The following is a 144,179-nucleotide window of genomic DNA, read 5'->3' as shown; positions in this document are numbered from 1 at the left end:
GATGATGATGATGATGATGATGATGATGATGATGGTGATGGTGATGATGATGATGATACATCCAGCAACAGCGCAGAGGTGCTAACCCTCTCTTCCCCTCTAATGCCTCCTTGCTCGTCTCTAATTGCTCCCCCATTGTTCCTTCCTGAGCAAAATTGTTAATGAGAATTTCCTGCTACGTCGACGTCAGGCGCACAGTCACTTGTTGTCTGCCAGCACCGAGTCTGTGAGTAATGGGTGTGACTAATGCCACTTGGCAGCTTCCACTCTCATCCCTCCCTGCCATCTGTCCCTTGCCACCCCTCTGGGTGCACTGGGGTGCTCTCAGCAGGTCTCAGTAATCATACACACACTAACGCACATACACACACACACACACACACACACACACACACACACACACACACATAGGCAATTCCAGCCATTTGAAAACATCCAAAGATTTCAGAAATGGTGTTTTCCAAATCTGTGAGTTTCACACAGACTGTGCCTTTGCAACATATGAGTCACCTTCACGAGTCTGTCAACAGCTACTTATTTTTTCTTTAAATGGGCAGCACTGTCTGAAACATATTTTGTCTATAAAGTTAGAGGGCGAATGTTTTAGAGATACATCAGTTCAAAAATAACCCAAGTCTCTGTTCAGACCTGGTGTTAACATCCGTCCTTAGAGATCCAATCAGAACTGGACAGCACTGAGATTATCTGTTCACACCTGGTATTAACATCCAGGTGTGTCATGAATGTGCGTCCTGTGACCACATGTGATCCACGCTGACTTCCTGCTGTATATGAAAATAAACATGTACATCATTTCTGCCTGCGAAGACCAAATAATGTTGTTTTTACGCAATCTGAGTTATAGATGTATCCAAATTACTTTGATTGTGTGTATGCTTTTGTTAGAGGGCGCATGTGTGTGTGGGTGTGTGTGCGTTTGTGTTAGTGTATGTGTGAGTGTGTGTGAGTGTGTTTGTGTGTGTGTGTGTGTTGGGAAAAGCTAGCGAGCAACCAAGAGAGAGAGAGAGAGAGAGAGAGAGAGGGAGAGAGAAAGGGAGAGAGAGAGGAGTTATAAGGGGTTGAATGAATGAATGCGCACAGCTGTGAAGAAAGATTTTACCAATTTAAGAAAAGTATAGTTATTATGTGTTGGGTCAGTGTTGCCTTTGTGGCCACAAACTTGTCAACAGATGGGGAGTGAGAAGTCTAAAAATAAGTCTGCTCATTGTGAAACGGTGTCGGGTCAGAGGACGTCAGCTGAGTGGGCGGACCTTCACACATGACCCAGGAACGAATTTGTGTTCACACAGCTGAAAGAATGTGGCCAGGTGCGTCCCAGACCTCTTCCCCATGTGGACCCGGGACACATTGAGGACACATTTGGTTGCTTTCAGACCTGAACTTGGCACTGGCCACTTGTGATCTGATCCCTCAGGATGGATGTTAATCCCCGTTAAGACCAGGTCACTCACTCTCCTGTAGAGTAACACCCCCCATCCATGTTCTCACCAGAGTATTGACACGGTTTAATGATATATCAGTCGGCATTCCTGTTGGCAACATGTGCCCTCGCGCAGCGATGCAACGGCAAATGAGATGTGTGAGTGAGTGCGGAGGATAAATGTATCCAGGATGTCGGTGCTGGCTTAAGATTGGGAGAAGTAGCATGAATCTCATTACAAAGGCCCCCGGACCTGCCCCTGCAGCCAAGTGAATCACTCTGAGTGACTTTAAATTGGTGTCCAATGAAGTAGGAATTGATCCTTGGCCCTGTTCTGGTTCTCTGAGGCAGTCTGGACTTTAATCCTCAGAAGCTGCAGCTCTGATGGATTTCTGGTATCTGCTCAGTTTTCATACATCTGGGTTCATTTTACAACGGGAAAGCAATTCATCAGCGGAGGGAAATATTTGCCTCTTCGGTGGTAGTCGGGTGTAAACTCTCACTGATTATTCCTCTTTTACTATTTTTAAAGTTTATGCACAAAATTAAGGTGGGGAAACCTACAAGCACTTTTTCCGTGAGTTGGATTCTGTTTGTCAGGGTATATTTTGATTGAAAATAAAAATCATATGATCACCATATTCAAAGAGCTGAAGCAGACCTTTGAGGTTTTGGCACCACACAACCGGCACTGAAAAAGCAGAGGTATCAGTGGGACCTCAGTTTGTACTGCGACTGGTTTGATGGGAGTGTTTTCACTCCCTGGATCCCCTGAGGTAATCACTCCCATCCTGCCCACCAGTCAGCAAATGAAAGCAGGTCTGGCTTTAGACTGTTCTACTAAAAGATCAGTCTTATTTTTTAGGTCTCTGCACTTTTAGATGGAACGGCTCCACCTTCATTCTGGTGTCCAAGCTCAATAACATACTAGACTCATACAGAATGTAATTGTCCATTGTCCATTGATCAGATTAGTGGGGGTGCAGGGATCACAGTAACCAACACAGTAACAGACATCACCGCAACCTGGTCACTAACTGCCCTTGAAATGGTTGTATGCACCCTCGACTTGTGCTTGTATTGTATTGAATCAATTATTCATACTTCCTTTGTTTATATTTTATAACATCTTTGCCTACTTTTCATATCGTATATTTCCTTTCCTAATAAAGGCAGAATTTGATTTGATGAATACACTTTCATAATTTTGTTGTGCAGTGAAGTTCTTGCGTCTTGATAAGGGTGCTACCAACACACAAACACACACACACACACATATAAATTCAGTGTTATTTAGCAGAGGAAAAAGCGGTTAATAATTCAGGACCTGCATCTGACCACAGGAATGGATAGGAGACCCTAAAGCCAGTCAATTAGAGAAACAAGGTTGACTCTATTGGGTTTCAATGGCGGTATTGATATTGTGCAGGGACTTTGTCGAACGTCCCAGAAAGCAGTCACTAAACCGTGACATCCCATAATGCCATGCTGCAAAGATGATGAAACTTGCAACAGCCCATGTAATACAGAAGGGGGAAAAAAAACACCACGCAAAGCCACAGCTTATGTTCATTACTTGACGTGATATAAATCTTAAAAACATTCTTATTCATTGTCATTAGCACAATGGATACACAGTCTGCTCTTATGCTGCTCCTCCTGAGGATTACACACAGGCCGACCATGCATCGAGAAATTGATTCGCTGTGGATATTTTAAGGGTCAATCTGCGGGTCCATAATCTCATTTAGAGTGAATGAAATAAACATATCCATGGGAATTGGACACAGCTAATTCTGAAGGGTGCAAATTGATTTTCTGTAGAGCTGGGTATGGAGAGAACTTGTGCTCCATGAAGACACTCCAGAGATGAAAACCTCTATTAGGTTTTTTCTTTTCTTTATAAAGCAGCTTACTGTAGAGGCTTTTAGGAATTTTAGTTCTTGGACGAAATGGATGAATGCTCTCTTCCTGCGTGGGGTTTTTAAAGAGTCGAGTGCTGAGAGAGTTTGAAATGTGTTAAAGTCATGACGCAGCAGTTTTTTTCCCCTGCTGCTGATCCTGTCCTGCATTAATGCTATAATAATTTCAGCAAAGGATATCCTGTTCACTTCTTAGGACATTTGTTTTTTATGGGTACTTTTAAGAGAATCCTGTCCTGCAGCAGCTGAAACACACCAATCAATGAGAACAAATCCAATACATCGCAGCTGGAGAGACTCCAAACTGAAAAGAGCACATCCAGCTAAATGTAGTTCTGTGGTTAGAAGCATTCAAATCTGCATTGTGAGATGTTTTCAAAGGGACGCCGCTCGTGTTCAGTTAAAACAACCCGGCACCAGATAAAATCCACCGTCTGCAGAACAGCGACCACTCTACATAATTTCACTTCCCTCGGAGATTGTGGAAACGCTCTGCCTCGCCATCAGTGCTGTATTTCAAACTTATCAGCCATTATTAGAATGGGGAGGGAAGGCTGCTATGGCAACCGGTCCAGTGGAAATGCTCTTCACTCATCATCGCGGCTCGGCTTCCATGTTCATTCTCCATCTGTAACAGTTCCTTTAAAGGGATGTAAATGTGCACAGTAACACGTGATGTACATTTTATTTTCAAATGCAAGATTCAATGTTGCTTGTTTCCATGGTAATTGATGATGTGGCATTACAACACAGCCGCATATATATTTTGACTGGTGTGTTCCAGCAGTGTTAGGATCTATTAATCCGTCTATCCACTCTCACTCTATCTGTCTTTGTGTTAGCGGACACTCTATTAAACTTCTCCCATTCGTCTTTCTTTCAGCGCAGTCTCCTCATAAAATCGCCTGTGAATAGTTTTATGTCCACATTAGGCTGCCAATGTGAAGATAAAAAAACCCCACAAATGACAAGTTTATAACTTTGTAATCTCTCTGCATGCACCGTCCTGCGGAGAAGAGCTCAGGCTGCGTCCTAAGTTGCCGGAATCAATAGTAATTCAGCAGGAGCCGGAGGGAAGAGAGTTAATTATCTCGAGGTTCTCAAGTATAATTGAACAGATGTGTTTTGAAATTGGTCAGCTCGCCATTGCAATGCCAGTGGTAATATCCTCCCACTCAGGTGTGGTCGTCAATGCAGAAACCGAGAGAGAGGATGAAAAAAACTGGATAACAGTAGACGCTCTTCATGAAATACGTAGGTGCAGCACATGTTGGTACACCCCAGGGACCCCTGGAGAAGCAATTAACCTTTGACCTCTCTAGAACACCAGCCATACGCAGCTTTAGACGATAGCTGGCTGCCAACTTTTAACCTTACAGGACCTGGATTTACAGCAGTCTGAGTCTGTTTTGAATGGAGTTAGCTCGGCTCCGTCATGCATCATTCATACCCCCAGCGTGCTTTGGTGGATACCCTGTGGTCTAGGCAGCACCAGCGTTCTCATCTGTGTGGGGCCCTCCAGTCACGGCCTGCTGCTGGTGATAAGAAGATGGCGGGGCCGGTGCCTGCATGGCGAGTGGCATCTTCCCTCCATCACTGCTTCCAACGTTTCCTTTCCCTGCTTTAAAGAGTCGACATCAGGACGTGATAGCCTCAGGCAGCTATACCTCCACTCTGCCTCCATGATTCACTCTCTTCTCAGGCCGCCCTCTCTCTCTCTCTCTCCGTCTCTCTCCTCTCTTTGTTAGTCAACATTATATGCGCCGCCTCTCCCCGGTACACAAAGATGACGGCTGCACAAAAAACTCCAGGTTTATATGAACAAATAAACCTGTTCCCCTCTCCTCACTCGAATACCCACAACACCAGTGAGTCATGGGCCGTTAATGAAAACTCAATCAATAAGGCTGCCCGCAGGTCACACAACACCAAGACAATCTGAGCAACGTTCCTACCCACACTCAATCTGAACTGGTCGGAGTTGGCATGGGATTTATCTTCAGTGGAGACTGTGACATAAATTTTTGTTTGACTTTTCAGTGTGCTGCATTACGTATCTTAACTCCACTACATGAGAGACACGAGTGATACCTCCTTTACACCAAAGTCATCTGATACACACGTTTTTTTAAAACACTGGTACAAGAAGATGGTTGACCGCCTCTCAGTTTTTTTTTGTCTTCGGCTTCACAAACATGCCAAAAGCTAAGGTGCTCCTTCACCTCACTGTCTGGCCAAATTAGCGCGTCCTGGTGTTTATCTGGATGAGGCATCCGTTTCCATCGCTGACAAACGGAGCCAGAGTGACTGGGAATGAATGCAGAATGAATCCACATCCTTTTCAGACAAAAGCCAGATTTTTTGTCCAGTGGAAAAGTGGATTTTTTTATGCCCGGGAAGACGTTGAAAGAAGCACAGAAAAACTAGTTAATAAGAAACTTCATGCAATGTACGCATTCTGTACGTGGAAGAAATCACATCTAATGCAATTATAGTGTGCAAAAAGGAAGATATCTTTTAATTAACCTTATAGACAAGCCCCTAAAAGGACTTTTTTAAAGGCTTCCTTTTGATTTTATATTTCCTTCAAGACCTGAACACAGCTACGGAGTGAGAATATTGGACTAAGTCCCACCAGGTCACCAAAAACACAGCTCCAAGCAAATCATAATGTTGCTCTGTGTTTACTGAAAATGCATATCACCTGCAACGTCTGTTTGAAATGGGCCGTTTGTTTGGCCTGTCCAGATGCTGACTGCAGTTTTCTAACTGAAACTGTAAAAGTGACCTGTAGTACCTGAGCTGCAGAACCCTGAAGCTGCACCACTGCTGCTGCACAAAGAGCTGCTCACATGTTGGTTTGCAAAGTTCGATGAAGCGTGACTCAGAACGAAGAACACTGAACTGGAGAATCGGTTGTTGTTGCCGACGTCGTAATCGTCACTCACGTTAATGAGCCGCCGCTGCTACAGAGCACTGGTCTTTTATTCAAAGTTTAGTAGTATTTAATAGTGTTCAAATTCAATTTATTTCAATTTAATTCAAATTGCACCAAATTCGACACTGCACTTTCTTTTGGCTCTTAAAAATAAAAACATGCCATGTGTGAAGATGATAAGATGAACGGGTGGATCGATATGATAATCAACCCACATGCTCCCAGACAGAGAGAGGAATTTTCAGACAGTTATTAATATGCAAAGATTGACTTAGAAGTGATTTCAAAAAATGCACTTTTAAAAAGGAAGATGGTGTTATTTCAGTGATTCATCAGACATTTAACTTTTAATGTGTTGTAATCAGAGTGTAGTCAAAGATCCAGAACAGTCTTCCCTGAGCTCACCCTGTCACCCGGCGCCCCACGCCACCTCCACACGCTACTAAAGGCAGCAGCTGCCCAACCATATGCCCTCGCCTTTTTCCTCCCAAATGGAAATGAAGCAGAATTACTCTCCAGTCGACTGTGATGCAGTGTGTACTTAGAAGGCTTTTGTGATTCGAAAGTGAAGCTCCCCCGGCCTCCTCTCCACTTTGTCCTCTTCTAAATCACCTGACTAAAGTGCACATTCTTCCACATGCTCCTTGGATGCCATTCATTTCAATCTGTGCTTCAGATTGTCTTCATTTAGGGGGAGGTTTTTCAATGGTGCTGGGTGTGTTTCTTTATATCTCTTTATAAAAGTCAACATCACTATACTACTGAGCTCCGGTTTTCAAAGTGGGGGGCAACAGTAACCCTTTCTCATCCGCTTCTTTCCGAAACCACAAAGTCCCTCTCCGCTGCCTCTACTTTCACCTTCCTCCAGGATCAAGTGACATTTATAAAAGCTTTCAGAGAGGCACTGGTGCTGTGTGGGTAGAGAGAGCTGGGCGCAGATGGAGAGCGGGTTGTTGAAGATTCTGAAGTCGGCCTTCACGGTCACCATATCTTGAATGTAAGCATCTTTTTCATTAAAATGTATTATTACAGGTGGAAGAAGATTTATGCATTGGAATATGACTTGTTAAGTCGTCAGTGGACTTTTTATGTGTAGTCCAGAGCCAATCTTGGAAATTAGAATGAGCGTGTTAATCATTGTCATCATCATTATTATTTTTTACTGATAATACATGTGTAAATTGTTTTAGGGGAACTGATTCATATCACGAGTGCATTCCTCATTTTTCATCAGATGCTTTGCACTTTCAAACCCTGCTTCTCTTATCTCTGATAATCTTCCGTCTACAGACACTTTAACACTTCGCATTACTAACTTAGTCCAATTAATTCACAATGACCTCAGCAACCTGTGCAGCGGAGCAGGGTGACGTGTGCTGTCAAGCACAGTCATTTAATTTCAATGCATGTGTTTTTCCTGTTTCAGGCACAACGGACCTTGTAAAAGCAGAGCTCGCTTTATTGGTGATTTACTCGGTTTCTTTTAGTCCAATCGAAGGCCGTTACGGTTAGAAAGCCTGCAGTGTGTGTGTGTGTGTGTGTTAGTGTGTGTGTGTGTGTCTTTATGTGTTATTATCAAAGGCTTCTCCTGTGTCACTTGTTTTCCTCTGTACAGAATAAACCCAAATATTGTTCTTTCCCATATCCAGACCAAAAAATACAACCATGAGCTGTAGGATTAAAAAAAAGGAAACATCTTCTCTTCCTGCACAAACTCTCCAGTTTTTCTTCTCCCTCCGTTTCTCCCACTCTTGCTTGCTAATAATGGTGATCACAGCTGAGTGGCCTAACAGCCTGACCCTCATTATAACCAAAAGTAATAAGGATAAGATACCAGTGAACCGGCCTCATTATGCCTATGGCTGGAATACTCATCGGGGGTCATCACCCTGGACGTCTGGCACTGCTCACGACTCTTTGGCTTTTTACATCGTCTCAGCTGCCTCGACACCTTTGTTCTCCAGCCAACAGCATCTAAATGAAATGACCTGAGTAACTAAGACCTCTGCCATTTCTGTTGTTCTCCGTTCTTCATTCCTGTTAATATATGTTGCATACACTCTACCTGGGAAGTAAAGAGGTTGCCAAACATGTGTTATGTAAAGGTACTACTGCAGTGCACAGGGTTATGTTCATCGTTAAATTAAGCTGAATTTTACTTTATTAATGTTCACACGTGTGGTTTATATATATATATATCTGAATGATTTAATAAACTGCTGTTATGTTTTCATACATTGAATATCTCCTATTTCAGAGGTCTGTTAAGCAATCGACACAAGCTTTGGCCTCTTCTTCTTTTTTAACCCCTTTGTTCACATCTTATCTAATAAAAACTGTAATTCAGCCTGATTTAAGAAACTGCAGTTAAAAAAAAAACATTATGCTTTTACTTTCTGGACAAACTGCGAAACAGGAAGTGGTTCTATGAATGTCGTCTGTTTATTATAGTTGTATTAATATTGAACGTATTGCGTGTCAAAATCAACCAATCAAACCAAATTTGAAGCTGATAGACAAATTGTCTGTAAGCTATGTGTTCCACAGACAGACGGACAGACACACGTTTATGGAACTAGTCGGAGAAGTGTTGCTTTGCTGATTTTTGCATCATGCATTTTTTACCAGAGATTTAAATCTATTGATTTGAACCACACTTTTAGACAATTGTTCTCTGCTTCACTGTAATACACCACAAGACATATCATCTTCTGTACACTCCAATCACTGTCAATCACTTTCAAGTCTGACCATATACTTGTATTGTCCTATTGACTACATTTAAATAGAGAGTGAAGAGCACTACAAGAATACCTTTCTTTATTTATGTCCCCTCAGCAGGCCACAATTTCTGAACACTCAGCTCTAGAGCTGATATAAGAAGTTCACCTATAATTTTGTATCATTTTCCTCAAGCACTCACCACTAAAGCCAATAACTGTCAGTCATAGATTGTATGGAGGCACAAGTCCATTCATTTAATTGGTGTAAAACAATGAAATGACCTTTACAAAATATATCCTTTCAATTTAAATACAGGACAAGGGTCTTTGCAGACACATCTGTCTGACTGAGAGCAGGGTAGTATTCTAATGAACATCCTGTACGAGGGGTCGGAGCCAGTGTTGTCCTGAGCAAAGTACCTCTTAACTTGAGTGATGTTGAATGTTACCACGAGATTGTATCCTGGAAATATTAACACATATTAAGGCTCTGGCGGTGTGATCGCAGGTCCGAGAAGACCCGAGGGGATGTAGTTTTAAACCCATTACACCACATTACGCTAGGATGATCATGCTTCAGCATTTGTATGGCCTTTTAGTGAGCTGGACAACTGATGATTATCTATATCCTCCATTTATTTATGAATCCACTGATCAAAACCTCTGCCAAGGAGGTTATGTTTTAACCTCTGTCCATTTGTTTGTTGGTTTGTTTGATTGTAGAAATATTAGATAAACACATAAAAGGGATCTACGTGAAACTTGGTGTTAGGACGTGGTTTGGGTCAGGAAAGAACCCATTACATTAAGGGGTGGACCTGGATCAGGGGGTGGATCCAGACCTTTTTTATCACTTTCTTTGATATTGCCAGAATTTTTTTTACAATTTGACTTATTTCCCAGGGAATAATTCACAGATCTTTATTAATATATATATATTTATATATATATATTAATCAGGTATATTTAGGGGACTAGCATCTGTACGTTTGTGCAATTATGTGCAGTTTGATTGAATTTAACAGTATTATTTGGCCTTGGCAGAGCAAAGCACTCTACTTCTAGTTTGATCTTGAAAATACTATTAAACGTGATGGTAATTGAACAATCTTCTTCAGTCCAAACTTAATTGATTAACTGATTATTAAAATTGTTGCTTTTAATTTTCTGCCTCAGCAAATTGATTAATTAACTTATAATGGCAGCTATAATAAAATGTTATATGCATAGCTACCTTTGCTAATAGTAGTTAAATATATAGCAAAATTAAGAATTAAAAATGTTGTATTGAAATCATTCAAATGTACAGGGAAACTTCCTTTCAGTAATTTGTTTCAACAAATATTAAAAAGTGTTTAATTTCTCTCGTAGCACTATGTGGGTCTGAGATTTCCAAATGTAAGAATATGTTATTTCTGTATAGGTCTTCAGGGTTCAGGATCTGTCCGTGGTGCTGAAAGAGATGCAGGGTGCTCCTCTGCCTGTTCATTACAACGTGAGCCTGTAAACTGTTGAAGCTGTTGACTGGCTGAACCGGACGCTGGCAGCCTGCAGCTGAACTGGGCTCCACTGGAAAAGCGAAATAATCGACCGAGTGGATCTCGACACACTCCCGGAGGAGCAAACCCTGATGTGACAGGAGTCAATGCAGGTGCTCAGTGTTGACAGTGTCCAATCTACAGCCTTCTTCCAATAGTCACACAATGCTTGTGGGGACTCAGGGAATTGATTTTCTTACAGTAGCTCACATGCCTTACATTTACCTTTACCCCGACCTTGTAGCACAAAGCAGTTTCTATCTTTAACCCTGAAATAAGAATTAGCCTCAGATTTAAAGTAATCGTTCACTTTTTCATGTATAATGCTTGTCGGTCGTAAGTATCAATAATTTAACACTGGATATAAGTGTGAAAGACATCAATATACAATCAAAGCTTAAATTGTGTCTTCTATAAATCTATCTTGCAAAATTATTAGGTGTAATTTGTTGCTCCCCACATGATGTATTTTATTAACCTTATCTAACACTTTAATTGTTAAAGCCAGATCATTTGACCAGTAAATTATTAATGTAATTGGAAAATGTAAAATCAACTCCTGCCTCATGTTACATGTCACAATTACATGATGCATATTACCACTCCTTTGACTTTATAAGATCCGGTTCTCAATAAAATGTCCATCTATAAGGCACGGTCATGTGTAATGTATGAGTGGTGAGTGCGCGCATCACGTCAATGTGTTCTTGACACATGGCTACTCTACATCCATGTGTGTGAATTTTTTAACCACATAAGACAACGAAGAATTGTGATTTCATGTGATTTTTTTATCTTTTAAATGTTTGAGTTGATGATTTATAATTAAAACACTCACAAAGGGATGACAGCCCACCGCTGGTATTCTTGTTTCTGGTACTGTTACTTCTAATGCTACGGTTAGAGAAACTCATTTGCAAGGCTCGCAGTCTATAAGCTATTGTGAATTAAAACAAAAGTTTACCTCTACAAACTATTTGCTTGGAAATGTATACATTTAACATCTATGCACTGTTTACTGTTTGCTGTTGCCTGCTTGGTTGCAGATGGCCCCTCTCTCTCTAATAGTCCCCCCCCCCCGAACTGCAAAGCTGCTGTCCCACAAAATTGCTCTTGTACCTGCCATTGTTTCCTTGATTGCTTCTTGTACCTGTGAGTTTGGCCTTAAGGATAACATCGATTAGGAAAGGACCACACTTGATTTATTATCATTCTGTTTTTTTCCTTGGCCGAGTTCTGAATTATTCCTGAACCACTGGAGCCAATTACTGTCCAAACAGATGTGCAGCGCCAGGAGCTGAGCTGAGCCGCAGGGTCAAACTACCTGAATCTAATCTCCTCAGCAGAATTACATTTCCTCCATCATGGCCTTGTACCTGCTGACTGGCTCTAAGACCACCATGAGGGTGGGCAGTGTTTTGCAAAATCACATGTTGCCATTGCTGTGGAATATCTCTGCATGACCGGAGAGGAACGCCACGGGGATTACTGGTAGTGTTACCACTCAGTTTGACTGATGGCTGTGCACACAAAGCTGCCAAAAATGGAAAACCTGCAATGTTAAGTAAACATGGAGAAGCATTGCAGCTCCATTGGATTCTTAATGTGTCATATGATCATGCTTCTGATGTGCAGTTACACATCTTCCCTCTCCTCATGTTCTTCTAGTCTGTGTGTACAGAGAAAGGCGGAGGGGGGAAATGCAAATACAGAGAAATGAAATACCTAAAGCAAACGTGGGACTTAACATTTAAAAGTGGAACGCATTATTTATGCATTAGGTGAGTCTTTGAAGAACCCAAAACATCCACATTTCTCCCAAATAATACAGATAAAATAAAATTTTCATTTGTACATTTTACTTAAAAAACAAGCCTGACATGAGCCTTGATGTTGGGAACGTGTTGGTGCAGTCACCCTCTCTCACAATGCCCTCAGAGAGAGTTTGTGTTTGGGTTTCGAAGATAAATAGAACTGTCCGACTGCATGAATTTAAAAAACAAAGACTACTGACATGTTCCCACAATCAGTTCATGTTTATACCAATGTTTATGTTAGCAAGTCGCATTGTATTGTAGGCAAAATGACCCTTAAAGAAGGGAAGTCGAGTGACCTGTTTGCATAAAGAGTTCAGGAGTTCTCATGAGGAAGAAGTTAGATGAGACAAACTAGATACTGGAAGTTCAATACTTAATTAGTTCTACTATTAAATACTTTAATTAAATCCAAGATGTTGTGATTATACAACAGCCAAACACAATAATCTCCCTATTTCCAAATAAGCAATGGAACCATGTTGTAATTTTTATGTAATTTAACGATTGTATCACACAATACAAGGAACTTTTGACCAGCTGCACATGGAAATAAACATATCTTGGCTTGAAAATGGGGCTGAGAGCCCTGATGGTGTCAGCTAGTTTCATTCATTTGGATGCTCTTGGCACAGTACAGCCTCCTGATTAGTGCGCTTTTAATTTGTAATTTTCTGCACTGAGGGAAGGGGAGAGGGGGGAATATGCAGCTGAAGCCCATAATTAAGCGTGTGTCCCTGCCCGTACCACACGGGATGATTCACCACCAAGCATGAGATCTGAGCTTCTTATGTACAGATAAATACATTTAATACCAACTATAGAAATACATGTGTACCATTTACAGGTATAATTGAGTCAGCAGTTTTTCCATAACACACAGTTAAGGGTTTCTCAATGTTGTTTTAGAACTGTTGTTAATCAGTTTTTTGTTAAATGTTGATAATCTTATATTGGATATTATTAGAAAATTTTAAATTTTAGATGTTGATGTGTGATTAGGGACTGAATGTTTTCTTTGTGTATTATTCAGTCCCTACATCAACCCAACAGGAATAAAAGCCCACTGTTGTTAGACATAACAAAAATCTAAAATATAGTATATAGCTCATTGATAGGAGAAAAATCTCAGCTCCCTATGATTGGTTGACAGAATACACAACCCTGGACCTCAGTAAAAGGCTCCATCTGTGAGCCACGGTTGTACTCTAGAACCATTCTCAATGTGCAGCTTGATATACTACAAGTGCAGTTACATAGTGGCATCAGTATCAAGGGACCTAGTCTGGTATTCCACACACAGCTCACTTCTGTCAGTAAATGTCTTATCTATTATTTATGATTATTTAAAGCACAGGCAGGGTGGAAGGGCAAATATCATCTAAATACCAGAGCTGGAAGTTAGCAGATAAAGTGACACAGATGGCCAAAACGAGGCTATTTCAGTTGGCAAGACAGTTCATTTTCTCTGTAAATGTTTCATTCCACAATTCATCTCTGACACATAAATTGTATTTGAGCCGGATCTTCCAAGGGCTAAAGTGAAGTCCCTCCTCTGCAATGTTAAATGACCTCTGGAACAATTTGATTATGATGTCTTGCTGACGGACAGATTTATCATGGCTGTGGAGCCGTGTAATGGATATGAGCGCAGCCTTGCTGACAGGAGAGCGATGGTGGGAGTGAGGGATGACGAAAAGAGAAGCAGAAGAAGGAGAGAATGGACTTTAAAGCTCGGCTAAGTAATCCTTTTACATGTTTGTCATACGATAAACAAATGACAAATGACTCCTCTTTCCGCAGCCATAGTAAATGTGAGGTATGGTTTTGAAGTAGCAGCAGCATGTTAACTTCACTCGGAGCAAATGGATCCTGGAGGAGCAGTTTAACCACAAAACTACAAACACTGATTACATTTACGAGCCCATTTGAAGCCAGAGTGCTGCACATCAGTCCTGGCAAGTTCCTGGATGTGTTTCCTTTAGCATTGGGCCCGTAAGCTTGACACATTGTTAACAATGTTGACATCACTGCCGACACCGCACGGGGGTCTTAAAGGCTGGGACGAGTCGTGACTCAACACTGCTGGCTGGCCAAACAAGCATTTTCAAAATGTCAGCACTGAGGCTTAACTCCTCTAAATTCAACATGTCTTCCAGTCTTCACCAATTGTCTGTCAGCACTTGGCTGAGCCGCACAACACTACACACAACGGAAATACAAGGTAGATTGACTCGGGTGACATTTGTTTGGAGACCTGCGTGATGTCAGGTGTCTTCCTGCAATAGATGGAGGATTGTGTAAATTGTGCCACTGATGGAGACCTCTGCTATAGGCAACAAGTGGTGACATTATTCTTCTGCCTGCACTTTTCTATCAATCATGGTTTCCACAGAGAGCGGGGAGGACAGAGGTGAGTCGAGGAGGGGGGGTGTGTAAGGACAGCTTATCTGTCAGAAAGTGCATCAGGACAGGAGAAATAATTTGACTGGGCCTGGCAGACCTTTCACTTTTCCTTACGGTGACATAGGCTGCTGTCAAAGTGACAGTGCAGTAGATTTGTCTCCTGGTGGCGGCTCAGGGAAACTCACTGACAGACCACTGGCACACAAAACGGAAACAGGAACTGATATAACGGTTTTAATAAGTATTATTTAAATAATATGACTAATCATGATTATCATGAGGAAAAAGAAAAATACCCCATTTCAGAGAGAAAACATAATAATGCTGTTCCAATCCCAACATGTAAAGTTAAAATCTAAATCTTAATAAGATTTGCAAACTTTGACTTTTGTCTATCCAAATGTGAGGATTGACACAAAGAATGCTCTATTGAATCTAGTGTCGTCACAACCTCTGCCTCATTTCAAAAAATGAAATGCTACTTTCGCTCACTGTTGTTAAAAATGTCATTTACATGTGTCCCTGAATTGTTAGCGGGATGCTCTGTGTTTCTGAAGGAATTATTTTTGCATAATCCTGTGTCTTGGTTGCACTGTTAAGAGCAGCATCACTAAATGGGAGTATATGCATATGTGCAAGGTGTTAACTTGTATTTGGCTATTCATGCCAACACGTCCCTGTGCACCCTGGAAAAGTGGTAAAAAAAATTAGAAATACCTATTGTTAAATTGTGAATATTGGCTAAATATAAATGTATTACGTTAAATGTTATCAATTACATTTATTAATGTATTTATAACAGGAATAAAGCAGGTGTTTGCACTGTGTCTGCTACAGCTGAACATGGGCAGCTGTTTGATAACAAGTTCATCATACAAAGTTTTTTACTTTATAAGATGAAAAATGTCAATATTGTGTTCAGTGGAGTAATTAACTGATATTGATGACATTTCTAAGAACTGATGGAGAAACATAATGATTTTACGTCAAAAAAACAAATAAGTTCCCTGCAGCTCAAAGTATGTGGGATATATATATATAAAAGGTTGAATGACTCACAACAGCATGTGATAGTCATGAATGATGTAACCGCTCAGCTCTTTCATGTGACCTGGTTCAATACAAACATGATTATCTGTCCTGATTCTGAAACAAGAGGGGGGCGAGTGGATTCAAAAGTCAGAAATATAACATTAAATATTTAATGGACAGAACCTATTCACTCCTGAATCAGAGTGATTTCATGGCTTTGATTTTCAGAGTAATCAGCCACATATTCAAGTGTTTCTACAGTGTGAAGAGCGAGGTTTAACCACTCTGCTTTCCAGGGAAATGCCTCTCGCTTCTGCACTGCATCATTACATATTAATGTTAGTGAATTATTAAAATTTTAAGTTGGAAATCATTTTACACGGGTTCCTGTTGTTATCTTAATAAATCATCATCATTAATCTTCAATTGAGGAAAACTGCGAGTTAACATCTCCAGAGATGATGGTAATGACTAACGGAGAAAAATGTTGCTGTCATCAATACATGAGGTGTACACACACAAACACACAAACACACACACACTAATCTGACAGATTGAGATTTTTCTTCAAACAGCTTTTTATATTGTCAGTCTTTTTCTGTATTGAAAGCTTTTTATTTACTCGTTCAACTTTTGCCGCTGATCCATCATCATCACTCACCTATAAAACACAGCTCCTCACTTCCCCGCTAAATTAATGGCTGGTATGATATAAGTGTTTTGCCGCTTTGCAAAGAACTTCAACACATTTGACAGTTTTTTGGGGCTTTCAGATTAATTTAAATTAAATGATTAAATCACTCGAGTGAAACTTACTGCTGATGTGCCGCAGTCATTGTTAATAACCGAACGTACGTTGGATGGCTCTGGTAACATCTCAGCATGACACAGAGTGCTGTGACATGAGCCTTTAACAGCATCATTCATCAGAAAACAGGATATCAGAGACCACACACAAGCTTTATGGTAACTACTTTCTTTTACAAAGACTTCTACAATCGCTCGATGAAAACAGACCAGTTAATCGTCTTCCGAACTTAATTAATGTACACTCTGAAGTCTACCACCAAGTGATGTGCCTTGAAGATCGTACATTTGCATTTCAAGCCTTCCGAGATAAGTAAAAAAACGACAATTTAAAGTCAAACTCCAGTTGATGTTTCTCTTATTGTTACTTGGTCGTATATTCCCTCCGTGTTTTTCCCTCTAAGAGCCAGCACAAAGACTGCTGACAAGGCAGCCGGCCCAGATTTGCCTTCCCCATGCAGCAGTGTGATCAATAGATTGAGATTCATGAGGACCAGTGAAAAGCAGTGTGAAACTGCACCCACTCCACCCTCCCTGAATTGGCCATCCAGGGGAAAATCAGTCAATTAAGTTCAAAAGAAAATGTACAAGAGATTGATTAAGTCGGCAGAAATAGGCCTTTCAGCACTATCGCAGGTCACACCCCCAGAATCCAAACACCAGAGTCGATGCGGCGGGGGTGGAGGCAACCACACAGCAAATATAACCAATGGCTTGGTCTGTGCAAAATATGTGGCATGTTCGCGAAAGGCGGCTGAGCGTGGAATAAACAGCTGAAAGTATATTCCGGCTTGTTGACAACAATTTCAGTTTATTTCAGGGCAATACATCAGTCCTGAGAGATCTGATCACAAGTGACCAGTGTTAAATTCGTCTGTTCACACCTGCCATTAAAATACATCCTAAATGTGCCTCCTGTGACCCCCTGATCAGATCTCACATCCTACTCTAAATATTTAGTACTGTTATTTGATGGGTCCGATGTCAATGTTTGTGTGGACATGTTTCAAGGTTTGGTTAAGGTTAGGTTTAGGATAAGGTTAATGTAAGGGTTGGGGTTAGGTCATGTTAAGAGTATTAGCAAAGGTTAGATGTAGTCTCTAACCCTTAGATAACATCTCCAGGAAATCAATGTAAGTCTATGTAATGTCCTCTGAAGTCATGGAGACACAACTGTGTGTGTTATTGTGTGTTGGCGCAAAAGAGAAAGAAGAGAGAGAGAAAAAAAGAAAAAAAAAAGAGAGAGAGAGAGAGAGAGAGAGAGAGAGAAAGCAAAAGCAGAGTCAGGACAGACTGAATGAATGAACGCACACAGCTATAAAGAAAGATTTGACCAATTATGAAAAGTATCAGTCATTATGTGATGATCAATGTTCAAATCCATTTACTGCACCTGTGTAAATAAAAATGACGCGGTCTAGGGACATCTTTGTTCTCACACAGTGAAAAAAATGTGGCCCCCTCGGAAAGTAATCTGAGTGATCAGATGGACGGATGTGTGTACCAGGTCCAGACAGGGTGTTCTTCTGACAAATTGGACCTACTATCATCAGGTTCATGTTATATATGTTTTCATATTGCCAAACATAGTCCACTGTGGTTCCTGCTGGCTTGAGAAATTACCCACACCAGTCTATTTGTCTGTCACACTTTTAATCATGTGAAGATCCTAGGATCTCTCACCAACACATCATCCCCTTAAGCCAAACATGTTTTCATCCACAGTAAACATAAACTGAGCTGGGGCAATTATTTGTGGTTCTCAGGGCATTTACTATGATGTAAGAGCGTATCCTTGAAGCGCCTTTTTGAGTTTTATACGCTTCTGAAACACAGTTTATCTCCAGCTACAACACAAACTAAAAACTAAAAATAGCCTCAGTGTTAGGTGCAACTGCTGCTCATTATTGCATGTTTAGCCTTAACTATTACACTACCGCTTCCTCAGTCAAAACACAATGCCACATCCGAGCTGATGCAGAAACAAGAACATTTGACTAGAGCCGGCAATTTCAAGTGTGTGGTCTGTTTCTGCTCAGGTGCTGAAACAACAGGTAAGTGCAGTGTGTTCGCTATAGTGGAGCAGAAGAGATTTAATTGTGGCACCAGAAATTAGACATAACTGGACTCTGTGTTTGTGTGTGTGTGTGTGTGTGTGTGTGTGGGTGTGGGTTTGTGGGTGTGTGTGTGTGCGCGCGCATGTGTGCGTGTGTGGGTGCCTCATCCACTGCTTAGGCGGACGACAAATTGGGAGTAGTGTCTTTATCTAATTAAAAGACTATATCATTACCAGGAAGCCCCTTTGGCAGGAACCTCCTGATTTATGTGTCTCAGACGAACAGAGACTTGAGCCAAGGATTTCTAACTATAACGCAGCAGCTGCAAAGATGATACAAGAGAAAGACTATTGTAAATATGAGCAGTTAATTAGGTTTGTGTTGTGTTCTGTTTTAAGCTTCTCTACAGTCGGATCCAGGAATGGTAATGGCAGTGAGTCAGAGAGTCCAGCATGTTGCTGCAGACTGAAATATCCCAACAGCCACTGCATGGACTGTCATCACCAGTGGTGGAGGAAGTATTCAAACATTGTATCTAACTAAAAATATAGATAGACAAAAATGTACTACATCGAGTACCACATCACTTTTCTACTTAAGTGACAATTAGTAGGGGAGAGCGAGGTAATGTGAGAATTTTTTTACATTTGCTCTAGGGGAGCTAAAATGATATATCAGTAAAATTTACACATTTCCCATTAATTCAGGATGTTTCCTAGCAATGGAAATGATCAGAACGTCTTCAGGCCAAAGGGCAGGGAAAATATGATTGTTTTTAAAAAAGTGGTCTTGTGTCCCACTTTACCCCAGCTACGGTCCAATTGGCAGGGACAGGGATATTGTTTTTCTCTGCGTATTCCAATGCCAGTTCACGGCACTTAACTGGAGCAAGGCCATGGAACTGGTCAGCTAGTTGTTGAAGTGTTTGGCAAGCTCCTCCTCCATATCATCTGTGAATATTCTCTTTACCTCAGCTACTTCACCCCAGGCTACTGATTTTACTTTCCCTTTCTCTTTTTTCTTTATGAATCTTTTTAGGGTTGTCTTATCAATATTTCTATCCCTTCCAGCGTTTCTTAAGGACTTCTTTTCTTGCATGACCTCAGCGGCTGCACTCTCCATCTCTGCGAGGGGTGTTAGGCCCCAGGTTGTCTTCCTGGTGTAGTTTCTTGGCATGATGGCTTTTCTACAATGTTTAATACATTAAAAATAAAACATATTTAATGTAATATTACAATAAAATATGTTTAAGACTAAACCTAACTTGAGCTACATGTCTCACTTTACCCCACATCATCTGTCCCATTTAGTAGAGTAACAGTGAAAAGTACCTGAAAATAAATCCACTTCAGTAGATAAGATACATTGCAAAATGTACTTAAGTACTTAGATGGTGACAGTGGTCAGAGGATGGAGCCATACATAGCTTGACCAATTGTGAGTCAGTCACAGCTGTCAATCATGATGTTTTTATAGCATTAACCAAACATACTGGTAAAACGATCTACACTTCAACAAACATCAGTGTGATAGGATCATCTCAAAATGACAGGAACCATCTCTGTACTGTGGTATTTTAGTTTGGTCCGCGTCCCACCCACCAACAAGGAGGAGGTAGAATGTATGGCCCATACTGCAGCCAGCTAAAAGGTTTAAATCAAGATACTTTTGCTTTACCTTTGAGAAGCTGCTGTGTCGTCCAGCTGTATTTACAGTTCCGAGAGATACTTAATAAATGTCCTTCCTTTTGGAACTGACTGATATGAGACGTCTCTGTAAGATGAGACTTTTCTTTCCTTGTTACATTTCACCACAGGCTGTGTTTGATGTCTATTTGTCCAAGCTCAACCACGACCACTTATCATAGGGAAGGAACAGGATGCAACCTATGACAAAAATATGAAGTTTCCACATAAAAAGTTTGAATTTTTTAAACCCCTAAATGCTTTAGGCATCTCTGACTAACCTCAGACACAATGGCCCATGCAGGCAGCTCAGAGGGATTTACTCTGTTATCTCTGCTCAGAGGAAATGATGCAGGGAAGCTGATGCCTCTCGGGTTGTTTTGGCTGACAAGGTCATGCAGGGAGAATTCATAGAACTATTCTGTCGCTTCTAATTCAGGAGATCTATCATAATCTAAATAAGTCCCATATGTCCTATTAAATCCTGATGTACATTACAAAAACGTTGTATTGCATTCCAAAACACTGCTCCATACAATTCACAATGGAGACATATCTATCAAATCCATCCAACCATTATCTACACCGCTTATCCTTTAAGGGTCGCAGGGGGATCTGGAGCCAATCCCAGCTGACATTGGGAGCGAGGCGGGGTACATCCTGAACAGGTCGTCTGTAAGGGCCAAAATACAGAGAGAAACAACCATTCACACTCACATTAAACCTACTGTCAATTTTGAGGGATTCAAACTGGGAACAGCAATAACCACATCAATCACATGCAGGAATTAAAGTTCTTTATCACTGTGATGGAGTTTTGTGCATCGAGAATACATTCGAGGGAAGAGGGGCATGAAAACGAAGGGGACGCGAGAACAAGACCTGAAAAACAGGGCCACTCATAAGTAGGTTCGTACTGTGGTATACTGGATGTGAGACAAATCCAGTGTCAGGCCAACCTAAAAACCCTTTGCACGAGTTTCAAACCCACTCAGGTAGTTGAGGTTTGGATAGTCCCTTCTGAGCATTAACCTGAGATGAAGGGTCAGCAGATTGCAAGAGGTTGCAGCATGAAAGGAAGAGCTCAAGACAGTTTGGTCTACCTTCCACCATCTCCTGCAGACTAGCGCAACGGGACAGACAGTCTAGACAATCCCATGAATTGTCCCTGTTAATCCTGTGGAAAAATGGCGTCACCAGCTGCCAGTCTGCAGGCTGAATTCCACTTAGCTGCTCCAGTTTCAGATCCTTGGAGCACATTGGCTCACTGTCCCTTTGTCGTGACCTGTAATGTCTTTACCATGACATGTGTCTGCTGGGAGAGGGGCCTGTGACATCCAGACGTCTTGTCTACAACCATTACGGCTGTGCACCTTTACCACAGGCATATTGTGGCTGTTGACCTCACATCATTTTCAGCATAAAGACAATCTGAGCAGAGGTCGGTGTACAGCCGGCGTGGATAACTCCAAACCCCTGAGCAGTTGTGCAGAATTGAATTAAAGTAGATCCGTGAGACGATCACACGGGAGTTTTCACTTGTAGTATTTGTGGTGAATACACCTCTCTCAGTCTCAGGTCTGGGTGGCTGTGTACAGACCGTCCTCAACAGACAGCTCCCTCTGTTCCCTGCTAGTTCTGCTCAAACTATTGGGTCAAGAGCAATTACATCTTTATCATTATTTGGAGTATGTGGAGTATGTGAAGATGTTATCATTTGTCGGCAGCTCCTCACATATTTACCGAAACTTTTAAATTATGTGGCTTGTTTGAAAGGGTCTGTGTACTATTCACAGTCAAAATCTGTACACAAACATTAAATTACTGCAATGGACAGCTCCTTCAGCATCAGACTGATTCACCCTGAGTATCTGAAGGAGAGGTAAAGCAGGTCGTTCCTTCCTGCAGCAGTACGACTATACAACAAGCGCGGCTCCTAGTAAAAACTGCATTCACCACATAATGGACTGCACTTTAACACTGTTCAATATGCACTGTGCCACATTCATCTGTCTGTGCAACATAAACGGTTCATGCAATCCATTCACCGTAAACATCCTGACACTGCATATATTTCTTCCTGTCTTTACACTGTTTGTACTAGTTTAGTTTAATTACAGTCATATGTTTTTATTGTTCTATTTAACTTTTTTTATATTCCTTATATTTAATTATTGCATGTTACTTGTTAGTTGCTGATGTCTTTTAGACTCTTGCTGCTGGAATGCTGCAAATTTCCCCATTGTGGGACAAATAAATGACTTTTCATCTTATCATTTCTTAATTGTCTCAGAGATTCTACGTCTACTTGATGAATTTGTGAGTATGTGAGTTCATACACATTTAAACAATTATGTAATAATGAGAATGTTCAAAGAGTAATATGGATTTTTTTTTAAATCTTTCATATAACGCGACACTACATATAATGTAATCATCGCTATTTGTTAAGTTATCTAGTAGCATAATGGGTCACATGATCAGACTGTGAGATGTTCACTTTAAACAATTTCTATCTCTGGGTAAAGATAATATGGTGCAAATAAAAGGCGCCCAAAATGAAACGTCCTATTACCTTGAATAAAATTGGGGATTTCTCTGGGTTTGAACATTGTCGGAAACATTCTGGATAGGTAGGTACTAGTGGTGCACCGATGTATCGGCTGTACATCGGTAGCGGCCGATATTCGCCTTGTTTACTGACATCGGCGCATCGGTAATAAACTGGTGGTGGGGTCCATCGCCGTAGCGTCGACTCTGGACGCGTGTCGGGGCCCTTCTCGTGGATCACCTCAGCTACGGCCCCCACTGGGGGAACCCTCCATTTGCGTCAAAGTGAAGAAATTCAATGAAGCACGGGTAAACGGCGGGTGTAACTATTGGCACTCAAAACAGGTCAATCTGAGGAGGGCTGTTTTAGAAATGGTAAAAAGGTGCTGTTTTAAATGATCCTTGTAGTATTTTGACCAAAATATGTTACAGACATTTCACTAAGACCCCTTTGAACCATATCAACTGTAGTAAAATGGGCATAATATGTCGCCATTAAATAAAGTTTGGTTAAACCTAAGATTGTTTCATAAATCTGATTGAAGTTGTGCTCATTAGAACATGAGTGATAAAGGGCTGAAATAATTTAAAATAGTGCTTTTTATATAATGAAATTGAATTATTTTCTGGCACAAAATAATGAAGGAAAAACAACCAAAACAAAATAAACAAACACTGGTATCGGCTATCAGATAGATTGTTGTTTTAAAAATCGGTATCGGACAAGAATTTCCATATCGGTGCATCCCTAGTAGGTACACAAGTCAACAAAATATATAACATATGTGTAGTACATATAATATATGTAAAGTCTTGATTGTGCACACAGAAGCTCATTGACAAATAAAAGTGCCCTTTTGTGCATTCAAATTTTTTTTTTTATTTTTTTTTTTTTACAGTAAATTATATTTGGTTTACAGTGAAATCCTTTGTCTAAGGAGTGGAGAAAAGGGCAGATTTGTACAGTTTATACAGTACATATGCTGGTGAGACCTCTTTTCGCCGAATCACAGGCCCTCGGAGAGCTCAACTGCTTTCAATTCCTACAAAGCCTCCAGACAGACTTTTTCTCTCCATTTTCTGTCAGTTCTCCCCCACGCTCTCGGTTGCCCCGTCTTTCTGTGTGAGTAAATGAATTCCCCCCTGATGGTAGGGGATGTGATGTGAGAGCAGCGATCGGGGCACTTTAATCTCAGAGATCCATCCTGGAGGTTTGTGCCCTGCCTCGTCACTCTCTGTTCAAACACTGAACTTCCCTACTAAGACGACAAGGATTACAGCGCAGCCATTCACCCGCCTCCTCTCATCTCACTACATCTCCCACCCTTTCATCCCGTCACTCTATCTCTCTCCCTCCATCTCATTCATCCGCAACACAAATTCACAAAAGCAGGAAGCGTGATGTGATGGCCTCAGTCAGATGCAACGACCAATAATATTACAAATCCTCACGCAGAGGAAGTCCTGATCTGATGAACAATATGCTGCTCACACACACACACACACACATAACCAACGCAAACAATCACAATGAGCACATTTCACAGGCTGGAAAAAAGACCCAATACAAACAACTGCAGATTTGATTATTAGTACAGAGCACAAAACACTGTTTTGTTGTCAGTTTGAAAAATGAAATCTGTGAGAACCATGACAAACAAGGCAACACAATAGCAGCACTCAAATAAAACCCCATGAGCTGTGAAATTATGTTTTCAGACATCTGCACATCTAAATGACACAGATAGAGAAACCTGCATATGAAACACTTCCCACAATTCATGTGAAAACTCGTGTGGATTGGCGTCCGTGCATTATGTGTTGAACTTATGATATGTTAAGAATATGAATATCCAAAGACGATTTGTGATGGGCAGTATTCAGATAAGAATATTTAAATGAATAATTGTGTTAATACCATATACTCACATTATAGACACAAACACTTCCATATGAATGTTGGTGAGTCTGTTCTTTCAAGTGTTAGACTTCTCCTTTTCTCACCCAGAGAGGGGGGGGGGGTATCCTGCTGATCTCCATCTGCCTGAGAGGTGCCATAAAACATCAACCCAAATTATCACATTACTCCGACATCTGACATTTATCATCAATAATGAGATGCTACAGTATCTGTTGATTTTATCCTATTTCATACCAAATGTCTACAAACATCTGGCTGCCTGCATGTGGAACGCAAAACTCCCACGCCATTGATTTTATCTTCTTAAGCAATAACACAGGACAAGTGAACTGTCCATTCCAAACAGGAGGGGTTAGAACGACCACAGCACTGGTCAGGCAAATACTTTATAGCCTTCTTCTGTGCCAGGATTTAATTCCTGGGAGGTTATAAAACAGCAATTTAATTAGAGTCGAGTAGAAAAACACACAACTCATTTAAACTGCGTACATTTATGAAAAACAATCAAATTATATGTAACCTAACGAATGAAAAAAAAACAGCAATATTAAGGGGTGACACCAGACATAAAAATTGACAAATAAACAACGTGTTCACGTGCTGAGAGCACTGGGAGTGGGTGGGGATTGAGTGATCGATGCTGCGGTGTTAGGAGACAGGAAGGGTACATTTCAATTCTCAAAATAATTTCAATGACTCATTTGAAAAAAACGTTAGAACTAGTCCTACATCGTGCATCACTCTGCCCAGACTCCGATCTCTCCGTCTTTCCTCATCCTCCTCTCAGTCACGTCTGTGTCCTCATGCAACAGTGAAACCTGATGAATGGGTCGCTGAAATGAACAGCTCTCTTAGTCACAAAAATGCAAATCATCACACCTACATGGAAAGTTAGAAATGTTTTCTCTTTTTTTGGCTTAAGGGCAAGAGTGTTTATTAATGCAGAAAACCCATCAACATATTAAATGTGTATTGAACTGGGAGATTACCTAATGTAATTTATAATTCTGAGCACATGTTATTGTTTCTTTCATTTGTTACCGTGCAGCGTATTTAAACATTGTTCAAATTTACATAGAGTTTCGATAAATCAGCCGTTACTGAAGCAGGGGGAAAACATTCCAGCACCTTTCAGAGGGAGCGAGAGCAGCAATAATTAATTTACACTTAATTATGCTGGCCACATCCACACTTTAACTGCTGCCATGAGTAGAGCAGACAAATAATGACTCTCTCTCTCCCCAGAGTGGCCGTTATCAAGGAACGAGGCCCAGATCATCTGTGTCTGGCCCACCTGTTGACATGGTTCTGTCACAGCAGGGGAGATTTTGGTTTCACCTTGTAATGCCCCATTAGAGGGTGAAACCTGTGTGAAATCAAACTGTGTGAAATAGAGGAAATAGCAGGAGTCCGACCTCCTTCCCTTCAAAAGCTCCGGAGTTAAACTGCCCCTTTAGCAAACTGATCTCAGGTGGTCATGGTGCTGAAGCTGCCTCTGACAAATATCACAGCTTAGCCCTTCACACATTAGGGCTTCACATATTAAACCACTGTGGTAGTTAATAACTTTCAGCACCTTGATGTTGTTCAGTTAAACAGCTGTAGCTTTAATTCTCTTATTGAGTCAGCACACACACACACACACACACACACTATATAAGTTCTTTCAACCTTACATGTCCCCACAGCTAATAAAGCAATATTGTGCTCTGAACCAGAATGAGCATGAATAAACATTTAAATAACTTTACACACATAATGAAACTCACTCACTCTAAAAAACTTTGCCTGGTATTGTTTTACACAAACCTTTGCTGAGGAGTTCCAGCACAGATGTTGTGGAGCGAGCCACAGTGACAGTGAATAAAAATAGTAACAGGAAGGCTGCCAGTGCGTCTCATTGTTCAGAGACGGAGAGCTGGCAAAGCTTCAAGTTTCTGACACTGCTGACAAATATGGATTTTGGGGGACAGATGCCACTGCCGATATTAGAGAGTAAAAAAATTCCAACACTGGGAAATCGGTCGATATATATATAGAATTGGCAATGATTTCTGAAATGAAGTTAAATCCTTATGACACAGAAAGGTAAGTTTACACTTTCAGCATACACTTTAATATTTATAACGATAAATACAAATAAAACACATCTTGAGTTGTAAACATACATGCACTGATTGTTCCGCATTGTTAAGTCTGTAAAATAAAAGTTTTCATTTCGGCAAGCGTAAAAGCCAAAACCATTATTTCTGTGAAAGACTTTTTCACAGAAAAAATGAAGAGAGTAGAGAGTAGAGAGTTTGTGCAGCATCATTGTAGTGTCCTGATGCAGAGTGTAGCAATTCTGCTTAAACACCAAGCTAAACCACCGTCAGAAAACACAGTAGACTAAGAGAGTAGAGTTGACTCTTTTTATCTCTTTGTTTTGTCCTTGACAAGCGGTGAAAACTGTATTATAAAAAAATACAAAACAGAACAATTATCTATTTTTGCAGACATATTGCATTATGTCACAACCAGAAATAAATACAAGTGTTAACCACTATTTGTGCTTTTCAACATGTTATCATGATAAATATACACACTCACGGCGTTGCCCAACAATGTTTCGAAGTGCCGGCTGTGGAAAAGCATCACAGTGCGTCGGTCTTCAACGTGCCGTTTTCCCTCACGGAGGAACCAGAAGGAAATGCGCATGGGGAAGTGATGTCACAGAAATCGAACTTCAAAATAAAATTGCTACCCACAATCCATCACATCCAAATTAACCTTTTCAAAGTAAACAACATAAATTATGAAAATGCCTTAGGGGCAACACACTCCCCGTCTGGCCTATGTGAGGTCATTATGAACTTGAGGAGGTCCAAAACAACAGTCCTTGACTTAGTCCTTAGTCAGAAGAAGAACTACTTCTGCGACTGGCCTGAGGAAGGTTCTTGCGTCGCCTTGGTTGGTCGTTTTAATCTCAACCTTTCTCACATGTCCATCCTTCCCAGGAAAGGTTGCCGTGACTATGGCCATGGGCCAGCAGTTGCGAACAGCCTGTTTGTCCCTGAGGAGAACCAAATCCCTCACCTGAAGGTTTCTGCATGTCACTGTCCATTTTTGTCTTTGTTGTAAGGATGGTAAGTATTCTTGGCTCCAACGGTTCCAAAACTGGTTCGCGAGAGCTTGAACTTGCCTCCATTGTTTTGTGTAAAGGTTTTTGTCCTTAAAATCTCCCGGAGGAGGTGGAACTCCTGATTTCTGTGTGAGGAGCATGGCTGGTGAAAGAATGAAAGGTTGTTGTGGGTCTGTGGACACAGGCAGGAGTTGACGTGCGTTGATGATCGCTGTGATTTCTGCCATTAGTGTTGACAGCACCTCGTGAATTAGATGACTTTTTTGCTGCAAGAGCATTGAATCAAGGATTCTCCTGGCAACACCGATCATCCGTTCCCATGAGCCTCCCATGTGGGAAGCATGTGGATGTCGGAAGTTCCAACTACATCCTTGTTTGTTGAGATACCTCTGCACAGTATCGTCCATCTCAAACTCCTTGCTAGCTCCAATGAAGTTAGTGCCACAATCAGACTGGAGTTGTACTACAGGGCCTCTGAGAGCGAAGAAACGCCTGAGAGCGTTTATGCAGCTGGATGCGTCCATGGACTCAATTAGATCAATGTGGACAGCTCTTGAACTCAAACAACTGAACATTATGGCCCACCGTTTGCTCTCTGCCTGTCCTCCTCTGGTGCGTCTGGTAACAATGGACCAAGGCCCAAAGACGTCAAGCCCAACATACGTGAAAGGAGGGCAGATCTTGAGACGTTCTGGCGGTAAGTCAGCCATGCGTTGTTCTTCCATTCTCCCTCGCAGCTTCCAGCATATTATAGATTTGTGGAGGACAGAATTGACCAGTCATTTACCACCCAAAATCCACAGTCCAGCTGCTCTTACTGCACCTTCTGTGAGGTGTCTGCCCTGATGTCCACCTGCTCGTGATAATGTCGTACGAGCAATAGGGAAATGTGACTGACCTTGGCTAGGATTACTGGGTTCTTTTCTTCACATGAAAGTTGAGAATGTTTTAGTCTGCCTCCGACACAGATGAGACTGCCCTCTAAGATTGGACTGAGCTTATGCAAAGAGCTGTTTGTGGACACCACTTTGTTTGCTTGGATGGCTGACAGTTCTTTTGCAAAGGCTGGCCTTTGTGCTGCTTTCAGAATGACATCTTTCGCTTGAGCCATTTCGTCCACAGTACGAGGTAAGTGACATATGTGCCATCCTGAGCACCTGCTGTTTTGCTTGGGATGTTTGTGGGATCTTGCCATATGGATAAGAAACGCCACTGCTCGCAGTAGAGAGATGAAGGTGGAGAAGCACTGAAAGCGATCAGTGTTAAGCACAGGCTCCTCAAGGTGAGTAGTGTAGGTGCATACCTGTTGGCGAATCTCTAAGTCATTCTCTGGTTCGATGAGCTCAAATGTCTCACTTGTCCGTGTTGTTTCTACAGACGGTTGATGTAGGAATGAAGGTCCGGTGAACCAGGAACTCTGTCCAAGATGGGATGCAGGTAAGGATCTGGATGCATGATCTGCAGGGTTTTCCTCTGTGCGCACATAATGCCATTGTTCTGGTTCGGAGGATTGTCGGATACGCTGGACTCTGTTGTGGACATAGGTGTGAAAGCGTTTTGTCTCATTATTGATGTACCCCAGCACCACCTTGCTGTCTGTGTAGAACCTGATAGCATCCAATTTCAGATCTAGCTCTTCTCGAATGAGGTCTGCCCTTTCTACTCCGAGAACAGCGGCGCAGAGTTCGAGCCTTGGGATTGTGGGTTCAGACAGAGGTGCTAATTTGGCTTTGCCCATGACAAGTCCGACTTCCATTTTTCCATCCTCCTGAATGGCTCTCAGGTACGCGACGGCTCCAATGGCCATGGTTGAGGCATCCGAGAATACACACAACTCTGTGTGGACAGCTTTCATGAGCGAGGTTGGTGTGTATGTGCGTGGAACATGGAGCTCCTTTAGGGAGGGGTGTGTCCCAGTCAGTGGGTTCCGAAGTAAGCTCCCTAAGAAGAGCTCTTCCCTGGATCGTGACGGGCGCCAACAACCCCATGGGATCAAAGATGCTGTTGACGGTAGAGAGAACTCCGCGTCGGGTGAAAGGTTTGAGAACAGTAGATGCAGAGGATGTGAATGTATCTGTCTTGATCTCCCATAGCAAACCCAAGCTGCGCTGCATGGGTGTAGTTCCCTCACTCAAGTCCAGATCCTTGATGACTGGAACACAATCTTCAGGCGGGAAAGCTCTAGTGACCGTTGGACTGTTCGCCACAAACTTGTGCAAGCGAAGGTTTGATTCAGCAAGTGAAGCCTGAGTGCGTTGGAGAAGGCTGATTGCCTCTGCTTCAGATGGCAGAGACACCAAACCATCGTCCACGTAAAAGTGTCTTTCCACAAACTTCACTGTGTCTGCCCCATACCTCTGAGCACCTTCAGCAATGGCTCTTCGCAGACCATAGGTCGCTACAGCAGGAGATGGCGAGTTGCCAAAAACATGAACCCTCATGCGGTAGTCAACAACTGCTTTACTGAGATCATTATCTTTGTGCCACAAGAAACGAAGGAAGTTGCGGTGATTTTCATGGACCAGAAAACAGTGGAACATTTGTTGGATGTCAGCAAGGATAGTTACTCTTTCCTTCCGGAAGCGTAGAAGGACGCCCAGGAGGGAATTGTTGAGGTCGGGACCTTTCAGAAGCACATCATTGAGGGAGACACCAGAGTACTGAGCGCTGGAATCAAAAACGACCCTAATTTGGTTGGGCTTTTGCGGGTGGTATACCCCGAATGATGGAAGAAACCAGCACTCCTCATCCTCCTTTAAAGGTGGGGCTACTTCTGCATGACCATTGGCAATGATCTTCTCCATGAATGCCAGATATTGATTCTGCATTTCGGGTTTCCTCTTGAACTGACGTTGCAGGGATTGAAACCGCTTGACCACGTGCTCTCTGTTGTCTGGCAGACGTTGCCGTGGCTTTTTGAATGGCAATGGGGCAACCCAACTGCTGGCATCATCTCTGTGGACGCTTGTGTCCATGATCTTTAAAAAGAGGACGTCTTCAATTGATGGAGCAGGTTTGTTGTCTTGTTCAGTTTGGTCAAACACTCTGTGTCCTAGCATCCTCTCTGGCACTTGGTCAGGCTTGCTGAAGCTCGGCTGTGTTTCTTTGACCTGCATGAAACTTGTGCAAGGCAGAAACATGGAATGGCGACCATTATCTTGCACATGGGTCTTGAATGTGTCAACCTTTGGTTTGTGTGCATTACCTAGGCACACCTCTCCTATCACCACCCAGCCTAGATCGAGACGTTGTGCAAAGGGAGCGTTATGTGGCCCATTAACTTGCTGCCTGACCTTGTGTGCTCTTAGCACATCTCTTCCGAGCAGCAGGAGTATCTCTGCCTCTGGGTCCAGATCGGGGATGTTCCTGGCTATGTGATGGAGGTGAGGTTGATGCTGAGCTGCACTCGGCGTTGGGATTTCAGATCGATTGTTTGGGATTTCAGGACACTCGAGGAGTGGAGGAAGAGAGATGAGGGTTGTGCCATCCAATGATTCTATCTGGAATCCTTCTGCCTTCCTGCCATATGTTTCCATGATGCCGGAGCATGTTCTCAGCTGGTACAAGAGCGGTTTATTCTCCACACCGAACAGCTCAAAGAACTCTGGCTTGGCTAAAGAGCGGTTGCTCTGATCATCCAAGATAACATAAGCTTTAATGACTCTGTGCTTTGAATCTCTGGGGTTGACTGTTGCTAAGCAAATCTTAGAGCACGAACGGCCCCATTGATCGGAGCTACAAACCTCTGTACAGCAAGTTCTAACATCAGTTACATTAGAACCATCTTCTCCCTCCCCGCCGTTCTCTTGTGGCAGTGGAGGAGCCTTGGTAGGTTGAGGTTGTGGGTTAGGGTGCAAGGCTGCATCATGGTAGGTGCTTTGACACTCAAGGCACTTCACTGAAGATTTGCAGTCTCTGGCAACATGTGAGGTTGAAGAACAACACTTGAAGCATATTCCTTTCTGTTTTAGAAAGGCCTTCCTGTCCTCTATTGACTTGTTTCTGAATTACCTGCATCTTTTAAGTGGATGGGGTTTGTCGTGCAGTGGGCAGTTCTTGTTAGGGTCGTTATTGATTGTAGAGACATCTGTTTTGTGAACTGTGACAGATCTGTTGGTGTTAAAGCTCTTCACAGGTAATCTTTCTGGTTTTGTGGGGTGTGTTCCGCTGCTTTGTCGAATAAAGCTGGTTTCATTTCTTTTCTTTGCCTCATAACACACAAAGTCACAGAAGTAAATAAAGGGGGGGAAGCAACTGTTGTTCTCTTCTTTGTACCTTGACCCAGATGACACCCACTTCTCCTGGAGCCCATATGGAAGCTTGTCTATAATTGGTCCGATGCCTCTGGAAGTGTCCAGATACGACAGCCCAGTGAGATATCCATCCTCCTTGGCGCCTTGTATCTCCAAAAGCAAATCCCCAAGTTCGCGTAATTTGGTGTGATCTTTGGCTGTAATCCTCGGAAAACTGTTGAGTCTCTGGAACAGTGACTGCTCAATTATCTCAGGGGCAGCATAGCATTCACGCAGCCTCTCCCACGCCTTGCGTATGGCCATATCGGCATTGTTCACATGCACTGCACGTATGCGTCTCATTTGTTCGCCAGACTCTTTTCCTAGCCATTTGGTCATGAGGTCTAGTTCTTGTGTTGCTGTAAGTTGGACTTCAGCTACTGCATTGGTGAATGAGGACTGCCATGCACGGAAATTCTCCGGCTTATCATCAAATTGATACAGTCCTGACATAACAAGATCTTGTCGCGCCAAATGCTGTGCCAAAGGGTCTGCAGGGTGTGACACGCTAGCCGTAAGCGTGTGTCGGGGTATTTGTGACTGAGCGCGTATGTACGTGTGAGGGTTTGTTCTTTTGATGTCAGTCTTTGACTCAACTCTTCTCAGTTCACACAGGCTTGGTGCAGGTGGATGTGTTTTAACATTGCTTTCAGACTTGGGCTTGCTGTTAGTGAGTTGGAATTCTGATGTGTTTGCAGGTGGATGCCATGTTCTGAAGCTGTCTTGTGATTCAGCATGGTCTGGAGATATAACAGGTGGGACTGGTACTGGTGCAGGGGTAGAGTGATTCTGATCCTGTTGAGAGTGAACATATTCAATAGTACGTTGCAGTCTAAGCCTTTCGTCTGGCTGGGATCTCACGTTTCCCAACATGTCCTGCATTTCTGCTACGTCTTCCAGCACCTGTGCTTCAGCGATGGCTGCATCCGCTTCGCGATTTAATGTTAGCACTTCCAGCTCTGTCTCAATTCTAGCAGTTTCCAGCAGATTTTGAGCTTCTTTTGTTTTCCTTTCTGCTTCTTTAGCAGCCTTTTCCAGCTTTAATTTAGCCTCGTGGCTAGCATACGATGCTCTCACCTTAGCAGCTTCTGCTTTAGCTCTAGCATGAGCTGCACTCACAGATGATGATGATGTTGCTTTGCTCTTGGCGTTCGACTTGTTGCTTGCCATCTTGAGCACTTTGGAACATCAAGTGCCGCCTTTTCACTGTAGTGTCCTGATGCAGAGTGTAGCAATTCTGCTTAAACACCAAGCTAAACCACCGTCAGAAAACACAGTAGACTGAGTAGAGTTGACTCTTTTTATCTCTTTGTTTTGTCCTTGACAAGCGGTGAAAACTGTAACCGTAAAAAAAATACAAAACAGAACAAATTGCATTATGTCACAACCAGAAATAAATACAAGTGTTAACCACTATTTGTGCTTTTCAACATGTTATCATGATAAATATACACACTCACGGCGTTGCCCAACAATGTTTCGAAGTGCCGGCTGTGGAAAAGCATCACAGTGCGTCGGTCTTCAACGTGCCGTTTTCCCTCACGGAGGAACCAGGAAGAAATGCGCATGAGGAAGTGATGTCATAGAAATCGAACTTCAAAATAAAATTGCTACCCACAATCCATCACATCCAAATGAACCTTTTCAAAGTAAACAACATAAATTATGAAAATGCCTTAGAGGCAACACAATCATCCAAAGACACATCGACTGCTCACTTTCGTTCAAATACACAACTTAAACCCACTGGAATAATACATTCAAATCTGGTTTAAATTGGCAGAGAGCCATATGAAGTAACAATTCCAACTTAACGATTGTGACCATACGTTTCTAGGTGTCACATGTTTGAATAATTCATCAGAGTGAGTGGGGAAAGTCTTTCCACCATGCTGCTTCCTGAAAACAACATTCAGGGTGGGCTTGATTGCTCCCATCTCTCTTTGGAGGACAGCTGTAACTCTCACACGTCGGGACCCCTAAGACTCCACCAGTGAGGTGACGTGGAGTTTTTCTATTTGACTCTGGAGGTATCCCCTGGTTGTCCATCACAATGTGATTACTGAAGAAACAGTGAGAACTTAGACCGGATACTGAGCGAAATAGACTGCAGCTGATTAAAGTGAGCATGTAGATACAGTGGAGATGAGATGACTGAAGTCTAAAGAGCCCCATTAGAGGGGGATCTCAGTGGGAAATAGAAAAGTAAAGTACCTATTAAGTATTGAAGATATTCAATATCATCCATTCTGAGCTAAATCGACTCTACACGGTGTCTTACATTATGACTAGAATGACAGATACCGTATATATGTAATGATCACAACTAACTTAAAACTGAACCATCTGAACAATGTTTCATTGGCAGTTTTGTTAGATGATGAAGGAAAAGTTTAACATTTGTAGAAAAACACTCATTCAAGTCTGACTGGCAAATCTAAAGGTCACTAATTAACATAAATTTAATCCGAAGAGTAAAGACAACACGCTTTGGTTTTAAGGTTTGTTTGGTGCCAAAATATTTCTTGGCAGATTTTGTTGCAGCAGCAGTTTAGACTAAATTGCTGTTTTCCTCCGTTGCCAGTGTTTTTGTCACTCTAGGTTAATTGGCTGCTGGCTAACCAAGAAAATTAAGTGTATTTTCCAAAAAGTTGATCCGTTCCTTTAAGACTGCCATTTATCACGACTGAATTTGCTGCCATGTCATTAATCAGCGAGGCAGTTTGCTATTTGTCTGGCCAACAGTTCCAATAAAGTTTATTCAAACTACAGCATGACCTATCACACAACAAGTCATGTGTTTTTCTTCATTTCTCTGTTGGATAAACTTTTAAGCTCAGCCGATTCAGATACACAAGACTTTGAAACAGCTGATCTGTAACAGACATCACAGGAGTAAAAAAAGACGCACAAATCTTTCTGAGGGTGGAAATCTGTTCACAAGCCTCGACACAGTGGACACAACTAACAATGAAGATTAATTAATGATTCTTATAGAGCTTAACAATGTGGTTCTGGAAGGAAATATCCAATTAATTTTCTGAAAAGTAACCATCTAATTCGACTTACTACAAACTACGAGATCTTGAAAAAATATGATATGCTCTTGCAGAAGTCACAAGTCTGCATGATTACGTCTAAGAAAAATGTTGTGACGTTAATGAAAAGTACTAGATTACCCACAATCCTTAGGTGTAATAATGATGTCTCTGATTGGTGGAGCTGTTAGCGTGGAAATGTTTACATAACTGTGAAAATCATGTCGGCTACGATCATTCAGCGTTAATACACTAGGTTAGCACATTGAATCGTATACAAACACATAGAAGGCAATATGTTCAATATATTTTAACACTATATTAATGACAAGTTTACATTCAAGAAGAAGCATTGGAAGTCGTTGGAAATGGATTCACAAAAGTTTATGGGACGCGTAGTACTTTCAAAAACATTCATGTCACTGGGCCAGCGATAGATTATTATTTTTTTTTAATCTTCTTTTTTTTAATCAAATGTTTTATGATCATAATTCATCCGAGAGCTGGTCGGCCTTAAGGCTCTAAACTCTTTTTATGATAATTTTCTGAAACATCAGTGGAGAAGATGACTGGAAATCTTGGGGTCGTGGGGGCTGGAGCCAATCACAGCAGATATTGGGCGAGAGGCGGGATCCTCTCTGGACAGTTCGCCAGTGTCTCACAGGGATAAACACACAGAGACGAACAACCAGTCACGCTCACATTCACACATACAATCAATTTAAAGTCTCCCTAACCTAGCCCCAATCTGCATTGGACTGTGGGAGAAAAAACATGTGGAGAATATGCCAACTCCACACAGAAAGGATCTGGCCAAGCAGACAAGATTTATTTTGTACTTAGTGTTACATTTTGGTTTTATTTAATGATATTATAATCTTATTTTCATTATTTTTTTTCATTTGTGTCACAGATAAGACACTTCCAAGCAGGCTGCAGTGTTGTGTCAACAACTTTCATCTAAAATGTGAGGCAGGAGAAATTCTTTACGAGGTTTACACAAATATGATATTTTTCTCTTTTAACAGAACATCTTTTCATCCAAACTCAATTCCTCCCAATAATGACCGAGTTCATGTTATCATGACAGCAGAATCATATTCATCAAATGAGCATCACTCAGCCAGTTCATCGCTGCAGCGAGATGAACAGAGGAGGGGGAGAGAAAAACAATAATGTTCCTCAGCTCTAAATTGTGTTTGCTGATAGCGCTGCTGCTTGGCTGGCTGTTGATGGATATTACTTCCCATGCCGTTCCCCAGGCCGTTGTGTGGAGCAGTGCCTTTTGAAATGAGCGATTGTGCGGCGCTCCCCTTAAACTAGTTCAGCGCGACATCATTCATCATCTCCAGCGGCGCCAGCGGGGAGCAGCAGCATCCCCACGTCTGCCAGTCACAATGGGGTTACAGGGAGGATCGCTGTCTGCAGCCCCACGACGCTGCACTTCACACTGGGCCACAGAGATGACACAAACCTTCACCTTTCACACACCCCTGAAACAACGGCACCACGGCGGTAGGAGATATTATAGAAGCCATTCTACAAGTGATGCCACCCTTTATTAACACCAGAACACTCGCCAGATAGAGTTGTCCTGAGGGGGGAGAACAGTGCACCCGCAATGCATCATCCGCACACACAAAAACGGTACAAGAAGAACTTTTAACATCAGCTCCCTGTTTTTAAACTAATATTTCTCACTTACATGAATAAACTCCATATTGACGGATGTCCAGGTCGGTACAATCAATTTTCATCTTAGCAAACTGGCACAATGACGGTTCGCCTCATTAAAACCTGCTGTTTACTGCCTCACTCCCTTTGTCACTGCTCCAGTTCCAGGCTGTGCTTACGTTGCATCTGAAAATCCATCTAAAAACCCACACTTCACATTTCTTCAGCCTGTGTATATCTGTGTACAAAATTGCTTGCATGGGTACAAATATATTGTAAGCAGTTAATTTAAGGCTGACTTTGGATCAGCTCCTATTGGAATACATTAGCAACAGTGTAAAAGGGCAAAGCTGAGCTCAGCATCTCTCCGGCACATTTGAATTCTGATTTCCCAAAACATTTTGAAGTGACTTTTTTTTCTTTACCCCAACATTATTGTCTGGGAATTTAATGGACTTAACTTGAAGTGCTTCCAAAGTGCAGCAGCTGCAGCAGCAGAGTCTCTACCTGCTGCAGAGCTGCAGCTGGGCTGGTACGCAGGGAGCTGCTGTTGGCCACGAGAGACTGGCAAAAGACTAAATAAAACTGTGCTGTGTCCTCTCTGTGTGTGCTGCAGTCTCTAAGTGGTGAAGAGGAACATCCACCAAGTGTGTAATCGTACAAAAGAGATAAATCGAGGCCAAACTGGCATTACATTTTCATTTCAGCAGTTACTATGACCAGTAAACTGTCTTCATGCTGACCTTTGTGGGAACAGCCTGAGAGTCCAAGACAGAGGAAGCTATTGGAGCTCATTAGCTTCACAAACCGTGGATGGATTACACACTATTATGAGACAGGAGTCAATGCTAAACTACTGCTCTTGAATTATGAAAAGCTTTAATGTGTTATATACCTGTTAGCGACTGATGAACAGCTTGCTATAGTTGAGAGTTAGCAGTTATCTTGATTTCGGGTTTGCAGTGGTGGGTTGTAGTCATGTGGATTTATGTCCAGGTAGTTTCCTTTTAACTCCAATACAATTTAACTATGCTACACTATGTTCAGATTGTAGAATCGATCAGAGCATTAAAGTGTGAAAAATACTGTAAGAGAATTGTGTCTCGTTTCCTCGTTGCTAAGGTGGGATTGGAGAAATTGCCACGACAGGCGTTTCAGAAAATCCTTGACCATATAATATTTGATTCAATGGAAAATAATATTGGAAAATGGGGGAAAAAGGTAAAATACTGTGTACATAATTGTTTGAAATTGAAGGAACTACACATTCCATAAACCACTGCAAATGATTCCTTTCCAACGACATCCAGCGCTTCTTCTTGAACTGAACCTTGTTGTTATGAAGTTCACTCCTTTGAACTTTTTTCCTCATCTCTGAGAAACCGCAGCATGTTAGAAAGAGAAATCCTGGCTGCTCTGTGGGAAACATAATGTAAAGCTGAACGTTACTGGGGGTTGTGGGTAGTGTAGTACTTCTCCTTGACATTGTGGGGAAGAACCACAAGTTTTTCTTCAAATTAAGTCGATATCTTATGGACTTGTGGTTTCTACAAAAGCATTTAGGATTGTTTTTACAATCAACTAGCTTTTGTCTACTTGGTTGGTTGCAATATTGTTGCCAGTTATAAAAATCTATATTTAGAAAGCAAATGGGATTTTTACTTACAGGAGCACACTGATTGGTTCATTGGTTTGATCAGAGTTTGACGGCAACATAATACTATTACACATTAGCCCTCACTGATGAAGAAACATCCAAAATGAATTTGGTAGAGGCAACTGTCAAGACTCAGCCATAATGATGTAGACAGTTGCATTAGAGGACTGGGATACACTCTGCAAGTACTTCTATTATTAATACAAATTTAAACTTTTAAACTTATTTTTACTCAAGTGGAAAGGTTACTGTGATACTTTTACTTGACTTCTTTTCTATTTGTACTTTTACTTAAATGTTTGAGTGCTTCCTCCACCACTGCTGGTTTGCCCTGTGGTCGTTAATTCACTATCAGCCCCCCTGTAAGCATTCACCTCATCACTTGACTTCTAGCACTGAATATATCCCAATCCAACCCTCAATTAATAACTGAGATGAAAGAATTTATTTGATTTATTCCTGTACACACACACACACACACACACACACACACACACACAGATTGGAACATTATCATTTATATTGTCCTCTCCAAACAATACTGAGATGCTGTTATTCCCAAAGGTGACAAACAGACCCAGACCAGGGTATTTAAAATTTCATTAATGATGACGTTTTGATTGCAGTTATAGTTTTATTGCAGCGTAATACTTTTGCGTGACACAAGTTATTGGCACAGTCTTATTGATTATGGTGCTTCAGCTCAGTCATTTCTTACTCAACCCTGTGACTTGAACCTGAGTCACAGGCTCGTAAGACGGATCGATAGGCAGATAAGATTATATATATGTATATATTCAAGGATTAGCATCATGTTACTGTAACACCACACGCTTTACAGAAATACATTGAGTCGAGATATGTCGGCAGTGAATTGTATAAATTTGTCAAGCAACACTCTGCCAGTTGTTTTTCTCGCTGTACACAGTTGCAAAAACAAAAAGTGTTTTTAATCATATATGAATAATGCAGCAGGTTTATAGCTATAAAATGAAAGAGGATTTTTAAAGTGTTGCCTGTAGCGCACAGCTCTGCCATACGAATAACATTAGAAGGCACCTCTACTCTGCCTCGGCTTGCACTGGTGAGCGGGAGGCCGAGGCATTTGATCAGAGGGCATAAGTGAAATTCACCATCACTTTCCATTAAACTCTATAGGGAAATGTCACCTTTTATCATAAGTGCAGTAAAAACTCTATGTGTCCAGAAAACAGCCACAATGGAGCCATGCCATCACAACCATTCCTTTAACAAATATTTTACAGCTCTGCCTAATTTTGTCAAATTTTTCATAATGTGATTGATTCTGGCATGAATATACAATAGTGTAATACTTTCACCAAGATGCATGTGCTCTGAATTTTTACCCGCACATATAGTGTGAATCCTGACAGAGACACTGCATACCAGTGTTGCTGGACAATGATGACAGACAGGCACTGTTGTGAAGCTCCAGCCTTCAAAGGTCATTTACAGCTGTTCAGCAACATTTGCCAGATATATTCTCAAAATGCAATATGAATCCATTTAAATTACTTTACTGTGGAATGGATGCCCATAAAAATGCAAGCACCAATCAGAGTGATCCAGGGTTGTATTTTCTAACATCCTATGATTGAAAAACGATATTGCAGGGCCGCAAATACTATACTAAAAACATATTTAAATGGTTTTGTTTCATAGTACTTTCACTTACTGCAGCTGCAAAACTGACTACATCAAGATTCAAGTTCAATTACTTATAAGTGCCACCATCAGACAGCTGTGTGTTTCCACCGTGTCCGGTGTAGTGGTGCGATTATAAGAAAACAAGAGAGGTGACTAAAAACCCATTACTTCAATCACTGTCAACACGTCAGGGCAGCATCAAAGGAAATGAGCAGATGAGTTATATAGTATATAAAGTGACTATTTAAAATCTACATACTGTGTGTGTGCGTGTGTGTCTATCTATAGTTATGAGGGCCAAACATGGTTCATTACCATCAAATTGAGGGTTAACAATTTTAGGGTTAGAATTACGTTTAGGTTAGGGTTAGGTATTTAGTTGTGATAGTTAAGGTAAGGGTAAGGGGTTTAGGGTTACACTATGACCATGAGTGTCCTCACAACTATAAAGAGACGTGTGTGTGTGTGTGTGTGTGTGTGTGTGTGTGTGTGTGTGTGTGTGTGTGTGTGTGTGTGTGTGTTTGTGTTTTTGGGTGTGTGTGTATGGGTGTGTGTATTTCACTGGAGTAGCCTTAACATTAGGGCTATGTCTGACCATCTATCAATAAAAATCATTAGACATTTTTAATTGATTATTGATTTTTATAAGACAAAGACTATTACTGTCTCAGGGGCTCAGGCTCAAATCATATGAACAATTGAAAAAAAAAGTTAATTGAGTAGGTCAAATTTGATAATTGGATGAATATCACTTTTTGTCACATTCCCCACCTGAAGACATCTATTCCTTCATTGTCTGTCCCTGTTACAAACACCAGCTGGCAAGGGAGCCTGCCAACGTCTCATTTGTTTAAACAATACAACATTAAGCTCAGCATAAACTCTTTTACTATGTTTATATCAACAACTTACTTTTCTGTATGAAACAACAAATGTCAACGTTGTTGCTGTCTTTTTACCTCAATGGGAAATTAAGCATTATATTACTGGGAATAAACAGGCCTGCAATTATCTGTAGTTAATTTAGAAAATTAATTGAATTGTGGCAGACTTTAGAAACAAAAAAACTTGCTAAATTGTATGTATTTAGTTATAAAGGTAAATAGGTGTTAGATTTTGCTGCAGATCAAGAGCAGAAGAGAGTTCTAATTTTTTATTTATCATTCTCTTTGCAGATTGCATAACAGAGAACTCATCCAAATAAATATTTTCTATTATTTATTTTGTTTAAGCCACTGTAGGTTAACAAGTAACCACCAATGTGAAAGCTGAGAAACACAAGTTGACCATGGGGCCCTAAGAGGACTGTTGAACTTGTATGAAGAATGTGCTCCACTGAGGGAAATTCAAGTCAAAAGTCATGAAATTTGAGTGTCATCTGTGTCATGTGACCCGAGTCAATACCTCAAGTGTCCAGTGGGAGTGTGTTCCAATGTCCATTAGTTACAAAATCAAAAGAGGGATTGTCTTTGCTTGTTTGGAGTCTGGACTGTGATTTGCAACAAGAGCCCTGATCAGATGACCTCAGTGACCTACCGGCAAGATACAGCACTGCTGAACTCACGTCTGAACGTCATGTGGAGCCAGCGGAAGAACATCCATATGTGGGATTGCAAATTAATCCGCAACATTGTGTGAAACCTGAAGCTGTCAACGTTTGTGATGTGCATGTAAGTTGTGTTGGTACAAAGCCCTGCAGTGGCCCTACCACAAACAAAGAAGAGGTGACCTGCTGAGTCAAGTAAACAGAGCCGCAGTCGGCTGAGCAGGATGAAATATAAGCATGAATGATCCTCTTTGTCTGCGTTGGAGGAATAATGAGCTCAGTGATATATCTCAGGTGGTCAAAACAGAGAACAGTCTCCTGCAGCCTCGCTCCTTCTGTTGCTGCTGCTGGTAATAAACATGATGTTTAAGAGTAGACCGGGAGCCAATATGTGGAACAGGTGGCTGACATTACGCACAACAGTGACATACGTATCCTGCTGGACTCCAACAGAGAGAGACCTCTGGCTCTCAACACTTTGTTTAATGACCTCTCCAAGGGATACACAGCTTCATGAGCCAGGTTTGCTACAAGCACATCAGCGCACAAACAAACTCACACAGATAGAGGCATACACACAAGCTTCAGTACCAGAGCCTTAAAAAAGCTATCACCTGTTTTCAGGCTATAGCAAATATGCACATTTTGGGTTTGGCTCTAAACAATTGGATCCGTTTCATTAGACGCTTGTATCTCTGTCTCTTGTTGAAACTACATGAAATACAATACACTCTATATTCTTCTCTTGTTATGATTTAAACCACGGGGTGATGCTTATTTGAGCACTTAACAGGGGCTGATCCAGGGGGGGCACTGGCCCTAGCTGGAATCTAATTGGCCACTGAAATAAACTAGTCACTAACTAACAATACTAACAATAAATGTGACAATTTGTTAAGAATTTTTATTTTCTGAGGTTTTTTGAAACAATGTGCTTGAACAAGTTACGATTTTCAAAATATATTCATTGATTTGTGCATCTGCTCCGAGCTGTAGAGATAACGTTAAATAAGAATTGCCTTCAAATTGCACCTTAATGATTTGTTCATGGATATAATTGGACCCTCTGTGCAGATTGTGGCCTCTTTATGGTCCATGAGTTTGAATAAGCCTAGTTGTCGTCGCCCCCCCCCCCCCCCCGATTGTAAAGCAAAAGAACTGTGGGTCATTAGTGGCTGCTGATGCTCTAATGTTCAGTAACCCCTAATGTTCTAACTGCTGCACTGACGACTACTAAAACATGTGAAACCATGGTGAAGTAAATGAAGCGTGGATTTTAAAGTCACTCAAGCAGCCTATCCTCATATAATATTATCAATATAATGTATATCCAGCGTTCCATTTTCATTAGGACTGTGTACTCAAGCCGTCAGCTCTACTCGTCTGTCGTCATGCCTCCTGATGCACTAGTCACCTGACAGCTGCATTAAATTGTCCTTTGCACCTGTCGCTGCTGCCGCTGCTACTTCTGCGTTTCAGAAGTTCAGCCTCTGGGAAGTTTCTTATCTTTATTCAAGAGCGCCGTCTTTCATTTTTTAATTGGTACGACTTTATCAATTCAATTTGAAGAAAGTAACACCCCATTCAAATTAAATACTTATTTGAGGTCTGTGACTTTGGTGAGGCGTTCTGTCAGTGGACGGTTTTTTAAAAGGGTTGTTTCTCAAAAAGGACAGAAATGTAAGCGCAGGACATTTGTGCAAAACAGTAAATCTAAATGCAAACACACCATCTGGGTAATGTTTCACAATGTCAGGGATTGTTTTAGAGAGTGAGCGGGGTTCTGAACGTGAAATGAAAGAATAATCCTTTCAAAATAAAGGACATGCTCTTGAATAAGCCAGGAAATAAAAGTCTTTACACTTGCATCCAACAAGGTTGTAATTGTTGGTCCCCTACTCCCTGCTGGGCACAGAGGGAAACACACACATAATGTCCTATGATTGTCTGCAAACAAACTTGAGATGTATAAATATTAATTATACAAACAGCCCAAATCTTTCATCAACTCAATATGTGAATATAGTCAAATTAATCTGATCATCTATGTGAAATGGTAACAGATTAACACAGAGGATTGGATGTACTGTGTAAGTATTTATTGGGATAATTATACAATTAATTATACATCCAGCTTTTTAAGCTGTAAAACCCATATGCAACGCTTGAACTCCATCCTGTGATCATTAAACATAGAAGGTAGAAAATAAAATTCTGTTAATTACTGAGTATTTATTGTTGCGGTTTATCAAGTCAAATATGTCCCATAATAAATTGTTCAGTCCAAAATCTCTACACATAGGTGTCACATCAGTATTCAATAATCTCCATTAATCTTTCCATATTTACTTTTATAATTCAACAAATAAAATGGTTTCAGATTAGATTTTGATGATGTTAATCGTTCCTTTATTCAGCGCAGTGAATTGAATGAAAAGAGAGAGCTCTTAAACAAAGACACCAAACCTAAAGCAGGGTCGGCTTGAATATTTATTAGTGTAGATTGTTTTTTTTCCAATTGCGTGTGGTGGAGAACGGTGCTTGGGTTTTGAATTAGAGCAATGCAAAGTGTCAAAGGAGCTATTTTACAAGAGGGATTTTCCCATTCTGATCAAGATCCACTCTGTTGTTTTCCTTCCGACACATTCATTAACACTTGTTATAATAACCCTGCACTGACCTCAGTGTCTAAGCATTAAATTCAAGTCCAGATATGCAAATCACACAATAATTCCATTACTTCCTAGCACATTACAAACACGGAGGACAGCTCCGCAGTCTAAACTGCTCCGCTGCTTTGTGTCTCTTGTGTTCCCGTCACAGTTCTTGTTAGAGAAAGGGAGAGAGGGCGTTGGAGAACCTCTGCAGGTGGCGAAGCTGTTTGGGGATGATGAGCGATGGTGTGTCTCATGCCCATCTTTAATTCAGACGTCTCATGCTTCTGTGGTGCCGGGAAAACAAGAGACTTAAGATAGAAGATTGATGCTTGAGTGGGAGGCGTACGCTGCCTGTGTGAGTCACACAGCTGGGGCATCCTGCAACAAACTAAGCAGTGGATTCACAGTTCATATGTCACGCCACGTCTATTGACTGGTCTGTCTGGTTATGTTGGTTTATTCATAAATCACATCAGGTCTCGTCTTTTCATGTGTTTTGTTGCATTGAATTATCGTTGATATGTTAACAGCAAATACAGCTCGAGGGAAGATTTGGAAATTTGAGAGAATGATTCTTTCACTATGGAGTAAAACAAAGCCAGATAAACCCAGAGCCCCGGGGACAATAATGAGGTGTGGGCTCTCACACACACAAACACACACACACACACACATGCAAACACATGCACTCACATTTGATTTCTCACCTTACTCACTTTCTCTCTCTCTCACACGGACATATGCAATCACAGCCACACACTCTCACGCACATGCAGATACTGACACAGACACTCTCTCTCTCTCTCACGCACACATGCACACACACATACACACAAACACACACACAAATACACTCAGTCACACGCACTTTAAATTGCCAGTGCTCCCATGCTGCAGTAATATGGTTCTGCTGTGTCTTGTCGTTTGCGGCATTTTGACTGAAGAGAAAATTATTTAAGAATATGAACCAAAACAAAATAACAAATGTTTTTTTTTGTTATTACACAGTGCCTATTTACAAATCAGAGCCCGGAGTTGGATTAATAATACAACGTCCCTGTGAAGGCTTTTATCATTTAATTTAATTTAATTTTAAGTGTCTGAGTGTTGCACATTCAAATAAACAGTCGAGAGTGGATGTGGTTTTTTCTTCAGGCTCAAAGTCTGAGTGAATTCAATAAATAATGGACATTTTGGACACTACATTAAAGTGCAGATTCTCTGCTTTAATTTAAGGAGGTTTAAACTTTGAAGCTGTGAATGTAATTATAAAAGACTAAAGACCTAAAGCTCCACTTTCGCCCACTAGAAACCAATTCAATTAATTACTCAACAGAAACATGACAGTGTTGGACCAATTGAACAATACATTGACAGGTAAACAAACATTAATAGTCATGGGAGAGAAAACTAATGACTGATGTCCTAATGTTCATGTTTGCTCTGTTATTACTAGATTCATGCTTGTTTAATTAATAATAGTTTTTTCTTCTTCTTCAGACATATTGAAGTAAAGGTAACGTGTTTCAGATATCCACTCAGGTGAACAGCATGTGTTTGACTTTTCAACCATGTTCAGGAAATGTTTATTTAATAAATCAATGCATGAAATTTTATAGTATGTGAAAGCGAGAAGATATATTATGTATTTTTATGTGTTCACATATTTGTTGTTAACATAAATGTTGGGGTTTTTTAAACTAAAAACTACATTCTAATAACATTATTAAAACTGATTTATTTACTGAAAAAACAGTTAGTAAAGTATTTTCAACATTAATAAAGTCAATGTCTTGTAATATAGCCCGGATGCATGATCGTGGATAGATGATTAATTGCATTTCCTCCAATAATAATATCAATACTTTTACTACCCCTTAGTTGTTACTTGATCTCAGCCAATAAAATTGGCTGAGATCCAATAAAATTGCCTTGGAAAGTTTCTAGAGAAACTTTCCAAGGCGAAGTTAAGCTCGGGAATTTTATATATATATATATATTATATATATTAGCATGCTGATGGGGATTGTGCATCTGTTCATCTAGCCTATTTCTATTCATTTATTCATCAATTGTAAAATAGTTTTACAGACCATTCTGTCTCATCTTAGTCTACAGAACAGTGCCATGTGTATATCTCATGTTTTGAGACATTTCACCCCAGCCAATGTAGAAGGAAAGGCTGTGTACATTTGCAAATACTGTGCAAAGACCTATGTTAATAATGACACCAAGATGGAGAAGCATATAGTCAAGTGCCCAAAGTTTCCTCAGGGCTCAAATCAGCCTATGACAAAACTAAATGTTTATATTTATGTCTGTATATGACAAGGTAAAAGCAGTTAGTATAAATTACCCACTACATTTCAAGTTGAAAAATTCCCATGGAAAGTTTCCAACTTTGAATATTCCCGGAATTTTGCAACACTACTCCTGACAAGCTCCGCATTTCTGATTGCGTGTCTGCCATCTTTGTTTATTAATTTGTGTTGCCCCAGCAGCGGGTGGACAGTGGGTGGCAGTGTATGGGATGAGTAGACTGTAGTGGTTGATGTGCAATTATACCATCGCCAATCATCCACAAGCTTTTGAAAACCTGCCCATTGTAGTGAAAGGGCTAAAAGTCATTTTGAAAATATGTTTAAGGGATGTCAAAGAAAAAACATATTTAAAGGTCATAGTTGAAAGTATATCTACTGTATGTATATGTGTCCAACACAAAGCTTTGTTTAATCCAAACAGCTGATCGGTAATAGATTCAGGACTGTCCCTGTCCTGAAAACTTTCACTACTTATTTTGCATTTCCTTGAAATATGGGTCCATATACATGACTGACTGACAGCAGCTTAAGCTGTCTAAAGCTTTAGCTTTAAACCATAATTAGAGCTAGAACCTGAATATTATGGTTTTAATTCAACATTTGCAGCAAACCGATACCAACAGTTATAGCCTACCATTAACAATCTCTGTGCTCCCAGTATAGCTCAAAGAAGCCACAGAAATCTGTAACACACGTCCTAGCTTTTGCAATCATTTTAAAAGCACAAATCCTAGTTCAAGCATACAAATTAAAAAGCTGCTCCTGATACCTGCCTGGTTCTGTGTGATTACCACAAAACTCAAATCCATCCTCAGGACTGTGCTGAAGAAGGTTTAACAAATCATTTAATTAAAAAAATGTAATAGCCTTGAAAGAGAAATATGCCAAGTAGAGTGAAAGGCAATCTGTTGATGTCACTGTGAGATGATCTGCACTGAAAGTCGACATTTTGACCATGTGTTGGTGAAGGAAAGAATCGGGTGTCACCAAAAACAAGTAGGAATCCTCCGGTGGGGACTTTGACAATTCATATAAATTCAACATTCTTAGATAAATAAACAAATAAAAGGATCAATAAAACTCTTACATCTGAATCATCTAATGTTCAGTGTCTTGTTTAGGTTCAGTAAGAGGAAACTCACAGAGAAGGTGTTACAGATTCTTGTGTTCATGTCTTGCAGGGGCACTTCAGGGGAGACGGGTGGTAATCATCCAGCAGTCCAACAACCTCCGACATCATCTTGCAGAGGACAGAGGGAATTGTGAGACAGATAAATGGACTGAGACTACAGGTGCTTTGAATGAATTTCCCCATGTTCCTCCACAGAGAGTCCACATCAAAGTATTAAAGGCAAAGGAGCCACACAAGAAACACACATGAGAACAGAAGGACGCATCTAATCTTTTGTCTAAACTCATTATTGTCACTGTCACATCTGAAAATCACATATATTTAAATTTATCTCATGAATATATTCAGCTTTTTAACAATTGCACCTTTAAGAATATTGTGAAAATGAAATATAGCTCAACTAAAAAGAACAATCAGCCTATTTTTCAACCTGAAAAACTGTGTGTAGATGTGTCAATGATGTCTCTTACTCTGGTTATTCAGTTAAAGATAAAAGCCTTCATAAAATGGATAGCTTAAATATCCAGCTGTGAATTCTTCATGGAAAAACTTGTTGTATTCATTATTAACTTATACTGAAGCTATCAGATAAAAATTAAAAAACGAATTAAGTTCTAAACATAACCTGCGATAAAGTGTATTGTTTGAGGTTATTGTTGAATCATGTCAGAACTGTTTTGCGTTTCTGTAATTTTCTCTCTTAACAGAGATATTATTATAATTCCATTTCTAATCAGACTTATAATTATAGCTATAGTGGATACAGTTATATCATTATATACAAGACATTTCGATGTGTAAAAAAACACAGCAGGTAGGGTTCAGTTATAGGGAATAACCAGTTAGTGTGTGTGTGTGTGTATGTGTTTGTATGTGTGTGTGTGTGTGTGCGCTCGCGCTCGGGTGCATGTCTATTATTTGTTATAAGGGCCTATTTTGGTTCAATACCATCATTGTGAGGGCATTTGGTTGGTCCACACAACTTCAATTTTTTTTAGAGTTAGGAATGGTTTTAGGGTTAGGGTTAGAATTAGGTTTAGGTTAGGGTTAGGCATCTAGTTGTGATGGTTGAAGTTAGGGTTAAGAGCTAGGGAATGCATTATGGCAATGAGTGTCCTCACAACTATAGAGAGACGTGCATGTGTGGGAGTGTGTGTTTGTGTGTGAGCGCAACACTCCCTCATCACATTCCATATGTTCAGATCGGACAACAATTGTTTGCTCTTACTTGGCTCTTACCATGGCAATCCAACATTCACTGCCAAACTAATTTACTCCTGTCGCCAGCACTCTTCATAGTTGCCTTGGAAACAAAACTTGTGGTAGCTTTTTTGTTTAGTGAAAGTGAAGTAATTGATGCATTATATGCTAATCAAAAATAACAGTGTGGGTAGGACGGTGTGGATGCTCACCCAGTTGGCATACCAAGCAGATGCAGATGAGTGTAAAGCTGTCTGTTTCCTGGGCAGACATTTAATGATGAATGCCAGGCGCAGCTCTGCTGATGGAACCGTCTGCTACCTGCTCAGCAGACCAGCAAAGACACAGTCAATGGAATATTAAAATCATTATATCTGCGAATGGAAAAAAAAACATATGAGAGCGCTCTGGAGGCGGGAAATGGTGCCGCGATGGTGCTGCGGTGATTGTTCAAAAGAAACCATTTCTCCTGGCTGGAGCTTCTCCGACGCCGCTGTGGCCATCACTGATATTCCCAGAGCAGATAAAACATCTCTCTTTATGGTGGACTATGAAACATCCCACAGAGAAAGATGATTGCTTTAATTGACTGAGAGATTCAATAAGGTTATAGTGGAGGGACAAATGCACATACTGGAAGATGATAGTAAAATGTATCACTTTTATGTCACCATGTGGATCATGGCTTAAATGGCTCAATAAATGTTCCTATTTGTTTGGTTGCCCCTCATTGTTCCTTCGACTTATTCTCCAAAGGTTCCCCCTAATGAGCATGGCTCTATATGAAAAACCATACAGCAGTGGCTATTGGTACAGTGGCATTGATTTGGTCTCCTGAGAGTTGACAGGCGGGAGACAAAAGATAATAATGGGAGGAAACCGAAGTGCAGTGTCCTGAATTATTTAGTGCAGGGGAACTTCTCTCTCATTGAGGAAGATTAAGAGATGTGGCAAATCACTCCATTGTCAATCTTGTACAGTTCCAAGCTGAATGCCTGCGGAGAAATCAGGTTTCATATCTGGGGACTATTCTTTACAAGGGTCCTCTTTTCCTCTCTTCCCTGCACAGTACATCTAAAAATAAAATAGGATGCATTCGTTATCCACTGGCCATTGTGTTGCATTTTTTCTCCGTGGCCTTATCTCTCTCATTCAGATTCTGCCGCGACAGCAACTTCTGTATCGAGTCTTACTTACACATTTGGAAGCACATTTGTCCAAGTTGTATGCAGAGTTGCACATAATGAGAAAAATGTGGCGCTGCTGCGAAGGGAGATAAGAGGGACCTGCGTGACACTGAGAGGCATCCGGCCATAGATTTTGTAGAATAGACAAATATCCACATCTCACAGTGGTGCTTCTTTTAAAACTTTAAAACAGCTTCTGTTTCATTTTACAGCCCGGAGACTTTGTGTGCCGTCACTTTCATGATGAGCTTTTGACTTCACTTCTTACATTTCACTTTTTACAACCTGTCCTGCGACCGAGGAGCACTCAGACCCAATAAAGACACTTTTACACAGACATTCATCTGCCACTGGCCACAGCCCTGTTCAGCTCATATTGTCCAAGGAAAAAACGAGAGAACTCTCAGTCTCTCACTTTCTCCCATCTCTGCCATCTCCCAGTTTCTGTTGAGACAGGAAGCTGTGTGCACGGAGAAGCTGTTGTCTGGTTAACTTGTACCACTGAGGAGGAAAAATGGATAACAGCCAGCCTTGATTGTACATCCTCGCCTCAGACAACAGACTGAATCACTGTAAATTATGAGACACAAAGGATTCTCTTTTTTTAATGCTTCTTTAATAGCTGCGCTGCCATGGTGAGTTATATATTTCAACACTGACCTCTAGTCAACTCTATGTGTGAGAAACCAGGTTAAGAGCTTCCAGCCATACTAGCATCAGCTAGAGGCCGTATAATAGACTGTATATAAAGATGGACGATGCATCTCCACTTCCTCCCACTAGCCAGAAACTAAGCCATATTATCCAAGATTCGAATACTGCCACTTGAGCCAGAGTGAGCACAGTAGTGATTTCCCCATTAGCGGAACCCATCGATACATGCTCCCAACCAATCAAAAGTGAGTCTTAGCTGTCAATCGTGAAATTTCATCCTCTTGTTCAAACATCAAATAACCAATACAACTTACAGGAAAGATGAACAGATGAACAAACATCAGTCTGATAAAAACGACCTAAATAACAGAAACCATCTAAGAATAAAAGGATTAGATTTGTTCTTTGATTTGTTTAGTTAGCTCCACCAGTCATGCAGGGGCTGCATCCTGCAGAGGCTACGTTAGAAGACTGGTTGTGTCACAGGGGTGTTGCTTGGCTGTCTCATTTCAATGGCTCCTTCAAATGCGACCAACACATGTGTCCTTTTAATCACGAGAAACAAAGTGTCCAACAGGTGCATCCTTCCCGGCCAGACCTATCCCAGGATTCATTGCAAGTGGGTGATGTTTTTCAAAGAGGTAATGGTGCTGGCAAGCAGCCAGATACTTGAGTATCATGCTTCAAATCAACTGAACAGCTGACAGTAGACATGTTAAAATCCAAGGGCCATTAAAACTTTCTTGTTCTGTCCAATTTCAGCTATGTTGCTAGGCAACAGCAATGTGGGCCGGTAGCTAGTGGCGTTAGAATTACAATTATTGTTAAAATATATTACTCTATGAACCATGAATATCTGTAGTAAAGTTCACAGCAATCCATCCAATAGTGGTCAAGATAAGGTATTTCACTCTGAGGGAGCAGCCAACCAACTGATAGAAATTGCCATTATAGCTCCAGGAAGCTAACGTGGCTTAAACAACACATTTAACTCTATACACTATAATAGTTACACATATATATAATATATATATATAGAAAATACCTTAGCTGCTCTTTCAGCAGGAGATAAATTCAATGGGACATTTTATATCAATTTAAAATGAGGAGGTAATAGTCAAATAATCTTGTTTGACCAATAAATGTCAAACACCCAGAGCACACTGAACACACTATGGACACTTGAGGGCTGAGACATCTTATCTCTGAAGTGACACAGGCTTTAAGAGCAAACACAGACAATGGTATTATTCACTTTAGCTGAATGGCACTTTGCAGTCATCAGATTGGAGTGTCGTTAGTGTAACTTTTCCTTTAAGAGTTAATTACCTCTGCAAAGGACATTATGCTTTGGTTTTGTTTGTCTGCCCCTTAGCAGGATTACATGAAAACTACTTTGCGGATTACCATGAAACTGGGTGTAAGGATGCGATATGTGTCATGAAAGAATCCATTAAATCACTTTCTCTGCAGCATTTCCCACAGAATTCCTTCAGTGGCGGTACCTTGCTTTGCCGCACAACAGATGCACAGGGTATGGCCCCACAGACTAATGCAAAGCACATATCACAGGTCAAAGTTCATCAAAGCTTAACCTTAAACCGAGCTGCATGTCTTCCTCCACTGTAGGAAGAAAGTGAATGTTTTATACGCCCCCTCGTTTTCACAGATTCCTCAGAGTGCCTATGTAGTTTCATCTGCAGTTGTAAAATGTTTGTGTGGATCTGGATCAGGGGGCGAATCATGGGAATTATTTTTTAACTTTCTTTAACGTTGCAGGATGGGGTTCTCAGAGAATAATTCATGGATCTTGGTGAAAACAAATGTGACATTTCAGTTGAATGATATTTATGAGTTAGCACAATTTGGCGAAGATCCAAATAAACATCTCGATCTGGTGAACAAATTGCGACCAATCATGCAGGGTGGCCTCTGTGAAACAAAATGTCACAGAGACACAGTGTCTGATTGGAGGAGATAACCACTGAGTAAAAACACTGCTTTCACACTGTTCGGCACAAGCAGCAAATTGGTTAGAAATTAAAACTAATGAGCAATTACCCCACCATTGAACTTCTATTAATGTCTGTTGTCTCAGTGCTCTCCAACTGAATCCTAATTTCTACTCATTTCATCAATCTGAATAAATATGACACTTGTTTTTACTTCCTTAATCTTTCATTGTGTTCACTGTGAGACACGGAGGAGGCACTTTTGCATTCTGATGTGCATCCAAGACTCATAACTCATAATCTCCCAGCTCTTCCTCGCAGACTGTAAATAGTGTTCGCAGACAAACACTTGCCTATTTCTCCATAATCAAAACATTGCAACCACTGTTGGTTCAGTTTATTTGTACATTCATAAATACTTTATTTGCATGCGGCTTCTATTATGAAGCTCGCAAACATATTCCTGCCATATTAAAACTATTTACCCCTTAGAAAAAGTCGCTTTGCACTCTGCTTGAACCGGCTGCTTCCGATTTAATCTTGTGTCCCGAACCAGGCGACTGCACATGAAAGACCCTTCAACGTGGCACAGTAATGACTTAAGAGGGTGTGTTCACAAACAGAAATATACAACAATATAATCAATTATTCACCCACTCCCTTAGCCCTACAACAGCACGGCAGAGGATAAGCCTGTTTGCATTTGCACTGATAATGAAATTCAAAGTTCGACAGTGAAAGGTTACTGATGTTATGTGATGAATTGTGTTGTGTGGTTATTAACATTGTGAATTATACGTTTGTCAAACTGCAGTCAGTTTGGCTCTCCGAGCCGAACACGGTGTTACCTCAGCAGAGGTTACAGAGGAACCTTGGTGGAGATTCATCAGGAAATAAAACAACCGTTAATCCCAAAATGAGTGGACTTCCCACAGGATTGCATTTAGATAAATGTGAATATGAGTGAGCATGAGCCTGACGTTGTGCACTCACCTGAAGTGCTCTGCATTCAGCAAAAAGATCACCACCGCCACCTGCAGCTCTTTACCTGTAATAACATACGTCATATGCACATACAGGAAATACTACATTACCTTTCTTAGGAACTTCATAGAAAACAGCTCAATGGATTCACTCACTGAGCCACAACCCTTGAATGCTGGCACAGCTCAGAGCCACAGTCATGCATGAGGTGTGCTTCACTCTGCGTGTCTAATTCATGTTAGGCCATCACCTGCCTGTTCTGCATTGTGGTACTTTATCTGCGTAGATGGTTTACAATCCTTTTAGGCTCGGAGTGCTGGAGCAGTGACAGTCACAGATACGAGGAGCCATCTGAAGGCATCACAAGAGAATAAAGTGAGGCACCATCTGCAATATTAATGGGGTAATTATGCAAATGATACAGCAGCTTTCATCACTCAAAACAGTGATCTTATTGCCACACAGCCATGGAGCTCATTGTTGAGATGCTTCCTTTCTGCTGCTGCACCGATATCAGAGCGGACAAAGCTGGAGGCTGATCCATGTCTGCACGCTCGGCTGAAAATCTGCTGCTCACTTATCAAATCCCCACAAACATTTATTCCCACAGAGGTAATCTGTGTCATAGTTCATGCTGACGGAGGAAAACTAATTTCTACTGTCGTGTTTTAAAGCCAAAAACAACACTGATACGCAGGAGTGAGCCTCTCTGAGGACACAGTGGGGTTTCATGTGCTGGGAGTGGTTTAACACACACAAACACATGTAAGCCATCCTTACGTTAGTGTTATCCTTGAAGTCTCAGAAATCAAAAGACAAATCTGAACCCTACGAATATTTAAGCAGATATACCTGCAGGTGTTGCAGCATTGGTCTTCTTACATAGACCAATGCTGCCCCCCAGTGCGAGAAATGGGAACAAGGAGAAATTAGAAGGATGTCTGTGAGTTCCAAGAGGAATTCTGTTTATTTTGTAATTTCATGCAAAACTTGAATGATACTCAAACTGTCCGTCCACACGGAGGTCAGAGTACAGGTTAACTATTATTATATTACTCAAAGATTCACCAGGGGGGCAAAGAAAATGTATTTTGAAATGAAGGGATCTCTGGAAGCCAGAAGTGGTCAGCTTAGATCTGTTTCAAAGAGCAACCATGAAGCGGCACTCCAGGAGAGTCTATGTCTTCAGGGGGGCTCAGCAGGGTGGACATTAACACTAACCTCCTGGTCTCTCAGTATTTTATGTACACCATCTTTGTCCCTGATTTAAACACTAGAATAAAATGAGCTAGTTTTTTTTTTCTTATTTAGTTGAAGAATTTAAAAACCCTCAACAATAGGAGACACGTAAGAAGAAATGATGAATGTGAGGATATATATACAAATGACTGGAAAACCCATTAAAACATGTCTTTTACTGATCCTAGAATCCAAACTATGAATTATATACTATTATTAAAATAATTTTTTGTAATTCTATAAGATTAGTGTACTCACAAGATGCATCAAAAGAACAAAGATCACAACCGCGTTCACATTTTTCCTCAGCTTTAATCTCTGGCATATCAAGCTCCTACATTTACCATGATTCAATCGACAGCATCATTTTGTTCGGCCCTGCCTGTCTGATAACTTTTGGCACTCCCTCAGTTGTAGAGCAGGTTGCTGGTTATACAAATGTTGATCTCAAGCCTAGACTGAGATAACCCAGATGACATCATGAACAGGACCTGATGATGTCATCTTTGTTATTATTTTTCTATGATTAAGGTTGGTTTGTTTGTCACATTTAATCAATCCTGTATGTATAAATTTGGTGGACTTCCCCTTTAATTTGGTGAATAAATGGCGTACTTCCAATACTAAACACACTGGAACTTAATTCAAAATATTTAAAAAGGGAGAGCACTTTTCCTTTTCTCAGTGGTTTTCAATAAAAATCTAATTTGAATAACAGCAGCGTGTGCGTCGACCACTCATCTAAGAAGGTAATTAAACACTCATTTGGAGACATTTTCTAATTTGCCACCGTTTCAGACTCACTTCTCATCTTCCATTCTGTGTGTTGACACACTCATTCATCACAGAGGAACACGCTCTGGAAATCACATTTTTAACTAGACGCTGCCTTTACTGTGCCGTACGTGTGCGTCTCCAGCTTTCCACTGCGCTAAGCAATGGGGATGGATACGTTACCAAGGAAACCAGCCAGAGCGCCCAAGTGTAGGTTCTTATTAGAAGACGGCTGTGATTACTGACTGGAATTAACAGAAGGTCACAGGTGACAACTCTGAGGGAAGACAGACACCTGACACCTAAAATATTCATTATTTTCCAGTAGCTGATCACAGTTTCTAGAGAAAAAACAAACTTTCACATGACTTTTTATGAGGACAGTTATAATGAAAATACCACATTCAATTATATATCACATACTTAAAACGATTTTACACATTTTATTTTAGGAGCAATCTTTAATGTAAAAAAATATTCATTAGACTGTATATGTTGTTTCTGATATGTTACATATTATCTGATAGTAAATAATGCTACATTCATGATGACTGTGACAGGACAAATGGTTCCACCCAGCAGAAAACCAGCGTGTTCAATCTGAGCAGAAAACATTCAAAGGGGACATTCATGTAAGAGCTCACAGAGTCAGAATGACTTCCTCCTGGTGACAAGATTGTTCCTGCCCAGGCAGAGCCTTACGCTACACGGGGATGCCTGTGCAGACAGGGTGCAGGAGCTGCACAAGGCCCGGTCCACCCTGTAGGAGATGGAGTCGTAGAAGACAGGGTTGCTGTGGCCCCGCTCCTGGTCGCAGTGAGACGGAGGGGGGCGGTCGTGAATGTCACAGCAGACGCAGGAGAACAGGTATCTGAGTCTGCTGGGTTCAGGGGGCTCTGAGTCCTGTCTCTGTTCAGGAGTAACAAGTCCATGATCCTCTACAGGAGAAGGGAGGAGGTTTGTACAGCTGGTGCCCCCCTCCATGGGCAGGCTCAGGTTGCAGCGGCTGCTGTGTCCGTCTCTCCTGTCCTTGTATCTCCCTTCAGCAGTTTCTCCTTCAGAGTCCGACACCTCCCTGTCCTCCTGTACGTCTTTGGGCTGTGGTCCCTGCTCCTCTCCCCCTGTGTCAGGCCTCACATCAGGCTCATCTGGGCTCACAGTGAGGAACCTCAGGACAACCAGGTTGAGAAAAGCTCCAATCACCGTAAGCCCAACCAGAATGTACATGAAGCTAAAAGCCACATACGGGGGTCGCTTCTGCAGCGCATCTCTCCTCTGCAGGGCCACAAAATCCCCAAAGCCGATGGTGGTGAGCGTGATGAAGCAGTAGTAATAAGCATTGAAGAAGGTCCAGTCCTCGAAATGGGAGAAGGCCACGCCTCCGACACACAGAGTGCTCATGCAAGACAGCAGACCCACAAGCACCATGTTCCCCATGGACACCTCCACCTTTCGCAGGCCCAGACCCTGCTTGGCTCTTCGCAGGAGGTAGCGGACGAACGTGTTGATCCTCTCGCCCAGGCTCTGGAACATGACCAGCGTCAGGGGAATGCCCAAGACTGCATAAAACATACAGAAGGCCTTGCCAGCATCAGTTTGAGGAGCAACGTGGCCGTAACCTACAAAGTCACAGTATATTGCAGGTCACAGTCAAGTACACTGGATATATTAATGGTTTATTCAAGGCTAAGATGCTCTCTATCCAATGCAGGCCCACGCCGAAGCTCAAGCCTTTAGAGTGTCAATTAAATGATGAGTTTTATAGTTAGCTGACTATATGATGGGTATTTTAGCTTTTTTTTATAGTTACATGTGGAAAAATTGATCATGTGATTTGTGCGAATTAAATGTGAAACAGCTCATTGAGACACAATCTCTAGGTATAATCACAAAACTCTGTTGCTCTACAGAACTTTATAATTCATCTTTATAGAAAAAGGTTGCAGAAAAACCACAATATTCTCTCTGGCTAAAGAAAACAACCAGCTAGTGAGGAAACGTCATATATGTACATTTCTGTTTCATTTTCCTCTGCTGTTAAATCATTTAGGTGCATTTTAAAAGGAAACCAATCAAACCTGCAGAAATGAAAAGGTATCTGAATTATCATGGACATTACACTCCTCAGCTGTAACATAATCTCAGTACAGCCTCTTCATGTTACGGACTGTTTGAGCAAACCTCTGACGTGAGACAGTAGTGATTGAGGTCACCAAATTGTAGGAACACAGTGTGACCTCGATCAGCCTGAAGTTACGGTCTCATTTCACGTCCACCCTACGAAAACCTCCTCGTACACTTGTTTCATCCACAATCCACTTCTAATGCCTGGTTACGAAATTCATCCTTGTTTTTTTCATCTACTCAGATAACGACTTAAACAGTCTCCACGGGTGTGGAGACTGTTTAATAACTGACCATGAACTTCTGGAGGAAAAAGGGTGAAACATAAAAATTTCCTTCAGCCTTCAATTTTACTTTTACTGGTGAGGTGGCCTCTCCTGATTCTATCATATCACTAATGCTCTTTGTATATATTGTCAACAATAACTGACAGAAAGAGACTTGACACGAAAAAGGTGACTGCACACGCGTTTCGTTGAATGTGTTTTAAACTGTTGTTGACAGTTCCAATTTAGTTGATTTCGCGGGGGGGGGGGGGGGGGGGGGGTAGTTGCTGATGTTTTGCATAGCCACAAACAGCAATCACAGGTAGATTCTGCATTCTGCAAAATCTAATCAGAACTCATTATTGTCAGACATTGCCACTATGAAGTTTAAATAAAAGACTAGTTTCCTCTTCTGTGGAGGACATGTGGTCAATTTGAATCTAGTGTTTTCACTCAAATTCAACATCTGAAAAGTCACAGAAATGTTGAAGACTTCCTGCAGCTCTGCAAAGTAACACAACTCTCAAGTTATACACAACAGTTGATTACAAAATAGTGCTTCATCTATATTTAACATCATTCTGTCAAACTCAGAGAAAGCTTCAATGTGATGTGAGGCAGTTCACACGTTTAATCAAACTTGTTAATGAGGAAGTATATTTTGCCATATTTCAGCTATCTTAACCGAGTGTGTTCTTCCTGTTTATTCTGTGCAACATCTCACTGGAGTCAATGTTTGTGTGAATCCAGACAAACTTTTTACAGCCACTCTTCAAACCTTGAAAACAAATCAGTTTGGTGGACTGTCCCTTTACTGCAGCTGAGTTGCTTAACGTGCATAAGCTGCTGTTCAGTGGTAAATCATGTCCAACACAAACTTCAACACACACACACACACCTCTTCGTCCAATAACCGGGCTTCGCGTTAAAAGTGAAAGAGCGCCTCGGCACACGCGCACAGCCACGCGGGAAGAAAATGCCGCCTGTTGTGTGTTTGACACACAACACGCACGGTATAGATACATATTGCTGTCTGTTGCTGTACTTGCCTATCGTGGTGATCACAGTGACGGCAAAGTAGAAGGAGCCGGTGAACCTCCACTGCCTGCCGGCTCGGTGCGGCTCTGCCAGCAGCACCACCCTCTCCATCTGCCTGTAGTCGCGCTCGCTGAAGCCGTACTTTCTCTGCAGCTCGCCCAGCCTCTGCTCCAGGACCTTCCGCCTGTCCCCCTCGCGCTCGGACTCCAGCGCGTTGAAGACCGCGGCTCCCACCAGCAGGTAGCAAACGATGGAGAGGATGAGGGAGAGGGCCCTGATGTTGTGCGTCTTCATCCTCGGCTCCACGGTGCGCACGGAACGGTGGGGCAGGGGGGCGAGGGGGGGGGGGGGGCTCAGACGCGCGCACATGAAACATGCAGGAGCATCCTTCACTCATCTCAAGAGGCCTGAGGTGTTGGCCTGCGATAGGAGTGACTGTTTTCATACTCTGAGGGCCCCTGCCGACTCCTTCAAGGAATTACGGAGAGTAAAAGCCCAGAAAATGTATTTTACACAATATGGGCTTTTCAAGATATTAAAGTAAAGTAAAAGTGGTGTGGTGACGCTGAACCATACATTATTGTATATGACATTTTTTAGATGATTAATACAGAGGCACCCATGTGTATATTATACACTGTATATAAAAATGGATGTAGACTTCAGTACAGAAAGTGAAGCCAATGTGGATGTTCCTGCAACCTGTATTCTCTCGAATGACCAGCAGATGGTTCTCAACTGGTTACAAAAAGAAGTCAGAGGTCAACAGTCCCTTTTCCACCAGTCTAAGAAACCCACTACCAGCTAGCCTTTGTCTGTACTGGGAATGGATAAATCAGCATTCACTCAGATCATCATTGAAAGAAACAAGGCACCCGGGTGAACGTGCTAAATTGACGAACCGAGAAAAGAACACTGAGGCTAAGTCCGCTAACAGGAAATTAGATAATCACCTTTTATAGCAGCTTTACCCACACTTAAAAAAACAGCATTAACCTGCTAATTGAGTTCCATGAAAAATTATTTCTACTTCTCATTTGATTTATGACGGCAGTAAACATTTTGTCACTGTTATGGTCCCAAGGCTTCTTCAATTTACACAACATCATGTTCATTTTGTTAAGGTTGGTCGAATACAGAGTCAAATATCATGCGACTGACAGCTGCTATTGTCCACTAGGTGCAGGTCGCAGGTGCAGCTCCCCAGCTCCTCTAAATATGGTAACTTCTGGTTTCAATAAACCAAGATGGTGCTGGGGAAAAGGCCAAACCGGAGGGCTTCAACCCAGCAGCTCTTCATGGTGGGTTGCCACTTAGAGTATATATCTAAATACAAGTATAATAATTTAGGGTCTTCATGCTCAATATTCTGTAAGATATTGGGTTTTTTGATTAATCCGATCACAGTATATCTTTACAAAAATGAGTGATGTGACCAATAAATAAAAGTTAGTTCTCAGTAACAATAAACATCCCCCCAGTTGTATTTATTTATACTTAAGTATTTATACTGAAGTATTACCTTTCAGTGATCCTGTGTGTGCAGAGGCTTGTGTGTGTGAGTGTGTGTATGTGTGTGTGTTCAGAGGCTTGTGTGTGGGTGTGTGTGTGTGTGTGTGTGTGTGTGTGTGTTGTGTCTGTGCAGAAACAGCTGGCCTTTCCAGACGCTACTCTCTTGATTATTTTGCCCTGTGAAGCGTTCATGTGTGGAGTATGCTCGGCTAAAGTATTACTCTGAGCGATGAAGCGTTAGCTGGTGGCAGCACTGACCTTTATCAAGCACACTTAGTCGCTGAGTGATCCGCCGAGTTGTCGTCATTAACTAAGTCAGACACAGGGACTGAGAGAGTGAGGGTACAGATGATTTGTGGGGGTGTGTCGGGTCAGCTGCTCAGGAACCGGACTCCACCGAGGCTTTTGCTCAGTGTCATGCTAATTGGGTTCACAGCGGAGCAACCAGAAAATGGCCCGACGACTGCAGCTCTACCCTGCAGGTTATTTCAGTTTCATACCCTGCATGGAGCTCCCATCTCTTTCCAATTTGCGGGACCTATTCATGCACTAAACCAGGCCATAAAAGCAAGAGATCTGTCATTAAAATCCAAGTTTATTGCCCCCCGTCCCTGTAGAACATATGGCTATATCTCCATGCTGTGTTTTTATCTCCAAGAGACATTGCGGGACCTTATCCCGCTGTAGTAAGCACAAATGGATCTATTGCTGAGCATGTGTTAACAGTGTGGCATGCAGACAAGTCTTGATTTTCTCCACTGGCAGTCAGAGCAATTATCTCCTTTTGAAAAGAGCCCCTGAGAGATAATAGCCTGACCAGGGCCGGCTGAATAACAGCACACAGCGCTTACCTCTGTATTACTTACAATCAATTCGTTATGCAAATTTCAAATGTGTGTGTCGGAAAGATATAACGAACAAAATAATATTATAGTCGTTCGTAGACGCATCAATTCCGCAGTAACATGAGCAATCGCTGCAAAGGACAAGTTACTTTTTTAATAAGGGCCCTTTGGCTTAACAGCTCTCTACCCATGAAGTTATGATGCTGGGTTATCAGATGTACTCATCTGATCTCTCCCTGCTCGGTGGGAACATTCATACATTCCCTTTATCTTCCACAGGAAGACATTAAGGTCAGGATGTCCACCGGCAGGAATCCAGACTCTCATCTGTCCAAGGGCGGCCCGCTTTAAAAAATGAGGAGAGGAAATACACCATAAACATGATGGTATCTTTAAACTGCTAACAGCACGCAACGACAGTGGAGGTAAAGAGTCTTTATGATGATTGTATGATAAAGAGACATAATGTGTTTTAGTCATAAAAATAAAAAATCTCTCTTTTTGAAAACAACACATTTTCACACAATTATCTTTTTGGTGTCACTGAGGGAAACAAGCTTGAGGGTGTTTTATTTCCCTTCAGGGACTGGTTCTGGTGTGAGGACGACTGTGACAAAAGTTGTGTGGATCATTGGTTTCTCAAGCTGCAGCAAAGTGTAACTGACTCTCTGTTAAAATGATGGTCATTGTGTCAATTTCTGTGGATCCAGGAACTTTTTATGTACTTCACAACATGTTCACTGATTTCCAGGGTAAATAATTAAGGGAAACTGATGAAAGAAATCCGGCACATTTAGAGAACTGATATCTTTGAGTGTGTGAAATTCGGTGCAGCTTGATTGAACTTATCTAAATCAAGTCACCAAGAGATCGAGTCATTTATACATCGATTGAAAAAAATCACTATAGATTTTAAGTGACACATAACTTCCCCACTTCTCCATCCTAAATTACATATCCTAAATGAATAGTGTGTAATAATATAATGTATAGGAATTATCTTGGTGTTTATATAAAGGCTACACTTAACATGATAAAGTTGATACTGGGTCTTCTTTAGGACTTAGTCCCGTGACCTGAGACTAAAACCTAATAAAACGAATAAAAGAATAAATCCAATATATCCTTTCACATGTTAAGGCATGAGGCAGGTGGTTCTGTTTCTGTTTGTGTCACCTAAACCTCACTAGCTGCGAACAGCTTCATGGGTTCTACTCAAATCATGAACCTGAACCTGCTTCTCTCAGAAGGGCGTCAACATCAGCTGGTATCACACGTTCTGTAGCCTGAGCTCAAAATGAAAGTGAAACGATCCTCAACTTCAGCCACGAGGCGCGGTTCTGGTTGCTCCAGGAGGAGAAGTCGTGTCACCATGTCCTGGTTGCCTCGGGACCGACTGTGTTCGGCAGTGGCCTGGCTGTTGCGCCGGACCCTGTTCATCCGCAGGCTGTTCGCTCCTATGACCAGGTACCTGCGGTCACTGACAGGCTGGACGGGGGAGCGCAGCGGTGAAGACGGGCCGCAGCTGCCCGACCAACAGGCCGACCTGTTGGAGGCAGGTCGGCAAGGGAGGCCCGAGGAGTGTGGGGGCTCAGGGGGTCAACGTGAGGCCAAGCCGAGGGTCCCTGAAGAAGACCCGGAACAGGAGGAGGAGGAGCAGGAGGATGAAGAGTGTGACAGTGAGCAGTACAGAGTTGACAACACGGATGAGTTGTACTGTGGTTATGATTCCACCTGGGAAACAGAGCAGACTGAGGAGAGTCCAGCAGCGTCTGTGAGTCCACCTCAGGTCACGTGTTTGTTTGGTGGTTTGTTTGTTTTTAAGAACTCATAAACATCAGCGCGTCTGGTCTCGTCAACCTGGTGCGCGTCTAGTCTTGGAGTTACGGTACCGGCGCTTGGAGCGGAAACAAGGCCGAAAACAAAGTTTCATCCAACTTGTTCCTGTTGGATGTGATTTAAACTTCCTGAAGAGGGGACACAGAAGTGACTGTAGAAAGTTTGAGATATTAAAGGGATGGGCCACATTCATTACCCAAAGAGTGAGGGGATTTGTTTTTATATTTAAAAAGAGCGATTTGAGCGTCGTATAAAAATGTAGCTTATTTGAGAGAGATGAAAATGATTTGTCATCTCCTAAGGATCCTTTTATAGTTGTATTTAATATTTGATAACTGAGCTTATTATCCCTTTAATTTCCAAAATAATTCTACAGTAAAATCTTCTGAAACGTGACACACAGACAGTGGAGGTCACTATGAAGCAGAGTGAGTTGAAACTTCTGTGTCCCCTCTTCAGGAAGTTTTAATAATATTGAATGAGAGCAAAATGAACCAATTTTACCTAGTGACTGACCTCATCTTATTGTGAATACAGCCCGATTCATGCGTAGGTTGTCTGGTAAATGATATGAACTTATACATTTTAATTTATTTATATGATGCATTTTTCTATTTTACTTAAGAGAGTGAACAAGGCAGTTATTTTCTATGTTATTTAAAGTTATATATATTTGTCGGTATTTGTGTTTTCTTTTTATTTATTTATAATAAAGTTTATGGTTAAAATGTAAAATTATCAAACCTCAATCACATTTCTTTCTCAGTAGGGTTTCGGATCAGTCAGGCTCTGATTTCACTCTCCTTTATCTCTTGCAGGTAAATGAGGGGACATCATTTAAGACAGTTGTTAGATTGTCTTTATGTTTTAAAACGGTGACTTGGTCAAATGTACTGCTGTGTTTATTGTTCGGCCTCCTACAGTCCATGAATGTCTTGAATATAAAATTATATTCAGTTATTGTCCATGCACCAGTATAGAATGACAGACACACACAAACACACACTCACACACACACACACACACACACACACACACACACACACACACACATGTTTATACTTGGAGTGAGGATACTCATTGGCAAAATGCATTCCTTAGCCCTGTCCATCCAAACTAAATGTCCTCACTTTCCAAAAATGTCCTCACTCTGTAGGGTCTATTCTTAAAATGGTTCTCACTAAGATATCAGTACAGGTCCACACACACAAACATGTCTCATACACATTTAATTATATGTTATTCCCACAATTTTCATTTATGTTTCCTTAGTCTCAGATCAGGCCGCAACGTTGGAACCAGGACATGTCCTCTGTGAGTACACCTCACCCATGTTTTTTGTGATCAAATGTTTGAATTTTTTAAAGAAATATGAAGTACAAGAAAACACGCAAAAGTTTCAGTTTTCACCATCCGTTGTGTCAAGTGTATCGTCAATGTTACTCTTTGTTGTTAGTATTTCTATAAATCATTAATGTCGTAAATTGAAACTGACTTTCACTTATTCTCCATGTACCAGTACAAATTTAACAGATTTGAAAATGCTGCAAGAGACATGCACAACTACAGGCACGACTACCCTGTAGGTTTCACACACACACACAAACACACACACTCTCACACAAACACACACACACACACACAAACACACACAGGTCTCATACACATTTAATTATACGTTATGCCCACAATTTTTCGTTTATATTTCCTCACAGTCCCAGATCAGGCAACGTTGGAACCAGAACATTGCCTTTGTGAGTACACATCACACACACCTGTCCGTTGGTTTGTTGGTTGGTGTGTTTGTTTCTTTGTAAGTAAGATAACACAAAAACAATTGAACAAATGACCACAAAACTTGGTGGAAGATGCAATATGGTTCAGGAAAGAACCCTCTCAATTTTGGTGTGGATACAGATCAGGGGGCGCATCCAGGATTTTTTTTAACTTTCTTTAACATTGTGAGAAAGGGTTTAAAACACTTTTTAGCTTAGTTTAAATTTTCTCAGGTAATAATTGATAGATCTTGTTGAAAATGTTTGGGCATATCAAGGGAACTGATATGTAGGAGTGTGTGATATCACATTTGTATCAACTTGATTGAATGTAAGGAGACTGTTGGGCCTTGGTGTACTTGAAACAAAATAAAGATATCTCTGTTCAGCTGCAGTATTCATTTCCAATCTCTTATGTTGAGCAGGATTACAATCCCAATTTGGAGTTCTACCTTGGAAACAAACCCTCTTTACCTGATGGTACGCCTTTTTACTTACATTAGATATTGTGATTAATGTTTAAGTCTGCATCAACAAGTAGTTTTTTTTGTCAGTTATTCATTTGAATCGTTATCTGTGAAACTATCTTGAAATACAGTGTATATAAATCCAAATCATTTTACTTCTGCATTTCTATTCATGAGGTATCTACATTCACGATTTCCATAACGAATGGTTTGGAAACTACACAAATCTGGAGTATGTACACACTTTCATTCAATGGTAAGTTACTCTATACACCAAAGAGGTAATGTAACGTTTTAAGCTCTTGTTTATGAAATTCATAATACAGTTTTTCTGTCTAAGGTTGTTCCCACTGAGGGAACCAGGCATGAACCAGGAGGCCAGTATACTGACAAGAGAAGAAATTGAGGTCAGCTGCTAAAAGTTACCACGTGGACATTTGTAAAGAATGTGCCTCCAATGTTCTCACAGCAGTTCTACCTTCCCTGTAGGCTTTTCTCAGAAATGACACTGCGAGGGCAAATCTGCTGAAGTCATATGAGCTCATGTTGGACTTCTATGGCATCGAGTTGTGTGACAAGAAAACAGGCAAAGTCAGTAGAGCCTCAAACTGGAAAGACAGATTCTGCAACCTGAACAAGTAAAATATATCTCAGTCAATAATAATAAGAAACATATAGTTCTATCAATGTAAATCCAAGTGACCCTACATTTGCCTGTTTGTCATCGGCAGTCACACTCACAACAACCTGCGCATCACCCGCATCCTGAAGTGCCTGGGAACCCTGGGGTTCCCCCATTACCAAGCCCCCCTGGTCCACTTCTTCCTGAAGGAGACACTCGTCAACGGAGAACTTCCAGACGTCAAAGACAGTGTCCTCAACTACTTTGTGTTTGCTGTGCTCGACAAGAAGCAGCGCAGGAGGCTCATCAAGTTCGCCTACTTGAAATATGACCGTAAAGATGAGTTTGTGTGGTGCCCGAGGAAAATCCAGATGATGTGGTCAGCGCAGTCAGCGTCCAAGTCACAGGAAGGAGTGGAAGGTGAAAATGATGTTAAAATGTTGTGAGTCTGAGAATCCGAATGAAGACAATGTACATAAAGCCCAAGACAAAGTAAATTAACTTCAGTACATCTGATTACAATGTTGAAAACCTCTCACTGGACATGCTGATGGGTTATGACTGTTTCAATAGATTTACCTTCACAGCAACAGACGATGTAAATACATATATATTTTCTTAATTTTTCAATCTTCCCCTCTCACTTTTACAAAATAATGTGTATAGTTCTGAAGGGGATGTAAGTTTTACAGAAAAAGTCTGCTTTTGTGTTTTCTGATAATAAATACCTTATATGATCAAATATTCCTCATTCACCTTTATTCCTCTCAAAGGAAAGTATTCATCTGATTGTAATTGCACAACATTCGAGCAAAGAATATTGCCTGAAGCGCCAAACAGCAGTCCTGTTCTGGTGGTATTGAATTTAAGGCGTGATCCTCCTGGAACCAAAAAGGAAGACGCTACTGGAATTCTTTGCTTGAGTTGTGGGGCCTTCCTACCATATCACAGTACTGCATCATGCATTATTAAAGGTTATGGCTCTTCGAGAGAACTTTTATCACACAGAGATATTTTTGAATATTAGAAATTCAACACATGGATTGGGTTCACCAATTTGACCTTTTGTTCAAACTGCAAGTTGTAAGGCTCCGCCCATCTTTCTAGGGTTACATTTAAGATTTTGAAAATGACATGACACACATAAATTTGGTTTGTGTCAAGATACCACCTGGACATGGACCATGTGGATATAAAAATTGAAATTCAATTATGACTTTTAATTCCAGAGAGTGAAACACTTATACTAATATTATATATTATATTAACAATTTGATCGAACAAAACTATTTGCAACTATTTTGCAACAAGCCTTGGTACCTGGTCAGTCATTATAAAGCCCATTGCCAGAAACCTAGGAGATCTCTTTGACCTATCACTCATTTTCGAGCCACAAATGAAAAGGAGGCTTCCTACAAATCAGAACCACCTCCAAAATCACACCCTGACTTGCAAAAATTAATTCATGCACCAGTCAACTCTAGACTGGACTACTGCAACTCCCTTCTCTCTGGCCTCAGCCGAAAGTCACTTTCCCGGCTCCAACTAGTTCAGAACGCAGCAACTCGGCTTCTCACTGGTCCTAAAAGGCAACATCACATCACCCCGATCCTTGCTTCTCTTCATTGGCTCCCTGTCTGCTTTAGAATCGATTGTGAGACTTTACTCATCAGTTTTAAAGCACACCAGGGTCTGGCCGCAAGCTACATCACAGAATTACTGACCCCTTATGTGCCAAGGTTGAAAACAAAAAGGTGACCGTGCCTTTGTCATAACCCCCCCCCCCCCCCCTTTGGCTTTGGAACAGCAGTTAGTGACTTCTGTTTAATAACTTCTTAAACCCCACTTTCGTTTTCTTTTCACCTGTTATTTTACTAGTTCACTTATTTTTATTTCTACTGCGTTTACGTGTTAAAGTTTTAATTTACTTTGTTAACTGTCTTTAAAAAGTGCTGTATAAATAAGGTTTATTATTATTATACTTTGTAAACACAGCGAGTAAACACTGTTTGTCATGTTAGTCATTTTCTACTTATAAAATAGGGTTTAAAACCACAACGTTCACTCAGGAGGAAACATCAGGTTCAAGGTTATCACCAGGCCGAAGGTATGAGTTGAGAGCAATTAATGACCAAACATTAATCCATAATCTTACACACAAAATACATATCACAAGATTAATGTCAAACTGTTTTTATTAGTTGAGCTGAAACAAACTCATGACATTTTCATTAACGACCATTGAAGGGGTATATACTGTAGATAGAAGCCTTTGAGTTCAATGCTGCTCGACATTTAAACACCGTTTATCAACATTGTTGCCTTTCTTTTCACACGGTCCATCTCAGATATATGGCTTTTATTTTCTCTACTTAGAAAAGTATGATTAAAAACATCAGTATTTACACAAATATATTCATATTTACATGTTACAAATGGTGTGTTAATCGGTTGCATTGTAAAAAAAAAGAAAAAGATTGACAGGAGGAAGGTGCATGGTATAGGACTCAATGACCTACTTGATACATGTTCTACACAAGCAGCTAAGATGGCCTTCAGTTTTTTTTTTCTAAAATGTGATTTGTTTTTTATTTTCTCAAACTCAAACTTTAGGTGACAAAGATAATACAAACATTTTTAGTGCAGAAACACAAGTGTGGAAATTTAATGACTGCATTTGCAATGATGATTTCAACTGTTGAAAGATTTAACAGTCTCACTGTAATGTAGTGTCCATGAAACTGACTAGGATGCTTTTTTGTCATTTTCTGCAGTTTTTTCACGATCCTTAGTTACATTGTGTTTGCTATCCTTTTTCTCCTCTCTCTTTTCCCGACTTTTGCTCTTATCCCGGCGATCCCTGTCTTTGTCTTTGTCTCTGTCCCTCTCTCTTTCCCTGTTGCGGTCTCGGTCTTTCCCGCGGTCTTTCCCGTGGTCTTTCCCGTGGTCTTTCCCACGGTCGCGGTCACGGTCTCGCTCCCGGTCTCGATTACGCCCTCGATCTCGCTCCCGTTCTTGCTCCTTTTCTCGCTCTTTTTCTCGCTCCTTTTCTCGCTCCTTTTCTAGCTCCTTTTCTCGCTCCTTTTCTCGTTCCCTGCTTCTAGATCTCTCCCGTCTTTTCTCACGGTCTCGCTCACGGTCTCTGTCGCGGATCCTGACTCTGTCTCGGTCAGAGTCCCTTCTGTCAGAGTCTCTCTCCCTGGGCCTGTCCCTCTCCCGGTCCTTATCCCGGTCTTTCCTCTTGTCGGTGTCTTGATCCCTTTGTCGTTCTCCCTCAATCTCCTTGTGCCTGTCGCCCTCACGCCCTCTGCTGCGTTCGCTCTCTCGGTTTCGCTCCTGATCTCGTTCTCTCTCACGGCTTTGCTCCTGATTTCGTTCTCTCTCTCGGCTTAGCTCCTGATTTCGTTCTGTCTCTCGGCTTCGCTCCTGATCTCGTTCTCTGTCTCGGCTTCGCTCCAGATCTTGTTCTCTCTCTCGGCTTCGCTCCTGATTTCGTTCTCTCTCTCGGCCTCGCTCCTGATCTCGTTCTCTCTCTTGGCCTCGCTCCGGATCTCGTTCTCTCTCTCTGCTTCTGTCCCACTCTCGCTCTCTGCTCCACCGCTTCCCCTGCCCCCTGTCCCAGGATGGTCTGCCAGCATGCGGGACTTCCCGCTCTCTTTCCCTCCTGTGATCTTCGGACAGCTCTCTCAGTCTCTCTTCGGGGGGTTGCAAGGGACCAGGAACAGGTTCCCTGTGCCCTCCTTCAAAGCGACTAAAGCGATCTCCACTGCGAGGTTCCGGGTCCTCTTGGGTGGTGCTGCTCCTCCTCCTAATTTCAGGAGAGTGGCGACGCCAGTGGTTGTCCCGGTGCAGGTCTGGACTGTGGGCTCCAATGCGACTTGGAGGAACTATGGGAGCCTCTGGAGGAGTTGGCAGCAGCGCCCCCCCATGCCGAATAGGTCTAGCCTCATCTGAGTGCCTATCGAGGCGGTAGCGCTCTGATCCTCCAAATGGCTGAGATGGATGGGGTCTGTTCTCCTGAGGCAGAGGGCCTCTGTGGTCGTCAAAAGAACCTCGGTTAGGTGAGTGTGGCCCGGAACTCACATACTGGTTATGCTGGCTGAAGTGTTGTCTGCTCACTTCCCCACCGAGAGGTGGACCTCTTCTATCCTCATACTGGTTAGGAGGCGGTCCCCGGTACGCTGGGCCAGGCAGGGGGCCCTGATGGTCTTTGTAAATATGTTGAGTATTTAGATTTTGCTCCACATTTAAATTGAAAGAGTTAGGAGGGTCTGTGTTATACTGTTCAGCAGGGCCTCGAGGTTGGTCTATTGTTTGGGATTGGGCCCTCAGGTCACTGTACTGAGATGGAGGGGCCCCCCTAGGCCCTGGGAAGTGGGACGGAGGGGGAAGCCTGTTATCAAAGTGACCAGGGGGTGGACTTGTGAAATGTGGAGGGGGACCTCTGTTTCCAGGGAAATTGAAAGGTGGTGGCGGACTTGTGAATCTTGGCGGAGCTAAGTTGTTTTGTCCATCAAAAGTAGGAGGTGGGCGGAGTCCTGGAGGGGGACCTTGTTGTCCAATGTGTTGAGGGGGGATGGAGGGATCAAACATTTGAGGAGGAGGAGGGCCTCTTTGGGCCACTGGAGGGAATGGTGGTGGCGGTCCTCGAGGTGGCAGGATATTCTGAGGAGGTGGTCCAGGAAGAGGCTGCTGCTGCGGCTGGGTGCGGGGCCACTGGTTCTGATAGGGGGTGTATGCAGCCAGAGGGGGGCCGAATTGCTGACTGTCACCCTGCATGGGGGGAGGAGCACGTACAGGAGGAGGAACATGGATGGGTGGCAGGGGTCCCTGCATAGGAGGAGGCCCCGACATTGGAGGAAGACCTTGCATGGGTGGCGGCAAAGACATCGGTGGAGGCCTCATTATCAAGTTTTGTCCTTGCATCTGATGGGGAGGGTGGAAGGTGGATATGGGAGGGATGTCAGCTGGAGGTCTGTACTTGCTGTCAAAGCCAGGTGCCGACATGTGATGCGATATGTGATGGGTCTGAGTCTCAACCATTGGTATGCTCTGAGTGAGCACTGGGATTGTTGATGGTATAGAGGAGGTATTTTCTGCGTCATCATAATAGCTTGTAGCTGGTGTATCCTGGCTATTCTCCTCATACTCTGAGTCATTGCCAGTTTTTAAAATACTGGCAGCATTTGGCCAAATACTGTACTTGTCCATCTCTGTTTCTGACTTAACTGGCTCAGGTTCCTCAACTTTCACTTTTTCATCCATATAGTTGACATCCATATCAGGTTCCACCTCCTCTCCTAATAAAGGAATTGACACCTCTGACATGTCTGAGTCCATGAAGGGAAGGGTCTCAGCTTTCACTTTCTCTTGAAGCAATATTGTCTCTTCAACTTGTGATGTGTCTGGGACATCAGGAACATCGGGCAGCTGTGGCTCTGAAGGAGGTGTAGAATCTGCCAACACAGCAGATGTCTCCTCTGACTCCTCAGATTCATCTGTTGGTTTCCTGCCGGCCAGAGCCTGACGAGGATCCCTGATCTGGCGAGGATCTCTCCTTTGGTTGATCAAGGGAGGAACCGATGAAGACTTTACTAGTGCCTCCACCTTTTTGCCAAGCTGCAGAAGTTGACTATTGGCCAAAAGGGATGTGTTAATTGGAGTTAAGAGTGTGTCCGAGGCACCAGGTGTACCTGTGGATGATATTTGCTGATCTCCCTCTTTCTGTAATATCTTGTTCCCAATTATTTTCAGGCTCTCCAAGATCTTCTGTGGATCAGTGATACTTTCAGCCGCAGTCTTAGTTTGACTTGGTGCTAACGTTTTCAGCTCATCAAATATTGAGTCATCCTCTGGGTCATATGCCACATCATCAACTTCACTCGCAATCACTACAGGCTGCTTTGGGACTTCAGGTTTTCTTACCATCTCAACAGGCCTCTGGGGAACACTGTAACCCCTACTGGGGTCATACTCTTCCTCTGGGTCATATGGTCGGTCATCTTCATCCTCCTCCACTGGTTTTTCTTTAGAAATCTGGGCAAACTGCTTCACAAAGGGGTCTAGCAGTGTAGATGGTGGTAGGGAGTGTTCCTCGCCTTTATCAATCGGAGAGTTAGAAGCATCTGAGTCATGCTTTTGCTTCTTAAAAAGACTGAGGATAGTCTCAAGAGGCGTAGCAGCGGCTGCAGAGGAAGCAGTAGTGCTGGATGAGGATGGAGACTCCTTGCCAGAGGTAGAGGATGTGGGGGGAGCTTTGACAGAGGACAAGAGTGAAAGGACTGTGGCGGCTGTCACAGCACTGCTGGAAGCTTCAGAGGCGCTGGATGGAGGTGTTCCTGGAGGAGTTGTGCTGAAGGAGATCTCCTGACTTTGTCGTGTGCTTCTCTCTACTCTGACTGAGGGAGAAGACTTCAGAAGGCCGGTGTCGTCATCTTTGGTTTGAGTCTTTGACCGTTTCTCCTCAGCCTCCAGTGGAGCACCAGCACGCTTCCTGTCCTTCTGGCAGATCAGCAGCCCCAAGAGGAGGTTGGGTCGAGCAGGTTCCAGCCCTGCAAGGTGGACGAAAAAAAATATCTTAAAAATGCTTTTTTTTACAACAACTACTTTGAATACATGATGAGGTCTGGGAATCTTTCACGTGAGCAACAGACAACCTGGTGAAATGAGAGCTTGTAGATTTTTCACAGTAAAAAGAGCAAGAACATGTAGCACACAAGGTTTTATAATGTGTAAAACCAAAGTTATGTCGAGTTTAACATTGGGACGTACACAACAAATGACATTGATGGGAAGCTTGGCTACAGTTAACTAATTATCCAATGGCCACAGGACCCGTTGTCAAATTCCGGTAATTTATTTTAAACTGAAAAAATAGCTGTGGACATTAATGAAAGCACCAGCTGCAAAGAAACAAGTATCAGGCCTGCCTTTGTTATTGACGTGATATGTAAATGTTTATAATAAAACCAAGAAATTAACAAATAAAATCACTAAATCCTCCTGCGACTGCACGTGGAGATGGCTAAACAAGGCTGCAATTAAATTATTATATTACTGTTTCGGCATATCCAGAGTCACGAGAATAAATTATTTCCATTTGAAATCGAATTTGATCATTAGCAGTGTGTTCCTAGGAAAAGAAAAAGGTCACAATCCAATATTCCTTTCTCTATGCAGGAGTACATCTACTGATGTTTGGGCCCCTCTGAGTTAGACAACCTTGTACTTACCACAGCTGCAAATGTCATGGGACAGTTGTGCTATCTGGCTTTAAAAACAGATAAAGTGCTGATTCTTGGCTTAGGATGGCATGTCTAAAAACATGTTTCATTCCAGCAGTGCAGCATGCTACCACATCAACAGCGGCATAGTGTACAGTGACTGACAAGTTACCTCAAATCGATTTATTGATTACACAGGTATTCAGTTTGGTTTAGACTGAGCCAAATCGTAAGAAACAACAGGCTGAGACCGGACTCAAATAGCACCAACCTGCGATGCAAACTTCTTTTATTAGAGATGTGTGATACAAACTCAGATACACAGCACAGAAGTGTTTACCAGGGGAGGCTCAACAAGAAGTGTGAGTGCCCCCTACAGTACAAACCCAGGAATCAAACAAGCTCTCATTTCAACCAGAGTCAAATGCAAAAGTGTACAGACAAATATACTCACCGCATGTACAAAGAGTAATAAACGAACATGACAGTATTGAAACAAATACATTTACATACAGAGAAATGTTTGCGTATTCCTGGAACTGCTTACCTGGCCCATCAAACGGCAATAGTTTAGAGGGCAAAGGGTCCTTTGAGCCCAGTGGGATGAGATAGAGGTCTTTAATGCGGCGGTTGTTGTTGGCCACCACACCGAATCGTTTCCTGCTGCTAAAGTAAGAGAAAAGAGACACATATGCTGCCTCCTCTTCCTCTGTAGCCGGGTGGAAGCGGATCAGACACAGCTCCTGTGGGCACAGGTGTTAAAAAGAGCAAAGATCAGTACATTGTGATAAAAGGCCTTAAAAATGAAAATGGTGAACATCTCTGCACAAGCTAGCACAAACCTTGGAGAGAGAAGTTTTAAGCTTCCCGACGTAGTCCCACACCGTGTGAGGAGATATTCGGCCGCCAATATGAATGGTGTCTGGCAAGTCCTGCAGAACATCAACAAAACTAATGATGATGCTTTTTCTTGTGTGTGTGCGCACCAAAGAAGTCTGCATTCATTGACAATGAACCAATATTCTATATGATGAGCACAGTCTTACATTTAAACTTATACCAAAGAAAAACTAACCTCCTTCAGGTGTTCAAAGGATCCTGAGACCAGGTAGGCCTTGGTTACAAACTTGGCCACTGTCTGCATGTTGATGAATCCTTTCCAAATCTTTTCTTGACCATGGAGGAAAAGTGCTGTCTCACCTTCAGGAGGAGGCTCATGTGAACTGTAAAACCAAACCCATTTTTCTTTCAGGAAAAAGTCAGAGGGCACATATCAAGGCTTCTCAACGTTGAACAAATAAAGAGCTTCAGATGAGAACAGTGACCCTTGTCTCATTATACTATATTGTACACGTAACAGAACTGTACAATTAGAATCAAACATATATATTCTTAATGTAATCACACAGTACACATAATATATTGCTGTAAAACAAATAAACACCTCGTTTTCGATGGTTTTGAGACAGCCACTGAGGATGGCGAAGCTGGAGGCATCGGCAGTGGTGCCTTGGGCACAACCTCCACTGGAGCAATAACAAGAGCAGGAAGTGGTTCTGGTAAGTTGGTGATGGGCTTTTCTGGAGCAGTGTAGGTGACAGTCACACCAGAGATGTGCCTGGCCATGCGTGGGTCCCTGCGGGTGATGCTGACAGAGGATATAGTGGGTACAACAGGTGTTGGGGCCTGGGCTGGAGGTAACAGCATGCTGAGGTCCTCCTGGTAAAGCTGCGGCTGTGATTCAGGGACCTCCATGTTGGACTGGTACGATGGCGCGCCTGGGTGGTACACTAAGGGGTCTTGGTGCTGGAAGGCTGTGGAGTCCTGTGGTTGGCCTAAAGAAGAGGCATCGCCTGACCTGGATGACTGCAGCTCTTGTCTTGAAGGTCTAGACAGTTTGGCTTTTTTAGATGCTGGCTCATCTTCCATCTTCTGACCTAGAGGGCAAAATTTAAAGAAACACCAATAAAGCATAATCTGCTGCGTAACAAATGATTCGCTGAATTTTACCCTCATGTCAAACTTGAATTTACCTGTGCATATTTTACAGTTGAGGTCAAACAGATGCGTCCTGTGCTCTGAAGTTGTGTCTTTGAGCATGTTACTGAAAATGTCGAGCACGTTGTTACCACTGGCGCCCTCACTAGCAGAGGACGGAGCTGGAAGCGACTCATCTAGGTCCTGAGGTCACAGAAAAGATGATCATCATCAAATATTAAATTTTCTACCAGTTCAAATTCATAATATTCCATTACTAAGATGTGCACGAGAGTATTTTGCGCAAGGTCGATGAAAGTAGGTTTTGCGGCAACAAGAAAAGAAAGACAGTCGGAAAAACATGACCAAACTCGCATCTTGGTAACTGTCGTAGCTTGGCCAGATTTTAAAGTTTGTGCAGTTTGACACCCATGCAAAAGTGATAGGTAATAAAGGTAGAAAAGAAAAGCCCGCCACCACTTACTGCAGCAGAAGCCATGCGAGAGGAAGTGGCAGCAGAGATACATACATCTGCATCCGATGTTGGTGGGGCGTCCTCTAAATCCAGGCTATGAGAGCTAGAGTCGTGCCTGCTGCCTAGTCTGGACTTGCCTAAATGGACTCGCGTACTGGGAGACTGGGCCTGCAGAAGAAAAACACATAATACGTCATTAAACAGGCAAATAAAACCATAGATTTTCAGTCCTTCAAGCCAACCATGGAGTGTTTTTCGCCTCACAACTCCAGTATGGTGCTCAATTGTGCTTGTTCTTTAGGTAAGGAGATAGCATTTACCCCAGGAGCGTCATGTTTCCTCCACTCAGAGATTTCTTTGGAAAGCAATTCCTCAGCGCTTAGTCTCACCAATCTGAAGGGACTGACCTCGCCACCCACCACCCTGTAGAACAGACCCTGTGAAAAACACACCACACAGTTATTTAACATGAGGAAAACCATAAAAGCCATAGAGAGCTGCTCCACAGTCATTCAATATATACTTTCCAGGGAATATATACTGAACACATGACTGTGTTGACTCACTTTGTTTTTAGGATCTTTCAGGTTGAACATGAGGGACCTGTATTTGTTCTTGTACTTGCTGTCAGTGCTCAGGCAGAGGTTGAACATTTCTTTCTCTATCGCAACTGCCAGCCTTGCCACCTCACTCTCAGTCATCTTCAGATCATCACTGTCACTCACCCTGGCAATAAAGAACACGACAAAAAAGATGTGCTTTAAGGAATTAAACCAAGGATTTACTCACAAGTTTTAGAGACAGCCAAGGTTAGCTGAAAGAGAATTGGACACTCACCTCTTATACAGGATGTCTGTGAGAGAGCGGCGGATGTTCTGTCTCATCTGGTTGTTGGATGGAGGAGGCATGGAGGACACAGGAGCTGCTGACGAAGGAGGGTGCGAGTGTCTGGAGGAAGATGAGGAGTGGCTGGAGGAAGTTGAAGAAACTTTAGGCGATGTGACTCTTGAAGATGAAGAGGAATGACTACGGGATGTATTGTCCTTTTGTTGCGGCTGCTTCTTAGGAATGGTGAAGTTGGACTTAACGACTCTCAGTGCGCCCGTGACGTGGATCGGACCTGGAGGATGGGCTGATGGGGCGTGGGTGGGTGGCGGCACTGGTTTCTTGGACTTTGCTGTAGTTTTACTTGGGGATGTCACCGGTTTCTTGGAGGTCTTTGAGCTGGAAGCTTTAGGAGTCTGCTTCTTGCCCTTTGGGGAAACCTTGGCAGCTTTAGTGGTCGGGGACTTTTTGTTGTTTGCTTTGACTGGTGTTGCAGACGCTGGGGCAGCTTTGTCAGGAGTGTCGGCTGGTTCCTGCTCTTTCTGGGCCTTCTCACTCAGCAGCTCTTCTTCAGGAGGGGCTGAAAGTCAAGAACAAGACCCAACAGATTAAAATTATGGAATATTTTACTGATTCAATGAGCCAGTACAGTACCACTTAAAGTACAGAAAATCACTTCATATGTTAGATTGTTATTGAAAAATAACAATATATGACTTTTACACTTGAAATAAAACCTGAAAATCAATTGCCAAAACCTCCTATAGAAGATACATTTTTTTTGCCTACTTGGCAATCAAGGTTCAAAATTAGTATTTGACACTGTCTCCATGAACAGTCCCTTTTTATATGTAGCAGTGACAGCAGCGTTGTGCCGTTTATGAAGGAACATTTGTGAGAAAAAATATTTTTTTACACAAAAAATCATTTGAGGGCAACGAACATGATGAGGTGCACTTCTGCCTCATAAAAAAACTTGATCCTCAATGTCCAGGGATCCTTAACTCAGTGAGTTACTGATGAAGGACCAGCTTCTCACTTGATTGCGAGACCAGCATTGACCACTTTACAAATATCAATTCAGCCTTCCTGTCACTTTAGACTGCAAACATGATCTACAATCATGAAAATTGGATAAAAGTTTAAATGCAAACAGGGAATAATAAGTTGAAGATGAATTACCCACATAAAACCAATAAATCTAAATGTATTCCTATCACAAGCTTAAGCAACAAATATCAGCAGCTCATAAAGGGACAAACTCTGAACCCCAAAACCACTAAATCCAAGTCTGGCTAATTATTGTCATTTGAATGCATTATAAAATTTCATGAATTCATCCAACCATCAACATCAAATGATCAGTGTAATATATCAAGCACTTTGCACCAAGACATCAAATCCCTCTACAGACTGTAACCTGCTCTTGCCAGTTGCTACATCTGTCATGTCTGTGTATTGAAGCTGCAACAGCATAAACCCCATTTGAACACACCAGTCATCAAATACATGAACCACATTAATCCTGTTCACAGAAACAGTTCTGAGACACAAATCAACCATAATAAATGTCTTAGGATCATATATATAAATATATATACAGAATTAAATTATCAGCAAAAATATGGGCATGAGTCAGAAAATGAATAGGCCACCACTACCTCAGCAAGAGTCAGTGATCATTCTGGTCTCCTGACCTGACAGGATGCATTTATACTATATAAGCATGCATTGGCCATGCAATCAATGCACTAATGCTGCCCTTAATGACCACTTATGGAGGTGAGACAAACTGCAAATGTCCACATTTCATTGCAACAAACGATCCCGTCAACTCTGATCAAATCTCATCTGATGCAAAATGTGTGTGGACATCTTTTAAGTTGGATCTCTTCTGAAACTGTGCTTGGCCTTGTTCTCCCATCATCTTCTGGGGCCTTCCTGGGCTTCACTGCATTGTCCCTGGCTGGTCTCCTCTGTCACTGCAGCGGTCTAGCAGAGGTTCTTGTGCGGTTGATCACCATCGAGGGACTCCTGAGGGCCACATCTCCAGTGTGTAGTTTGATGAGTAATATATGCTTGTTTGCGCAGAACTGGTCAGGAAATCCTACAGCAAGCCAACACTGCTCACATAATCAATCGAGGCATCCAAAAATCTGTTAAATCACCTTTTATTTTTAAGCCAGTTTCCTAAGAGAAAGGATGCACCATATTCAATATGAATCAAAAAAGTAGAAAAAGTTTGTTACCCACAAACTCAGCTCAACAGCCGATTTCATCAGCTCAATATGAGGCTACGTTAGCTGCGTTGGTCCACTTCAACATGGGGGGAATACTATAACACCTACCTGTCGGCGGGAGGGAGGGACCTGTTTTTGGGACCAACAGCTGAGGTGATGAACCCAGGAAGTAGACTCATACAGGCAAATGGAGCAGGTCAATTGAACTCAGTCCACACACGCAAGCACCATCCCATTCATCACATCCAAACATCACCACGCATCAGTCAGCTGACCGCACTCAGTTTCAGATTAGTGCCATTCGTCTGCCACGTTTCTGCACAGGTTTTCATTAACAAACCTGCAATTTACCTGAAAGCTTTTCAAAAGGGGTACTCTGAGGATTTAGCGTTAGACTTCGGAAGTTGAGCCTCTCACTCATAAAGAAAGTGCAGTTGAAATCAGTGCAGCAGATATCGAGGTATACTGTCCTTTAGTCCTCCCGGTCAAGAGCCAAAAATGCTGGATTCTACAATTCTCAAAGCCTGCATCTTAACACTGCCTCTAGTTTGTAAGACAGACTGTCTGTGTAGAATTTAAAGTCTCAGAGCCTCAGCTGAGATAGTTTCCCAGACTGCACAAAGCTCCTGCAGAGCCACAGAACACACTGTATAACTGCTTTCACAGGCCGGGTGGTTCTCTACTGACAGTGTGCCATCTACAGAGTGCCCCTTTCAAAATAAAAGTCCTTTGGATTATTTAATACTTACAGAACACCCAACTTACCTTTTCCACAGCTGCCAACATTTCATTAACAAACTTTACATAGATTAAACTCATAACACCTTGTAAAGCAGTCGATGCTCTCGTGTACAGATGAGTTCATGTTCATCCCCAAATGTACTGATCATATCTAAATTGTGTTAGCAGGACAGCAACCACACTTATCATGGAAAAACAACAATGTGGTTTCGACAACAGCTTTAGACCTTCAAAGAGATACATACACTTTTTGTTTAACACTGTTGGTGATATGGGTGTAGTCTTTTCTGGTGTTACGGCAATGTAATTATGGTCGCTGGACCAGGATGCAGTGGCTGGCGGGGGCGGGTGTTCCTCTGCATGCTCATCTTCGTCATCCTCATCTGGATCAGGACTGTAGTCTTCATCAGAATCAGAATCGTCCCGGGTCGTCTTCTGTGTCATCTTCCCACCAGAGCTGCTCCTCTGTGTGGATGGAAGAAACATACATTTAGGTCTTTTAGTAACAACACAGAGAAAATGGTTTGATTAACACGAACGTCATAATAAAGAAATGTTTGTGGGTTTTAAAGAGCAGATTCCTAATGTGACAAACTGTTTAATACCAGGGCAATCTACACCTGGTTTAATCACAGACACATGCCTTGTTTCTGTCTGGTCTTTTTCAACCACTGTACACTGTGTACATAGTATAACTTACAGAGAGTAACTTGATGGCATTTCTACATACTCCAGCAGCATCTCACAATCTAAACTTCTGCAAATGCGGAAATAAACATACACTGGACCAAATGATTCTTAATAAATAAAATAAAACTTAATTTCAGACACTGTATGAGAGAGCAAGTTCGTCAATGTCTGGCTTTCTACAAGTAGCAATGCTTCAAGAGTTTAAACAATATGAAGACTGTTTCTGTGAACCCACAATTGATTAATGTATAGATAAACTATCTCAATGCATTATTGTTTCCTGTGATCCTTTGAGAGCTCAAGCTCACAGCCAACCAGAGCTTTCAGAGTAATAAGAAAAAGGGAATTTTTTTAATGCTGTAAAGAGACATTGAAGAAGCATGGTTTGCAACAAATAAAACCAGAGAAATTAAAAGGAGGAATTGACTATTCAACCCAAGACTAGGACTTAAGGTTCTTAGAGGGAGCATAGACAAAATTAGGTTCAACAGTTTGTAACTTATCTGCTGGGAAGGCAAGGAAGTTAAAGTAATTTCATTTTTACACTTCTATTGAATAAAACAGGCATAATGCAGTATTTCAATTGTAAATGGGAACCTTATCCACTCTCACAATTCGTTGACTTAAATTCAGACTGCTGAAACGAATTCCCCCAGACGCTGGTTAATAATGGAGCATGAGTTAAATTTCTGAATTTCCTCTACACATTTGGTATTTCTGCACAATGAATTTGTTTCTTCAAACAGGCACTTCAACATCTGAATATTCTCTCAGCAGAGGGCAACACCTGCCAATTACCATGTGTTGAATATTTGTGCTTAAACGTTTAACAAGTAGTCAGTGCAAGACAAATTGACACTGCCCTGACCATCATTAGGACAGGATTTAAAAAGAATTTGATGTGTAAAATGTAGTAAAAATATATACAAACTTTCTGCAAATTATCGTATGATTCAAGTTATCCAGACAGGACATACATACACAACTCTCCCATGTTGGATTTAACTCGTTACACTAATAGACTGAACATTCAGGCAAGATATCTACTTCAGGAAATTCAACTGTTCAGACATGAAAACAAAAATATGGTATCTCCATGTGTATGTCATGGAAAGACTGGCAGTTGCACACGAGATCGAAGAATTTCACTTCTTTTGTTGATACTGACATTATACCTTACAGAGGTTGCATTGGTTACTCTACACAGCTAATTCTGTGAAAGGCGTGAACATTCCTGCAGGAAGTCAAAGGCCATCACTTTAGATGGTCAAAGTTACCTTAGGGGTTGAGTTGGTTTTCTGTGCCTTTTGGTTGGGCTCCTTATCATCGGTGATGGACTTCATGGCTGCCGCAGCGTGTTTCAGGATACAGTCGTTCCCACAGTACACTGAATCTGGCTGGGCGCTATTCTCACAGCCAGGCCCGATACATTTTGGAGCGGAAGACTCCTCGGCCTTCTGTTCTGTCTTCTCCTCTGACGCCTCCACTGCCTTATGACCGGTCTTCTCCTCTGACACCTCTGCTACTGTTGATGTTTTCACCTCTACATTGGATGCCACTTTAGGCTCCGCGACAGGGGCTGCTTTCTGCTGTGCTGTGGACGCTGCCTTCTTCTGCACCATGGGTGTCGCCTTCTGGTCTGCTTTTGGCCCGGCTGTCTGCTGTAGTGCCTGTTTCAGTGTAGTGCAAAAGAGATATACAGCCAATGACGAATACAGTCATTTTGCATGGTGTTACAGTACCCTTATAGATTTACTAAACATTTTATTGATCTAGTATTCTTTGAAAATATGTATACCATTCTTAGTGAATTGAATTTCCGTTTGAGGTGGTTAGATGCTCTGTGCTCAAACTATGCCTTCAACCATTTGTTTGGCCACGGATATTTATATAATCATGTCAACAAGCAGATGCCATTGTACTTAGATTTAAAGGGTCCTAATCTCCATTATAAAATAGAATAGCTCCAGCCATTTAGATTCAAAATACAGCAACAGTTCAAATAATGGTGCAATGTTCTTTTTCACAGACGGGAAGACAAATAAATACACATCCCACTTCAGCCCTTTGGCAGTGACTGTGGTGAATTAAACTATTTGTTCTAGTAGGAACTGTTTAAGTTCACAATGGCATAATTGTAATGTTTAAATTTTGATTATCGGAAAAAACATTTTACATGCACATTGAACAATGCATACATCAACTCAGCCATTGGCAACTCTCACATTGACTCAGTCATTTTTCCGACTACTGACCTTATTCTGAATACACAAGACATTGTGCTTACACTAATTGCTAATAGATCCCTCCATTCATATTGCTTACTCCAACAGTGTTTCCCATTAATTATCTGGAACGGTGGCCAGCCATACTTTAACATGTCCTGCCAGTTTCATAATGAAACAAAACATTTTACATTTCTCATTAACATAAGAGCTCTGAGTTGGTGTTTTGTTCCGTTACTGCATTGCATAGCTCTAAAGTTTTTCACTCTTTGTTCTGAGACTCTGCTTCGTTCGTGTGCACCACAGCTACCCCCATAGGCTGAATAAGTTCTGTGTGGTGTAATTTGGGTTAAAGTAATAAGAAATGTCACTTACATGGCAGAGCCTTTATAAGACTATTGGCTTTATCTGGTTAATATCAGGATACTCGTGTCAATGTAAACTTGTGTAACAATTCAATGGCTGTCCTCATAAGGACAGTAATAAGCAGTTGATATCAGTATCAAGGACCTACCGGCTGAAAGATCTTTATCTTCTTTTTCCCAGTTGGATTAGTAGCTTTCTCTATCCTGCCTTTGATGCCCATATCCTCTGTTGTCCTTTCTTCAGGTCCAGTTGATATGGAGGACAGAAGTGTTCCCACAGCCTGACCATTGTCGGCTGTACTTGTGTAAGCTCTGTCGCCAGTTGCATACAAGATCCCAGCAGAAGCAGCGTCAGCTTTCAGCCTCCCTGCCTCTGCATTTGTCGAGAGGCCTGTTGTCGCAGGCCTTACCACCTGGTTTTTCTTAGCAGTACAGTTGGGACAGATGTAGTCCTCCCCATTTCTCTCCATCAGGCGCCCGCGAGCCTCAGTGATTCCCACACAGTCTCCATGGAACCATTCCTCACAGCGGTCACAGCAGATCATAAACCTAGTGAGGACAGGACATTTGTAGTGCTACTTCTTCAAACCATGATGCTCAACACAAAACTAAAAGGCTTCTTGCATTATTTCAAACTGAAGGGAAACATGATGCAACAGATTTTAGTTACACAGAACTATATGGTTTGTTACATCTGATTATTTGTGCATCTATCTGTGAGAGATTAGTTGCAAACTGAGTCAAGAAGGAAGTGCAAGCGCTCACAAAAACTACTAGGCAGGTGATATGACAAACCATCTATCTACCATGGTTGCTGAAACCAATCAGGAGAAGAGCAAATACCTTTTATTCCACCAAGAATACCCTTTAGTGTTGTTCTGTGCTCATTTTTAAATGAAGAAATACTCTCCAGTGCTGAAATAACTGATCCTATTGTTGTGCTTTCCCAGATCACCAGCTTTCAGTCAATTAGCAACTACTCACCGGAGGCCAGCTACTTTCTTACAGCATGTCTTCAATTACTGACCAGGACCTTCATTTGCCTCAACTGAATTTGTTTGAGGCAGACCTGTGTTGGCGAACAGCCTTTATTTCTAAGTCCCTGTAATTTATAACTATGATTGACCATGTTTAATCGAAAAGCCTCATTTGGATTCGCTCCTGTGAATAACAGCAGCAGCAGCAGGGGGAGGATTGACATTGACTTGTATGTGCTCTTATTCTCCCTAGACTTCACTGAGGAATATATTAATCTACAAGCATGTGGGATTTGTTTCCAGTGATGCATTGAGTTAGTAGGGCCTCTCCTAAGGTAAACATCCCTGGTGCCGCTTTAGAAACACTATTAAATTATGTCAGGTAATAGGAAAATGAAAATGTAATAAGAAAAATTAAATAGACACTGGAACCTCCAGCAGGAAGATCTCTAATCATGATGCGTCTCCACATCATACATTTCTTCTTTGGTTTAAAGTTGTGATTATCCTGTCAGTCACTTTCTTCTGCTTCGTGAGTAACAAAGTTAATGCTCATTCTTAAATTCAATTCCAACTTATTTAGTTCCATGTTTTCACTCCATGTTTACATGTAGGTTGCCCCCTTAGCAGCTACATTTTCACCACTTTATGGCTACATCATATTCTACATCAGCCTACACTAGGAGTTACCATAGTTGTTTCTCATGTTTGTCACACCTAAAACAAATGTAGCAGCTGGTAGTTGCTCCTGCATTTCACAAAGTTTCACAAGGAAATAGATTTGGGCCTTAAAGATAGATTCTTGTTTTGCCAAGAACCTTAGCGAAGACTAGATTTTAATTTGCTGCTACTTTTTCAAGGCAGACTGGATGCAAAAGTAACTCTGAAGCGTAAAGAGACTAGATGAGCTGGCCTTACCGGTGCAAGACGGTTAGCATGCCAATTTCATTAAAAGTAAGTAAGCGACCGAAAATGAAGCAAGAATATAATTAATGCTGGTGTTTGCTAATGCTGAACGTGCAACATATCTGATGAAATTGTGAGTCAACAGCTGTTAATGCAACCATTGGCAATGTAGCAATGAAAATAACTTACATATCACCCCTTAAAAATAAAAACAAAACAAAACTGGCTCAATGTCAAAAAGCAAGTTAAACTTAACTAAAAGTGACGTCCTACGGTGCAAATTATCTTATACATCTTCAAAGCAATCATATGTAAGAAATTACTAATAAAGCAACAATTGATAAAAAATACCTTTTGTTGTGTTTCTGGCGACAGATGCAGTAAAGTGCATTGGGATCATATCCTCCCTCGTCAGAATCTATGGATGATGAAGACGAAGATGTCGAAGATTCATTCTCATCGTCCTCCTCATCATCATTGTCCTCTTGCGTCTGGGGATTGCGAGTGTTTCCAGCAGCTGGGGGTGCTTTAGGGATAGTTTCGATCTTGATGGGAGTGGTGCACTTGTTGGTAGGAGCTTTAACAGGGGTAGTGTTGGTTGCCTTCTTTTTGTTGACATAAGTTCTTATTGGTCCACGTTTTACCACCATTGATGTAGCTTCGTCTTCTTCACTATCCTCATCAGATTCTTCATCCGTTTCTGCTTCGTCATTTGTCTCTTCTAGTTTGTCTATCTCCTCAGGCAACTCTTTCTTTTCAGAGTCCTGCTCTGGGGGAGGCTCTGCAGTATCGGTACTCCCTACATGTGCGGGACTGGAATCATTTTTTTCCTCCTCCGTGCTATCCTGTACCTGGTCTTTCTGGATAGCATCTCTGCTGTCCTCCTCGTTGTCAGAGCTGCCCTCATCGTTGGCTGTGGCTCCACCACTTCCTCTGGTCACTCTGCCACTTCGGGTTTGCCTCAGAGTTTGCTTCCTTGTGCTACTTCGCGTCCTCCTCTCTGGGGACTCTACCTTATCATCTGTAGCCTTGCTGTCAGCATTACCATCGAAGCTGGCCTCTGAGGCAGTTTCCACATCGGTTGGGGTTTGGGAAGGGGGATCTCCACTTTCCAGACTGGGAGGGGTACTCTTTCTCGAACCTCTTTTCGCTGTCAAGAGGAATTCCTCGAGTTTGTCCGTCCTCTTCGACTGCCTACCGCTACGCCTTACAGCACAGCGGCTGTCAGAGTTATTTGTTGCTGCTTCCACTGGCATTTCTCTCTTTGCAACAGTGGACTGACGGAAACCCCAAGTCTTCTTTATCTCACTGCTGGCCCTGGAAGATTTATCTGGCTCCTCTAGAGTCTCATTGGACACATCTTCAGTTTCAGCCTGTTCACGATCCTCCTCTCCAATACCTGCAGACAGGAAATCAGAAAAGAAAACAATCATTGCATGATATCACAAGAGTGCAACATAGCAACACTGCCAAGAAAATGATTGATTGTTTTGTGATCACATACAAATATAAATCAAGACCCATTTGAAAATTACTCATAGACTTGGATTGGACCCCTTCATACACAACATTTTCACCCAAAATTTAAATCATTCAAAGATCCTAGAGCCTCACACCACCATTGTGCCAAGTATTGCTAAAACAAGGTACCTTGAGAGCAGCTATCCATGAGGTCCTGGCTCTGCTCTGGCACTGGAGCTAGAGAGAGCTCAGGGCTCACATTCTCCTCCATAGATGATGGAGTCAATCACTACTTTCAAACTCAATGTCTACAGTTAAGAAAAGAGCACAAAAGACCAGCTATGAATAACTTTTGTCAGTTCATTATATGACAAATACTGAGGGTGACAGGGTAACAAGATTTAAATTAGTTAGCCAGTACAGGACTTGTCTTAAACGCAGAAATGTTTTTTTCTGCTATATTCTGGCTCCAGTATAGTGTAACAAACAAGTTATATTTGTGCAGGGTAGAAGCCATACAACATAAGGAAGAGGAAACCCAATACCAAGAGGAAAACTAACCGAAAAATGTATAGGGCCGTACGATATACGGGAATATTGCGATAACGTTGTTATGACTTGAATTAAATAATCAAAAAAAAGATAGTGTTAGTCTTTCAGCTTTGGGTTTGCTGGTAACATAGACCTCATACAGTAAGTAGTCTATGCTGACAAAAAGTGAAATGCATTTCAACATTATTTTATTGAATATATCACACCTGGCTATGGACACAGGGCAAGCGGACAGCTACACAGCCTGGACCCAGCGCCACCAAGTCCAACTAAATTCACCTACAGTCATCTTTTGGGGTCTTTTCATACATGTTTGGACTTTAAAGAAGTTATGTTTTACAGTAATTTACTGCTCCTCTGGGTCTATCATTAGCATTGTGCATGGCCAACCGAACATACATTGACTGTCTACCAATTCTATTTTTACCCCGAGTTTACATATGTCCGATGACACTGTTTTTTTGTGTGTCAACGTGAGTGGAAGATGGCAAGCGGGAAAGGCCGATGAATGCAAGTGCTGTTCTGAAGAAAGATTTAACTCACTAAGGCAAGGTATCGATCTTTTTCTGATGATCAGTTCTGATATTGTGGCGTTTTTTCACACAACCAACGTTTAACTGTAGCGAGTCAGAGAAGTCAGCTGTGAGTCTATGCACTTCTTTTATAGCAGGACAAATGTGATCACCAGCACGTTCCATATGCATTAAACTGTGGCTTGAGTTCCCTGACAGATACACTATACACTGTACATGTTTGTGTGTATCAAGATTAATGAGAGAACAATAAGCACAACCATACATTGCATTTGTCAGCCTATTAAAATCACATGGACTTGAAAATACATTCTTTATTTCTATGGAAATTTTTCAAATATTTATTAAATATTTGATGGAAAATTGTATAAAGCTGTGCACTTGGTCCTTAAGCATTACACAGCCCATTAGAATGTGTCATATTTTATTTCTTGCCTGTTGTTTACACTTCTGCCAGGAATCATTTGTATGCGTGTGGTAGATTGCGCAGACCGTTTTTGATCTCATAGCAGCGTCTAAGCAAAAGCATGATGGCGAATGATTACCATTTCATGTTTCTTACTGACAAGGAGAGACTGCCGCAACAACTGTGAACAGTCACATCATATAAAAACATTAAAAAAATTGTGTTGGATACATTTATAGGTACAAAATTGGTTGATAGTCAGGCAAAGTGTTTTTAAGCAAAGTCCTACTGGAAATGAAAATTAATAACTGTATTTCACTTAAGATTCTCCAGTTCCAATTCGTTAATTTAAGAGCACATTGTGAAAATAGTCCATGTCTGTACCTGCAGTTCAGCTGTGATAGTCAGCAGACAGCTTCTTCAAACCAAACAAAGTCTTTACAGCAGTAATCATTTGTCTTGGTAAACGTTAAAGGATCTGTCAAAGAAAGAGAAACAAGTTAGGGTGCACCACTCTCCATTGAAAGGCTGAGATTCCACAACAGCAGAGAGTCAGTTAACACAATAAAATCCCAAATAAAAATAGTATTTTTCTAGCATTAAAAAAATGTTTACTTACAGGAATATTTACCAGTTCTCAAGGCACTCAATTTAAGTTTGAACTTAACATAACTAAAACAACATATCTAATTTAACACTGACGACTTTGCAGTATTATTCAAAGTTCAGAAGAGCATGCTGTGTAGATGGAATACTTAAACATAGCAATTCATTTAAGAAATATATGCTTGTGTATGGAATAATGGCCATAAGTATATCTGCCTTTATAATCGTCTTGATAAATTGACATGTCTCGCACAATGCACCGTCAACACGGGGGGGGGGGGGGGGGGGGGGGTCCATCCAAAGACTGGATGAGATTAAATCCGATTCCACCAATGGTGTGCCACTGGTCACGACACCGTGCCACGTGAATGGAGCTAAACTGTTGCCAGGGAAGGTGGGAGTGGCCCGATACGAATCATTTATTTATTTTCATATAATCGCATATTGTGACACAGCGATTATATCAATATTTGTGTGCCGATTCAGCTGTGAAACGACTTAACAGTGGCCTTTCCGTGTGGTGGTGTGAAGTTTGCTGCTGCACCCAGCCGTTGTGCGCAGGAGGATATATAACTCCCAATTCCTGATCACGGCTACGCGTCGATGCCACGCGTGTGCGATAACAAGTGCGCTGTTCGTGTGTACGAAACAAGCCATAATGGTTTCAAGTCTATATTTTATCTGTAAAACTAAGACCGCATACTCAACGATGGCCGCAGAGCTAATACGCTATCACACGTCTTAGCAGCTAGTCCAGCTAGTGGCAAACGTAAATCATACGAAAACATCGATTTAATATCGAGCGTATACATTCGTCTGCTCTTTGTATAACTCTCAACAAACGGCTCCGTGTTTGAACTGTTCTGTTTCGCCGTTAACCGTCTGGATTTGTCACGAGGAAGCGAGGGTTGCAAAATGTGCACTTGTAGCTAACAAGACTGGCTGACGCTAAAAGCCACCACGAGCATGGATAAGCTAACAGCACGCAATACATGTAGCTATTAGCCGCTTAGATAACAATGCAATTACTCAAAGCGCCGCCACAACAGACACTCAATACAAAGACATTTATTACTAGCTCATGTGTTACATCGTGTGGAACAACGTAGCCAGACTAAACAACTTAACCGTAGAAGCTAACGTCAGACGCATCGCGTTCAACCTTGCGTTGGTTAGCTGAAGTGGGACAAGCTCAACAGGACAAAGAATACAGAAAGGACGAATAACCCCGGGGCAAAAACATTGCGATACTAAAGTTGATATGTCATAGATATATTCTACCCACCAACAATATAGAAATACCGATGAAATGCCCTCAGTCTTTCTTCGGTCAATCCTCCATTTTCCATTCCCGCTGGAGCTGACTGACTGCGGCAGATGGCTGACCGTTTACGGAAAATGCTCAAAGCAAGTCTAGAGCGCCCCCACTGGCGAGGAGGACAACTGAGCGGCTAAAGAAAACAACGCTAGGTTTGTCTCCGACTTACCAGGTCAATTTGATAATTTTGAAACACTTTGATCTTTTGATTTTAATATTAAGCGGCAGTTAGAGTTTAAATACCCTAAAGACAATTCATATAAAAGATGGAAACTGAAATATTTTTTTTAAACACCACTCAGCTAAATGAATTTTAAATATCTTTTGTTTAAGATGGCCCTGTCTGTGACCAACACATTTTCAAGGTTATATTGTCTTAAGTTGAGTTTCATAAAGTTCTGGTTAAACACTACTTAACCAACAGTTGAATCTATACTTACAGCTTCAAAACTGATCAAACCACAGTAAATCCATAGAAAAAGCTCACTTAAAATGTTTGTATTTGTAACTTTCTTTGTAGTATACAGCAGGCAACATTTGAATAACAAATAAATTAACATAGAATAAAAAAACATACAGACATTTCTGTCAACAGTCCTAATCTAAATCCGAGGTGGTCCATAAACAGGGTTATTTTTTGCAGTTTTTAACTGTAACACTGTTGTCCTTTACACTATGTGGATGTTTTGTGACACTCAACATGCTCTTCAGATCTTTATTTAAACTAGCAGCTCTATATAGATGACAACATTGCAGTGTACTTTTTAGACTGCTCCCTCCAGTGGTTGCTAACTATCCGCTGCCAGTCTTGTTTCTACATTTAAAATGTTTTAAAGAAGCGTGTCAGGGTCAGTGTGTGAGCCACGGTAGGCAGACAAAAATATATATAAATAAAAATTATTTAACAGCCACTTGAACTGAACAATATATATGAACACATCATTGTAGTGATAAAAAAACAAACAATCTATACATTTACATTTTCAAGTATAGTAAGTTGGGTTAGGATAAAGAAACAGCAACACTGTCAGCACTTTTCTCCACGTCACAGTCTTTTTCTGATGGTGCAGAGACAGGCATGTCTCTGAGAGAGTTCGGGCCACTACTCGTCGTCCCTCCTCCTTTGTTTGGGGGGTCTGCTGTCGATTCAGCTTCAGGTTCTTGCTGTGGAGCTGTGGCTACAAATAGAAGAAAAGTGAAGAACACACATTACATCTTTGAAAATGTCAGTATTGAAGTGGCTGTCGTTTATGCACCAAATTAAAGGAATGGGGACATTCACACAGAGTTAAGAGTTTAAGAAGATAAACAGTCTGCCTTGTTTGTGTGAAAGTTTTCAACATCATTTTGAGGCTGGCACATGCTTTTACCTGACTGTGTGCAGGACTTCATATGCTCTGGCCAGTGGGCTTGCTGACAGGGGTAATCACAGTAGCTTGTGTTCCAGCAGCAGTAGAAGATGGCTTCTTTCCTGCAGTTAGCGCACCACTGTTTCTTTTTCGTCTCGTCCACTGCCTGTTGTTTCTCCTGCTCTATTTGTTTCTTCACCTCAGTCACCAACCTCTCTCTCTCCTGCTCCAGACTTTGCCTCATCTCTGCCATTGTTAGCTCTAAAGTGAAACACACAAACATGATCAAATACAGGTAGAACTCATGACACTGATGACACTGGGAAAAGAGGTACACGTGCAAAGTATTTTTATAATCCCCTACTTACCAAGGTTGTGCTTCATTTCTGACAACTCTTGTTGATGCAACCACTGTAATTTTTCAATTTCAATTCTCAGTCGTCTTATCTGTAAGAAAAAAACACGGGCATTTAAGAGTAAGTAAAGGTTGATATCAAAACCAACTGTGATGATCTAATTCCTACTCAGTGTCTGAAGGGCCAATAGTGAACTCCTACCTCTGCTATTGTGTTTCCTGAAGTACTCTGAGAAAGGTCATTGTATATTTCAGTCATTGAACCTTTGATTGCATCCATTATCTGGAAAAGACCATGATGTGAAATGAAGGGACAAGATTAATATATGAACCAACACTTTCTAATGTTGTATTCCTTAAATGCATTAAATGTGGACCTCAAACATGTGTATTATGAAAGCTAAAAAGAAACATTTCAAACCTAACATTAATCCTCAAGGACTAATTAACTATGTATATTTTTAATATGTTTTAGTTTACAGAGCTTCTTAAATAACCAGTAAGGTGTAAACTCACAGTACAAGAACTTACTTTATTTGTGTACTTGGCAATGTCTGCAGCCACATCTGCCGAAGCAGTGGGGATATACAGGTCTGTTGCCACTGGCGATGACAAAGCAGCTGTTCCTAGACTTGTTGTGGCCATCATGGCAACAGAAGCTGGACTACTGGATACCAGTGTGACAGCGGATGTGTTTGTGCCGAGTGGAGGGTCTTTTTGTTGAACAGCTGGAAAACAAAAATGTATAATTTTGGACAAAGTGATGGCACAGTTCACATGCGTAGGGATTGATATTCAAATGAGTGCAAACAGTACATTACATCACATGTCATTTGGCTGACGCTTTTGTCCAAAGCGACTTATGACTAGTACACACAGCATTTATGAGGGGCCATTTTTAGGGGTTCAGTATCTTGCCAAGGACATTTCGGCATGCAGATGGGAGAGAGTGAGAGTTTGAACCGGCAACCTTCTTGTTGGAGTACCACCACTCTAACCACTAGGCCACACCACCCCCACTTTCCACATTACTGGTCCAAATTGTCATACTTACAAATTATTTCGAACGTATTATTTCAGACTAAAACCATGTTATCTACCTTTGACAGCCTGTCTGGTCTGATAGCGTGTACTTTGTGAAGACTGCTGAGCGGAGGATGAGGACACCGCTGTCGACACATTGCCAGCCTGAGTCTGGGTCACCACTGGAGCCTGGCCCTGCTTAGGTGACGAGGCCTGATCCTGGGTGGTTGCGACAGGTTGCTGGCTCTGTTGCTGACGTTGCACCTTCTGCATGTGCCACTTCTGCGAGGAGGTCTGAAACTTGGTAGTGGGATTCCACACCACAGCTCTCTGCACCACTGGCACCGTCTCTCTGGGCAGCAGAGGGCGCTGTTTCTTCAAAGCTGGAGCGGTGGAGGCTGAGGGGGTGGAGCAGGAGGAGGGGGGCGATGCTGTGGCACTGGACACCGTTGCCAGGCTTATGGTTGTGGGGGAGGGAGCAGTGAAGGAGACCATGGTGACAGGAATGGCCATTGGGGACTGTGTGGAGACAGTGGAGGGTGTGGAGAGAGCTGCACTGTTTTGAGATGGCACTGTTGATGGGGTCAATGCTTTGCCTAAGAACAAGAAGTAGAAAGAGTACTTATATTACCACAATTATGCAAATGCTTCCACATTACAAATGCTAAAAGCTGACATTACATCCAGTTTTACTTTCATTATTTTTATATTATTGGAAGAGAGAATAACCTAAACTCACCTTCAGGTTTACTAGCAGGGGACTCTTTTACAGAGGTGGTGTCTTTCCTACCCCTCTTCCTGTCTTTGCCCCTCTGTTCCTCTCCAAGGTCAATAACTAGCTCCCTCTCAGAGTCAGAGTCCTCCATGGGCACATGATGCTTCCCCTCGTCTTTCACCTGAGACTTGCCTCTGGGAGGAGGTGATACTGCTGGAGGCGCCTTGCTCTTCTCTGGGCTTTGTTTTCCTGAATCAGTGCTTATTTTCTCTTTAGCTGGAACATCTGATGCTGTTGGAGCTGTGTCACCTGCTGCAGACTCAGATGCAAGGAGTGTATCAGTTTTACCTTCTTTATCTTGGCTTGGAGATGACAGATCTTTGACTTTATTTTTGATAGTGTCCTCCTGGGCTTCATCATTAGTTGCTTCGTCCTGGCCTTCCTTGGTCTTTTGCTCATCGTCACTGGCATACTCACTTTCACTTGAGTCAGACTTATCAGATTCCTCTGAGTCACTGTGTTCCACACCTTTATACACATCCACAGAGATCTCATCAATACCTGAAGATGCAAAAGAAGAGTGAGGATATTACACTGCAATCCAACGTGTTTTAAAATTATATCAGGAAACATCTTAGAACAGATTAGAACAGATAACTTTGTTTCATTCTGGTTCTTTTTAAAAGCCGTTTTCAGATATGAACTCCAGAGAATGACGCACAATTGAGTTTGGGTCTTCTCAGGAGTTTGCGTTTCACAAACTGTGAGAGGTCAGATGGGTTCGCAACAACACAGAAATCTCTGTGAGGTGTGGTGCTGCAGGCAGGATATACTGTATACATTTTCTGCTGGGAAGCTCATGATTGTTTATGACATATCCATTCTCACGTACAGCCCATTCAGAATATTTCAGGAGATTATCCAGAGTTCAGTGCGTGTCTGACATCAGTTATAGAGGGTACACATACTGTGAATATCAACAATAAGGAGAGAGAACACAGAAATATGAACGTTTTCCTTTTTCTTCTGTACTGACCCAACTGTGCTTTGCAGCTCTCAATGGTTTTGTCCAAGTTCAACTGAAAACGGCTCTTAATCTGTCTTTTTGGAGACGTGAGGACTGGTGTGGTTCCTTGCTTCTGCTGAACTGTTTCACTTAGCTCTTTTAGGTCCATTTCTGCTTTGCTCCGATCTGGAATAAAAAATTAAGTTGTTTTTATCTTCCAATAGCTAGCTATTATTGCTCACAGAGAATGGACATGGTTTTTTTGCTTTCAGGTACGTTAAACATTTGGCATAAAGAATCACCTAGATTGAGGTTGAGAATGCTTCCTGTCTGTGGTGTCTTCTCCTGCTTGGGGAGGCCAGGAGCTTGAGAGTGGAATGGTTTAGGGCTGTCCAATGAACTGCCTGCAGGACAAAGTCGAGGATGGGGAGGTGATGCTGTTCAGAGATATTCAGGATTAAAATAAGTCTCATCAGATACAACATTTGTTTGCTAAACTAAATGAAAAACAAACAACAAAAAAAATACCTGTACAGTCCATGTACTCCTCTCCTGCACTGTACTGGCTGTTCTGGGCTTTTGCATGTGACTTGTCTGCTGTCTCCTGTTCCCCATCTGAACCAGTGTGGGCAGAGGAGTTGGTGCTCATGGGGGAGCGAGGCATGTCACTTAGAGGGAGCCGACGCCCAACTGTGCCCCCTCCCAGCCCAGCCAACATGGTCCTTGCCAGAGGGATCTTGGGCGAAGCGGTCATGTCGAAGCTGAGCTTGATCTTCTCCTGTTTCTCAGTTTTCACTGGAGTGGACGAGGGGTTGGAGGGGTCCGGCAGCATCTGGAAGTTGTTGTCAGGAGTGTATGGTGTCCTGAAAGGTGCGTAATTAAACACTCCAAACTTCTTCTTCATGTTCTCCACATAGAGCTCCATCTCTTGCATGGCACTGTTAAAGATGCTTTTGGTCTTCTTCACAGAGAATGGAATTTCTTTTGACATGAGGTAGCAGTTGTTTAAAGGAACCCATGCCCTGAAGGATGAATATATTAAAAACACAATTGAGTGTTAATGATAAACCTTGAAATGTTCCTCTGAGATCAAGCACCAGAAGCATAATAAGCTGGTACCTGTCATGTTGACCAAAGAAACGAGCGTCCACCTGTCCATCTTTGTCCCGCAGAGCTTTAGCAGGCCAGAATGGAAATCCTTTAAGTTTGGCCCACACTAGAGGATGTGGGTTACTCTGCAGATATACAATAAAACACTGGACCTGAGTGGATGTATTCCACTGACGTATGTTTGAATGGATAAATTATCTGGTGGAATCAGCAAAAACTTGAAATTACTTTACAAGCTTACACAAGGCTCACAAAACCAGTTGTCTCTCTTTTGGCAAGCAGACAAATAACACTCAGGACAAACTTCAATCTCGTTCATCTGGAAAAAAATTCACAAAAACTCACGATATGTTTCCACTTTCATTTCTAATGTCTTAAATTAATGAACAAATACACATTTAGCTTAAATATGAAACTCTTTTTCTGACACAAACTAAATACTCACCTCATGTTCACAGATTTTTACTATAACTTTAGCTGTAGCTGTGAGTTTGTGATTGCCTGAAATAAGGACATACATTTGTGTCAAACTATTTGTTAACTGTATACTTATCAATAATATAATATTCATTCATTTAGCCAGGTCTAACAAGATTATAAAAAAACAGTGTCCAGAATATGCAAAATACCTCCATTATATATAATACAGTTGTGCAAAATCCATTTTGCATCTGCCAAGAAGGCCTCTGTGCAGCCATACATTTTCTTTTTGATATTCTGCAGAGCAAAAAGAAAAGACAATGCTTATTTGTCATATTGTTCAACTTGTCATAGTTTCAAATAAATGAGTGAAGCTTGTGTTTTACCTTTTCAAGTGTGCAAAGATCCATAGGATGAAAAATGTACTCTGCATAATCTGGGTGTTGTTCAAGAGAGACAGGTTTCTGGAAGGGTTCAGTCTGTAAAATTGGGAAGGAAACAAAAATTAAGGTAAACAAACTCTCCAGCCGCACTAACTGACTAATAAACACAACCTTCCCCTCTAACATCCACATGCTATCATTATGCTACTACTTAAAACTCTTAGAGCCGCTTTAAATAAAAGGAGGAAAATCAGTGGTGGACAGAGGGGAAGAGGAGAAAAATCATGACGGGGTCTTGTTAGTGGTGTAATTGATTACCCAATTAAAAGTCTTTCTCTGCGTGGAAGCTGCATGGGGGGAGCGAGATGACAAGCGGGGATGATCCTGAAAGAGAGTGAGAGGGGCAGCTGTATCCTCACCACCAGCTTGCATGTTTACCTTCATGGTTTCCAGCCATGACAGGCTCATAATAGCACATGATTGTGATTGTTAGTTCTGTTATTTGACATCTTTAGCGCATGCAAAATCAATAACAAATCAGCTGGAACGATATCTTAGCAGGTCATACTTCAGGTGCAGATGTTATAAACTAGCTCAACTGATGGGAATAAGATGACCAGAAACAGATAGCATGTCTTTTGGTTGCATGAGCAATCTAGAAATAGAAAACAGCCATGAAAGAACACGTGCCAATAAGCAAGTGATAAATCAGAATGAACAAATAGAAATGGAAGAATTTTAAATGAGAATAAACAAGTAATGTAATCCTTCAGTGACAAAGCTACATGCCCCAACACTTTATAATCAGATGGGTAGCAAAGCTTTCCTAGAAAGACAGAGGGCCCAGAATACTTACACCTGGTTGTTTCATCTTCTGAAGGGCAAACTTTAGTAGGTAAGACAGCTGGTCTATAGTTAGCATCATCATGGCTTTGCTCTGAGTCTCTATGCACTCTGCAACTGTTATTTTCTAAAAAAGACATCAAGAGGAAAAAAGTTGAACAATTTGTTTGTATCCCCTCATGTCACAGAGTGTATGTAGTCTTAAAGGAGACATATTATGCACGTATTCAGAATCGCTCTCGCTACAGAAGGGAAGACACGCAGGCAGGGGCCCAGTCTGAACCAAACCTGCAGCCACAGCAGGAGGGCTCAAGCCTCCACACATGGCGAGCTATTAGCTTTAGTCTTACCTGGCTTTGTTAGGGAGCCTGTCAGAGTAGCCGCTAGGTGTGAATTATGCAGATGCTGGACATTATGCTGGAGTACTGATGAGGAGTTTCGGGAGCAGTGTAGAAGAGCTCCCTTTACCAGAGACTTTGAGCTTTTTAACTTTTTAAAAGTAGAGATCTTACAAAAACCCTTTATAACATACTGGAGTAATGATAAACTAAAAAAGCACAATATGTCTCCTTTAACATGTTACTGAGAGCTCCTTCATAATTAAACAAATGATACATGTTATGACCACAGGCTTTGAAATGTGTTTCTAACACCCAGCACATCCCTGGGAGAGTACCTCACACTCCGGACAGAACCAGTCGCCATCAGGCTCGGCTGGTAGTTTGAGGCACTTGGCATGGTACACCCTGGGGCAGAGCTCACAGCAGAGCACCTGGCCCTCGCGGTGGCACAGCCAGCAGTAGAAGTCATTCCTGCCGTCCTGCGGTACAACATCAACAGGGTCTGTGGTGAGTGCTGGCTGCTTCACATAGTAAAAGGGACCGTGTCTTAGTTCTGACTGGAATGCAGGCAAAAGAAACACAAAGTTGGGGAAGGTCAATATCAGGCCAGAGATTAGAAAAGCCGAGCAAACATACACCACACCAACAAAAGGTACATTTAAGTCCAGCACAACACAGACTGCCGTGTGCCCTGATTAGTGTTATACACCAGATGCTGGTTCCTTAGTGTTCCAGAAACATTGAGACTTAAGAGTCAACATCATATTGTTCAACATTGTGATGAATAAAATCTGACGACAATATGTGACTTGATCTCTTCTGTGATTTCTGTCTGTGTTTTAGGAAACAACCTTCAACAATGTAAGATAAAGAGTGTTGATTTAACTGACTAAAGTTTCATTAGTTACAGTAGCTAAAAACCAATTACAAAGTTTAAGCTAATGACATATATTATTCAGTTCTACATCAAAGATGTGAAAAAATAAATATAAAAATAAAATACAGGATAACCGACACAGATGTTTACTTTTTTGTGGAATTTAATTTAATTGTTTTTAAACTTTAAATTTGATGGTGTTTTATACATTCTTTGATCTTTTGGTTTAAACAGAGTGTAGATGTATGTTAAATAAGCTTACTCTCCAAAACTAGGATGGTTGAAAATTAATTAAAAAAATCATGTTTAAGTGAAATTTCATTTCCAAAACATTTTATAACATTCAAGTGAAATTCAAGTGAAAATTTGCCGCTAACATTGTCGTATCTACGCACTAAAATAAACCTCTTATATATGCGAGCATTTGTATCCTGTATTTGTGTAAAATCTTTGTTAATCAACATAGGCAGAGCAGAGTAAATAAGATGTTCTACCATCAGCCGTGACAAAGATTTATAATTTCCTGTCTCCCCTCCAAAAACTGTGCTGGGGCAAACCTAGGGCAGTGATGGTGAATGCCTCCCTGTTATCAAGGAATTGAGGATTAAATATTCCAGACTCTATTAAAAGTATATTTAAACTCTATAACGTGATTCATTGTTGGACATGTAGTTCACTCCTGGACTGCAAAAGTTCCAGAAAGCCATAAAACAATGTTGAGCCAAGCAGTCATTATCATATTGACCCTGGCTTGTTCACCTTGAGCACTGCATGTGCAAAGAATGTCCCAGAGATATCCAGCCTTGAAAACCTTAAAGATGTATGAAAGAAGGTCCAGCTCACTGCAGCACAAAGGGTCTAATACTAGAGCTCCCTTGAAGAGGGCCCATGAACTGCCCATGCCCCTTCTGGAACCCTGGGGGTACCTGAAAACCCTTAAATCTATTGGCCAGACAAAAAACTTCGACAATCTAGTGGGACAGCAGGAGGGGTGGGACAATGGCTTACCTCTATGGGGAGTAGCCCTGGACCCAAAAATCTGATCCTCTAGTTTGAACCCTGCTGTCCTAGTAACATACTGATACAGAGCCCACACTGGGCATAATGTGTTGAGTCTTTGCTCCTTCCCTGACAAGAATGGAGATGGGCATAAAGCCAAAGGCTTCACAGTGGGACAATTGCAGGGTGAACTTTGTGAGATATGGGGCATAATAAAAGTAGTAAGGACAGATGGAAATGACCTGTACAGCACTAACATGTTTTGCTATGTTCAAAGCCAAAAGCTCTACCATTTGCGTTAAAATAAACATCCCCACTGTCTTTCACTGGCTCAAATGGATGATGAGACTGTCCAACACAACAAACCTTCATGATACAGCCAACTAAAGAATGCTGCCACACTGGCTTATCCTCAAAGCCCCAGTGCCACGCAGTGATGGACGACAAGTAAACTTTAATTGTAAAAAAAAAGGCCTTCCCCCATTCATGCACAGCAGGCCAACCACCATCATGGACATGATGAACTTGGAAAAAATGGCAGAAAATGCTTTAGTGTAAAGAACACCGCCGAGCATTCCAACAAGTTGCTACTCACTCCTTGACCCGACATGATCGCTCCCACCCTCATAGGGACATATCCATTGTCATAGTTACCCTGAATATAACTGCCCCCAGGGGGACACCTGACACTAGAGTCGTCAAGTCTTGCCAGACATGCCGGTGTTATTTTCAGCCTACGGCTGATGTGACAGCATATAGACCCAGTCTTAATGCTGCTACCAAAATCAGAGGATCCCTATTCATCAAAAGCCCCAACTGCACAAGGGATTTTCCAAAGCCATGAAGCCAAACAGTTGTAAGCATAGTTTGAATCACTTTTTCTAGCCGGACGACGGAATGGCATGTTGGCGAGATGCTAATCTCCCCTCCTATAGCATGACACATAGAAGAGTGTCTATGTTAAAAACTAAGTATTTAGTAGATTCTGAAAGATCTCTCTGGCTCAGGATATTTGCCCAGGATATATAGAACCAAAGATCCCTGAGATGGTTTATCACCACACATGTATCCTTTACTACCTGTTGCCAAAAGTGGCAGCATAACAGATAGTCCAAAATTCTGAGAATGCTTTTCCTTAATGGTGAAGGTGCTGCTTCCACAAACTTGCTGAACAACCTAAAGAGTAAATGAAAGCCGAAAATAACAGCTTGGTATCCCGATAGAAAAAAACTTGGGGGGGCACAGAGCAAGTTAGGTGACCCAGCGTCCAGAGATTGCAGTATCATTGCATCCCTGGAAAATCTAGGTATTGAGGTGTTCAATTTAGCTATGCAGAGAAATGCTGGAAGCTGATGCCCATTTTCAAACCTCTAATGGAGCTGCTGTGCACAGACTAGGCGGTGATTAAAGCACTCATTGAACTAGGAACATTGAGTCATCCTCCTTGTCCTCCATCGATTACATGTTCCATGGTGTTCCATGTAGCTTCTGACCGGCATGGGTCCTGCCACTCTCGGCTAACTCTCCAGGGTCTTATCCGGCATAGACGAATAGTGGGACCATGACCAGGGCTCACCTTGAAATATCGAAGCATGTTTAGTAAAATGCAAGCTATCCACATTGGATGAGGTCCTCACTCTGCGATAACATTCATGATGTTGGGCATGGATGTAATGCAGCCCCTTTAATCTTTAGTTTTGATATTTTGGAAGGAGTATCAGCCTATGACATGGAAACCAGAAAAGGAACAAAATTGTAAATATCGTATTGTTCTAAGCAGGTTGCAATGTGTTAACATTTTGGTCCATCGCACTAGCACAGGCTAAATGTGTACTTTAAGAGCTTGTTCCTGATGACACACTAACAAAGCTCCAGGCCTTCCAGGCTTCGCTAAAAAAATTATTCCAAATTGAAACCCAGTAGGCTTTCCGTAACACATTAGCCAAAGGGTACATTGTTACATAATCCCTGCTCCAGTTTATCTTGTCTTACAGTAGGCATATATTATGAAGAACAAAATCAGAAAGTCCAGATAAAGCAGGCCCTGCATTTGGTGACATAATCTTTAATGGGTAAATGAAATGTTGTGCAGCTAACCATGCTAAATTATATCAGCAGACGGAGGTTACTCAGTTTCTTCTCTAGAAGAATGGAAAAATGATTCGAGGTGCTTGTTGACTGACAATATGCGATAGTGTGCAGTTTTTCCTCTCTATCAAAGACAGGGTGGCATTGGAGCTACATATTTCGTCCCACCATGTTACCAAGATGCAAGCATAACACATTAACAGGCCATAATGCACGATGCTTGATTCACAGGTAAATTATCAGTTTACCATTATCTACATACTGTATGAGAGACATCAATAATTAAATCAAAATGAAAGCCGACTAGAAGTGAAAATCACAGGTTCACAAAAATTTGAAAACTAATATTATTCAAATGTCTAACAACCATAATGTAATGGTTTGGTGTTGTCTGAATATCAATCAGTTCAGAATTGATGTTAGATTTAAATCCTGTAGTTCGGTGGGAGGGGGGCTGTAGGCTCCAAAGAAAGTTTTACATTTGTATCATGGATGGTGTTTTGATTGTTACCTGGTCTTTGCTACTGCTGAGAGCACCGGGTTTCTTCTTCTTTTTAACTGGGCAGGGAGAAGTTTCGGCCGAGGAGTGGCCATTGGATGATTGAGAGGGACTTGGCATCTTTCGTTTTTGGGACATACGCTCCGTTGACCCAGTGTCTGAAACTGCAGATAAAAGTCAAACACAATATAAACCATAGCCTCCTTAAAGCAGAAAAAAAAACAGGAAATGAAACACTAGAGTTTTCCTAGACCTATGCAGTTTGCAGAAGCCGCGAAAAATTGTATAAAACAAAATGACCAAAACAAAAACACAAAAAAGCAAAAGCATTTGATAAGCAGAGCACCAGGATATTGCCAACTTATCTAAAAAGTAGATCCAGATCGGCATAACAATTTTAACAGGTTTTTCCCTGACCCAAACCTCATTCTTCCACCAACTTTCATGGTATCCATCAATTAGTATTTTGCATCAAGCTGCTAACTAACAGTCAAACAAACAAACAAACGCCAATGAAAACATAAATTCTTTGACAGAGTTAACAAACTTGCCTGGCATGTTACCTTTGGATCGTGTTGATATCTCCATTCCTTCTGCTGCTGTTTCTTTTCCCTCTTCCTCTGTCACACTGATACAGAAAAGGATCATTGTTAAATGTTTGCCCAATATAATCCTAATGCAGCAAAGGGTTACAAATGTTTGCCATTCAATTACACTCAATTTCTGATGCTCCTGTCTAATTAAGGCAGAAATCAGCCGCTCATAAAAAGATAATAATATGCAGATGGTCAGGTTGTTCATGTTAGGTCTCATATACATTCCTGCAGAAGTTTGATTAAACTGTCTCACCTCTTCATACATTTCCCTAATCCAAATACGAAGAAGTTGCTCTAGACAAGAAAGGTTTTACAGAGGCTATTTTTGACACAAACATTTTATTTGGAGAGCCCAGCTGGAAACACACGTATCATGAGTCTTCTGTAAAAAAAAAAAGGGTTAGGGTAACCCTAACCCATTTACAGAGCTTCAAATCCCTATTTCTACCAAGGCACCATGCTAACAAGAAGAATCTGAAAGGCTTCAAGGATATTCATGATTTAGTCCGAAAAAAATTTCACCTGTCAATGGCTGCCAAATTGCGCCAGTAGATGTGTCTGTACAAGCTTCTTTTTAACCAACCTTTAATTTCAAGAAATATCTCCTTTTGTCAATAGAAATTGACATGATTCGATCGAAACAATAAATACTAATAAATGAATGTACCACTACTATGCCGCATGAAAACAAATGGGACACTTCACATAGATAAACACTGATTAGAAACTTTGAAGACACATTAAGACAGAAAATAATAAAACACAGACATTATGTCACAAAAAACAAACCTCAACAGCGGAAAGACAACACATGAACATCTGCTCAAAAATAGTAAGCTAAATTAAAGCAACAGATAACCAATATTAAAGCAATGGTAGCTCAATGCGTTGTGACATTTTCCATTATAAATAGCACTCGCATTTCTCCACCAGCCACAGGTCTATAAATAGTAAACATGGAAACAGAATAGAATAATCTAGTGTCTGAGCCTTCTGACATCCAGCAAGTGAAAAGCATGTAAAATGATTACCCAGCTGTTTAAAAACATCCAAGTAATTCATTGACGAAGTGACCTAATAACAGACAGCATATCATCATGGATTGCACAATAACAGCCCCGGTTATGTTGTGAAGCATTTCTTTGAAAAACAAGCCACAATGTAATGTGAACAATCTTTTATTAAAAGATCTGCCAGCAGGGTTTTTCTCAGTATCAGTGCAACGTGATTCACCTTGGTTTACAGGCGCCCTGTTGTGGATTCTACTACTGTGTTGCCATTTTATCTGCCGCCACAGCAGAGGCAACGGCCTCACTGTTCAGATGACTTCAATTTTCATACATTTTCTATTTCACTTACTCCTGAGAAAAGCAGCATTCGAATGTTGTATGTGGAACACAGTCATTTACTGAAATCAAAAACACTGCCTGTTGAAATTATTTGCTCACGAAATCACACTCCCTGTCTATCCTATAATAAGGAGGATGAAATATGACAGCATATCCGCAGACACAAGTGCAGTGCAGTGAAATAGCTTTACTGGCCTCCTCATGTAAGCTGTCTAGGCAGCCTCAGACAATATACCCCAGCAACATCCTGTCCTATCCTGGCCAGGAAATACAGCAACAAGAGGTAATGACACAAACATTTTTGGATCAAAAACCACAGAACACACAATCACAGCCTATTGTAACTTACTCAAATATCCCTTTCCACACCCACCACTGTCACTACGTACATGCTTCAATGTAGGAAATTAAGAGCATACCTTCTTCCTTACTCACATACAGATTCTCCAGCCTATTCTTTAATCTTTTTTCAATTATTGAGGGCGTTGGGGGATGAGGTAAACGATGGGTCCAGGTTTCCCAGAAGGCCTTCTCTCCCTGCTGCTCTCTCCTGCAATTGTCAATCTTTAACCTCGGCTGCAGACTGCCGATTGGCTCCGGCACCACACGGAGGTGCCTGATTGGGTGCTCAGCCTCAGTGTGGCACACGGGCTCTTTTCTCCCCACTCTCCTCTGCCACAATGCTGCAATGCAGAGAGGACTTCTCCTCACGGTTTGTTAAAAAACCTCCTGAAAACAGAGTCCCACACTCCCTTAAAACCTCATTCAGACGTGTACTGTCTGTGTGCCTTTTATCAGACATGTAAGGCGTAGCTCTTCAGGCTTTAACGGGAGAGGATCAGATTCCCTCCCTCGCTGTGCTCTCAACCAGTGTATGTGCAAGGCGTCCATTTTGAAGGCTCTCTCTTTCTCTCTCTCTCTCTCTCTCCCTGTATCTCTCCTTCTCTCTCACTGACCAATATGTGTGCCGCACACACAGCACATACACACAGCAGCACCAGTCAATCTACTGTGAGGGACCACATGCAGCTTATTATGTGCCCCAGCATGTTGATGTGCAGCATGGGCCTTTATAGTGAACACAAAGACAGGACTGAAAATGTCACCGGCCTCCCAGACAGTGAGGAAGTCGTGACCCTCTCCCTCTCTCTCTCCAACTCCTCTTTAGCATACTCTGCCTCATCATGGATATAAGCCTGGAGATTTGAGTGAGAGCAATAGCAAGTATGAATAAACAGTTGAAAGAAAAGCTGTACATTTCCATCTCTCTGTAGTCATTTCTGCTTTACCACAATATGCATATTATTTAATCTGAATAAAACTTTAAGGCATGAATACAAACAATCAAAGACACAGATACAGAACAACTCAAGTATAGATTGTCCACTAAAACAGAAATTATATGTCAAGGCCAACTACATAATCTGAGCACGTCCGAGAAGGTCATCTGATGGATTTTTTTTAATCACACAAACTAAATAGGCCGTGCGTCTGTGTAATGCAGATTTAAGTGTGCCTGCACCGTTCCTCACACCATAGAGGAATGAGGGGATTAAACGCATTACCAGGCACCATTCACAAAACACTGAGGGGGATTTGCTGTTTCAGCCACTGCAGACAGCTCCTGAACCCTGGTCAAGCTATATTTTGAGTGCCTTTATATCATGGCCACGGTTTTCTTGGTTATATTAAAAAAAAAGACTTTGTCAGACGTCATACACTATTAATTATAAATACCCTGGAAATCTATTTAACTAAAAAAATGACATAACACTATTGATAAACTGTCAGAAATAGATGCAATCATTATCTCAGTTGAAGAATTCTTATCTGACTCATGCATTCAGAAAACCCTCACCAACATCATCACGTATAAAGAGAATTTAATCTAACCTTGTCGACTTCAAACAGGTTTTCAAGCCTGTCTGATGAGATGCGGTTTGTGTGAAGAGCCTTTTCAGAGGAAGTCCTTCCCTTCTTCTTTCCTTCTCTCTTACATACAAATAACCAGTGTGCTTGGAGCAGAGGGACAGAAAGGGGAAGCTCTCTAAAATGGCTGACACTCCAACAGCAGAGAACAACACAGGGAGGCAGTGCACACCATTAGGCTCGGGCAATTCCTCGAAGACTATGATAAATAAGGTGCTCCGGCATATTTAGACAGTAGATCATTTATGCTTTAGAAAATTGGTGATCAGGAAAACCTTACAGGATAAGGGGTGTAAGAGTATTTTTTTATTCAACAAGAAAAAGGCACTTAGATGAGGTAAACTTGATTTTGGGTGAGGTGTAGAGAAATTTGGCAACTAGACTGTATACAGGCTGTTTTTCATTGCCATGTTAGTCTGTTAACCACAGTATCCTGCTGCCTTGCTCTCAGGACAGTTTGAGGCCTACATTAAACTTAATGTGCTGTCAGTTTACCATCTGTTAATTCCCCTTGGGACTCCCCTCTGCACTGCTCCCTGTCTCTCCCGTCATGGATCCCCTCACTAGGCCTGCCATTTTGGCATAACAGGCCAGGGGAAGCAAAAAAAATGCTGTCCTCTTTAAATCTTGACGGAAGAAAGCATGATCTCTCAGTCAGTATTCTATGGATATACAGCACAGTGACCTTACACTTGACCTTGGCCCCCTACCGCACGTGTCCAGTCAGTGGCAGTCTGCTGCAGTGTGCCACACTATGTTCTCTTTCCAAGCTCCACTCCTATGCTGTGGGGTGACAAATACTCTTCCCCCTCCCCCAGTCTGTCAGACAAACATGTATTATTACTCAGGCACGGATCTCACACACAGTGGCTGATGGCTTATCAACAGAGCAGAATATGTGAAAGAATGAAAATAAGGCTTACCTCTGTGGATGCATGGCTAAAAAAACTCTGTGTGATATGTCAATGCTTATTAAAACATGGAGGACAGCCCTGTCAGTCCTCAGCCTGCTCAGAGCACAGCCACGGCTCCACAAGCTGGCCGACTAACTGCTCTGATATAAGGCACACTGGGACTGGCTGTGCACGCTGACAAAATGTAAGGCAGCTGACGATTGGCTGTTGCATTTCCTGGCTTCTTGTCTTTTGTTTAGCACAGGCGAGCTCAGTACTCAGAGCGCAGTACTCAGAGTGAGAGAAGCTAGGCCCAAATCTAAATAATCAGCCCCTGCATACCCATCAGACCCCAAGACGTCTGCATACTCTGCTTTAATTCATGAACAGGGGATATCGAGGAGGCCTGGGTGTCGATGTGAAAGGTAATGAGCAGAAAAGCCCATAAATAACAGACATGAGGCTGTTTACTCAGGGAGGAATTTGTCTCACTAGCTCCCACCCTCAAGTTACACTAACCATTGTTGTGCTATATAAATGAAAGGAAGGAGTAGGCACTGAATGAAATGCACTGTTTCTTTGACCTATAAAGGTTTAATGGCGATGCAAAAAAAAAAGATCAGACTAAATTAAAGTCATGTGATTTGCATGGCTCTAGTCTTTGAGCTGGCGTGATCACATGTCAACAATGTGGTTCCAGAAAGGCCAAGATTACACACAGTTAAAGACACTTGTGGTATCATTCCACCATGGAGGTAGATTGAGCAGTATTTAAAAACTATTAATGATTTACATGAAATGTATTATCCTTAAAATATAGTATCCCTATCCACTTGATAAGAAGGATTAGGACTTTAAATGCATTTCTTATCACACAAGAAGCAAATGCCATCCAGCAAGTGAGTGTCTGTGCATCCAGTTCCTACAGACACCAACACACACCTCCCCACATGCAGCAGGGAGGAATAAATGTCTTGAAAAAAAGACATGGCTGTATCCTGAGTGTCTGAGGGAGAAACATTTTTTTACCAAACTTGACATTACTCTCTAATTGATGCAAGATCAAACAGAGAGAAATTGCATAGCTGTCTTAACTTTGTGAAAACATAACAAAGTAAATTACAAGGAAATAGCAACACTGTTATGAATGCAAATGTGACAAGTGGTTAACAAATTGGCAACCAAACTCTATCACAATTCTCAAAATCTGTAAATTTTGTAACTGGTATTGATTGATATCGTTTGTCCCCAGGATATTTATAATGATAGTCTTTGCAATGATAGTCTCAGTATTCAGTGTCAATACAAAAATGTATCAGCTGTAGTAGAAAGTAGAGCCAGCTACCTATGCTGCTCAGTCGACCTCTCCTTCAGTGGGAAGAAATGCAGCAGCAGCCTCTTGTGGGAAAACACTACAACAGCACACTGTACACCAGCCCAGAATTTCTCCACCTTCCATCCATCCATCTTTTATCTATCCATCTAACCTGCTTATGCTGTAAGGGTCGCAGGTAAGGGGGCTAGAAAGAAGCCAGTCCCAGGTGACTGTCAGATACCCAAATAAACAGATTGGTTGTTTCGTGATGAAGTGTGGTTTATCGTGTGTAAGGTAAAGTGGATAGTAATGGGGTTAGGTCAGTATTAAGCAGCGATTATGCATTACCCCAATGCTTGTATGTGAATTGACAGTGAAATATTATTGAAACAAACACTCATTTAGCTTAGAGTATAGTCAAATTAACTTACTCGCCTCAATGGCAGAAATGCGCTGTCAGGTCTGAAATCTTCCAATCTTCATAAGCTGTCACCGACTGCACATCGTGCACTGTACAGTGTTTTGTCAATTATGTTATCTTGTGCTAGAAAGCCACCTGTAAGCACAATGTCAGCAACACATAATAAAGGTCCTGAGAAAGTATTTTGAAATATGACTGCCTTAAGGTGAGACAGATCAAATAAGAAATGTAGACCTCTCTTTGATCGTCCAACTTGGCTTTTGGGCCTCGCTGCTATAGGGTTTACCAAATTTGAATCCCATAGTGCAGAGCCAGGAGGAGGTGATGGCAAACAGAAACATATCCAGTACATATAGAGAGCACTGACTTTTAAGGTGTATACATGGTCAGATAGTTATACTACAGCAGTAACGTTTTGTAGTTGTGTGGGTTAGCAATGCTACAGCAGCCAACAGGGTGTACTTGGTTTAGCTAGTCTAAAATCTGTTAGCATTAGCAGAGAAGCAGAGTTGCTAAAGTTGAGTTAAATAGTTGAACTAAGACACTGTGGGGGTGCATGTATTTTATGAGCGTCCACTGTCACGTGTCAAGTGAAGTTTGCATCATTAACGTATTGTTAGCCCCAATTAGCTAATGAGTACAGCTTAGTTAATTAACAGTTATCTGTGAGGGTAAACGAGGAAAACGTGACGTAAAAATACATAAAGGGGACAAAAAAACGTTATAACTATATTAGCGCCTGACATTAAAACGTGGCTTTACACCGTTTACATTCTCTTACATTAGTCAATCTTCGTTGTACCTTGAATATCCAGACCCGTGAGCTCGTCAGGTGGAACCAGACGACCGGTGAAACGTTGGTAACAAGCCCGCTGTCCCCAAGATGGCGCCAGAGTCAGACTTTCACTGTCCAGTTTCGCGCCTTGAGAAGTCGCCCACGTCTCAGACACAAGGCCCCTTGTGTGTTTTTGTTTTGTTCTGTTTATTTTCTCTGGGAATTGTTGCGTTGAAATGAAGCTGTCTGATGCAGTGCGGTGTGATTGTTTTGACTCCACAACAGTTTACATTTATCTGAACTCTCATTGTAAAGGGATGAGAGTCTCCAACCTGCAGGAAGATTTGTGGCTATTAGAAAGAGTGCTCTTCACAAAGGTGTTGTTTATTAATCTCAATCGAATCCGGTTTGGTTATAATGCACATATCATTTGCTTTACTTGTCTTTTGATGTAATAATCTTGAAAAGCAGATTTAGGACATTAAATAACAAAAAAAACAATAAATAAACATGTAGTTACACACACATAGGTCAAATGTCCTGTGTTTTTGTGATAAATCCTATCATTGGTAGACAACACACAGGCCAGGAATATTTTATCAGCCATTTCCCAACATCATATTCTGGTTTTGTTTCCTTTGTAAAAATAAGAAATACATTTAAAGGGAACTAAAACCAATCATATTATAAATACAATATTATACAATCACCAACTGAATTAGAAAGAATCAATAATTTACAAAGAATCAACATTTTTAAATGAACTTTCCTGATTTTTTTAGACACACACTTTATCATGGAATGTAGACTACACCTTTTCTCGATCTGACTATAATTAAATATGTGTTTCTTGGAAATGAAATCTCAAAATTAATTTGTCTACAGCTTTTTATTGTGGCTTTGTGTGGTAACTACTTGTGTAAGAGCTGATAATGGACAAGATCTCACTTTATCACATTTGCATAGTGTTGAGAAGTTGGGGGATGGGAGTGTGTTGGAACAAAGAGAGGCATGCTGTTAGCTGTTTGCAGGTAAACCCATCTGAATACATCAATGATCATGGGGCATTCCCCCGTCTTTTCAAACTGTTATCTCCTGTCCTTTCAAAGTAGAGTGGGGTGAGTGGGGATGGGATAAAGTGTCTCACACTTACGGAGGGGGAGGTCAGTTTGCCGTGTTTTGTGGGGGAAGGGGCATAAACAGAGGGCCACTGGGCCCCTCTTTCGGGTCCCCACAGTATGCAGCTGGTGCTTTCTCACCAAGGCAGACACATACAAAAACACATAACAACAAAACTCTGCAAGGCCTTTTACATTTTCTGTATCATAAAAGGACTCGTCAAGCATTCTCCAACATTAGCAAACAATCTGCATAAATATTAATCCATTTGCAACCATAGATTGATCCAACATTGTAATAATTACATCAAATATGTATTAGTTATTACATGACACTCCAAGGAAACACCGTGTGACCCCATGTTTGGGTAAATTTAGTTAATTGTTTGCATGTGTAAAATGTTGCAAAATGGGTAATGAACCTCACAGTCATACAAGCTCCATATTTTACCTAAATAAACTAGAAGGATATTTCGGTTTTGCTTAAACACTATTAATATTGCAAAGGAAAAATATGATAAGGAACAGGAAAGAGCAGATAATGGGCTTATTACCTGGTTTTCAACATTTAGTCTTTCCATTTCCTTCACCCCCACCATGCTGCTCTCCCTCCATTTTTGAACCTCACAGTAGTAAAAGTTCAGAACTAGTGTATCTGTGAGGTCACCATGGAGACACTTTCTTCCATCCTCTGTGGCTGCTCTGGCACCATAGTGGCTCCACACTCACATTACCTACGGTGAACAGTGATTCCGTGAGGTAACACACTATATATGTTGGCATGAAAGTAAATGCAGTGACTTCAAACTGGAATAATTTAAAATACTATCAGGCCTTGTGTGATGCAGTGGATAAATGATCTGTTCACTAAAATAGAGTTCACAAAATCAACTGGAGGAAGCCTTGGAAAAGAGAATTAAACTCTTCATTGCCACAGTTAATAGATATGTTACAGTACAGCTAGAATTTGTTGTGTCTTCACTCCCTTTTGTATATGTTATACAGAACGAAGGTGTATGTTTGTAAATACGGAGTATATTGTAATTCCAAGAAGGGATGAGCAAAATGCATTGGCATGATACAGAAATACAAAATGTATGCACAACAGGATATTTGTCAGTTGCATTTAGTCCAGCTTAGTCCAGGCCACACTATGGACGACTGCGACGTGATTCTGTCAATTACCTAGACATTTGAAATGTCCCACATTAAATCAGATGTCAAATATGCAGCTTTTTACATCTTTGAACAAAACGGTTAAGCCTCTTAGAATGTTGTCCCTAATCAAGCTTTGCAATTAAATAAATATTTATTTTGAATGAATAAATGTATTTTATAATGATTTTTTTTGCCTGTTTTAAGTGTTTTGCGATGAAAACAATTGCATTCATATATTAATGCTGAAGAACATCCTCATATGTAGGCAGTGGTTTGTACTTTGAATTATATGATTATAAAGTGAGAATACAGCGTTGCACTTATATCTCTATGGTCATACTGAAGCACACGATAATGTGATTCACTATGGGTGTGATAAGTCATTTGCATAAAGCTGCTTTTCTGCCGGCCTATAAATACATTTTTAAATCTCTCCTCTAATAATATCAGTGACTGCTGCTCATATCACCTATGGGTATTGGTGTACGTGTAGTTTATTGGCGGGACATCTCGCACGGTGTGATCCGGGCTTGCCAGGGGACACCAACTACATTACCCAGGAGCCCCCGCGGCTCTGCTACAAGCTGGCTACCCCCAGTTCTGGGAGTGTTTCCCATTTAAACAAACACCGTCCTGCCGAAGATGGCGGAGAGTTTGTAGAGGGGTTAAAAAGAAACTGCTCTGCTCTGTGAAAGCGTCGACGCCGGTGAGTTTTGCCACTAACGCTTCACGATTCGGTTTCCACCAAGTTTCGAACTCTGGCGGTATTGTGTGTGTGAAGGCGATAATTCGTCTCGGAGGCAGTTGGGGTCGCTCCGCTTCCGAGCAGCCTGTGGTTTTCGGAGATACCGTGATACAACGAGCCACCTTACTACGGTGTGTTCGTCGGGGAACGTTTGTTGTGATATTAACCACCTCCGAACGAGTGGTACCGCAAAGCTATTCTCAAACTCTCCGTAATAACGAGCCCTTTCTCGGTGGTTTCAGCGTGTGTTGCTGCGTCCATTATCCGCTAGCTCCAAAGTTTACGAGACACGGGCTGTGTGAGTCGCTGAGATGCAATAGTCTGCTGTTACTGTTTATGACTGAACCGGTTTCGGTTTGAAAGCCTCGGTGGTAACTTTTCGAGCACCACTTCTGTGTGTGTATTAGCCACAACACAGCTGAACATGTCCGTGAACTACAGGCGAAAGCAGGCGGTCTGACCTGCTTCAGTTTCGGTCCAGCTGGAGCTGCAAGAGTCGGTCACAGCCACTGCTATTAACCCTGGTTACACCACAATACTGTCGTTATCACGTGTAGGCACATCCAACTTAAAGGGTTGCTGCTCATTTCTAGTGTTCCACCATTTAAAGTAGTTGACGTTAAACACGCGTTACAATGCACTCACATTGTTGAGTTTTCTTCCTACCTGTAATTTGACACTAAATGCACCAGCACGTAACAAACAGCTACAGCGAGTGGAGGGAGGAGGGATTTGAAATGCGCATCCCACATCTTATTTTGTCTGTGGTTTGTGGATTTACGAGTTGCCGGTCATGCTAATCCTTACTGTACATCACTGTCCACATAACTGCTGACAATCAGACTCAGAGTCACGAGCTGCTCTGCGAAATCTACAGCATCTGTTATTTATTTGCATAGCTGAAGTGAGATTACGTATCCAAGGCTGTAATGGTTGGTATAATGGCCCATCGCACTATGATAAATGTGGGTTTTCACTGATGATAAATCATATTTAGAGGAGTGTGTATGAGTGTGTCAGACTGGCAGAGGGAGATGGATGTGTTCAAGGGCCAGTGAAGTTGAACCCTGGCCGGGTTCAGGTAGAGTCCAGGTTTGCTTTCTCTGTTCTCCACGAGGTGTATGCTGAATCTGAGCGCCCAGATCTCTGGGTGGTAAAAGCACATTCTTGTTGAGTGTGCAGGCAAACAATGAGAAAGTAAGTTAGTCACTCATTCCAATGAAACGGTTGATGTCTAGGTGTGCTGTCACTCTTTTTGCCTGGGGCCATCCCTGCCAATACTTGCAGGCATTAACAGCCCAGTGCGTATTTCCATGCAAGAACCAGAAATCATTTAGGTATTTTTGTCTTATTGCTGCATGGTTGAGCTACCGTGAGCTGTCCTATAAGGACAAATACTCATGCTTTGACACAGGGCGCTCATTAAATGGGATGTAGCTGGCAATGAAGCAGTGCGAATGGCACTTCAACCATCAGATAAGCTGACTTGTCTTTATTTGGAGTCTGATGGAATGCCATTACTCCAGCCTACGTATTTGGTATTTTTGTAAGCGTAAGAATGACCACTGTGGGAATCTGTCCAATGAGCTGCTTCTGCTCATATTCTTGGCAAGTGGAGCCCCCTGTCCCCCATTCTCTGTCCCTTTATCTACCACTTTCTTTCTCCCTCACACAGGGTGTCAGACGGTGTTAACAATGAATCAATCTTCAGGGGGATTCTTTGACTGCAGATGGGGTGAAGAAGCATGGGACGCACTGCTTTCGCTCTTTGTCTGTCGGCCCCTGTGCTCTCAATAATTCATTAACTTATCACTTTTTCTCATGTGTCAGGGGGGAAAGTCTCTCAGTGGTTACATCAGATCACCTGATTGGTAATCAAATGAGTGTAAACTTAATGACATAGTTGCCATAATATATGTTGAATATGTTAGCATCTTGTTAACAATGCAGAAATAATTTATAAGACTGTTACAAACAGACTTCGTACTTTGTTAATAAGTTAATTTATTCACAAATGTGCCTCTTGCCACTCTCTTGTGTCAGAGCCACCTTTGGTAACTGTCTTCAGTCTTTGTCGAGCTGCATTTTTGAAACACTGATGTCTGAATAGACGGCATTCTTTCAGAGTTTCGTCAGTCTGTGTGCGACAGTGAGACTAAGCAACAGAGATAATACGTTTAGTTTCAAGTAGCTGCCAGTAGCTCTCAAAAGAACTCTTGATGACACATACAGGCTTACTTAACTATAACACCAGTTGTTGCATCTAACTAATGACTACAACTTGTCATTCAGGGAAAGGGTACATCATTAGATTTGAACTTAATACTTTTTTTGTTCAACACAGTTGATGTGCTTTCAGGTTGCAGGTCAGGTTAAAGTATTCATAAGTTTTACAAGATTCTCTGAAGCTTCAGTCTGTGCAGACTTGACTCTGACTTGTCATTGGAGGATGTTTTACAACCAGGTTTAAGAACACAAAAGGCTCCTTTGGTCGTCTCAAGCTGTGTATAACATCCTGTTCACTCCACATCTCAAGGTCACCCATAGATAGACAGTGATCATCTGTGTGTGTGTGTGTTTTGTAAAGTCTGAATATCTCACTCTGGTGTTTTGGTGTTAGTACTCAACAGGTAGTATCTTGTGCCTATTTTTCCAGAGCTGTATTAGAAAACTTTCTTCAACAAGACAGCCGTCTTTCCACTGCTGAGATATTTACAGCTACTTCACCCAAAACCAGTCAGATTGAGGATCTGAGACGATAGATGCTGATTTCAGTTTTCATATTTCAGCCATAGCCAGTCTGCTGGCATCTTATTCATTCTCTCGATCCCCTCTTCTTCAACTCTGAGGTAATACCCAAGTGTTAGGCTAGCTGAGCCATATGTGAGCCATGCACACTTCTAAAAGCCAAACGGGCAGCCTGAAGCAATCATTGCACCCAATTCTACTTTATAACCAGCAAAGATTTGGAACAGTTCACTGTCTGTAGTCCTCGTTGATTGGACAGAGGCAAGGTTTTATTAGGGAAGGGGGTGCCAAGAGCTTTGTCCCCCTCCCCCCTTGCCCTTCCTCTTTAACTTCAACTCCCCCTTTTAACTTTCGCTCCCCCAGCTGAAGAATGCTTGTAAAACGGGTTCACCTGAACAAGTCAGTGGGAGGGTAGATCCCTGGCCTAGTTTTGTTACCGTTGTAAAATGTTAGCAAGACCTTGTTTGTGTTTTGTTTAGGGCCCCCTTTTATAAAAACGTGCTTTGGAGGATAGACAGCAAGGGTGAAAAAAAGTTTGGTTTGTGAGATAACTGCTACCAGATGCTCTCTCTGTCTGTTATTCAGCGTAAAGAGAAGCAGAAAGAGAGACTAAGTGTGGAAAAGATAAGCAACACCGTCGTTTCTTTGGACTTCTCATCTGCTACATGGAAACTCCATCTTCCCCCTTGCTTTCTTTTGTCTTGAACCCTCTATATTCCTCTACTATCAAGTGCACAAGAATCAAAAGAATGACTATGTCCGCCTAGTTCTCCACCCTCTGTAATTCGGCTGAGTCAAATGGTTGGTTGCCTTTATTTTCTTTTGTTTACATTGTTTTCCTCTTTGCGTCTCTGCATCTCCAAGTTGAAACTGTTTGATGTTGCACTCATGTGGCAGTAGGGTGTGGTTTCTGGGTCTCATTGGATTGAGGGGCCGCTGTGGCTGGCATGGCACTGCAGCAAATTGTAAGAGGATATGAGACCACGCAAACAGGGCACCCAGTGTCTCATATATTGCATTTCACTGGCGACTTAAAAGTTACTTTCATTAAAGAAAATTAGAACAAGTTGAGGTGAGTATGTAGACATTTGCTTGCAGCACTGTGCAAAGCCCAGTTTGGATTTTCCACAAGTGGAGCCTTGAGTTCAAAGAAAAGTCAAGTTGTGAATGACGAACGTCCACGCCGTCATTAAAGGCCCCAGTCTTACTACAGCGTGTCAACACAGGCAAAAACATGTGTCAGATAATTTATTGTTATCCCTTTTTTCTTGTACCCGTATTTCTTAATTGGGCGGATTCTTCCCCGCGCGCACACACACACACACACTCCCTGCTCTTCATGCTGCCTGGTGAAGTCACCTCTGTGTATGTGGCTCTGTCGTTAAGGAAACACTTCGATCTAAAGGTTGCTGCTCTGGAGCTTACCGTTGTCCCCAGAATAGCCGAGCTAACACTTGCCTCCTGACATCGCCACATCATATCAAGCTTTGCACCAATGTCAGAGTTCATATACCAAATGACACTCAACAAAAGTTTGCCATAAGTCAGGTCCAGTATTTCCTAATAACTTTTGGCAAGTGATCACAAATTTTCCTTTTTTTCCTGGTGTGCATACGTATATGCTCATTTAATTGCTTTAGCCATAATGGAACAAGTGATTCTATATGACTGCAGTATGACTAAAATAGGTGAGGTAAAGGGCTAGGTATAAACAGCACTACAGTGACAATCTATATTCCCAGACTATCTGATGAAATTGTATGACAACTAAACATTATTTGAAAGTTTTGACCTTTGTTTGGGTCAGACAAGAGAGTTATAGTTGTAAGATTTAAAAACGTTTCTTGGACAGACTGACAAGGGTTTTAATCACAACTAATATAACCAACCACGATAATAAGTTCACAGTTCAACACTCGCTATGACTGAACAGTTCTTGTCCATTGTTCCTCAGACATGGCTTGTGCAAGAAGGGGTCTTTAAGTTTAGCCTAGTTTCTTCGATGAAAAAAATTGAACAAAAATGAAAGGGATGCATTTTTACTGGCAAGTTGGTACTTGCTATTCGACTGAGACCTAGACTTAGACCCGGGGCTTTTCTCCAAGTACTGTCAGAAAGTGGAAAATCACAGCTAAAATCATGTAGTGTAAAGTTTTAAGTAATTTACACTCAAATGATTCTTAACGTTGCATAATTGATTAAGCTGTGAGATGTGCAACAGTTGTGATCAAGATTCTGGCCTCCACTAACAAATAGGTGAAAAAGTCGCATGCTTTGTGTTAAGTTCATGTTCAAGTTCAATTAAACACATTTTTACCAATCAGTGTTTTTTAACCAATGAGGCTGATCCATATTATTCATTACTGATCACAATTAATGCTGCATAACATTTAAAGTTTTCTCCTTGTGGCTGAAACAGAAATACATGTCTACAATTTTTCTTGATGCCTCACGTGCTGCAGCCCCAGGCTGGAGGCATTAGGTTTTATTTTGCAGTTTTCCGGGGGTCACAATACCAGTTTGGCAAAACTCCACTTTGAAAAATTGTTGACATGTGAACTTATGCAGGCGAAAATTTAATTTGAAGAAAGTTGAGTCCTGTCAAGGGCTCTTTTCGCTGCACTTTTGGTTTGACGCCTTGAAAGTCTTTGTGAACACAAAATTGGATTTCACGTTGAGCAGTCTGCAGGAACATCAACCCTGAATGTTTTTGATTAGTCAAAACTATGAAGAAAGTCGTATACATAGTCTGACGTGTGTCAGCTCGTGGTGTGTTGTCCTTCCTCCACTCCCTTACAGTGTGAGGGCTATGATTAGCAGTGCAGACTTAATCACTCAGCAGATGGGAACAGAGTGCAGTGTCACCAAGACAAAAACAAACCCACAGTTGGATTATGGTTCTCTCTGTGTGTGTGTGTGTGTGTCGGACTGAGCTACTCTGATTGGACTCATAAACAGATTCTCGGGAACAAGCACAGCAGAGCTCCTGTTTTCTTTTTGCCCCATTTGCTTTCTCTGTCTGTCTTTCAAAACTTGGTCCTTGTGACCCCTGTATCCAGCCTGTCCTCATAAGTCATTTAAACACACTTTTAATAGTGTTAACCAAGAACTGAGCAGTTTGAATGGGGCTGAATGGGAGCGTCTCTGTGACGCACTGTCAATTAAGAAACATAAAGGAGTATAGGTGAAGAGTACAGTAGTAGACTTTTATAAATGCACAGAACTGAGGTTTATGTTATATATTTTTATAATCCATTAGACTATGTGTGTGCTTTACATTTATAATAGAATGGAAATAAAGCAAGCTAAAATAGCCTCTATAAGACTGATTCCCATATAAATTGTGTTATTTATTTCCTTTTTTCTATTGTTTACGTTTGAAAGCTCATCACACTGGAAAGACAGCAGCTATTGATAGTTTTCTAAAATGTGAACGGTAGCATAACAGTCCTCAGTTGTGCTCCTGTTCTCAGTTACTCCCCTCACCTCATCTCTGGAATCTTTTTTTTTTTAACCTACATGCTCTGTCAACACATGAAACTGGCCAGTTGAAAGAAAGGAAAAGGAGTAGTAAGGGGAAAACGGGAGAAGGGAGGCGGCGCAGTTGTGAAACTGGCGTCATACCATCTTTTGAGCAGAATTCTTTGCGGGGGTCAGAGTTCAGGCGCTGCAGTGTGGCGCTGTGATTGGCTGAGGAAAGGTGAAATGAAAACCACAGTAAACTTTTGACCCCGGCGCAGGAGCTCTGCAGGAACGCCCAGCTCTGGTGTGGTCGAACAGAGCCCGCTCTCTTCCTGTGTTTACTCCGCCAATCCAACAGGGACGGCAGGGAGAGGAGGAGGAGGAGGAGGGGGAATGAGCCCAGAGAGGGAGGAGAGAAAGACACAAGAGCGAGCAGGAGGGAGGGAGGGAGGGAGGGAGGAAGGGATGAGAAGAGCGAAAATCGTCATCGCTGCTCTGCGGTCTGAAAAATAATATCTGCCTTTGCACAGTTGAAACGTGTACACAAACACTGTGGATTTGCTTCTTAACAACACACTTGAAACCAAACACTGGCTTTGCATTAGCTTGAGGTCATTTCAAAATACTTGTAATAATGTCAAAAGTAACTAGAATGATTGACATATCTTCACACTCAATTATCTGTGGCTGCATGAGATTTGTGTTCCCACTGCATCTTTATCAGTTGCTGGTGAAGATGTTTGTGTTATCAGACGGGGCAGCATGGAGGCAGATCAAGCCCCAGAGCCGTGGCTCCCCAGATAAAAGGCTGTTGGGCAATTGATTGATTAACTTATTTCCATAATATAAGTGATCACAACTTGTCTAGTTAATCAAAAAAGAAGGAATTGGTGCAGATGCACAATTAGAGCAGTGATGCAGTGAGTTAGCATGTTTAGTCTGTGACCGCGTGGTTCTTTCCAATTCCTTTCTGTTCTTTGTCCCTATTGATGATGGATAGTAGGTGATGCACGTGTGACACACACACCCACATTGGAATCTTCTATTTCTTTGTTTCCTCCTTCATTTATTTCCCCTGGTTTTTTTACACGTTGCATTTTGTGTGAGAAAAATGGGAAGATGCACACACACACTGTCGAAGCTCTGTATGTGTGTTGTGCGAATTGGGTGGGGGTGTTTTTTCCTTAAGGTAGAGAAGGAGCAATCCTATGAAGGCAGTTTTCCTTCTGCTTTGAACTACCCTCTCTCCGCACATTCATCTATAGATATTGTGCACACTGCCAGCATGAGGAAAAACCTACTTGAACAAATAGCTGCCTGTTTTTATGTGCCCTTGTGAATTTCGTGAGGAAATTTCAAATAAGATTTATGTCAACAGTATGTTTTGCAGTCCCTGGAAATGAGGTGCAGATGGGTTAAGCAGTGTATAATTTATTGATCATTCTCTCCACATTTTTTAGATCTAATGTGTGTCTGTCTTCGATTATCATATTTTGAAACTACTTTATGCTGGCCTATTTTAGTGTCTGTTTGTGTGTGCTACACTAGGGTTTAAAAGGTGAGATAAAGGAAACACGTGTGTATTTGTACCCGAAGGAAATGGAGAAGGAGTCTAGAGAGAGCAATAGAAGTAGAGCTTACGCCAGACAAAACTAGTCTGGCAGAGGGTTGTTTATCGCAAGGAAGGTGTTTTGAACACGCAACATTCATCTGCAACGTATCCAGCGAAACCATCACCACAGAAGGTAGCAGTACCAAAAGCTAGGTTGATCATTTGAAATACAACCCTATATAAGACGAAGAATTTTTGAAACTTGGGATGTCCACCATCTCCACACACACTCACCGAATAAAACAAATCAATTCAACCAGTCGAGAAACAAATCACTCTTGATTCATCGCTTTCAAAATCTGTCACTTTTTATTGCTTTGAGCTCTTTTTTTGTTATTTGTCTATGATGAGATTGAACTCTAAAGCACCAGGCTACAGTATGAAACCCTACATCAGGCTATTATCCAGAGACATAATGGCATCGGAATCCCTCCGTTAATGCCTTAAATGCATGGTTGGGCAACTGTGAATACAAAAGTCTATGTACAGATCCAATACCACATCCTTAAAAAACTTTCATTCAGATAAAACAGCACACCGCTCCAAACAGCAGTTATGATGGTCTGCCACAACTGTAACAATAGTAATTAAGCAATATTTCATGCTGGAAAGGATAACAGCAGTGCATATCTACATTACTTTTAATTGCAGATTAAACCGTTTTTACGGTTTAAATGTCAACTACATAATAAAAGACATTTAATGACATTCATTCTCTGTATTTATTTGTTTTTCAAAGGGTTTAACCTGAGCAAGCCTACACAACAATGATAGCAATCCTCACTCCAATACAGGGTTACTAATGTGCAGCTGTTTATAAGTTATTTTTAAATGCACTGGTCTCAGATGGAAACTCTGTATTGTCTGTTTACCAAATGCCAGGTATCACAATTGGTACTGGAAAAAGAATATGGTATCGGAACATCTGTACCATTTTTACAGTTTCCCATTCTTGAATAAATATTGTTTGGCTAAAATGACCTTGTTTGGATGTTCTATATATATATTGTGTTATGTATCACACAAAACAGCCCAAAATATCTATAATATATAAAATATATTATTTATGTCACATACCAAAACCTTGAGGCTTCATCTTTTGACTGATTCTTTTCTATAATACCTCAATAGGCCACTGTGAGGCTGTGTTTCTGTCTGAAAATGCCATCTCCTGCCCTCTTCTCTCACATTTGCGTCACCACCTTGGTTTTCAAAGGTGTTTGTTATTCCTCTATGAACTGCTCCTTGTGCAACTTTAATATCAATCCTAATTCACTCACTCTCATTTGAAAGATTTAATGTCGTGAAACAGGTATGAAGCACAATGGGCTTTGTATTTGTTAAATTTGTGTCACTTCACAACTCAGACATGGTTTAAATTGACCTTTACATTGAAAGTAATTGGAGGAATAAAGTGACAAACATTTAGCTTTCCACGTGACTCATGACAGACAAATGAAGGCATCAGTGTTTTCAGTCTGGTTTTTAAGCTTTGCTGGAATTTCACAGCTGCAAAACACACCTAAATGGAGGCTTTTCTTTGAACAATTTACTGCAATTTACTGCTCCACACAAAAAAAATCCATACTTAAACACACATGCTTGACATACATGTCTTCCTCATTCCCATCCCTGAATGTCATTGTGTGGTGGAGCTCTCCATCTTGACATCCAACCCTCAGGCTCCAGTTTTGTTCCAATAGTTTCATTAAAATCATGTGCAAAATTGGCAGGAATTACAGCTAATAAGCAGTAGTCACCAACAAGAGGGGCGTATTCCACTCTGTGAGAAATGTCTTTTGAAGTCATCTATCGAAATTAATCGGGAACCCCTAAAATATTAAGATAGATGGTTCATAAACAAAGTGAAATTTGGTTCTAAATCATATGAGCAGAAATGTCACCCATGGCTCCCTCGGTTTTTTCCTGATGTCTAGCACGGGTAACAATAATCGTTTCTACCACAGACTTCACTGTAATGAAAGCACCCATCTGTTAGACACTGTGGGAATTTTATGTCAAGATCTTTTCCTCCGTTATCTTTTGATTTATAAAATAGGGTTAGTCTGTTCGATAACAATGCAGAACTAATTAAGCAGCTCTTTCAACTTGGAGCAGATTGGTGAAAAAATGGTTCAATGTCTCCAATGACTGTTTTTTCAAATTTACTGAAAGTACAGACAATCAGTTGTTATTCTGTGGTCACACCAAACTTTTTGTGTTGCGTTGTGCAAGTTTGGTTTTGAGGACCATTAGTGAGTATCACTAGCTCAGGTCGGTGCCAGGATCTGTCTCCGGTGGGTTTCATTCTCAGTGCTGATTGGCTTTTAAGGCATTGTGTCATGCACATAATTTGGTCCTAACTAATAATTAGCTGTTTTAACTAACTAAGGCGAGTGATGCAAATTGTTTCAATTGCGTTGCATCTAAGCGCACCCTTTCAGCTGGTGAAAGCATTCATGTTGAGCTTCATTTACTCAAACTCTCAAGGTTTTCTTATGACTGCACCTCTTTATCATTGTGTTTAGGTGAATTCCTTGTCCTTTCCTCCTTGCTGTTGCTCGTAAGGAAGCAGTACACTTTTTATACCTCTCTTTCAACCCTCTTTATCCTAATTTTTTGTATGACTAGTGTCTTTCTTCTTCTGTGTCTTCGAAGTTACTAACATACATTTATTAACTTACATCCAAGATCAAACAGTTGCCAGACTTTACAGTGGTTCTATCACACTAACTATTGAGTGCAGGAGTGAACGATACAAATCCTTGTGAAGATCTTTATTTAGATTAATTTATTTGCACCCAATTGCGCATTTAATTGCTTTTGTCTTTTTACAAGCTCAACAAGGTGCTCTTCATTGGCTATTATTGTTTACAGTATATTATCCAGTGCAACAAATAAACAAGTGGGGTGTAATACACAACACATGTCTGTTTTATGTCAAAACAGTTATTAAAGCAGCCCCAGCTGTAGCTCACAGAAAAATATTATTTACAATTGATAGTTACTTATTTTAATGGCTGAAGTCCTAGAGCGCTCTTTTGCAAGTGTGAAGGATCCATTTTTAGGTTAGGCAAAACATGGTATCTAAATTACTCAGGAATAGTTGTTAAGTGAAGAGACTGGTTGTGTGAGTTTGAATTGCACTGCTGGTTGTATGTTCAGCAGGAGGTAGAGAGGCTCTTTGAAGACAAACAGGAAGTCATTCTGTCCTTTTGTTTTCGTTTTTGCACTTGATGCCTCAAACTCTACTGGTCACCTTTTGTGTGACTTTATCACCTTTTCCTGTGTGTGTGGTGTGAGTGCGAGTGCATGTGAATGCTGCGTGTGTGCGATTGTTAAGTGACTTAATAAATGAATGCTTTCATTAGCTTGTGTTTGCGTGATTTAGAAGAGAAATCTCATTGTATTTCAGTATTTGAAAGTGTTTGTGGATGTTGTTTTGGGGGATCTGTAATTGTGTGTGGACCCAGTTTGTCTGTTCTTTGTTTTGGGTGGGTCTGTGTATATTGACTGCCACTCATTGTCTCAGGGAGCTCAGATTGCAGGCTTTATTTCAGGCAGAGCAGGAATGTCCTGCTCACTATTTTGGTACTGACTGACAGACTGACGGAGACTACATCCATGCGGTTGCGTAAACACCAGCGTTCTCAAACGAAAATATCTCTATCCACACAGCATGTTGGGCTTTGTATCAGTTTTAATCCTCTTCCAAACTAACATACCTTCAAATGCATATGACATTTCCACCCACGTGCACTGGGCATGTGCATGCCGGCATAAACAGGAAGTAATGCGTGTCCTGCTCTAGTCCCGCTGGACACAGGAAGTGGCGTAGATTTCTCGAACAATATCATCTCCTACACATGTAAACAGTTGTATCATAGTAAAATATTGAATTGAATTGCTCAACAGCTGTTAAAAAAGACAACCGGGTCAGGGTCAACCTGAAATGTATTATCCAAGTTGCTTTCTGCACTGCTAGCTGATGCTTATCCCGTTTTTTTTCTGTAAGGGAGTCATGTGATAAGAGCCTGATGAATCTGCAAACGTCATATCATGACCGAAAACAGCCCATCAATCAGCAAGTGGTTGTGAGTCTCCTCGCATCCTTTTCAAAAGCTTTTTCTGCCTGTGTATACGCTGCCCAAATGGTGCATTTCTGAAAACCAAACTAAAATATTTGATTGTTCAAATGTCAGGAAATTGTAGTTTTGTTAGCAATCTTACTTAGTTTTCTGATCAACCTCAAATCTGTAAGAGAGAACACGCATTTTAGAGAGTCACAATGGTGATTGGCCCTTTAGTTTATACCTGTGAGGCATTCAGGAAAAACAACACAAGTCAATGAAGAATATATCATGCTGTCTCTCATGTCATGGGTCACTCTCCAAGAGAAAACTAAAATCATTGGAAAGGAAGCCTATATTACTGACTTTGCCACCTTTTATTTACTTTTTGAGTAAAGTAATAAGTTATTTATTATTTGTGTGTGTATATATATATATATTCTTGTAAATAATTCTGCCACTGAAGTTTTGAAGCACATGGTTGATATGAGTGTGGCAGTGGCTGTAATGTAGGTCTCTAATTTAGAAAATATGAGGAAGTAAACCCTCGTAGTCAAAGCTTTAACACTGACTCTGTGTATTTATAATATTCTGAAAATAAGTAAACATGTTGACTTTGGCAAACTATTCAGGGTTGTTGACTTGACACAGAGCATTCTCTCATGTGCAAAGACTAATGTCGGCCATCAAAAAAGTACATTAATGTATCTGTGTTGTTTTCATCTGGTTTGGTTGAAATTTTAGCAAGTTCAGGGCCCCCTGCACCAGCGTAAGGTCTGACAATCATCCAGGTACCTAACAGCATGGCTCTGGCAGTGCTCCTCCTGTTCCTCATCTCACAAAGAAAAAGCAAACCTAACGACCGCACGTATGGATGTGTCATCCTTAAGGAGCTGGACTACCTGTGCAACCTTATTGGGCTGCAGGAACCGCCTCATGATACCAGTGGTGACAAGGACACAAGGAGAACACTAAACCAGAGAGGAAGTTTCTTTGAGCAGTGATTATTAGGAGAAAAATACTGCACGGACCCTGCTTACTCTGGGTGCTAACCCTGAGCAGAAACGTATTGTTTTATACAGTTATTGTTTAACGCTAATATCTTGATTTGTTTTGAAATCCAGTGTTTTCTTATTTGCAATCCGCAGGGGACAGGGAACTGGATTTTTTTCAGGTCCAAAAATATATTTTTAACTAATCACATGGTCTAAATTGTCAAAATCATAGCACACCAGTATCTGTTTTTCCTGAATGATCCCCGGGTCTGTTTAGCTCAGTGTCGCCCGCCTCTCTCTTCCCCTCCCCCTCACTTGTTCCCCTTCCTCCTCCTCGTCCTCTTTATTCGGCTCAATCTGTCTTGACTCCTCCTCCACCTCCTGTGGTCTGTATTCATACAAGTCACGCTTACATCTCTTGGTCTAGATTACATTTCAATCCCATAAGTTACCCGTGCATGTTTGCACTGGTACCTGTCAGTAAACGAGGAAGTAAATGACTGGAATGAACAGGAATTAAAAATAATTCAAACCTGAGGTGGAAGATATTGCTCCAAAATATTCACCTTTTCCACTCTGTTTCTATGAATTCTTGATATGTTGTTTTGGTGGGAAAATTCAACTTCAGATTATCAAACTGCATTGGGTCAGTTGCAGTTCTCTTTCTCTGTGTTAAATTATTCAGCTGCAGCATTAGCTCAGTAGCAGCCTGTGTTAAGGACTGATGTGATCAGTGGTCTGTGTTGGAGGATCTATCTCTCTCTCTCTCTCTCTCGCTAACCCTCCCTCCCTCCCTCCCTCTCTCTCAAACACAGACACACACACACACTGTTGGCTGAGCAGTAACGGGCTTGTAGCTGCTGTCGACATGAGGCTGTGACTATTATATCTGGGCATATTGAGGCTAACCCGAATGTAGGCAGTATGTTAAATTATTATTTACTTTACAGGTGTTGACATTTTTTTTTAAAACCCAATTTTATTTTATGAAATCTGTAATTTTATTATTGGCGTGTCCAAAGAGAACAGAAGCAGTTCCAAACAGAATTTAAAGGTCCCACATTATTAGTTGACATAAAATGAGGAATCGTATTTGGAGCTGTTTGATTATTATTATTAGATTTGATATTGTGAAGAACATCTGGTGTGAAAGGTCACTGGTTTTGGAGCATTTTGTATCTGAACACTGAAGGTCGTCACAGTGTGAGTGTAATGACCGGCCCCTTAATATCACTTTGGCCCGGGCGGCGGCTCTTATCACCACAAACTCTTGACATCTTTGGTGATATCATTTTTTTTTCTTTCACTTTTACGTCTCTCTCCGGACTTTCTGCGGACTCAATACTAGGGGCCAGACAAAGTCTGCAGAAGATCAGGAGGCTATCTCTTGGACATTTGCATTCATTCACCTCCTCTAGAGAATCTCTGGAGCATCTCTGGACCTCAGTGCATTTCTGAAACCAGATTCAGAGACAGGGCAACAAACAAACCACATCTTAGTTCGGTGTTCCAGTGATTTGACCAGTCAGATGTGATACATTTTTCCAGATATTTTTTGAGCTCTTGGACAGTATTGTAGCTCCATATCAGAAATCTTCTCAATGCTCCTCCTGAAAAAGCTTATCACATGTCTCTTCACATAACTGGTGTGTAAACATGAAGCAAACTTTCTACTATGCACTTAGTTGTTGGACTCCATTCAGACCTGGTATTAACATCTGTCTTCAAAGCCTCCTGCGATAAATGCACATATGTGGTGGTCTTGGATGCATTTGGACACATCCTTTACGTTGCATGAATGTAAATATGTCCTGTGCCACGTATGAAGGACCGCCACTCCTCTGACGTCTTCTCACCCGCTACAGTTCTATAATGAACCAAAAGTATTTTCTACACTTCTCACAGTTTCCCACACACTAAATTATTTGTAGTGCTCGTCACAACATTTACACTGACCATCACCAGTTGATTTTCAATTTATTTGCAAAGGGTAAACACTGTATTCCATAGTAGAGCAGAGTTTAGGCGATGGCTGTTTCTCACTGCCTCTTCTCGTACCCATCTAGTCTTCAAAAAGCATCCCCTCAACATTTTTCAGGGCCAGCATCATTTCCAGAAGTCTCAGTTTATGGGCTCAATAATTGTGAAGCAGTATGGATGCCAAGAGTACATGTTACAAAAGTGGTGCCTTTTAATTCTAATATGTATTATTGGAGATGTAGCCTACACTTTGGAAGGCCTGCGTTGTTTAACATTAGAAACAAGACCTCTCACAACAACATTAAATGTTACAAGGATATAAATGTAGTTAGTTATTAAAACTAAATTGATTACAGTTCGTTCCCATCGATAAATAAAATGGTCAAAACGTGCGGCCTCAAAAGTGTGTTATGAATGACAACTTGAACTTACTTTGTTGAGGAACAGCAGCAGCAGCCCCCCTGTCCCCTTACTATTGTCACCCAGCTGGACATATAATATGTAAATGGGTTGGATTAGTAGCCAAGTTTCCAGGAAAGGGAAGTGGTGACGCAGTGGAACGGGCTGAGGGGAGGACGCAAACAGGATGCTATGTGCTTCCTGTGCAATTTTAGAAATTATTTTTTCCCATGAATTTCTGTGAAAGCCAAACATGAATACTTCCTGATGAGAAAATTATTTTAATAGTGTCAGTATCAAGTCATGTTGAGACATTGCTAGAGTTCATGAACTTTTTTTTTTACCTTTCTGCTTTCAGGAGATGTTGAGACATTGAAGAGACACTAGACCCTGAATGGAGCTTGACTGGGGCTTGTACTGGCCGAGGTGAGCATATTGTGCCAGTAAAAAACACACACACATGCACACACTATAGGCCAACAATGCATATAGACCAAATAACCAGACATTTTTAGGTATGAGATTTGAAATTTCTCACATTGGCAGCTACTGTTTGGGAGCCCGATGGTTTGTGAACCTCATTTGGTTTCTAAGCAAGTTTCACCTTTTCAAGTGAAGCTGATTCAGTTTTGTGGCATACTGCCTGTTGAGACTCATCTGTGGTTTTTGTTAGGCCGCTGCTCTAGAGGTGTTGTTTCTCGGATTGGCAGGTCTCAGATCCCTTTCACGTCAAACTTTGATATGTGCAGAATCACAATAACTGAACTACTAAAGCTATTAAGACCATTGAATTAAATTGTGCCTTGAGATCATACAGTTGTTGTTTTGTTACAATTGCGTGTAATGATGGAACTCAGGCTTTTTATGTAGGACATTTCGTTACAGTGCTGAAACCTGTTTACATCTATTCTAGTTTTTAGCATTACCTCTCATACCTCGAATAGAAAGCATACTACTCTGTTGTGCATTCCCTGCTCTCTGAAAGACTCCCCACAGCCCCCAGCTCTGCTGTTTGTCCTTTTCAGGATGTGAAGCTGACTGAGGGCTGATGTCATCTTTCTCCACTGCTGTAGAGGTGAGCCTTAGGACAGAAACCAGGAAGGAAGAAAGAGAAAAGAGGGTGGGCGCACTGGCCAGAGGAGTCACAGCCATAGTGGGACAGGTAGATTTAGAGAGGGGTGCTGAAAGGTAGACAGACATGAAGCATGCGCAGCAGATTTATGCCACAGAGTGAGTGTCTGGGACTTGGTGCTTTTCTAGGAGTAGTGATGATGGTGAGCGACTGGACTGCGTGTCCTAGCCTGCTGTTGTTGAGCAGGAGTTGCATAATGGTTCTCATCCGTTCTACTGTTTTCCACTCTGGAATGAGCTCACTCTGTGTTTAAGTGCGCTCGCATGTGCACACACAAAGTCCAGGACAGACATTTAGTAGAACAGTTGAAAAACAGCTTTGTGCGTGTTTCTGGGTGGGTATAGGAATAGGAAAGAGCTTTGACCTTAGAGGCTTGGCTGCAGAGGTTTCCTCTATCGTGAACTTTGCGGGGGTCAGACACAGGGCAATGCCAGAGCAAGAAAATAAGCACAGGGTCCCCAGCAAAGTACTGCTACACCGAGCGAGCGAGCGAGGGAGGGAGAGGAGGGAGGGGTTTTCTGAGGATGATATCGGGGGGGAACGGCAGTTAAGACCTACTGGAAGAAAGACCAGAAGTAGGTTTGTAAAGAGAATACAGAAGAGGGATAATTCTTACTAGTTCCTGGACTATGTTGAGCATCCTCACCTGGATTGTTTCTAGGCTACACAAGCCCCAGCAGTGTGTAAGTTTTGCACATGCCATCCCAGGCACATAGACAAAGAGGCGGGCTGGTGAATGTATGTCTTCCTGAGACGGTAGCTACTCGCACAGATCTCTCTTACAGGCTGTGCTGCGGCATGTCTGAGCATGTAAGTGTTCAGGAAAGTGTTTGTATACGCAGCGTGTGTGTAGTGGCTGCTGGCAGAGTGGTATCATTCTAGCGGGCAGGCTGGCTGAACACAGGCTGACCCATTTCCCCTGAGGTTCCAAATCACTGCATCATCATCAGTCGCTCCTCACAGTCGAAGAGATGAGATTTCACTTCCATCAAGCACCAAGAAGGAACCAAGGCTGCTTTACTTACAATACAGTCTGCACCAATAACTCTGTAGGAATCTACAATCTCCTCTCTCCCTTAATTTATAATACAATAACTCTGAGATATAGTTTTTTCCCCCATAACTTAACTTTATGCTTTCAAGTTCTGTCTTTATTTTGAGTCATTTCAGAGTGAACTTATCCAAAACTAACAGCTAAGGGCCCTTAACAAGCCACACTTTTTATTAGATTAGACATGTAAAAGTGCACAAACATGTAAGCACACTTTCAGTTCATTTCCTGTGATCGTACTGCTCTGCCTACATGTGTATATGTATCGGTGTGTGTGCTTTCAGGTGCTGATATGTGATGAAGATGAGTGGCGTTGGAGACAACTCGTTGGAGCCGCTGTGCTCCGACCGTAAACGTAAACTGTCCACATGTGACACACCAGGTTTAGGGTAAGTGCCGAACATTCTGTCAAGCATTGTACATTTCTCATTTGAACTGCGGATCCTCCTGCTTATCGTGTGAATGTCAGCGAAAGCATCGGGTCACTTCCTTCCTCCTGGCCTCGCGTCCTGGTTCAAACGTGTGTCTGCTGCTTCTAAACTAACTGAACCATCAGAGACCCGGACTGTATAGCCTTGCATACGGCCAGGGCATAGAGAGGTGAGGTTGCCATGGCAACATGTCTAATCCCCTTGCTGCCCCGGCAGGTGTGACAAGCGTCGGAGGGAACAGGAGAGCAAGTACATCGAGGAGCTGGCTGAGCTCATCTCTGCCAACCTCTCCAACATTGACAGCTTCAACGTCAAGCCTGACAAATGTGCCATCCTCAAGGAGACCGTGAGGCAGATCAGACAAATCAAAGAGCAAGGTACCACCGCCCTAAAAATCACACACACTCCTGGTCATGAGCGAAGCATCATATGAAAAGTCAGAATTTGCCCATGATTTGGCTTTATTTTAACTATCAAAATAGGTTTTCCTTTTTTGTGTTTGTGGAGTAAACGGTGAGTAAAGTCCGGTTGAAACGAGTCAGGGACCCTGCTGCAGGACAGATGATGCCACTCAAGTGGTCTGTTTGGTTCATTGCCAGGCTTCTTCAGACCAGCAGCCTGTTCGGCTTTTTGTGTCACTGGGGGTAAACGAACACCAGTAATTGAGACCAATCTTTAGTGGTCATGGCTCAAGGCTGTCAGTTACAGTGTTTATCTGTTGGTGGCAAATCCTGCATCTCTTTGGGAGACTAAGGACACTCGTGACTCAGAAAGCAGACCTTGGCGGTTTTATAATTATTTTGCAGATTTGAGCTGATTTATATGAGTAAAGGAAGATATTTCTTGCTGTTCGGTTTAGATTAAATCTGTGAGGTTAAGTGGCTAAGGAAGAGAGAGAGAGCAATCATACTGGAATCTACCCAGAGGGTCACAGCTGGCTACTGCTGGCCCCAGCGTTCTGCAGCCAGGTTGCCATAGTTACAGGATAGGAATTATGGAGGGCCCCTTTTTTCTTCTCTTTTATGTCGTCAATATTGTCCATTTAACACACCTTTTCCTACCCCTGTTTATTCATCTTTGCTTTTGCATCAGTTTAATCTGTGTCTGCCATCATTTCAGTCCTTTCATTCCCTCCTCTGTCTAACTAGTTCAGTTTGAAATGGAATAAAATCCATTCAATGCCATATTATTTGTCGTGTTTATTCGTGCCTTGTGCCACAGATGGCCCTGCTATAGAGTGAGTGGTATCTAACTAAGCATCAAACACATGCTGATTTAAAAATAGAAAGGCATGCTAACCATGTATCCATGACCCGGGATGCCACCTGGTGGCGGAAAGAAGTACTGTATAAAGGAAGCAACTATAAATCAGAGATTTGTTCCCTTGAAAAATGGAAAAGTAATGAAATCTATTAAATTGTTGTGAGAAAAAAAGTCATCTGCACTTTTCAAAATTCTGGTTAGAAGTGTTTTGAGAGTGGCCTGGTGCAATGTGCTTTATCGGTCCTTAGGAAAAAGTTCATGCAGTGATGATGATGTCCAGAAGGCGGATGTGTCCTCAACTGGTCAAGGGGTCATTGACAAGGACCATCTGGGACCACTACTCCTACAGGTCAGTTTCGGGACGATCCTTGTGGGGCAAGAGACCATTGACAATTAATATGCTGAGCTATGGTGTGATCTGCATATATTACCTTTCTGTAAATTATATGTTTATGACTCCCTCCTTTCAACTCTCCCACTTCTGTTGTCCCACCGTCTTTAGGCCTTGGATGGCTTTCTGTTTGTGGTGAACCGAGATGGCAACATAATATTTGTGTCAGACAATGTGACCCAGTACCTGCAGTACAAGCAGGAAGAGCTGATCAATACCAGTGTGTACACCATCATCCACGATGAGGACCGGGAGGAGTTTCACAAGAATCTGCCCAAGTCCAACGGTGAGACATGGGTTAATACATGTGCTGGTGCAAACACAAACAAGTCCATTCATACCTAGGTGTACAAATACATGCAACTATTCACAAGCACGTCTCATCTTTTATTAACAGCCTCTTTTTTTTTTCTTCATAGCACCAAACGGGGCATCATGGGGTGGAGAGGCTCCCCGGCAGAAGAGTCACACCTTCAACTGTCGTATGCTAGTGAACTTTGTTCATGGTCAGAATCATGGGTTGTCGGATGAGAGACCTGGAGGCCAACGCTATGAGACCATGCAGTGTTTTGCCCTCACTCAGCCCCGGGCTATGATGGAGGAGGGAGAAGGTAAAAGTAATTTTTAACTGTTCTGAATGTTTTTTAATTTGTTTTTCCAGTTAAATAGAAACTAAGTGGTAAATACATAATTTGATTACATGGCAACTCATATAAAATGACTGATTGAGAGGATATCGTCATCCAGCATTTATACTCCATGCCATAGAAAATGTAAACAACGTTGCATACCAGATTGGGATCTTTGTCAGGTCCTTTCACTTAAGGGCCGTTCGGTTTCACTGAGCAGCGATTTTCTTTCTTCTCTTAACCAGCATTTATGCCCCAAAGGATTTGTTACATGACCAGGTGTCTTACTGGGGTGACCCATAATGTGTACTTGTGTCTTCTATTATGCACTGATAACTTTTTGTTTAGATGTCATTTTTCCCACAAGCAAGATGCTGAATGTCCCATTTCTGCTCCGGTGTGTTTAAATGAGGACTTAAAATGGTGTTGTCTCATTCCTCAGATTTGCAGTCTTGTATGATTTGTGTGGCGCGACGCATCACAGCAGTAGAGAGAACAGAGAGGTTTAGTACTCGCCATGAACTGTCTGGTAAGTTTTCACTATGCAACAATTAATAAATCTAATCCAATTACTTTCCTGAAGTGTGTTCATTTTTAAAACATGATAGGACCTTTTGTAAAATAGTTAGCCAGAGGCAGCAGCCCATAAATAGGCCTTAAGTCAGATCTTTGTCTATTTTAAATAGGCATTAGAATTCAAATTTTCAGCTTAGACTATCTTACTTGTCCTGCTATGAGAGTATGATCTGCAAACTATTTTATTGTAGCCACCTTATTTGCTCAAATCAAAACAAGTGGTACTGGTAGCTGGGGCTGTGAGGACTTTATTTTATAAATTACACAAAATGTTACTTATGCTCTTTATTGGGATACTATCCAAGTATTCTTGTCCTATGTCAGTCTCTATCGATGGTTGTTTATTCATTGTGGTTGGTCTTCCTTTTAATTCCGTCCAGCTTTTATCACATGTGGAAAACTTTGTGGTTTCACAATAAAAGCCCTGGTAAGAAATGAGTGTTTACTGTCAAATGAAACAGGAAAGGGCTTGAATTTTTAAGCTACTACAAGAAACGTTGAGTTTGTATTAACATTGCATCTAAAGTTATTGCATATTTCCTTTGCCGACACTAGCCGTTAATATTTTTCTAATCCAAGTTGAAAATCTTCTATTGCAGGTAAACTGATTGAAATCGAACACCAGAGCTCTCTTCACACCACTATGCGCCCAGGCTGGGAGGACCTGGTGAGGCGTTGCATGCAGATGTTCCTCCAACACAGTGAAGGACAACCATGGTCCTACAAACGTCACTATCAAGAGGGTATGTAGTGATCCATCTCACATGTGAAACCACTGACCCAGACATAGATACATATATGATCTATTATAATAGAAAACAAGAAGTAAAGATTGATCATTGTTAAGAAAATCAGTACACAAGGAATTCACAAGAACACAAACCACCTCATCAAAACCTATGTAATGTTTGAATTTGCTGTTTCGAAGTGAAGAAGAGACTCAAATGGTTAATGAGCAGTCATCAGTAAACTAGGAGATATTACAAGACATAATGTGTAAATACTTTTTACTTTATGGTGTATACTTCCAGAGATAGCTATTAACTATGTAACTGTGCGTTCACATGGAAATTGTGGTTGTCTAACATATCCTGCGTCATTTGTGCACGTCCTCAGAAAGTATGTGAACTATTTAGTTCACAAGGCTGCCGGTTATCTGCATGTATGTGAAAGCATGGTTAGAAGGAAAGTGACTATCCCTACTAAGAGTTAGGTCCTTCAGACCTGAGTTCTTGTTTTAATATAAAATCAACACTGGGTGATTTTTTTTAAAGATAAATCGAAAAGAGGTGAATGTGACATTTGATTATTGCAGTTACCACATTACCAGCATGTCAAGAAGTTGGTAATGTGTAAAAATTCAGCAACACAGATTGACATATGTTTAGTAAGTGTGTGCCCATAACTCTGGGAGCTCTTCTTTAGCATTATCATTTCATGTGGTTAGTGTTTTATACTTTTTCCAATTGTCAGCTATAGATTGGGGGCTTGACGTTTTAGTTTTTTCCTCTGCAGCTTTCCATAATGGCCACGCAGAGACCCCACTCTACCGCTTTTCACTCTCCGATGGCACCCCAGTCACAGCCCAGACTAGGAGTGACCTCTGCAGGAATCCCAACACCAATGAGCCACACTCTTTCTTGTCCACACACCTGCTACAAAGGTTCAAAGGCTCCAACAATTACAACTATCATGATTTTTGCCAAACGTGGGTGAATGTCTGACTGCATTGTACTGCAACTTTGTTCTGTTTTTAACTATTGTTATTTCTCAAATTTTCTTGAAGAGAGCAAAATGGTTATCGTGGAAACCAAGGCATGAGGCCTCAAAGCATGGGTGTGAACAACCCCAACCAACAGATGAACACGGGCCCAGGAGGAGGCATGAACAGGGGCTATGGCATGGCGGACCAGGCCAACATGCCACACAGAGGAATGACTCCATATGCTGGGGGTAACCGCACAAATCAGATGAGTCCCATGCATCAGATGAACAACGTCGGTCAAATGAATCAAATGAATTCGATGCATCCAAATAACTCGATGAACCAAATGGGGCCCATGAATCAGATGGGCCACCATGGCATGCACCAGCAGCAGCACCAACATCCACAGATGGGTCAGTTCCATGGAGGAGGAGGTGGACCTGGAGGCGGAGGGTATGGCATGGGAATGACCAGCCCCCCCCAGGCCAGTCCAGGGATTAACGCCCCCCCCCACAATGTCATGGGCTCACCCAGAGTCCTAGGAAGCCCCAAGATGGCTGCTAGCCCCTTCTCTCCTGGTGGTAAGAACCAAATATTTAATGATGATGTATATAATATTAATTTTATTCATGAGTTGCTTACATGCCTGTTTATACTGTTGTAGGTATGAACTCTCCCATGAGCTCCAGTCATCCTGGTCATCCTGGTAACTCTGGAGGGGGAGGCACCACCTTTTCCAGCAGCTCGTTGAATGCCCTCCAAGCCATTAGTGAGGGAGTGGGCAATCCGATGCCCTCCCCACTCACCTCTCCTCCACCTCACAAACCTGACAGCTCCCCAAGCATCAACTCCACCAACCAGTCTTCGGGTGTAACATGTAAACCTGGCCTCCCAGCCTACTCTGACTCTAAGAGCCCAGGCAGCTCATTGGGGGCTGGATTAGAGCAGCAGTCGCAGCAGCACCCACACACTCCTACCAGCGAGGGGCCTCCTGACAAGCCGGACAGCCAGGTCAGCAGAGACATGGGTCCAACCGGGGGAGAAACCGGTCGACGGGTCCCTGACGGCAGAAGTCACAAGAAACTTCTGCAGCTCCTCACTTCCCCAACAGATGAGTTGGTGCCACCCAATCACACAACAAGCTCTGGACCCACCTCCTCGCCTGAGACTAAAGATGGAACAGCAGGTGTCACCAGCCCCTCCTCTTCAACAGGAGTGTCCTCCTCTACAGGCGGAAATCATGGCGCTGTGTCCTCCTCTGGTGGCGCAGGACATTTATCGAGTCAGTCGCTGCAGGAAAAGCACAAGATCCTCCACAAGCTCCTCCAGAACGGGAACACTCCTGATGATGTGGCTCGCATCACAGCCGAGGCCACTGGGAAGAGCAGCTTGGATTCAGACCCTGGGCCTGCTGCCACTGCAGGAGTTAGGGGGTCCGAATCCAAACAGGAGCAGCACAGCCCTAAGAAGGAGAAGCCTCACGCGCTCCTTCACTACCTCCTCAATAAAGATGACACAAAAGAAGGTGGAGATATCAAGCCAAAGCTGGAGGAGCTGGAAGGGAGAGGACCTCAGGGGGCAGGGGTTACCAGCTCTGATCCCCACTGCATGGAGGGAAAGGTCAAATTAGAGCCAACTGATGAGGTAAGATTGTCCCACAAAATACAAACTTATAAGATTTAGTTTAAATAACCCAGCAGGACATTGTTCTCCAATCATTCCTGTGTCTATTGTTAAGGCGGAAACTCTGGAGACCATCCTTGGTGTCCCAAGGAACAACTCTGGCTTCTATCCTGAAGCAGACTCCAGAGTAGGGAAGGAAGTGGGAAACAAACAAGGAAATCTTCCTGACAGTTTACATGGTAAGTCAGCCGGTAAAATCTACGATATATGATCAGTTGGATCACTTTGCTAATGTAGGTAGATATGTTTGTAGGTCTTTCATGAGGTATCACACCGTAGAGCCTTTGAATCATCTAACTAAATGGTTGAAGTTTTGTAACTTCACCTTGGTACTTTGTGTGTTTCAGAAGGGGAGAAAGGCCCCCTGCCGCCAGGTCAGCGTGGTGTCTATCAAAGAGCTTTGTCCATGGATGCCAAGCCCATGGGCGCAGAGGGGCCAGTAGGAGGCGGGCTAGCTATGAGAAGGAACGTCCCCTGTCCCACATTGGTCAAACAGGAGAATGTGGATGCTACAATCCGACCTGGGGGTATTCCCAATGGCTTTCCCGGAGGCATGGGAGTGTGTCCACCGCGGGGAAATCCAAGTAAGTTAAACATTTATCTCTTAGCATGCAAAAGACTAGCGTGTATTGACCTGGACACCACCGAATAGACAGCATGGAGATGTTTGTTTACCAAGCACTTGCGTTTAAATGTTAAACTCACTATCTTTGAAATTACAGAAGCTTGCAGTTTTCAGAAAATTGCTTACATCATTGAGTAAACGATGTAAATGGTCTGTGTGTTGATCAGGAGGAATGGGCAGAGGTATGGGAATACCCCAGCGCCCTCCCATGGCAGGGCCAGGGGAGTGGGGGATGCCGAGGTCTAGCGTGAGTCCTACAATTGGACCAGGACACCCGGGCATGGGTCGCTCTGTCCCAATGGGAGGTCCCATGATGAACCGCTCCAACAGTGTACCTGGAAACACCAGGTCCATGCTGCAGCAGCAGCTCATGGATATGGGTATGTCACATATCTCCGTTGTTATATCTTAAGCTGTAACTAGCAATTGCTTGCTGCTTAACTTGTTTGCATTATATCCTGAAGTAAAGTAAATATCTGAATTGGACCTGCAGGTACCAATGATACCAGTATTAGCATGAGCCCGTTTCGTGGACATGGACCTCCGCCTCGGTCCCCCTCTTGGCCAGACTCTGCTATTGGAATGGACCGACCACAGATTAAAACAAACAGGTAAACCACTGTTTCCAATCCTCTCCCTCCTCATGTTTACCTCATTTAAGACTCCAAGCTGGATTCAGAAGGTCACATTATTAATGTCTGTGATCACAGTCTCCTGTTCTTGACAGAATTTAACATCCTTATCATTTGCATGTTTAGGGACCAGTTTGCGCACCCCCTGCATGAGTTGCTGGGTCCCCTGACCAACAGCGAAGGCCCGAGTGATGAGCGAGCTCTTCTGGACCAGCTAGATTCTCTACTCAACACGGCTGATGTCAGTGCTTTGCAGGAGATAGACCGAGCCCTTGGCATCCCGGATATAGTCGGCAAGGTACTGCAATCTGGAGTACATTTTTACAGATTTTACAGGAGATGACAAAACATTACAAGTTGTGGCAGCAAGGGCCCAAATGAACTTCAAGGCTTCAGAAATTATATACACCTAGTCAGTGATAGTATTGAATTTAGTTGAAAGTTTATACGTCAGTATAAAATTAGAATATGAGTGTTAGTGAGTGCGTGTTAAGAAAAGCATAACTGCTATAAGCTCAGAGAAACCAAAATCCCTAAATATATATACATAGGTTTATATCTGCTTATCTGGTTCTCTGTTAATAAATGTGATTTGAATGTGGGTTCTTTATGTTGTAATAAGCCCCCTAGTTTTTTGTAGCATCTTATTTAGCAGATTTAGTACATGTGATTCTCATGTAGTTGTTTAATGTTGTGTACTGTATATGTGAGTTCTGTGTCTGTGCTCAAACATCCATTACATTTACCTCCTCTGTTCCCCAGACCCGCAGACCTGAAGGTCACCCGCAAGATCCAGGTCGTGGTCCAGGTCGTGGTCCAGGTCGGGGTCAGTGCCCCCCATCGGAGCCTTTCCCAGTGCCCCCAGAATCAACCATAGGCATGGACAAAAAAGCCATGTATGGACAGGGCTACCCTGGCACCCCAGGCCCCCCCTCAGTGGGCATGCAAGCTGGTTACAGCAGCAACACAATGCAAGGCCAGTCTCCAGCAGGCTTCAACCCTATGATGAATCAGATGGGCCAAACAGGGAGCTTCCCAGGCATGGGGGGTATGGGCAACCCCCGTGCAAACATGATGAGACCTCGCATGATGGCCACCAAGCCTCTCCGACTGCAGCTACAGCAGAGGTTGCAAGGGCAGCAGGTGATAGCACAGATAATATTCAGCCTAACAGTGACCCACTAGATTGATGTATAGAAAATAGCTCCTAGATACCTATCTAATAATTCTCAAAATGTGTCTGTATGGGAAACGCATATCTCAAGAACTGTTCATCTTATCAGCTTCCACAGTTGACAGATGTATTCTCCCAAGTACGTGCTGAGACGAAATTGCTGCAATTTGGACATGTTTTACAATCAATATTAATAAACTTTAAATAAAAAGGCTATCAGCAGTTCTGTGGTAGTGGCACGAGGGACTCATCAATGTAATTGACTTTTTCAATCACGACGGCAGCATATTTACAACAGCCAATTCAAATAGGCATGTTTAGAATGGGCACTTCACTTGTGAAATTAGTTGTAAACTTTAAAATAACTGGTATAATGACATTTTTTTATCCTGTCTCTTGTGGCAGTTTATGAACCAGACCCGACAAGGCATGAAGATTGAAAATCTCCCCGGGGTAAATCCTGCCATGCGTCAAGGCATGCAGCCCAGCATCCAACCGGGCATCCAACCCGGCATGCAGCCCAGCATGCAGCCCGGCATCCAACCAGGCATGCAGCCAGGCATGCAGCCAGGCATGCAGCCCGGCATCCAACCCGGCATGCAGCCAGGCATGCAGCCCGGCATCCAACCCGGCATGCAGCCCGGCATGCAGCCCGGCATGCAGCCCGGCATGCAGCCCGGCATGCAGCCCGGCATGCAACCCGGCATGCAACCCGGCATGCAACCCGGCATGCAACCCGGCATGCAACCCGGCATCCAACCCGGCATGCAACCCGGCATGCAACCCGGCATCCAACCCGGCATGCAACCCGGCATCCAACCCGGCATGCAACCCGGAATGCAAAATGCAGGCATGGGTGGTCAGGTATGTAGTGAGCCCTTCCTAACATCCAATTTAGTGTGAATTCACATGGACCTTTTAATAAAGCCCAACTGCAGAATTCAGGTCAGAGTATCGATGTTTATCCTGCAGCCTGGTTTCCTAAACGCTCAGATGATGGCTCAGCGCAGCAGAGAGATGATGACTATGCAGATGAGGAGGCAGCGGATGATGATGCTGATGCAGCAGCAGCAGCAGCAGCAGCAGCAGCAGCAGCAGCAAGGGCAGGGAGCAGCAGGAGGCTTCAGCCCTCCCCCAAATGTCACTGCACCAGCAGGCATGGACCACCCCATGGGAGGACCTCCTTTAAACCAGCCTGGACAGCAGGGCTTCAACTATGGAGGCAGCTATGGTGAGTTGACTTTGATAGTTGTCTACTAGCTCCACCTGGACATTCAAGTGTCACACTCGCGTGACTCTTGTTGTACTTGCAGGGATGAACCAGCAGGGGGATCCATCTTTCATGGCTCCAGGTAGCAGCTCACCAGGAAACTTGATGCAAGGACGAATGGGGGGCCCTCCTCAGAACACAGTGACGCAAGGGATGCAGGGAAACCCACAGGGAGGGCCCATGTACGCATCTGGTGACATGAAGGGCTGGCCACAGAGCGGCATGCCTCGCAACAGGTATGTAACCATAAACCTCTTCCAGCAATACAGTTCTTAATTTCTGCAGAATACTCAAAAGAGGGGCTCTGTAGATTGTTCTGTTGCTGGTAGCCATCAATAAACCATTTTAAATGATTGGCAGGCGTACCTGTTTGTCACAGCAGCACAAAACCGAGATGATAACCAGAAGTAGTAGTTGTTTTTTGTCAAAGTGTAGTCTCTCTAACTTTTCCAGGATTACCAACCAAAGCTTTAAAAGGGTATTTGTTTCTCTTTCCAGCTCATACTCGCAGCAACAATACCCCCAGCAAAGCAACCAGGGCCAGTTTGGACCCATGATGATGAACAACTCCATGGCTGGACCTGGGCAGGTCAGCGGGGCCGGGGCAGGACAGTTGGGCCAGATGTCGGGCCAGATGTCGGGCCAGATGTCGGGCCAGATGTCGGGCCAGATGTCGGGCCAGATGTCGGGCCAGATGTCGGGCCAGATGACGGGCCAGATGCCGGGCCAGATGCCGGGCCAAATGCCGGGCCAAATGCCAGGCCAGATGCAAGGCCAGATGCAAGGCCAGATGCAAGGCCACATGGGCATGAACACCATGGGAATGGGTAGAATGCCAATGGGACCTGATCAGGTTAGTATTGCTTTTACGAATGGAAAAATATGTAGTGTTTAAATAAAAACTGTTGAGTTCACAACATTGTTTACAACCCATTACATCGCTCACTGTTTTTTCACTGTTTCTGTAGAAGTATTGCTGAGGACCTGTGGATGACAGCAGAAACCGGAGCCTTTCCCCTGTAGCAAAGTGGCCAGGGCCACGAGAAGAGCTGGGCTTACACACAGACACACACACACACACACACACATGCAGATTAGGAGTTCCCCTTCATAAAATGTAATGCAGGAGACTCAACACAACGCAGTGTTCATCCTGAAGGAAGTGGGCTACGAGGACAAGCCTGCATCAGGTTTCATCGCCAACTGAAGCCTCACAACCCTATTTAGGTTATGCACATGCACACCTACTAAATACCTGTGGCTGTGTGTGTGTATACACATGAATGAGCTGCAGCTGTCGGGCAGTATTTAGCGTCACAGTCAGGCTGCAAAGAGGGACTACGGTACAACTGATTGTGGCCGCACTTTACCTGGAGGCTTCTGTGTGGAACAACGATCGATGCAATATTTCTTCATCATTAAAGCCTTACTAGAGATTCAATGCCTTCACAACAATGGGTTTCTTCTCGGCTGCTTCTTTTTTATCCTTTGGATGCGCCTCGTTCTTTAAGACGTTTGAAGCTCTAAGCACAGTTTTACTATGTTATGCAGATTGGAGCAATAACTCTCACCTCTACGCTTTAGACTGTATCTGAGCACCATCACCCCTCCTATGAGCAAACAAATGGTACTGCAGTATTAGATGTCTCAAGTGACCTCTGTGAACATGAATTGTAAATAATCTACAAAATATATCAAACATGTTTTTTAAAGGCCCATTATTGCACAGAGTATGAGACCTGGTTGTATTTTTGTGTCCCATATGCCAATCCGGATTTGGTTCATTAGTTGTTGTTTTTTTGCGGAGGCAAATATTGCAGGTGTGTTTGGGTTTTTCATTCCTAGTTTGTCTTTATCTGGATGCTGTATTTTTTTTAATCTTCTGAAAAGTCTTTTCTTCATGTTTTAGTCGAGGCACTTTTTATTTGTGATAAGGATCTGATGAGTTGAGGCTTTGAGCTTTCAGCTGTCAGAGGTCTTTATTGGAAGGGGGAGGAAATGAATTCTGTCAGGACTGTCCATCAAGTTATTTGTGTGTGTGTGTGTGTGTGTGTGTGTGTGTGTGTGTGTGTGTGTGTGTGTGTGTGTGTGTGTGTGTGTGTGTGTGTGTGTGTGTGTGTGTGTGTGTGTGTGTGTGTGTGTGTGTGTGTGTGTGTGTGTGTGTGTGTGTGTGTGTGTGTGTGTGTGTGTGTGTGTGTGTGTGTGTGTGTGTGTGTGTGTGTGTGTGTGTGTGTGTGTGTGTGTGTGTGTGTGTGTGTGTGTGTGTGTGTTATACATGTTGAGAGGACCTGACTCGGGGAAGATAGGTTTGGGGTTATGGTTAGGCAATAAGTAGTTAGAGGTGTGTGTGTGTGTGCAGTTCACCAACAGACCTCTTGTCCTCCTCTCTCTCCCTCCCACCAGCTCTGTGTCCAGTGTATTTTATTAGCAGCATCTTCTTTTGTGTGTTATTCTAAGCTCGCTGAATCTACCTTATCAAGATCCGCAATCCAAAGATATTTTTCCACATCCCTGTATAGTTTCTGGTGTAAAAAATGTTTATCATACGTGTCATGTTATTCTGATGGTAAATGGGTACATATCATGGATCTGTAATCACATATGACGGTTGTGTACTGCAAGCTAACGGCTATCGGTGCAGTGCAAAGAGGAGCAGACGGTCCCAACCCCACAGCAGAAGGTTTCTACATCCAGAGAGGAAAAGAGAAAGCATGTTTTGCTGTGAAAGATAAATATTAATGGAATGAATTCAACTTAAAGACATATCAATATCTCCTCTATTTTTTGGGAAACAACTTCATTTTATGTGCATATTTTGTTACTTCAGGAAAAATGAACTTTGTAAAGTTTTGATGGAGTACAAAAGGAGGTTTGTTTCTGTTTTTCTTTGTGTGGAGGTAAGATAAGCTGTCATTTTACAGGATGTATATTACAGAATTTTTTTTTCTTTTGATGTTGATATTGATGTAAATACAAATTTCTATTTAAACACTCTTGACTGTTTTTCTTATTGCGCACTGATTCTGATTCTGAAAAGTGATGCATGAATAGTATTTACTCCATTCTCAGTCTGGTAAGTGCATAGTGAAGGTGTATTGCACTGACATCATCAGTTTGATCAAACGAATCAGGATGAGGGCTGCGGCTTCATCAGGTTATTGGATAAAATGAAGGAATAATAAGTTCCATCTGATCAAACGAATCAGGATGAGGGCTGCGGCTTCATCAGGTTATTGGATAAAATGAAGGAATAATAAGTTCCATCTGTAGATCTAATTATCTTCCCTCAGAAGAAAACTATTGCCCTTGACTTTCTGGTTAAGAAAGATTCAGGTTATGGTAACCTGCCTATTTGCTAAGCTCCAAACTAATGTACACTAAACAGTGGTAGAACATTTCCAATCCTTCGGTACAAGTGAGTGACAGTGGTGATACAACAGTATAAAAAGACCTTGTACTTTATATATGGGAACAGAGATATTTAACTTTGGTACCACAGCTTAAAAATGCAGTTGTCCTGTATTCACAGTCCAATGCAAATAGAAGTACAGCTGTCCAATCAGCAGAATGTACTAAAATAATCACATCAAATAATCATAAATTACTTTTCATCACATTAGATTTGCTACATTACAATACTGATCATCCTCTGTAGCAGTCACTGTTCTTGATGTTAGAGGTTGAGCTAGTTTGGTAGCTCCATCTAGTGGTTAACAAGATAAACTAATATTGCTTAGTATTACTTCTGAAAAGCAGGTTATGTTTTCACCCTGGTCTGTCAGTCAGGTAACAAGATTACACACAAACAACTGGATCTATTTGAACATTTTCAGAGTTTGATATGGAAATAATTGTAGATGTAGATGAAATATTCTGTGACTAAATATTTTTAATTTCTGATTTGTGCAAATCAATGTATCGTAGTTGTTTTACAGTGCAGTACAAGTTTAATATGGACAAACTTAATTAACCAAAGTATAGGTAAAGAGAACAGTCCTTAAATATAATGGTGCGGAAAGAATTTCGAACAAGATGACCAGAATCTGGGTTTATTGTCAAGTAGGTTCACATAGATTAAATTTGGTGTTGGTACATAAACCATGAAT

At 41.9% G+C, this 144,179-nt stretch overlaps 6 protein-coding genes across 22 annotated transcripts; 2 read left to right on the top strand and 4 right to left on the bottom strand.

The window, feature by feature from the left end:
- Positions 1 to 27,269: 27,269 nt before the first annotated feature.
- On the bottom strand, positions 27,270 to 29,093 carry LOC133973962 (uncharacterized). Its single transcript, XM_062412036.1, has one exon. The coding sequence runs from the start codon at positions 28,678 to 28,680 to the stop codon at positions 27,718 to 27,720; it is 963 nt and encodes a 320-aa protein (XP_062268020.1). The 5' UTR covers positions 28,681 to 29,093; the 3' UTR covers positions 27,270 to 27,717.
- Positions 29,094 to 56,462: 27,369 nt separating this feature from the next.
- Positions 56,463 to 59,652, bottom strand: LOC133973930 (potassium channel subfamily K member 3-like). Its single transcript, XM_062412006.1, has 3 exons — positions 59,370 to 59,652; positions 57,268 to 57,549; positions 56,463 to 56,916 (listed from the first exon to the last, which is right to left on the bottom strand). Exons 1-3 carry the CDS (start codon positions 59,650 to 59,652, stop codon positions 56,579 to 56,581), a joined length of 903 nt encoding a protein of 300 aa, XP_062267990.1. The 3' UTR covers positions 56,463 to 56,578.
- Positions 59,653 to 63,005: 3,353 nt separating this feature from the next.
- LOC133961280 (opioid growth factor receptor-like) lies at positions 63,006 to 67,160 on the top strand. Its single transcript, XM_062396367.1, has 9 exons — positions 63,006 to 63,489; positions 64,827 to 64,868; positions 65,074 to 65,136; positions 65,270 to 65,308; positions 65,755 to 65,809; positions 65,974 to 66,052; positions 66,137 to 66,203; positions 66,286 to 66,434; positions 66,528 to 67,160. The coding sequence occupies exons 1-9, from the start codon at positions 63,013 to 63,015 to the stop codon at positions 66,862 to 66,864; spliced, it is 1,308 nt and encodes a 435-aa protein (XP_062252351.1). The 5' UTR covers positions 63,006 to 63,012; the 3' UTR covers positions 66,865 to 67,160.
- A 1,435-nt stretch (positions 67,161 to 68,595) lies between these two features.
- On the bottom strand, positions 68,596 to 90,037 carry dido1 (death inducer-obliterator 1). 5 transcript variants are annotated; one of them, XM_062396322.1, is made up of 17 exons: positions 89,906 to 90,037; positions 88,399 to 88,492; positions 86,713 to 86,831; positions 85,414 to 86,461; positions 83,329 to 83,728; positions 81,867 to 82,259; positions 80,145 to 80,364; positions 76,931 to 77,498; positions 76,660 to 76,819; positions 76,414 to 76,530; positions 76,103 to 76,261; positions 75,675 to 75,822; positions 75,086 to 75,578; positions 74,717 to 74,864; positions 74,484 to 74,573; positions 74,189 to 74,384; positions 68,596 to 72,969 (listed from the first exon to the last, which is right to left on the bottom strand). In XM_062396322.1, the coding sequence occupies exons 3-17, from the start codon at positions 86,792 to 86,794 to the stop codon at positions 69,164 to 69,166; spliced, it is 8,028 nt and encodes a 2,675-aa protein (XP_062252306.1). In that variant the 5' UTR covers positions 86,795 to 86,831; positions 88,399 to 88,492; positions 89,906 to 90,037; the 3' UTR covers positions 68,596 to 69,163. The 5 variants fall into 5 exon arrangements, with proteins under 5 accessions (XP_062252306.1, XP_062252322.1, XP_062252315.1 ...); XM_062396338.1 differs by having other exon boundaries at positions 76,148 to 76,261; XM_062396331.1 differs by having other exon boundaries at positions 89,910 to 90,018.
- Positions 90,038 to 90,420: 383 nt separating this feature from the next.
- Positions 90,421 to 106,835, bottom strand: zmynd8 (zinc finger, MYND-type containing 8). Of its 11 annotated transcripts, none has more exons than XM_062396259.1 (22): positions 106,744 to 106,809; positions 105,785 to 106,639; positions 102,498 to 102,574; positions 101,959 to 102,110; positions 97,819 to 98,040; positions 97,156 to 97,269; positions 96,618 to 96,683; positions 96,303 to 96,395; positions 96,126 to 96,213; positions 95,942 to 95,997; positions 95,738 to 95,815; positions 95,506 to 95,621; positions 94,915 to 95,408; positions 94,689 to 94,823; positions 94,417 to 94,572; positions 93,405 to 93,941; positions 92,743 to 93,261; positions 92,174 to 92,370; positions 91,845 to 91,925; positions 91,656 to 91,734; positions 91,309 to 91,548; positions 90,421 to 91,116 (listed from the first exon to the last, which is right to left on the bottom strand). In XM_062396259.1, exons 3-22 carry the CDS (start codon positions 102,532 to 102,534, stop codon positions 90,941 to 90,943), a joined length of 3,636 nt encoding a protein of 1,211 aa, XP_062252243.1. In that variant the 5' UTR covers positions 102,535 to 102,574; positions 105,785 to 106,639; positions 106,744 to 106,809; the 3' UTR covers positions 90,421 to 90,940. The 11 variants fall into 11 exon arrangements, with proteins under 11 accessions (XP_062252243.1, XP_062252268.1, XP_062252211.1 ...); XM_062396284.1 differs by having other exon boundaries at positions 102,510 to 102,574; XM_062396227.1 differs by lacking the exon at positions 105,785 to 106,639 and having other exon boundaries at positions 106,744 to 106,835.
- A 5,285-nt stretch (positions 106,836 to 112,120) lies between these two features.
- On the top strand, positions 112,121 to 143,066 carry LOC133961167 (nuclear receptor coactivator 3-like). 3 transcript variants are annotated; one of them, XM_062396193.1, is made up of 24 exons: positions 112,121 to 112,206; positions 127,870 to 127,937; positions 128,537 to 128,586; positions 129,979 to 130,083; positions 130,342 to 130,502; positions 131,637 to 131,737; positions 131,891 to 132,065; positions 132,199 to 132,390; positions 132,851 to 132,937; positions 133,584 to 133,727; positions 134,500 to 134,647; positions 134,771 to 135,270; positions 135,354 to 136,333; positions 136,428 to 136,551; positions 136,720 to 136,956; positions 137,165 to 137,377; positions 137,491 to 137,608; positions 137,756 to 137,927; positions 138,392 to 138,772; positions 139,209 to 139,667; positions 139,776 to 140,034; positions 140,117 to 140,309; positions 140,572 to 140,926; positions 141,042 to 143,066. In XM_062396193.1, exons 4-24 carry the CDS (start codon positions 129,992 to 129,994, stop codon positions 141,051 to 141,053), a joined length of 5,103 nt encoding a protein of 1,700 aa, XP_062252177.1. In that variant the 5' UTR covers positions 112,121 to 112,206; positions 127,870 to 127,937; positions 128,537 to 128,586; positions 129,979 to 129,991; the 3' UTR covers positions 141,054 to 143,066. The 3 variants fall into 3 exon arrangements, with proteins under 3 accessions (XP_062252177.1, XP_062252185.1, XP_062252168.1); XM_062396201.1 differs by lacking the exon at positions 128,537 to 128,586 and having other exon boundaries at positions 139,797 to 140,034; XM_062396184.1 differs by lacking the exon at positions 128,537 to 128,586.
- Positions 143,067 to 144,179: the final 1,113 nt, after the last annotated feature.

The sequence above is a fragment of the Platichthys flesus genome, chromosome 2 (assembly GCF_949316205.1).
Source record: "Platichthys flesus chromosome 2, fPlaFle2.1, whole genome shotgun sequence".
Taxonomy (NCBI): Eukaryota; Metazoa; Chordata; class Actinopteri; order Pleuronectiformes; family Pleuronectidae; genus Platichthys; species Platichthys flesus.
The sequence above is the reverse complement of the archived record's forward strand: the minus strand, read 5'-3'. Positions and strand labels throughout refer to the sequence as shown.

What these genes read in the sequence shown, in the direction of transcription:
- zmynd8 (XM_062396227.1), bottom strand. An exon ending in GGTTCTGTCCGGAGTGTGAG is followed by an intron (nt 97,270 to 97,818) that starts GTACTCTCCCAG and finishes TGTCTTTTTTAG; the next exon opens with AAAATAACAGTTGCAGAGTG. An exon ending in CTGTATTATATATAATGGAG is followed by an intron (nt 95,998 to 96,125) that starts GTATTTTGCATA and finishes TCCTTATTTCAG; the next exon opens with GCAATCACAAACTCACAGCT.
- LOC133961280 (XM_062396367.1), top strand. Translation starts at nt 63,013, where the DNA reads ATGAAAGTGAAACGATCCTCAACTTCAGCCACGAGGCGCGGTTCTGGT. An exon ending in AGGAGAGTCCAGCAGCGTCT is followed by an intron (nt 63,490 to 64,826) that starts GTGAGTCCACCT and finishes ATGTTTCCTTAG; the next exon opens with TCTCAGATCAGGCCGCAACG. An exon ending in CAAACCCTCTTTACCTGATG is followed by an intron (nt 65,810 to 65,973) that starts GTACGCCTTTTT and finishes TCTATTCATGAG; the next exon opens with GTATCTACATTCACGATTTC.
- dido1 (XM_062396322.1), bottom strand. Translation starts at nt 86,794, where the DNA reads ATGGAGGAGAATGTGAGCCCTGAGCTCTCTCTAGCTCCAGTGCCAGAG. An exon ending in TGAAAGATCCTAAAAACAAA is followed by an intron (nt 76,531 to 76,659) that starts GTGAGTCAACAC and finishes TGTTTTTCACAG; the next exon opens with GGTCTGTTCTACAGGGTGGT. An exon ending in ATTGCCGTTTGATGGGCCAG is followed by an intron (nt 72,970 to 74,188) that starts GTAAGCAGTTCC and finishes TCCACCTTGCAG; the next exon opens with GGCTGGAACCTGCTCGACCC.
- LOC133973930 (XM_062412006.1), bottom strand. Translation starts at nt 59,652, where the DNA reads ATGAAGACGCACAACATCAGGGCCCTCTCCCTCATCCTCTCCATCGTT. An exon ending in CACTGTGATCACCACGATAG is followed by an intron (nt 57,550 to 59,369) that starts GCAAGTACAGCA and finishes GTGACTTTGTAG; the next exon opens with GTTACGGCCACGTTGCTCCT. An exon ending in GGACTGGACCTTCTTCAATG is followed by an intron (nt 56,917 to 57,267) that starts CTTATTACTACT and finishes ACCTGAGCCTGC; the next exon opens with CCATGGAGGGGGGCACCAGC.
- LOC133973962 (XM_062412036.1), bottom strand. Translation starts at nt 28,680, where the DNA reads ATGGAAGAACAACGCATGGCTGACTTACCGCCAGAACGTCTCAAGATC.
- LOC133961167 (XM_062396184.1), top strand. Translation starts at nt 129,992, where the DNA reads ATGAAGATGAGTGGCGTTGGAGACAACTCGTTGGAGCCGCTGTGCTCC. An exon ending in AGAGGTTGCAAGGGCAGCAG is followed by an intron (nt 138,773 to 139,208) that starts GTGATAGCACAG and finishes CTCTTGTGGCAG; the next exon opens with TTTATGAACCAGACCCGACA. An exon ending in CAACTATGGAGGCAGCTATG is followed by an intron (nt 140,035 to 140,116) that starts GTGAGTTGACTT and finishes TTGTACTTGCAG; the next exon opens with GGATGAACCAGCAGGGGGAT.